The sequence below is a fragment of the Myodes glareolus genome, chromosome 17 (assembly GCF_982192425.1).
Source record: "Myodes glareolus chromosome 17, mMyoGla1.1, whole genome shotgun sequence".
NCBI classification, from domain to species: Eukaryota; Metazoa; Chordata; class Mammalia; order Rodentia; family Cricetidae; genus Myodes; species Myodes glareolus.
The window spans coordinates 53,851,064-53,994,943 of record NC_142042.1 but is presented as its reverse complement, the minus strand read 5'-3'; the positions used below and the strand labels follow the sequence as shown (position 1 = coordinate 53,994,943).

General features: G+C 47.9%; 1 protein-coding gene, 1 long non-coding RNA gene and 1 other non-coding gene across 5 annotated transcripts; 2 read left to right on the top strand and 1 right to left on the bottom strand.

Annotated features, from left to right (window-relative positions):
- The first annotated feature begins 47,685 nt into the window (after positions 1–47,685).
- On the top strand, positions 47,686–109,548 carry Syt6 (synaptotagmin 6). Of its 3 annotated transcripts, XR_014997656.2 has the most exons (8): positions 47,800–47,908; positions 59,533–59,798; positions 61,324–61,882; positions 95,031–95,151; positions 100,246–100,417; positions 101,510–101,660; positions 105,208–105,275; positions 106,809–109,548. XR_014997656.2 is itself a non-coding variant. In XM_048442246.3 (7 exons), exons 1-7 carry the CDS (start codon positions 47,746–47,748, stop codon positions 106,878–106,880), a joined length of 1,587 nt encoding a protein of 528 aa, XP_048298203.1. In that variant the 5' UTR covers positions 47,686–47,745; the 3' UTR covers positions 106,881–109,548. The 3 variants fall into 3 exon arrangements, 2 of the variants coding, with proteins under 2 accessions (XP_048298203.1, XP_085534023.1); XM_048442246.3 differs by lacking the exon at positions 105,208–105,275 and having other exon boundaries at positions 47,686–47,908; positions 59,450–59,798; XM_085677897.2 differs by lacking the exon at positions 105,208–105,275.
- Positions 106,659–119,859, bottom strand: LOC146891269 (uncharacterized). Its single transcript, XR_015735350.1, has 2 exons — positions 118,638–119,859; positions 106,659–107,128 (listed from the first exon to the last, which is right to left on the bottom strand). It is a non-coding gene; the product is annotated as an uncharacterized LOC146891269 (long non-coding RNA).
- A 19,623-nt stretch (positions 119,860–139,482) lies between these two features.
- LOC146891268 (small nucleolar RNA U13) lies at positions 139,483–139,587 on the top strand. Its single transcript, XR_014997841.1, has one exon. It is a non-coding gene; the product is annotated as a small nucleolar RNA U13 (small nucleolar RNA).
- Positions 139,588–143,880: the final 4,293 nt, after the last annotated feature.

Here is a 143,880-nt window from a genome sequence, read left to right as displayed (position 1 = left end):
ACGTGTGCACATGTGCATGCACACACACACACACACGCACATGCACACACACACATATACTGAACATACACTAAAGGGAGTCCATGTGGTGAGTCATTCCTGTAACTCCGGCATTCAGGAGGTGTAGGAAGGGAAGTCTCAAGTACTAGGTCAGACTGTACTATATTAGGAGAGTCTATCTGAAAAACATAAAGCAGAATAAAATAAAAAGAACTGTGTTTGTAAATAGTCTGGGCCTAAGATACACGGATGAGGTGGAAAATTAATACTCTGTGAGAGAGGACTCTGCCTTTAAGCATATCCAAATGCCATTTGTTTATTTGCTTGTTTTGACAACATTAAGTCCCAGGAATCAGGAACACAGCAGGGAGCAAAGGAGACAGAGGGTGTCTGCTCTATGGATCCTTTCTTCTAGCCAATGAGATGGCCGAGAAAACAAAAAGGATGTACAGACATGAAGTGCTGAGTGGTAGGAGGAAGCCAGAGTGGAATGAGGGGGCTGAAGATAGCGATGTCCTAAGTGGGCGTGATCACAAGAGGCCCCACCAAGGCAATGGTGAAAAGACCTAGTGAAGGGAGGGAAGAGGGCCAAGTGGGCGGAGTGCAAGGGTCAGGGGTAGGATTGGTAGGTCCAAGGGAAAGCAAGGGGCCTCCTTGGCTGCAGCAGCACAAGGCAAAAAGATGGTGGAATAAGAGGAAGGAGAAGGGAGCAGAAGCCAGCTCATGAACCGTGGGTGTTGCCATTTGAGCTGATGTAGGACTTGCCGAGAAGAGTGACGTTCTCTCCCCAAAACTTTTTTAGGACCTCTCTGGCCACTTGCTACAAGAAAAACTTGGGAGGGTAGCCCGGGTGCCCACTAAAGGATACACATACTCTTGCCCTGCTCATGGGGTGACCTGCAACTTTCAAGATGGCCTCAGTCTTCCTCTCTTCCTTGATTTCGCCCATCTGCCATCCACTCCCTGTGGTTTGCTGGACTTAATTAGCTGCTTTCTTTGACCAAAATATGGTAAAAATCATGCCGTGGGCTTCTGTAAGGTTAAATTACAGAGATCGGGGCTTCTGTCTTGCTCACTGTGGTTGGTGTCTCTGTGTCTGGCTCTGTGAGAGTGGCAAGGAAGTATCCAGTGATGACCACAAACCACCTGAGCTGGAGTGTGGACCCACTTTCGTCTGAACCTTAGGCAATGACAGTGCCTTCCTGTCTACTTTGTGTGGGTCTTTCCGAACTGAAGGGACCCAGCCAAGCCACGCTTGGATTCCTGACTCACAACCACTGTGTGATCATAAAGCTTCATCATTGTACATCCACTAAATGGTAGGGAGCCTTTTTCTGCAGCAGCTGATAACTGTAGCACAAACAATAAAAACCCAGAGACAGAAATTGGGGTTCAACTTGAAAACCAGCAAAGCAAAGCAGTCAAAGGACTAGAGAAGTCTCGCCTCTACCAAGGATGGGTGATCACCAACTAAGACTAAGCCTCTCTATCCTCCCATTTTACATCCCTCTAGTGCTGGGATTAAAGGCATGACTCCCTAGTACTAGGATTAAAGGTGTGAACCACCACCACCTGGGTTTATTTCTGCATTGATCTTGTGTAGCTCAGGGTGACCTTGAATTCACAGAGATCCATCTGCCTCTGTCTCCCAAATCCTGAAATTAAAGGTGTGTGTGACTATTGCCTGACTTCTAGTGGATTTAGCTTTGTCTCTGGTCTTCAGGCAAGATTTGTTTATCAAAATGCAAATAATACACCACTATAGATAACTAATACACTTAATATGGCTTAGTAAGTATTAGCCCAAAGTATCCTAACAGATTTTACTGTGTGGGTCCCACCAGTCAAACACAGGTCTTCTGGAAAGGCTACAGGTGCCTTTACCTCTGAACCCACTCCTTCACATCTTTTTGTTGTTTGTTTGTTTGGTTTTTTTGGGACAGGATTTCTCTGTGTAACAGCCCTGGTTGTCCTGGAACTAGCTCTGTAGACCAAGCTGGCTTTGAACTCACAGAGATCCGCCTGCCTCTGTCTCGCAAGTGTTGGGATTAAAGATGTCAACCACCACCCAGCTCCTTCACAGCTTAATCAGAAGGTTTTCCTGCCAGAGCTTTTTGGCGAATCACCCCTACCTCCACCTCTTAGTCCTTCCTGTTTCTCTTCAACCTCTCTCACCATCCAACACGCCACACATCTTAGCCATATTGCTTACCATCTCTCTAGCACTCACTCCTCATAGAATGTAGGTTCCTTGTGTGCAGGGATTTCTGGTTTTGGTACTTTGTCTGCATGTATGTCTGTGCATCACATGTGTACCTTCTGGGAAGCCAGAAAGAGGTATCGGATCATCTCAAACCAGATTTACAGATGGTTGTGAGTCTGTCTGCAGGTGTTGGGAATTGAACAGGGGTCCCCTGGAAGGGCAGCCAGTGCTCTCCACTGCAGGGCCATCTCTCCGGCCCTGGGGTTTGCGTTTGATCACCACTGTGTTCTCCGTGCCTAGAATCACATCCTATGTGTGAGTAGTAGATGTTCAAAGCCGTCAGCTCCCACATTCCCTGCTGAGCCTGAATGGCGAAGGTAGGAACAAAGACAGTGAGTGGAGTGAGCTGAAGATTGGGTTACACTGCTCAGGCACCACTACACACACACACACAGAGAACAGAGAGAATCCATCAGAGCAAGGCACCGTCACCCGGAGGTGCTGAGAATTCCAGAGCATTTAACTCTAGCAGACAGAGTGAAGCCAACCCTGTGGTATTGTGGCTCTGATAAGATGGCTCCTTCCACCTTCACCGTGACTGCCTGTAATAGGACTGGAAGAGTGGGTGTGGATATGGGTGAGGGAGTCTCAGGTGTCTCTGACTGGCTGTGTGCTCCGTGGTGTTTGTTGCATTAGCTAAGCCTTCTCCCTCCAAGTGCCACACAGAAAATGCAGCTCTTAAATCTTAGAAACCAAGTGACAGGAAAGGAGAAGAGTGAGCTTCAGAAAATGGAGTATTTCCCAGTGGAGAATCAGCAGGAAGCAGAGGCTTAGATGCTTTGTTTTGTGTGTGTATGTGTGTGTGTGTGTGTGTGTGTGAGAGAGAGAGAGAGAGAGAGACAGAGACAGAGACAGAGACAGAGAGAGAGTCAGAGAGAGAGGTGATGCGAATGTATGCATGCATGTATATATGTTCATGCGTGTATGTGTGTGTGCAAGTGTGTGTGCAAGTGTGTGTGTGATATGGGGTGGGGTGGGGTGCATGTGTGTGAAATGTGTGGTTTGAAGGTATGTGGGAGAGAAAGGGTAATGTGTGTTTGTGCACATGTGGGGAGGGTATGTGCATGGTATACACGTATACGTGTGTGTGTGAGCTATGTGGTGTGTTGTGTCTGGGAGAGGGTGATGTGCGTGTGCAGATATGTATAGGGGTATATGCATGGTTATGTGTATGCATGCATACATGTGTGTGAGCTGTGTGTTGTGTTGTATGTGGGAGAAAGAGGGTGGTGTGTGTGTGCGTGCTGGTGTGTGTGGGGGGGGGTGTGCATGGTTATGTGTATATATGCATGTATGTGTATGTGTGAGCTGTGTGGTGTGTTGTGTCTGGGAGAGAGAGGGTGGTGTGCATGTGAAGATGTAGAGGCATGTGCATGGTTATGTGTATGCATGCATGCATGTGTGTGAGCTGTGTGGTGTGTGGGAGAAAGAGGGTGGTGTACGTGTATGTGTGTGTGCAGGTATGTGTGCACGTGTGTGTGATTAGGTATACTTGCCTGTGCATGTGTATGTAGAGATCAGCCCCCCGCCCTCCAGTGTCGAGACTGAAAACTTGTGCAGCTGATCCCAGGTGTCCACGTGGGTGTTGGAAACCCGGATTCAACGCTTGGGCAGCAAGTGTTTTCCACAGTGCGTTCTGCTAGCTCTTCTCTGCTAGTTTGTTTTTTCAAATTTTGTGAATATACACATGTGTAATGTGTGTCAGGGTAGGGGAAGCGCCATGGCATACACGTAGGAGTCAGAGGACAGCTCTGTGGAGCGGGTTCTCTTCTTTCATCACGTGAATTTCAGGTCATCGGGCTTGTTCACTGAGCCACCCTAGTGGCCCTTGTCACGCCGCCATTATCGCTCCATAAATAGTCCTGCGAACTGTTCCTTGGGCTCTTTTGAAACCCGGTTTTCCTCAGCCCACAGCATCTGTTTCCGGAATGTGCCCGGCAGCCTGCCAAGTGTGTACACTTATAAGAGACCCTTTCTGGCAGACTTGGCTTTTCCAGCATGTGGTGTGGCCATGTTGTCTGTGGGCCAGGATGAAGCCTCTAATCCCTTAGACTGGAGCTCAACCCCACCTGCCTCCTTAGTGGGCACTTCTAAGTGGTGAAACTCTCCCTTCCAAGATGGCACAGTCCTCCCTGTCTTTCTTGCCCTTGTCCTTGCCTGTGAAGCACCCTGGGAGGAAGTGTGAACACTGGTCAAGCCCAAGGGGAATGCTAAATGGGACTGGTCAGGAAATGAGTTCCAACCCAAATTACCTTCCAAAGAAGTTGGTTTTTAGTGTGGAAGTAAATTCTTGCTACAGGAAGGGGGTCAGTTTCCACCCCAGCCCACTGAGGAGCTGACCAAGCGGAGGGGAGCCAATCTGAAGATGGAACAGACTCGGTGTTTCAAACAGAGAAAGGAGCCATTTGGGGGTATAAATAACCGGCACTAGAAATTCTGCAGAACACATCGGAGGGGCTGGCCTCCCTAGATAGCAGTTGGTGTGGCCTTGCTTATTTAAAATCTGAACTTTGAGAAATTACAGATGTAGAGACAGAGCCTTCTGCGCAATTAATGACAAGAGCCGGGATAAAAGGAGAAATTATCTGAACCCATATCGGGATGAGCAGAGAATTAGGTGGGAGACACAGCTCAGCCAGTCACGGGTGAGATACAATCAACACATCCGTCAGTCCCTTAGTCTGAAGGGCTCGAAACTCAACAAGAGAATCCAGCTGCAGCTGCCCAGAGCCCCACAATAAATCTTAGGCAGTTCTCATTACATAATATAATACCCAGCCATTCTCAATTAACCTTGGTCTTATCTTCTGAAATGTAAATTAAAGAACACTTCCCAGTACTTTCACTGTGGAATCAGGAGTAGGGAAGAGCCATCTAACTACTGCTGAAGAATCCTGGAGCTCAGAGTGGGCAGGGCCAGTGAGTGACTCAGCCTGGACAGCATCAGCCTCTCCCAGTGCTACAGCTTCAAGGAGGAGGACTGACTGGCCAGGGTGGTTTTGCTGTAGACATCTGGGTGATGGTTTCCACCAGTGGCCTTGGGTATGACAGATGGTGGCATGGTCAGCTATGTACACAATCCTGTGTATGTTCTGCAGATAGCTGGGCCCATGCCCAAGAGCACTGTCCTTGTCCCTGGGCCAGCACGCCATGTGCATCCATCTTAATCCCTCGCACACTCTTTATGCAGCAACTGGGGTGGGAAGAGGCGAGGCCTCACAAAATTTAAGTAAAGCTATTTCGATTTTGGCCAAGGAGAAGCAGAACAGATTTTCAGCTATTTCTCCTGGTAAGATTTGCCCTGGCCTCTAAGATGTTTTTCCTTTAAAACAAAATTATGTATTTGTTTATTTCGGGTGTTTTGTTGGAGTTTGGTTTGGTTTGGTTTGTTGGGGTGGGGTTCCATGTAGCCAAGGATGACCTCGAAACCCTGATCTTCCTGCTTCTACCTCCCACGTGCTGAGATTCTGGGGGTGTGCCACCATGCCCCAGCTGTCTCTCATCTCAACATCCCTAAGAGCTTTGGTCTGCCTCTCTTCAGAGGAGTCCAAGTCTCACATTCATTCTTCGTCTCTCTCCCTTTTTTATGGATGTATGTGGAAAGAAAACCTATTAAGCTCCCAACCCTTCCCCTTGCAATTGCTGAGAAGTAGTTTCTCTCGAGCACGCGCTGGTCTTCCCTCCCAGCAGCAGGAAGGGCCTTTGTGCTGACCAATCCTGCCCGTTGTTAACAACATTCCCCATGACGCCACTGAATTATTTGTGCACGTCATTGAAAACCGTGTTTTTATTTAGACAGAAAAGGGGAGGTGATGTGGGATTCCCCTCTATATGCTATGAATATGTTTTAATACCATTGGTTAATAAAGAAGCTGCTTTGGGCCTATTGCAGTGCAGAATCGGGCAAGGTGGGAATTCCAAGCAGAAAAAGGAGGAGAGAGTAGGTGGAGTCAAAGAGATGCCATGTAACCCGTCTGAGGAGACAAATGCCCAGAGCCTTACCTGTAAACCACAAGCCTTGTGGTAAAATATAAAATAATGGAAATGGGTTCATTTAAGATATAAGAGCTAACTAGCAGTACGCTTAAGTGGTTGGCCAAGCAGTGTTTTAACTAATACAGTTTATGTGTGGTTATTTCGGGTCTGGTCAGCCAGGGACGAACAAGAGGCCTCTGCCTACAGAGGTTGTTATAGGCAACTTCTTATGCTACTGTTCTTCTCCTGTAACCCTGCCTGTTGGCCTACCAAATCCCCAATCTGTAAACCCTTTATTTCTGAAATATAAAAACACTTATCCTCCCCACGTCCAAGGCCTCTTGAGTCATGCCTTAGGAAATGACGGCCTGTGTAGCTGAATAAATTAAAAAAAAAACTTATTTAAATTAAAAAATATTTAAATTTAAAAAAAGAACGAAAATTGTGTTTTTAACTGTAACTTCTGAGTGGTTAATTTTACAAAACTCCTTAATAATAAAAAAAAACTCCTTAATAATAAAAATAAAGCCCAGGTAGACTTGTCATTATTCTTTATTACACGAGAAGAAGGTTCCCTGTCACTTTTGACTCCTAGATGTTCCTAGAATTTAATTCTGAGACTAAGTACTGCCCTTCCCTTCCACAAGCCATCTGATGGAGGTATTGCCTCAACCGAGGCTACTCTTCCCAGATAACCCTGGCAGTGTCAAGTGGACCAACCAACCAACAAGCAAACAAGTAGATCTAGCCAGAACAAGTACAGTATTGTCTCTGTGTGGCTGGATTGTGTCAGCTAGTGCTCCCATGTCTGAACATCTTTTTAAGGTGGATTAATGTTCCATCCATTACACACAGCACACACTGTCAGAGCCAGTGACCAATAAACAATGGACATGCATCAAACACATTGTGATTGCTCCTTTTCCACCAGTGGACATTTGGGTCTTCTGCCCTTGGCTATGGCGAATGATGAACGCTGGCTCTCACTCTCCCATACTCTCTACATTAAGCCTACCCAGGAGGCAGAAAGTGCTGAGAGAATAGAGCTCCACTTTGCCACAATGGGAAAAAAAAAATCCTGCTGCCTACATTGTCACTCATTTTGGAAGCAGCTTGCTAGTGTGGAAGTTATTTTGCATCCAATTAGCTATTAGCTCGAAGCCCTCAACTCTATTTAAAGCTTCACTTTAAAGTTTGATTTTTTTTCTTCTTTTTTTAGGGCTTCAGAAGTTTTTATTGTCAGAATTCAGAAGTGTCCCCATTCATCTGAGCTCTCCAGCATGTTCTATTCTTGAACAAGGATATCCTAAAGAGTTGCACTAGTGTGAGAGTGACTACTGAATACTCTCCTTAAGTAGCTTCAGCTTCAAGAACTCTTCTATCTTCGCCTTGTGGAATGGAACTAGGTATGAGAATTGTGAAACATCCTTTCTCATCCCCGCCCCCCTTCCACCCTCTCAAAAACTGCATAAAACCAGCAAGCAGACACAATGGGTGTTGTTGTTGAGGTAACCTTGGATTTTCTCTGCTTTATCATTTGAAAAAGAAAGCATTTGTGAATATCCATATTTTAGCTATTAATAAAACAAACCACTGGTAGCACAGCTCACAAATGGTGGCCTTTTTGAGTGGCGAGCCTCAGCTGTCCTACACACTGTGAGCCCTCCTGGGCGGGATAAGTGATGATACTCGAGGCTCCCCCATACCTTCCACCCAGGAGCAGACAGAGGAAGAGCGGCAGAGTTGAGCAGCAAGCCCCTTGGGGGGCAGAGGTCTCCAGTGTCTTGTTAAGCTTCCTGCAACTCCAGTTTGTAAACCCTGGACGATAAGCTCCCCCTACCCTAGTTCAGAGGCAGAATAAAGTGGCCCCTGGGGATGCTGGGACAGTGTGGCTAATAGGGTGCAGTGGTTTTAAAATGTCCAGACTAGTCTCAAACTCCTGATCCTCCTGCCTCTACTTCTTCAGTGTAACCCACCTATTTGCACCACCACAACCAGCTGAAAAGTGCATTTAGGGACAGGTGAATGTGGCTTCAAGTCCAGGCTCCAAGGCTTCCTAGTCTTCTGAATGTCAGTGATTGGTTCGCACAGCCTGAGTCCCAGTTTTTCACCCGTACCACGAGTGTAATCCATTCTGTTTGCGGGATCTACCGCATCTGTCCAGAATTCTTTCTCTACCGTTTTCATTTCTACAGATCAGCCATCTCGTGGAATAACCCCCAACTTCCTTCTATCCATGACAGAGAGGCTAGGACCCAGGTATCTGACCAGTGTGTTGCATCCCCTGTCCTCTGAGTTTGACCCAGGAAGGAGTATAGGACTGGCCTAGTCCATCAGATCTCTTAAGTGAGGCTGTTGAACAGGATGTCTTTTAGTGGGAGCTTCTAAAGGAGGCAGACTGGAGGCAGGGGACACAATCATTCATGTATCCTGCCATGTGGGAAATGGGTGCGAGAGAATAGTCATGGGCTAGGGGCATTGCTCAGTGGGCCGTGCACTTGCTATGTAAGTATGAGGACCCAAGTTCTGCTCCCCAGAGCCTGTGTAAAGCCAGATGTGGCAGTACCTGTCTTTAACCACTACTGCTGCGATACAGGAGGAAGGGCAAGGAAATCCCTGGAAGCTTGCAGGCCAGTTAGCCTGGATGCTCAGGAGCAAACAACAAAGGCAGCCTGTCCCCAGACAAGGAAGAAAGTTAGGACCACACTCAGGGCTGTCCATGGCACACACATACCTATACACACACACACACACACACACACACACACACTACACCTACACAATGTACTCCCACACAGAAATACAAAAGTAGGTGAAAATGATTATAATAATGATGGAGCCACATAAAAGTAACAAAGGGCTAAAATTAAAAAAAAACAAAAACCATAGAGTGAAGAAGAAGGGAGGGAAGGAGGGAGGGAGGGAGGAAGGGAGGGAGGGAGGGAAGAAAGAAGGAAGGGAGGGAGGGAGAGAACCTGAGTACCTGGTTTTCCCAGCTTTGAAAGCAAAGGCGTCTGTATATTTCCTGTTTCTAGCTTTAAGAGACATTTGTTACCGGAAGTCCTGGCTTGATGCTCCTTCACAGCTGTGGAAATAATGGCAGTAAAGGAGGTCAAGTGAACCGTGGTTCACATCTTCCAAAAGGGGCACTTTTTGGAAGGATTATCTGAGGCGGGAAGACCCTTTCCTTTGGTGAGCAGCCCCTTCCCATGGTGGTCCAGATACAAAGAGTTCTGGGGAAGGCAGTGCTACCTTTGCCTGCTTGTCTTCACTCCTTGATGGTAAGTTCATCCACTGCAGAAGCCAGTTTCTTCAGCCCTCCAACATGCACCGGAAATCTCCCGGTTTGGGTCAACTTGACACAAGCTAGAGTTAGCTGGGAAGAGAAACAGCAACTGAGAAAATGCCTCCGTCAGATCACCTGTAGGCAAATCTGCGGAACATTTTCTTGATTAATGGTTGATGTGGGTGGGCTTCACATGCTGTGGGTGCTACTACCCCTGAGTGGGTGGTCCTGGGTGCAGAAGAAAGCAAAACAAGAAAGCCACGAGGAGTAAGTCAGTAAGGAGCACTCTTCCATGGCCTCTGCTTCAGTTCCTGCCTTTAGGTCCCTGTCTTGAGTTCCTGCCCTGACTTCCATCAGAGATGGACTATAATGTGGGCATTCTAGGCAAAAAAACAACAACAAAAAAACCCCAAAAAACAAAAACAAAAAACCAAAAAAAAAAACCAATAATAAAACAAAAAAACAAAACAAAACCAACCTTTCCTCCCCGAGTTACATTCGACATTCGGTCAAGGTTTTATCCCAGCAATAGAAGCCCTGACTATGACTGAAGGCAAATGGACCTCCAGGGCTCCTCCAGGCCTTCAGTACCTCGGTACCCAGCTGGGGCCTTCTGAGGCATCCAACGTCATGAACTGAGCAGCTACTGGGTTCTCAGCCTCTCCAGGGTCCTGATAGTCTTTGTTGGACTACCCAACCCATATCACATAGGCCAATCTAGGAAAGACCCCATTTGGATACTTACTTATTCCATCTGTTCTGTTCCTGTGGAGAATGCTGACTGATACAGTAGAGCTGAGAGGAACCATCTAGACTGAATCCTTCAGAGCCGCTTTCTCGCGAAGAGGAGCACTGAAGCAATGACCTGTTCCGGGTGCCGCAGTCAGTGGCAGGGCTGCAGTGAGAATCCTAACGCTCAGCTTGCTCCTCAGCCAGAAAGCACTGTTTGCTTTAGTCATTAATTTCATTCTCAGAATTTGAACAAAAGACTTAATCCTTTTCTTTCCTAAGCCATTTGCCTAAACACTCCCGAACCCCCTCCACACACACACACTAAGAGTTCCATATTCAGAGCCTTTCCCTTCTCATGCTTCGGGAAAGCCAACCAATCAAGACAGCTGTGAAGGAACATAGAGCCAGGACTTCCGGTGACGCTGAAGGCCCCAGCAGGGAGGAAAAGGAGCTTCTGAAGAAGGACCAGGACAGAAAGGTGCCGGAAGGCATCCTATAAACTTGCCCTTTGCACAGGAGAGAACAGGCAGAGGGGTGTGGGCCCTACCCGTTCTGGGCAGGCATCTTGGACCTGTTCCCGCGGTGGACGCTCACTCTTCCCACCATCTTCTTAGCTGTTGCTCCTCCTTCCTGTCTACTCCCTTGCTTTCTTCTGTGCAAATAGAGACTGCATGTTGGTTTCCCGACCGCCCAGACCTGAATAATCACATAGAAACTATATTAGTTACAATAATGTTTGGTCAATGACTTAGGTGTATTCCTAGCTAGCTCTTACATCTTAGATTAACCCATTTCTATCAATCTATGTATCACCACGAGGCTATGGCTTGCTAGTAAGGTTCCAGCATCTTTCTCCTTTGGCAGCTACATGGTGTTTCCCTGATTCCACCTTCTTTCTTCCTGCATTCAGTTTAGTTTTCCTGCCTAGTTCTGTTCTGCTCTGCCATAGGCCAAAGCAGCTTCTTTATTAACCAATGGCAATGAAACATATTCACAGCATGCAGAGGGGAATCCCACATCACTTCTGCTTCCCATTCCTTCTTTTTACCCATGTAGTCCTTCTGAACAGGTCTGTTTGGTTCTATCCTTCTTGGGAGAGTAAGTCACAGATGGGAAAGCCATATTTTAAAGTCAGAATTGCCCAAACTGTGATTTGAGGTTAGCAGTCCCAACCATTGCTAATGGAACTTTGATGTATTCAGACAGAGTTCTGTGATCAAACCAGCAGTTATCAAGTTCCACAAAGAATTCAAAATCACAGTTGGATGTGCAACAGCTGTCATGTTACCTTCTTGTCCTGAGGTCCAATTGACTCTGAACATGAGCCTCTCTACCACTCACCTATCCTTCAGCCTTCCTCCTGATCCTGCCCTCACCTCTCCTCACCTCTCTAGAGCTGTTGGCAGGGTTCTGAGGTATGTTCCAGAGTGGAATTCTCAGGGTCCAGGATGGAGTGACTTCATCAATGAACCCAGGCCTTCCTGGCCATGTGAAGGTGAATGGTTCTGTCTACCTTGTCAAGCTCAACTAACTGACTGTAGGGAGCTTGACTGTGTCTAGAATCTGAGTTCTGAGAGATTTGCTTCCTCATTTGCCTTGTTGAATCCTGATAGTTCCCCAGGGCCCTGTCTGGAGCCAGATGCTCCCAGCCTCTGTCCCTTTTTATCTTGGAGGATTTTTAGCTTCTCTCTGCTTGTCCACAGGCCATGCTACCAGGCAAAAGCACTTACCTTTTTCATTCCTTTATGTTAGGATTTGACAAAACTTCTCTTAGCCAAAGGCAGAAGGTGATAATTTGATCTTACAAAATAAATCGCCTCTCTATCAAGAGGTCACTAAAAGCTAAGTACTTTCTCCAGAAAAGGGGCGGGGTGGCTACAGTGAGAACAAGTCAGAAAATAATGCTCAATAAAGTGTGCCATCACCAAGGGGAGACTAGACACCTCTAGTCTAGAGGACTCCTGTACTGGGGACCCCCAGGAGACAGAGGGAAACCAGAAGCTCTGTGTGCTTCTGATAGGACTGTCCCCCATCCGGCATCTAAAGGACCTGAGACATTCTCTGCTAGAGTATGACTGCTAATGGTCCTGGCTGTGGCCTGTGCCTCTGGTCACAGACCAGCCTGTGAAAGCACCTCGTCGGCATATGAAAGGACAGAGAGATCTGTAATGTGACGCAAGGACGCACACTGAGACGGGACAGGGGCACTTAGCACAACACAGATGTCATTGTCCCCACCACTCTCCGAGCTGGCTAAGGAACCTGGAAAGTGTGAAGGCCTGGACGCAGTGTCTCTGCACCCTTGGTTTCTTTGTGGCTTAGATTAACAGCAGCAAGAAGAAGATGATTTTTCAACACAAAGGGGAGCACAGCTGATGTTGTGCCCCTCCCCCTATGTTGCTTCAGGAGCAGAGTGATTTTGGCTGTGGTATTAGAAACAGGCTGTCAGAAAGTAACTGGCATGTTAACTTTAAGCATGTGCAGAGGTACAGTTGGCAATTTGGAACTGAGATATTTTGTACAGAATTGAGGCTACAGTGGCTTTTCCCCCTTGGTGTTTATTGACCGTTGCTGGGTGGCACCATGTGAGGCTGCTTTCAACAACCTGATGACAGAGACAGGCTCCAGTGGACATAAGGTTGCTGAAGGACAAGAAAGAGGCTTCAGAATCATCAAATCATAGTCCCAGGGGTCTAAGCCCAGAGCCTGTTTCAGAAGTGGCCCTGCAATCCCACGAGGGAGATGAACTCAGGAAAGGACTCTTGGAGTCTGGAGGACCCAGGCTGCAGATTCCCACCTGAATGGGAATTATTTAGGATAATTTATTTTCCTAGCTTTTTCCTAGCTCTTATAACACAAATCAACCTGTTTCTAGTGATCTGCATTCTGTCACATGGCTTGGTTATCTCTCCTCTATACCATATGTCCAACTTTTTCAGTGTTTTGCTGGCAACTCTCATGTATCTAGATTCATCAAGTTCATTCATCCTCTCTCTGCCCGGAAGTCCCGCCTAGTCTCTTTTGCCTAGCTATCGGCCACACAACTCTTTAGTAAACCCATCACAGTGACACATCTTGACACAGTGTAAATTAATATTCCTCAACATTTCCCCATTTTTGTCTAAATAAAAAGAAAAGAGTTTAACTCTAGCACAGTAAAACTATATGTAATAAGAACAATTATCAGGTAAGAATTATACCCACAATGTCCAGTTCACTTGTAGAGAAAATATTATCTATCCTCTCTTGGTGAATACAAACTTTTAAACCTAAACCATTTTCTATTATAACTTGTATTACCATGCTAAAAAATTCTTTTAGACCTTAAAACATCTTCATATATAAATAACTTAAGCTTTGTATCTCTCAAGTTCATAAACTTTACATATTTTTTGTAAGTTTCTTTTCTGAGTTTGATAACAAAGAAAATGGTTCAAGTATCTAGCCTTAGACCCCATCAGAGACCTGAGGAGAACAAAATATTAGCAAAATAAATAGGAAGTGAGTGCAGAGCAAACAACTTCCCAACCTATAGAAATGACAGAGACATCCGACTGCCTGAACAATCACCCAGGGTTCCTATGCAACATTGGGGTACTCATCTTTAGCCTATAGGCCTAAAATATCTGACAGACTTTTCTATGAAGCAGAAATTTTGAAAGACTGTCTTACCTTGTCTTGGCAAAATTTGACAGTTGCCTTCTTTTGTATCCTACTTGTCTAATTTGGGCAGTATACTATCAACAATCAAGGCTAGGGCAGTTTCTTGACAAGTGTCTAACTTTGCCACATTGAAAACAAAATCCGCATGGGGGTTCTTCAATGCCCATCAACCCTTTTTAAAAAATGCTTCCAGAAGCAGAACTATCTCACTGTCATAAAAAGTCTCATGTTACTGAAACATCTTAAATGACACATTCTGTAGGTCTCTGAAGTATTTGAAGACCATTTATCTAACTAAAATATATCTGTTTAACCTTGGAAACATACCTAGCATGACTACAAGTTGATTGTTATAGATGACTAGCTACCAACCTGCTTTTCTTAATTATCCTAAATAGTTTTCAATAATAGCTTTCAAGGACTAGAACTTTACATTACATTTTAGAATGAGCTGTATAGGTACAATCCCCAAAACAAGAGTAGAAACATATATACAATATGTTATAACAAAAACAGCCTTAAATGTCTATCAATATACCAAAATCCATACCAATGTAAGCTATTTAAGACTAGTAGTTTCTTTTAGTCTAAAATCAGAGTAAATAATTTATACTTTTATTCTATCATTCCCATATCTCCCCTATTTTCTTTCCAAAAGGAGATTCCTGGATTTAACCTTTGCTAGTTTCCTTCCTTACTGTGACCAGTGACAACTTGAAATTAAGCCCCCTAAACAATGACAAACATCTATAACCCACCAAACAACCAAAAACCACCACCCCTCCTCTTGTAAATGTGGGCATCATATTCTCAAATTACTTCCTGTTGTCTGGGGGTGATGTCATCTTTAGGGAACTCTGAGAAAATTGGGATAATGGTCAAGTCCTGGGAGAGCTGGCTGTATCATTTGTTGTCCAGAGTCTGAGTAAAGGAAAGTGTAGATCTTATCTGAGGTCCTGACTGGAGGAGTGCATGGGGCTGGACCCTCTCAGCTAGCAGCTTTGAAGCTATCCTGGATGTAGATTTTTGAGGAAACTGCCACAAAGGCATTCTGAGAGGCTGGATCACCTCAGCTACTTGTTTGCATTAGTGTCTTGTTCTTTTTTTTTTCTAAAAGCATATAAACTTTTAAAGGTAGCGTACATATCTGCATTAACACAAATATAAAATGTACAGTATGCACAAATTAGCTGGAGATGTTTTTTTGTTCTGTGTCTGAGCAGGTAAAAGGCACCTGTCAACTTTGTAAGTCCATTTGGACTGCAAAACCCTTCACACAGTATAAATAAATATTTCACAACATCTCTCTAAAATCTGTGCAGAAGGAGTTGCTAGAACCAGGGCACTTTTCCTAGGTTGGTCTACACTGAGTCTGTAAGAAGCTAGGTTAGAGACAAGGGTCACAGTGAAGCACCTTGCTGCCTTCAAGGGCAGTGAATCTGCACAGACCCATTGTTTAATTTGTCTTTTATTTAAACTTCATGATCAAAAGTAATTTGATGTCCTGATCATGGTCCATCATGAAGGGAAGTCAGAGCAGGAACTCAAGGCAAGAACTTAGAGGCAGGAACTAAAGCAGATGTCATGGAGGAACTCTGCTCACTGGTTTGCTCCCTATGACTTCCTCAGCCATAGTTTCCTCTTCTCCCACAGTTATAGCTTGTCTCATGTTGATAAAAACAAACAAACAAATAACAACAACAAAAAACCTAGCCAGTGCACCCATGGGGTTTCCTCCCTCTTCAACTTTAGAGACCCTACCTCCAGTCATCCACTATTAGAGGTGGAGGGTGTGCCTACAATCATTTAATCCAGGGCACTACAGACACTGAAGCCCAGAGAGACCAGCCTAAGGCCACACAGCTGGGGAGCTGCTGGCCCAAGATTAGAACCCAGGACCCTTCTTCTTTCCTCTTTAGCTCACCACCTGATGAAGAGTCAGCATACCCTATGCAGAGTGCCTCCTGGAACACTGGTTCTCAACCTCCCCGATGCTATGAGCCTTTACTACAGTTCCTCATGTTGTGGTGACCTCCAACCACAAAACTATTTGGTTGTTACTTCATAGCTGTAATTTTGCCACTGTTGAGTCAATGTAAATATCTGATATGCAGGATATCTGATGTTCGACCCCGATAAGAAGGTCATTTGACCCCAAAGGGGTTATGACCCACAGAAAGAGAACCACTCTCCTAGAGAGACCATGAACTTCAGTATCCCCTGAAGAACAGCTTAGAATTTCAGGTGTGGAGTCCCAGATGGTCTGTGTCAGATCAGTAGGGAAGGCACTCATAAAACCTCCTCTTACACACCGCTGTCTTTGGTGACCCTCTGGGGCCCATGTCACCATCAGTTGTATGTGAGTGTTGCACATAATTTGTTACTAATAATATGGTGCCCAATTGAAAGAATTATTTACTTCTTGAATAGAGCATCTACAATAGCCTGGCTTGCACATTTGCATAACAATCATCTCTCTTGATCAGCCCAGAAAGTCATGGAGATCCCAGTAGCACTTGGAAACAGCCTGTGCATGGGAAGCTTGCATTTTTTGCTTTTAGTGCTGCATTTGAGACAAGCGCTCATGTAGCTGAGGTAGCCTCAAACTCGCTTGCTTTGTTTCCTGAGTGCTGGGATTTGTTTACATTTAAAGCTTTATTTTTATTATTATCTATGCATATATGTGTTTGCCACTGTTTGTGTATGTCACTTGTGTGTGGGTGCTTGCAGGGGCCAGATCCCATTGGAACTGGAGTTGCTGGTGGTGGTGAGCAGCTTGATACGGGTGTTGGGAACCAAACTCAGTTGCTCTGGAAGAGCAGCCAGCACTCCTAACTGGTGAGCCACCTCCTGCCGCCTGACATTTTTGCTGTGCTTAGTTTTTTATGCATTCCCAGAAGGGCTTTAACAGCGACTTGACCCTTGTGCATTAGCGCTCCCCTCAGTGGGTACCTGGGACGAGCCTTTAAGCGTGTCTGCTTGGGAGAGGTGGGTAAAGCCGGTTTCCGTCCATGCTGTGCACAAGAGTCACTCAGAGCTCTTGGTCCCTCTCAGTATTATTTTCCTCGGGTGTGAATTGGGAAGGCAAAGTCCTTCCCATTAGGGTTGCTATAGAGATTCAATCACTCAAAAGTGTGTATAGGAGCCTTGATGGGGATGGGCAGGGCTTCCCACAGACTGAGGAGCGCTTGGGCCTTGCTGCCTGTCTCACTCTCGCGTCTGGCAAGAAAAGACTGCCTCCCCATGGATAAGGCTCAGAGAAGGAAAGGACAGAAGGGACATTTTATTACCAACCACAGTGGCCCTTTGCTGCCTTTGATGTCCCTCAGTGGTGACTCAGGGCTGAAGTGGGGCCCATCTTTTCCTTGTTCCTCTTCCATTACCAAAGTTTCTCCCTAGTTCTGGGTTGAGTTCAGCAAGAAGCCATGCAGGAGAGGCCTGGGATGAATGAACAGTAGCCTTGGCCTTAGCCCATGAGCCCCTTCTGTGGTGAGAGAAGCAGGGATGCTGAGAAGCAGGGATGCTGAGCTCAACCATCGCTGAGTGAGTCACTCCTTCGCTGAGTCCTACCTCCCCTCTCTGCCGCATTGATTTCCTTTCTGGGGTAGAGAGCAAGAAGCTAGCAACCCTAGCGACATGTGGGGAACCCAGTGGGCTGGCAAATTTGATTCTCGCACAAATCTTCCCCATCTCCGCTCTCCTCCCATCCTCCTCGATCTGCCCATCTAAGCTATCAATAGGCCGTTCTGCCATCTCAGTGTACCGATAGGCAAATGTTCACACTTGTAAGAAACCAATTTTCTTATTCACTGCACACTGGCCTCATTAAGTCCTGCGTTATAAGTGACATCTCAGGAGGTGATACGCCCCAGGCTCAGGGACTGTCCTAGTGTGTCAATTCCTCATAAATAATGGTGGAGGCCCAGTGGGAGCAACTGTCCTTGTTAATCCAATGCCTTACACCACTGCACAGTCAAAAACTAGAGTCCAAATCAGCCAAGGCACAGGAATAATGAGAGCTCTCAATATCAGATCGATATTTCTCAGGACACTGGGGCAGAGAGTTGACGATGGCCCTGTGGTGGACCAAGAGACTGTAGAATGGCTTGGTCTGTGTGAGTCCCCAGCTTTGGTTTCTGATTACAAATTAGAGAGAAGCCTTTTAAATAGCATTTGTTCTCCAGCTCCCTCTCTTGAGAGGTGATGCTGGGCTCTCACCCATCAGCAAAGGAGCTCATTAGCACTTTGGAGGCTCACATCAAGGGCAGCTCTTGTTGCCATTTGTAGGAATCAGACTATTGTTAATGGCCCATTCCTCCTGTCCTTTGGACACAGACAATTTTTACAGTGACGGTTTCTCTGGAAATAAGTGAGTGGGTATAGAAAGCCTGTGGGGTGATTAAAAGTACCTTGGTAGTAGAAGTAGCGTAGAGTAGATTTATAGTGTTGGGTTGTTCATCAGTCTTAGCAAATCCATTGTTTAATCTCTTGCCTAGTCACAGATACATAAGGAGGGGAACCTCAAATACTCTTGGTAATAGACTCCAGCCTTGCAGTTGGCTTGGGCCAAGACACAGAGGCCAGCCTTCCTTTAGTAGCAAAAAGATTCCTCCTGAGGTCTGGCAACAATGCACTCTTTCCTTCCTCCCTCCCTTCTTTTCCAACCGTGTGTGTGTGTGTGTGTGTGTGTGTGTGTACTTGCTTGCACACACGTGTGTGTCAGGGTAGGGGTGGTGTTTACATGCAGGCAGGAGGACACCCTGAGCATCCTTCTTCAGGTGTCAATCATTCATATTTTTCTTGGAAAAGGGCCTCTCATTGACCTGGTACTCACCAAGTAGACTAGGTTGGCTGGCCAGGAAACCCCAGGGATCTGCCTATCTCTGCCTCCCCAGTAATGGAATTACAAGCACATGCCACCATACATGGATTTAAATATATATATATATAATATGTGCATATATTATAAATAACATTTTATTAATTGTTTGAGGATGTCATGCAATGGACTTTGATCACACACCCTTCACACTTCTCCCCTAATTCCTCCCTGATCCATTCCCTACCTCTTCCCTTTCCAAAGAACCAGCCCTGGTGTTTGAACCCAGGATGATGATGCAAAGGCTGGTGTTCTGTAGGGCAGCATGTCATCCTGGCAGGCTCTGCTGCCTGGGACTGAGACTATCAACAGTGCTAAAGCAACACCAGGGCCCCTGATGAGGTCACCTTGGGATGCCCTGTGCTCCTTCTGGTCAGGTCCGGGTAGAGTGGAGCCTACTGATGGGGCGTGAGATGAGGCACTGGTTTTGATCTATGCAAACATGCAACTGGTTCTCTGACCAGAATGTCTATTTCTGATTTGAAAGACTGGCATAATGGTCTAGCCACATTTTGATTTCCTTTCGGGGAATTGCTTCCTTACTGCTAGATATAATTTTGATAACACTGTACATGTAGCCTGTTCCCCAGGGCATGAATCCTAGCTTAGGCCAATCAGACACTATTGGACCTTTTTACTAGACACTAGCTGGAACCTTTTTCCTATGGAAGGAAAGTTGGCTTCTGTGTCTTGGCCCAAATCAGCTACAAGACTGGAGTCTGTTACCAAGTGTATCTACTACCTAGTGAAGTTCAGCGACATCCGGGTGGAAGGCGTGCAGCTGGGCTGGCTCCCTTCTGCCTTGTCTGAGCTCAGTCTGGGTACACAGGCTCGGGGTCTGCTTCCTCCAGCTGCCCATTCACCCAGTCTGAGCCTTGACCTCAGCTTGGTTGGCACAGGGCTGTTAGGTGGAAGGAGAAAAGTGACTAACTATCACAATTGTTCTTTGGCCTTCACACATGCTGTGCAGTGTGCAGCCCCCACTCCAAAATAAATAAGTGTATTAAAATATACATTAAAAAGGTTTTAAGTAAATGAAACCTCCATGCCAAGATCATGATGAAATCAGAATCTCTCCTTCAGGGACCTTGGCATCTGTACCTTGTATCTATTCTTAAGGATTCCAGTGCCAGGCCAGGATTAAGCATTACTGATCTGCAAAGACAAGTTATGCCTGTTTTCTAGGAATGAAGTAACAAATTATCACTTAGTTACTAAAACACCTCAGATTCATTCCCTTACAGTTCTAGGGGTCAGAAGTTCAAAGCAGCCTCCCTAATTCAGTTTCACTAAAATCAAGGTGTGAGCAGGGCTGGCGGCTTCTTCTGTGCTTTTTCTGCTTCTCTCCGGCTGCACGGGTTATTGATTCCTGGTCCTCTATCCGTCCTGATGGCGTCTTTCTCGCTCTGCATCCTTGGAACGGCCCTGTCTTTCTTTCTGATATGCCAGGGCCCTGGCAATTACAACTCACTCTCTCAGATAATCCGGGATAATCTCTCCAGCTGAAGATCAGCTGATGGACAATGGGATCCAGCATTTGCAGGCATTCCAGGATTAGGCCTGGGATAGTTTGGGGTGGGCCCATCATTTTGGGTTTGATTTAGACTCTGAATCAAGCAAAGTAATATGATTTGGTTCTGCCTTGCTGGAGAGCTGCCCAGGTGAGGTGCTGAGGAATTCTAGGCCAGCCAAGGCTACATAGTGAGACACTGTCAAAAAACAAAACAAAAAAGACTTGACCTTTAAAAGACACGGGAGAGTCAGGAGGAAAGGTGTCCTGGAGCACCATGCACTGGAAGTGACTCTCATTGGCTCTAGACGGTCTCTTGACAGCATTGGTGGATTTAAATCAGCCACTGGAGAAATATATGCAAACATACATATGTATATATGTATAACATATATAAATATGTGTATATGTAACACACAATTGGAAAATGTAATAAATTGGCTTGGTGGGTTTTTCTATTTTGCTTTCAGCTCTTTCACAGTCAAAGCTATCTACTTCCCAGTGCCCCGCTGCCTACACGCCTGTGGAGCTGAGTCTTGAAGAAGCAGGCACCAGTGGGGTGCTGCATTCACCTTTGAAGGCTGTCTGTTTTCACTAAGTACAGTGGAAGCCCCTTCTGGGGAAGTCTGGAATTCCAATGCCTGGAAAGCAGGCTTCTCAGATGCTTCTGTTCACATAGTGTGGTGGTTTGAATGTAATTGACCCTCATAATCTCATAGGGAGTGGCGCTACTAGGAGGTGTGGCTTATTGGAGCGGGTATGGCCTTGTTGGAGGAAGTGTGTCACTGTGGGAGCGGGCTTTGAGGTTTCCTATGCTCAGGATACCACCCAGTGTCTCAGTCGACTTCCCGGTTTGCCTGAAAGATGTGTGACGCTCAGTTCCTCCAGCACCACATCCGCCTGCATGCTGCCGTGCTCCCTGCCGTGATGATAATGGGGGGCAGTAGAAAGTGAACTGAGACACATAGGTACTGAGTGCCAGGTGAGGAGAGTTGATCAGGGGGTAAGGACTGAGAGTCCTCCAGAGACACGCTTGGTGCTCTTCCAAAGCCACACTCTGAGAAGCAAGACTCTAGAACACCAGTGTCGAACAGTGATCCTGAAATAACGCACGTGGTCAACACGTGAAGCGATTAGTTCCGGTCTGAGTTTGCCAAATCTTGTTTAACCAAAGAGTCCCTTGATTGCTGCCATTTTGTTTGCATTAGGAAGAATTTTTCATTGAAAAAACTAGGTGAGATGCATCTTAATTTTAGAGCTATTAGACTATGAAAATGCATGTGTTTGATGCAGCAAGTACTGAATTTGCATTTGTAATTAAAATTTACCAATATTTATAATATGAGTTGACAAGAGACCTCAGAGTCCTTATTTGGTATCGTGGTTTAAAAAAAAATGTCCCCCAAGGGAATGGTACTATTAGGAGATGTGGCCTTGTTGGAGTAGGTGTGACCTTGTTGGAGGAAGTGTGTCACTGTGGAGGTGGGCTTTGAGGTCTCATATATACTCAAGATACATCCAGTGAGAGAGACCACTTCTTGTTTCCCGTCTATCAAGATGTAGGACTCTCGACTCCAGCACCATGTCTGCCTGCACACCACCATTCTGCGCCAGATAATGCCGGACTAAATCTCTGAAAATGGAAGCCACCCAGTTATATGTTTTCCTTTATAAGGTCATGGTTTCTTTTTACAACAATGGAAACCTTAAGTAAGACACTTGGTCACTTGATTGACTGGTTGTGCGGTCTGCATGACCCAGGGAGATATGACAGTAAGCATCCAACACATACAAGAGTTGATTTGCTATTCTTTCTTATCAGAGCACTATTTTTATAGTCCCATAATTTTTACATTTTATTGCTAGAGATTAGGTAATCTAACTCTAAATCAATGTGCTCCTCATTAAATAGACAAATGGCTTTAAGAGATTGCTGTCATTTGAAGTTAATGCTAATACTCACAAGCCTGAATGAGCAATCATAAAGAGAGGGAACTGATATTTCTACTTCTGCTATAAGCGCCTTATCTGCTGGACTAGCCGGTAAGACACTGATACTCTAATCATTGCTGACAAGACACTCTTGTGAAAAGAAAAAAAAAAAGATCAGAAACACTTTCTGAAATGTGAGTTTATATTTACTTTTATTAAGGATAAAGGTCACCTTAAAGACTTTGCGGTAGAGAAATTAATTGTGCAGTACATATTTTCAATAAATATATGTCCAATCCTTAGGAGAAGAGGTCTGCCCGTCACAGTCACCCAGAGGTCCATGTTGAGGAAATTACAACTGCAATTACAAGGACCAGAGTTCGGATCTCAGCACCCGTGTAACAAGTGGGTATCCAGCACACGCTCCAACTTCAAGGGATGGGGGAGTCTCAGAGACAGGAGGATCATTGGGGCTCTCTGACTCCCAAGCTAGCCAAGACAACACGACAATATTCCCAGGATTAGGGACACTGTGTCTCAAAGAAACAGGTAGAGGAGGGTGGCCAGGGCCTTCTTTCAGCCTCCAAGAACACCCACAGGTTGCATGCTCCCCCATTCTACCACACATACACACACACACACACACACACACACACACACACACACACACACGCATTCAAACACATACGTAAATAAATACATCTTTAAGAAAATCCCAGAGAAGATCATCAGCCTGAAGAGAATCCAGAGCTACAGAGAATATTTTCCATTTGAGTTTTTAAAAGGATTGATTTTATTTTAATTACATGTGTATGTGTGGGTATGCGTACATGAGTGCAGGTGCCCACAGGGGCCAGAACGGGGTATCAGATCCCCTGGAGCCAGAGTTACAGGTAGTTGACTGAGCTCAGGTCCTCAGGAAGAGCAGCGAGTACTCGGAATGGCTGAGCCATCCCTCCAGGTCTTGATATTCTCATTTTTAAAGAAGACTGTCAGTGCTATGCTAAGCACTGTGGGAGAAATGCCTTCCCGGCGACTCCATAGGAATGTATGTCCAAGCTGAGTCTTCATTCACATTTAACAGTGAATACATATATGGGCGGGGGGGGAGCAGTGTTTATTTAGGATGTAATTATTCATCCATGGTGGGCTCCCAGCACTGTGCTGCAAGGAACAGCAGCTGCGTAAAAGAGGCTGCCGGACGAGGAGAAGCGGGTTCTTGAGTGTGTGATGGGAGGTGATGGGGTGGTGGCCCCGAGCCCAGAGAACAGGGAAACTGAAGTACTATATTGCACTGGGAATGTGGCCAGCTTGCATATTAAATTAGGGTCAAAGCTGGGATTATAAAAACAACTTTTTTCCCCCAAAACTAATACAAAACTTTTCCACTACTCAGCAGCTTCCTCTGAGGAGTCCTGTCAGAAGCCCCTAAGGCTGCGTACCTCAGCCCCATGCATGCCACGTCCTCCTTCCTGCTAGTGTGCTGTTGGATGACAGCATCATTGTGCAAGCACAGTTGCTTACCTGCTCTCTTCCCGCTCAACCGCGATGTCCCTGAGAATGAGACTGTGGCCAGTTCAGAGCGGTGGTGCTGGCCTGTGAGTCACACGGCACTCATGCAGCTCGATTCAAAAGATGGACGGAAAGTCTGACTTGCTTCAGGTCTGCTACTGAAAACCGTGATGGGTCCAGCCCGGCCGACTCAGTGCCGGACTAGGAAGCTTTTACTTGGAGCAGAGGTTTTTAAATAAAGCTGGCTCACTCTTGTTGGGAAGGGTGTAGGCTTAATGTGGGATTCTTAATCAGGCATATAAATCTGATGAGATACATAACTTTGGTCATCTTTCTACACTGACTCACAGGACTGGCAAGATGGCTCACTCAGTGAATTAAAGATTCTTGCTGCCAAGCCTGATGAACTGAACTGGATCCCCAGGACATATGGGTGGAAAGAGAGAACCAACTCCCTCAGGGTATCCTCTGACAAACGCACGCACAAATTATCCACCCCCCAATTAAATAAATAAACTAATAGATGTAATTGAAATGTATATGTTTTAAATGAGTCACAAAAGAAAACACGCACATCTCCTGCCTCTGTGTGATGTCTGGCCTTACTTCTGGAGGAGAAGAAGAAGGGGTGGGAGCCGGTTCTGGCTCTGCAGCTTATCCACAGTGTCTACCAGAGCTGCATGGTAGAAGGGCAGCTGCTTTCCACCCCTTTGCCTCTGTTGTGCCCACCCCCCTCAGTTCCCAAGAACAACGTGATCAAAGGTATATCTGAACGTGATTTCCAACGTGGGAGCCTCACTAACCATTGTGGATCCGGAAGGAAGTGGTCTGAAAAGAGACCCCCTCAAGCAGCAGTCCCACGGAGAAACAAACTGAGATGCTGCACCCAAGGCAGACAGGAGTCTGGCTTTGTTCTGAGTGGGAGGCTGTGGAGGGGAGACCCGGGATCAACAGGTGAAGGTAACCAGGAGTCAGTTTCTGCTCCTGCCAGGGAAGAATCTTTCCCATTGTGCCACAGAAGATGGGATGATTTGTTAGAGGTGGCCAAGTACCCTGTCACAGACAGATCTAGCATAGGTTGAATGAGCAAACCCCTGGGAAGCAGCCAGGGTGCTGATTCTAAGAACCCTAGTTTCCTTTTCAGCGTCTGATTCTCAAGTAGGCCGGTTCATTTTGAAAGGCATTTCATTTCCCTTGATTCGGCTCCTACAAGGCCCTGCTTTCCCCAGCCTCGCCCACTCTCTCTGAGCGTTTGCCCTCAAGTTGAAGTCAAGAGCGTGTGCAAGTGAGCTCTAAACAAATTGATGAGATTCTGAGCAAAATCTTCCCGGATAATGCAGTGGAATATATTCCTCCAAAATATGAAACAGATAAGCAAAATAGCTTTTATTCCCTTTCTTGAACATCCCAGAAGCACCACTCTTGAAGATTGAGCTGTCAGAGTCAAAGGCTCTGAAATTAATGCAGCGCAATTTTCTGCCATTTGTGATGGATTTCTGGCCCTTTTATGCATATGAACGTCTCAGGCTCGAGCAGAGGCGAAACTCAAGGGGGAGGGAGGTTATTTCCCCCAGGCTTCCTCCAGCCATTCTCTATTGTCTTCATCTGATCACAGCCTTTTGTTTTGCACCGAATAACAATAAAATTTAAAAAAAAATGAGGACAAGTGGGAAAGAAAACCAATGATGTAATTTTAATGTTCCGTCAACAACGCAAACAGAATTAAAATGTTCTTCGATTCTAGACAAAGGAAGAGGGATTTGGTTAAGGGCAAAAGAAAAAAAAGAGATGTATCGTTTTCTAGAAAGCGCGTGTTGGGCGTGCTGTAACTTTTCTGGCCACACAAAAAGATCCACTAGAACGTTCTTTCTAGTGCCGATAAGTCCTAGGAGAGATGCACATTGTGGTTCAGATTCTTCTTTCCTGGTGGTTTGCAGAGTTTGTCTTTCTGCCTTGGATGCCAGTCCTGTCTTTCTTGACACTGTTTGGTTTGGTTTCATTTTAAGTATCCTTCCTTCCTTCCCTCCATCCTTTCTTTATTGTATGTGTGCATGTGTGTATGCATGTGTGTTCAAGCATGCATACACATGCTTCCATGGTGTGGTGCCCGGGGATTGAACTCAGGTTGTTGGACTCAGCAGCAAGCACCTTTACCTGCTGCTGAGCTGTTTCCCCAGCCCTGGCCCCTGATTTTGGACTTGCTGCTGTGATTCCTTTCCCCTCTGCCTGACACCAAGGCCATCTCCTTCAGACTGCCAGACTGAAAACAGCCCCATGGCCAGACACCGAGGATAACATTCGTCTTCTGGGCTCTTCCTTCAGTGTCTCACTATCCAGTAGTGTCCTGTCATTCTGTTGCTTCCTCCGTTGGAATAATATCCATGACACTGGATCCTTGTCTGTCTGACTTCTAGGTAGTCCCCAGCACCAGGAATCACGGCTCACACACCGGTCCCGTCGGTGCCTTCTCTGCCCTTGACCACTTCCGGTTTTCTCCCGCTCTGCTGTAATTCCTGGACTCCTTTGAGGCACGGGGATCATATTATACTGAAAAGTTCTTTTACTTTGTGACATTACCTCCCGTTCTCCTCAATATCCACCCCCGTTCATGTTACCCCATCACCTGCTTGTTGGGATACTTAATGATTGTTGTTGTCATAGAAACACTGTGCCCTTTCAGCTTGTTGACCTCACTGCTCCAGTCCCCTGTTCCGCCTCTTCCTCCTCCTCCTCCTTTGTCTTTTCCTCTTCCTCTGACCCCACCCCTCATTACCTGTGATGTCACTGAATACCTAAGTGGGACTGTCACATTCTCCGGCTACCTCCCCTGCACCCTCTCTACTCTGCTTCCCTTCCCTCCGCACCCGGATTTGACTCCCACGCCCCTTCCTATAATCATTCTTTGCGTCATTATCATCAACTGTCTTGCCCCTGCCTCGTTCTTAATGTTTGCCTGGCAAAATTCTAGTCCCGATTGAACCCAACTCACTGTCTGCTCCTCACCTGCAATCACGACTGGGAAAAATACACACCCATATTGATTTGTTTCATTTAAATTCATGGTCATGAGCCTCGGGGGAGCCCTCCATGCTGTGGGGAGTGCTTCTTTGCTCGCCTAGTTAATTGGCTCTTCCTCTCTCCAGAGCTGCTACAGACCTTTTCCTCTCTCCTCAGCCTCCTTTTCTGTCACCCTCTCCCCACCCTCAGCTGATGACCTTGTGCATTCTTTCACCCAGGCAAGGAAACTTTCCACCACGTCCATCAGTCTGCCTGCACACCGAGTCTGCGCAGTGCTCTGCCTTCCTATTACAAGAAGGGAAGAGTCCCCGCCTTCATCAAAGGCCAAACTCTCTGCTTGAAGTACATCTCTCTCTCCTCTCCTCAAAGTCATTGCTCCTGCACTGGCCCCTCTGTCCTCTGCTTTGTCACTTTCTGCTCTTTACTGGATCATGCTTATCGGCATAGAAAGCATGCTATAATATCTACCATCTTAAAATCAGGTCACCCCTTGACCCCCACAATCCACTCCATCAACTGATTTCTCTGGGCCCCTACAGCAGAGCTCCTTTGAAAGTGTAATTGCGGCTGCTATCTTCACAGCCTCACCTACCACTCTGTCTGTATACTCTCCAGTTACGTGGTGCTCCTTCCTCCATGGGTAGAACCATTGCCAAGGTCCCCTCTGCCAACTGCAGCGCCCAGATCTCAGGACCCCTGTTCTGGAGCTTTCATCAACCTTTGGAGTGACTCATCCTTCTTTAATGATGGTTCTACTCCCAAGATGCCTCCCTCTTCTATTCTTCCATTCATGGACCACTTCTTTCCAACTATCCTGTGGCTCCTCCTCTTCCGTGGAACTGCAGACCCAGGGCTCAGTCTTGGCCCATCTCTTCGGGCTCCCTCACTCTTTGTCTGTGAAAAACACCACTCACTGGTAGCCTGTAAACAACAGACCCTCACTCATGGTTCTGAAACCTGGGAAGATGCCAAGATGCCAAAATGGAAGCACCACAGGCTCAGTCTCTGCTAAGGATCAGGTTCTTATAGAAAGTGCTTTGCAGCTGGGTTATTGCAAGGTAAAGGGACTGGCTACTTTCGGGGGCCTCTTTTATAAAAGCCTTGATTCCATTCTTGAGAGTGCAGTCCTCATAAATTCATCATTTTCCCCAAATCCCACTCCCTCAGGCTATCACCTTGGAGTTTAGAATTCCAGAATATAAATTTTTGGAGAATTATATAGATGATGACACCTTCAATGGACTTATTCATTCCCGTAGCTTTAAAGATCATTTCCCAGTGCTGTGGGACAATGATCTTCTACCCTGTAAAGATTTGTTGCTTGTATTACTTCAATAAAATACTGATTGGCCAGTAGCCAGGCAGAAAGTATAGGCAGGGTGACCAGAACAGGAGAATTCTGGGACAAGAAAAGACTCAGTCTATAGTCGTCACCCAGATGCAGGGGAAACAAGATGAGAAAGTCTTGCTGATAAAAGGTACCAAGCCACCTGGCTAACACAGATAAGAATTATGGGTTAATGTAGAATGTAAGTGTTAATAAGAAGCCTGAGCTAATAGGCCAACCAGTTTATAACTAATGTAGGCCTCTGTGTGTTTCTTTGGGACTGAATGACTGCAGGACTGTGCTGGAAAGAAATCTCAGTCAACAAATGACACCAACGTGGACAACTGTATCCACACAAAACCTGAGAGAGCTTGGGAAGTAATTCTAGACACAAAAGAACAGAGTTAAGCATGGCTTCTTGGTAACAACATTTTCTAGGGTGGGCTCTGAGGCAAGTGCTTCTCATTTAAGAGAGACTTCCTGACTCAGCTGACTCAGCTTTAGCTGCAAAAAATTTGCAGCTCTTTTAAGAGGCCCCACCACCAAACACTTAAATGGTGTTTATGAATAGCTGACAGCTTTTTGGTGGTGGCAGGGACCTTGAAACTCCACAGAATTGCGGAATAAACATGGCTCCAGCAAGTACCTCTGCCATGAGGCTAGACTCTCAGAAAGCTAAGGAATCGGGTGGATCCAGCCATCAAAGTCATAGCTTTAATCCCTAGCCATATTGCTTAACAAATTAAAGACTCATGTGGTCAGAAAAAGAGAGATATACAGTAAAAATAGATTCAGATTTTAAAAACCTCTAAACAGTTTATAGTGTATTTAAAAATATGTGTAGGCTTCAGAGAGAAAAGAAAGAGGATAAAGACCTTAAAATAAAAAAGAAGGAAAGAGAGTAGTTGGATATGGTGGCACACACCTTTAATCCCAGCACTTGGGAGGCAGAGGCAGGTGAATCTCTGTGAGTTCAAGGATATCCTGGTCTACAGAGAGAGTTCCAGGGCAGCCAAAAATACACAGAGAAATCCTGTCTCAAAAAACCAAAAAATTAAAAAGAAAAAGAAAAAATAGAGTTTAAAGCCACGTCAAGATGAAAAATACACAGAGAGTCTGGATAAAGTACATTATTGTGTTGTCTTTGAATTTTTTGAATGCTGAGGAAGGAACAACAGCTGCTAAAAGACATTTGATTATAAATGCTGTTGGATTAGTCCTTGACTAATGCCTTGACTTCAAAATTTAAGTCAAAAGATATGTTACTTTGGAGAAGAGGTTTTGCTTTGGTTTCCACAGGAAATGAGAAGCTGTGGATTCATTCTGGGTTAAGAAAAATCAGGTTTGATCAAAGAAGACCCCCCTGAGAAATCTCCAACAGGAGCAGATGGCCCAGATGTCTAAGTTCCACATCCAGAACAGTTTGAAGACTGCTGGCAGAGATGATCAAGCCTCACAGAATACTCCAGTCAGGACTTGATCATATTTCTAAATTTTCTTTAGGTTCCCACGAGATTATCAACAGGAAGTAGCCTGGAAAACTATGCCCACACTCCCCCCCCCCAAATGGATTATGGATGTTTGCCTTTGTTTAGAATGTTGGTCATGAGTTGTTATGGATAATGGTCAGGAAAAAAAGCTAACCAAAGGAGATTAGATTCAGAGCTTTTGTTTTGAAAAAGGGGGGTGCTTTTGAAATGGTTGTAATAAATTGACTCCATTTTAGCTATTGGCTTTGAGACATGGTCTAAGTTGCCCTTGAACTTATAGGGCAACTGTTCTGTTTCAGCCGTGCAAGTACCCAACATGACTTTATTTTTATTCTGACCTTATTTTTTAAACAGAGGACTATATTTTAGTCTTATATCTGTCCATTGAATTTTGGCTGGGAATTTTAATGACATTTAATCAGCATACACATGCCATCTTTAATTTGCCTCCTTCTCAAACCCTGTGTGTTTGCTGAGATGTTTCCCAACATGCTTAAACCTTCTGGATTTGTCCACATCTTTCCTTTTGCATTTTGGAAAATTATAATCATTTTATCTAAGGAGAAAACTTTATTTTACCATATAAAATCTTTCTCCTTAAGATAGAGACAGAGACACATATTGGAACACTGGACTTAACTCCCTAGGTCCAAATGAGAAGCAGAGGGAGGGAGATCGTGAGCAAGGAAAGCAGAACCAGAGGGAACCTTCATCCGACAATGGATGGAGATAGAGACGGAGACCCACATTGGAGCACTGAACTGAGCCCCCAAGGTCCAAATGAAGAGCAGAAGGAAGGAGAACATGAAAAAGGAAATCAGGACCGCGAAGGGTGCGTTCACCCACTGATACAAGGGGACTGATTGAATGAGAGCTCACCAAGGCCAGCTGGACTGGGACTGAACGAGCAAGTGATCAAACCGGATTCTCTGAATGTGGCTGATATGGGGGCTGACTGAGAAGCCATTGACAATGGCACTGGATCTTGTTTCGTCTGTATGGACTGGCTTTTTGGGATCCTGGTGTGTTTGGATGCTCACCTTCCTGGACCGGGAGGGAGGGGGGAGGAACTTGGATTTCCTACAGGGCAGGAAACTCTGACTGCTCTTGGGAATGGTGAGGGAGGAGGAGAGGGAGTGGGGGGAGCAGGAGGGTATTGGGAAGAGGGGAGGAAGTGGAAATTCTTTAAATAAATAAATAAGGGGAAAAAAGGAGAAAAAATCTTTCTCCTTATTAGAAATATTTTTTAATATTTATTTATTCATTTATTATGTATACAATACTCTTTCTGCATGTATGCCTGCAGGCCAGAAGAGGGCACCAGACCTCATTACAGATGATTGTGAGCCACCATGTGGTTGCTGGGAATTGAACTCAGGACCTTTGGAAGAGCAGGCAATGCTCTTAACCACTGAGCCATCTCTCCAGCCCCCTAGAAATATTTTTTTATTCAGTTTTCCTTACTCAAAGTCATATCTTCAGATTAGCCTTCTCTATACACCTTTTCTTTCCCACTTGCTGTTTTCTCCGTACTGCATTTCTTTCCATAATATCATGAGAACAACATAACAAACAAGTTCACCTGCTTTTATTAAAGGAGAGTTGAATCCAAATTGCATTTTTGAGATAGTATATCAAACTAACATAATCTGACCACACATCCTTAAAACATACTTTTCTTGTTTGTTATAAAACCCTAGGCAGACTTTACTTGAATTTTTTTAGATTCTTACGTTTTCTTCTCAAAACTTTCATAAAAGTTTGAGAGTGAAAGGATCTTAGATTCCAGCAAGAGCTGGCCAAGATGACAGACTGAACAGTATAAGAAACTTGTATAAGAAAACAGGCCAAACTGAGAGAAAATGCATAGAAAATCTTTCTATGTTAACTCTGTAATTAAGTTTGGGATACAAAAGACATTTGCTCCCCTGATGACTTGGGGAATATACGAACAGCTACCTTTTAAAAATAGAGGCATAGTCATGTGGTGGTGGCACACGCCTTTAATCCCAACGCTTGGGAGGCAGAGGCAGGGGGGATGTCTGTGAGTTCGAGGCCAGCCTAGTCTACAGAGCAAATTTCAGGACAGTTTCCAAAGCTATGAGACACCCTGTCTTGAAAAACCAAATGATGATGATGATGATTATAATGATAACAATAAACAAAACTAGAGTCATAAGCATAGTCAGACCAAGTTATGAGAACATGCCCCAAGAGACTGTTCCCAGAAATGAAGCTGTGTCAGCCGTTCTAAAAGTCAGAACTCTGAAACAACCTGGACAACAGAACACAGTGGAGCAGAAGGGAACACTCGCCCACACGGCCCATAATCTGGGAGTGAAAATGGTACAGATTGTGCTCTGAAATCAAAGGCCAAACAAGCCTAAACCCAGGCACCGAACCAGAAAACTCAGTGACTCAGTTTGTGAACTGAAAGCGACATAGGTTATGTGTCAGGGATCTGGGAAAGAAGAAGCACCCCAGTAGTTGCCACGAGTGTTCCTGCCCAGAACTCAGGCTCCCCAAGTCTAGGCATCTACGATGATACTTCGTTGACTTGGTGGCTTTTGGGGTGGTCTTGAAGCTGTTCCTGTGGAGTTGCCAGATTTACAAGAGCTTGTGCTGCCTGGGACCAGATTGACCAGTGAGCCATGCCAGGGACTGGGTCTCAGTTGCATTTTACTCAGCAAGCTGGCAACCTAAGGCAGTGGGTTGGTATCTCAGACATACTGCCTAGATCTCGGCTCCAGCCAGCAGATTATTTGGAAGCGGGGTGGAGGTAGGGGGTGGGGTGAGGGGGTTGGGTGGGGAACCAGAAGCAGTTGATCCTTTCAGAGTTCGGTTTTGCCCCTCTGCTCAGGTGGTCAGCTACCTTTCTGAAGCTTGGGATGTCGGTGCTTCTCCTGTCATCCTGTGGTACTTCTCCCAGTGCCAGACCTAGATTGTGGCTGCTAGTATCCACCTGGTTTGGCCAGCTGGTGTACGTGCTACAGTAGTAACAACACGCACGTGCATATATCACATGGGATAGGAGTGCCCTTACCATACAGACTGTATAAATGCCCCCCAGCCATCTTTTCTGTCCCGTAGCAGAAAGGCAGCACATGCTGGCATCAGAAGTTTGTGTGAAAGAGAAAGGGTTGACATCACGGCAGACAGGATGATGAAAGAGAGGGTGGCAAGGAGGGAGAGAGGGCTCTGTAACAAGATATCACCCCCAAGGACATGGCCCCTAGTGACCTGCTTCCACAAGCAGCACCTCCAAGTTTCTGTTACCTTCTAATAATGCCGCCAAATTATGAGCTCATTAATAGAGCAATCCACAGCTAAATGGGGTAAAGGTTTTAACCCATGAGCATCGCCATATGTATAAATAAAACTCAACTGTAACCTGCCACCTCTACCACTCTCATCCAGGTTCGAGGCACCATCTCTCTCTCCCCGGCACTACCCTTCTCAGTGACCTCACCATTGCCACCCTTGTAAGGGCATTTGGGGATGGGCCAGAGAGGAGACAGGGTGGCACGGAGCTGAGGTTGGCCTCAATTTACTATGCAGCCTTGAACTCTTGATCTTTCCGACTCTACTCCTCAAGGACTGGGATTAAAGACGTCTGCCACCTTATTTTAAAATGTGAAACAGCTCATGAGCATTCTTGTCTGCATCTAGAACCTTCCATCACATAACATAAATCCCACTGTTCTCACAGAGGTCTGCAAAGCTCCATGTTGGTCTGCTCTGTCCCCCAGAGCTTGGTGCTTTCTGCAGCGATGAGAGCGTCTCCCTCTTTGCTGGCCGGTGCGGCACCACAGGCCGCTGCTAATACTTCTGAGAAGGCTACAGCAGCCAAGAAACTGAATTCAGATGAAAAGGTACTTTTAAGTTTACTTATTGTGTGCGTGAGCACAGGCACATGGCATGGTACATGAAGGTCAGAGGGCAACTTACCCGAGTCTGTTCTCTCTCTCTCCTCCCGCTGCCTGGGGGCTGGTGGTGAAACTCAGGCTTCTAGGTTTGGCCCGAGCCACCTTTACCCACTGAGTCATTTTCCCATGCCTCATTTCTTAAAGACTTAAATTTTATCTTATGTGTGTGTTTGTTCCTGATTGTATGTATGTTCACCACATATGTTCAGGCACCTGGGAAGACCAGAAAAGGGCATCAGATCTCCCGGAACCGGAGTTACCAGTGGTAAGTCGCACAGTGTGCATGGTGAGGACTGAACTCAGGCCCTCTGCAAGAACAGCAAATGCTCTTAACTGCTGAGCCATCTCTCCCGTCTCTTGATTTAAAAAAAAAAAAAGTTTAATTTTATTCCCTTCTAATTATTTTAAATTTAAATAACAACAAGTGTTTATTTATATTGGACAGTTCAACCTACATGTCCGACTCTTGCCTCCTAATTGTTTATTTATGCACGCACTTCTGTAATAGCTGCTGTGATAGAAGCTGAGTGCACACCTCAGTCAAAGCTCCACTATGAGATGTGTTCCCACCCCTCCGTATTTATTTATTTATTGTGTGTGTGTTTGTGTGTGTGTGAGAGAGAGAGAGAGAGTGGGGGAGCATGTGTACCACAACAGTACATACAGGGAAGTCCAAGGACAACTTTTGGGAGTTGGTTCTCTCCTTCCAATATGTGGGTTCCAGGGCTCTAAGTCAGGTCTTAGTCTTGGCAGCAGGCACCTCCACCCCCCAAGCTGTCTCACGGGCCCCCTTTTTCTTTCTTTCCTTTGGCTCCAGGCACACTGACCTTCTTGATGCTCCTTGAACATCTAAGCACACCTTGTTCTGGTTATCAAATGTCTCACTCCCTCTCGTCCTGGTCAAATGCCATCTCTTTACAAATGCTTCCCGAGCCCTGTCCCCTCAAGGCATCACCTGTGGCTCTTCATCTCCGTTCTCAGGCCGAATCGTTCATCCTGACATTTGTGATGGCCTGATCCTGGCTCATCCTTCCTCTCATCTATGATCTTATAAGCTTCTGAGGGCTGGGAGTCTGGGTCCAACCACTGCAGCGACTCTACTGCTTAGGCGTGGATTCAGTACTAGCTGGAGGTGTTCATTGGAGGACAGGCCTTTGCCCAGAGTAAGCACCTGAGCAGTGTTGGAGTGAAAAGAGGCAGAGAGCCGTCAGAAGTTCACGAGCATTGACTTTAATACAGTGCGGGGGACGTCTGTGACCTGAAGGAACCTGCACGTGGGCCTGAGGACCAGTGGCAGGTGTTTGAGCAGGGTGTGGGGAGCTGAGCAGTGAGAGTCAGGCTGAGTGTGGCCTAAGGAGTCAATGAGGAGAGCAGGAAGTGAAGCATGAGAAGACTTCCGGAGAACAACCCATGTGGGGAATGATTTGCCTGAGAAGATTTGGGCATAGTGCCCAGGCCAGGGCCTTGAGGGAGGACATGGAGGCCACAGGCAGACAGGAAGCTTCCTCTCCTATCAGATGTAAGGTCTCCCGAAGCTGAACCACAGCCGCTCTCCACAGACCATCTGGTCTAAGACAAACTTCTCAGGATTCCTCTCCAGGGCCCATTCTAGGAGTGCTGGCCTGTTGACAATGATACGGTGTTTGTTTAATGTTTCCTTCTCTTGTCCATATCCGCTCCGCGCCGTCTCTATTAATTAACGGCTTTCAAGATGAGGAGCAGGGAGTCCCTCTGGGCTTTGGGTCTAAGCTGTGTTCTCCTTTTCGGCTTCACCTGGAAGAAAGCAGATATTTGATCTCACTTTGGTCTCTGCATCTGTTTCTGCCTTAGAACCTGGAGATGTGACTCTCTTGGGGACACCTGTAGCCCCAGTTCTCTCTCTCTCTCTCTCTCTTTGTGTGCATGTCTGTGTGTGTCTGTGTGTGTGAGAGATTTGTGCATGCTCAGGTTCCCATGAGTATGCTTGCAGAGGCTAGAACAAGATGTTTCATGCCATCTCTCTCTTATTATTAGACAAGGTCTCTCAGTGAACCAGAAACTATTTTAGTCTGGCTGGGCAATAACTCCACCTGGCTCCAATCCCCACCCCCACTCCTACTCAATGCGGAGGCTCCAGGCACACAGCCACAGACTGGGCTTTATGCGGGTGCTATGAATTCAAACTCGGGTCCTTATGACCACTGTTACCCATGAAGTCATCACCCCACCCTCACAAGGCCACCATTTCTAAAGCCTCCCTGGTTTAGACCTAAGACCTTCTGCAGACCTAAGAACCCTTCTCTAACCTAACGTTCTTTGTACATCCTTGACCACAGGCTCAAGACACCAGACTGGCACAGTCTCGGAGAGCAAGTTCCTATAGCTATCAGCTCAGAATAAGGCTCCTAGAGGCTCATGACTTGTGAGACAGGGCAGTATATACACTTGGGCAGAGCCCTAAGTCAAGTTTTGTGATGACCATAGGAGACATAGCCTGAAGGCTGATTATTCTTCATGTCCTTGTCTTTACCCCTCCACTAATGAGCTGACTGGCCATATTCAGCTATCTAGGTAATTCTACTGGGAACCATGACCTTGAGATGAAGGAAGTCAGGTGCTACTACTTAAAACCCTTGTCCTGGAGTAGAGATGATCGTTCGGTGGATAAAAACACCTGTTCCGTAAGTATGAGGGCCAGAGTCCAAATCCTCGCACCCCCATAAGTAGCTGAGCATGGCCGTAGATGCCTGTTTCCCCAGCAGACTAGGACAGAGTCAGGATTCTCAGAAGCTTGCTGGATAGCCAGCCTAGGCAAAATAGCCTAGCCATTTCAGTGAGAGACCCTCTGCCAGGGTAATAGGACAGAGAACAACAGAAGGAGATACTAATGTCCTACTCTGGCCTCCACATGCACGTGTGTGGGCACATGTACCCACATACACACTTGCAAACAGCACACACACACACACACACACACACACTCACTGTGTACTCTGGGTCAAAATATGCCAACTATTATGAGACATTGTAGACAACAGAATGACAATTATATATTGACTATAAGAGAATTATTTTGTTAGTTTTGGGGGGATGATGATTACAAATATATGCAAAGCCATATATATATATATATATATATATACACACACATATGTATATATCAAAAGTGTATGCAGATGAATTGGCAGGTATGCTAATATAACGTCTGGAATCCTTAAAACTTTGGAAAATAAAGGGATGAATTATAAGATGAACAAGCCTGGAGTATCAATATATTTTGAAGGTAGGTGATAGATATGTGGGATTTCATTTCATTATTCTTTCCTTTTATTTTTGTGTGTCTGAAAACACTTGTCAAGCAAAACTCCATGAGTCTTTCTCTCCCGTCGTGAAGCCGTGAGGGTCACCCTCTGTCCAGTGCCCTGTACTTTTTCTCTGTACCAGTGCAGTAAGAACCCGTAGATCTGTTAGTGAGACAGCTTCATTAAGAGCCCTCAGGTTCTACCTTTAAAAATGAGCTGGTGTCAGGAGGTTTGAAAGGATGGCTCTGTAAAGGTCAAAAGGATTAGGAAAGTCAAGAGGGGGTCTGCCCCTCGACCAGGGCACGACCTTCATCACAGTGAGAGAATTCCCCGGCCACAGAACTAGCCATGTGAACCCTGGTGGTTAAAAGCAGCAGCTTGGGGCTCTGGGTTTTGCTGGCTGTGAGTGGAATCTGCCCCCCTCCAGGGCCTCACACCAGAGCCCAGGCCACACAGCAGTGGGAGTAATTAAGCCAGGAAAGGTCATTGATCCATAATTCATGTCTAAAGGGCTCGATTTAATCATCAGTCGCCTCTCCACTTCCCCACTAGTGTCCACCTCACTGTGGAAGGGAAAGGGCCACCTGAAGGCTGTCTCCTCCCCTTAGAGCAGATAAAGGCAGTTTCTGCTGCCAGTCTTTCCTATTCAAATGTGGGTAAGATGTTCCCCTAATAGAGGACGTTATCAAGGTCACACTCTTGAATTTGAGGCCATTCAATAGACCATAATCAAATCCGAGTGATAATCACTAGCTGCCATTTATTGAGCACATAATGTATGCCAGACCCTCTCCAGGAATTATTCCAGTTCAGGTAAGTGGTCATATAATCTTCATTTTACAGTTCAGGGAATGGAGGTTTAGATGGGTTATAGGCACTGAACAAATCAAACAGGATTTAGAACCAGTCCAAGGCCCACACACTTAACCTCTCTGTTTTGCCAACTAGAATTGTTTTGGACTTAATATGAGAGCCATCCAGGGCCAAGTGAGTTTCTTCTGGTGAGTGGCTTGCTCAACTCTTCTGAAAGCGATCAGAAGGAGGGAAGTCAGGATTTCTGCCTTGCCTGGGATCCTCTGCTGTTGCTCACAATGGGACCACACAGCACCACACCATCACCCCCCCCCCCCAGAAAGCAATTCTGAATCTTCACGGGTGTTTGTGGCAGTTGTCTCCCGAAACCTGGCTTGCTTTGTGTTGACCCAACTTTGTTTGTTCCTCACTTCCGGGTCTGAACCTGGGGCACTGGCTCCTGCCTCTGGTCTCCAGGAGCCTTTAGCATTTGTCTTCCTTGTATAGCACAAGCCACTACTTGGCTGTTGCCGGAGAGCGTGAGGCAAACTCCAGGACTTCTCTTCCTGTTGCTCAGTAGGTTCTCTGAGAACTCAGCCTCGGGGCCATCGCACTGACTCATCCTCACTGGGGCCTGGACCTGGGAAAGGTCCATGGGCGTGGGACCTGGTCTTTCTAGTTAGAAACCCAGTCAGAAATTACGGCTATGGTAGTGCTTTCCTTAGAGTTCTAGAAATCCTCTTCTAATGCCAACTTGCTGTGGCACTCTGAGAAAAATCAAGGAGGAGGATTCTGGTCTTCAGTTGGGTAGGAGAACTAAGAGATAGAGCAGATGCCCCGGGAAGAATGTGGCGGTGACAACAGGATCCCAAAGGGGCTCAGGGGGAAGCAACTGAGACCATTGGTGCAGGAAAGATGATTTGCAGGCAGGGAACCCACTGGGCAGCAACAACCCAGCAGGGCTCTGGAGGCCACTAGTACCAGTGTCAGGGAGCCAAAGAAAGGAGATAGAGGTCGGGGGTGGGTATCTGTCAATCTAGGTAGTCGAGCTTTGTAGGAGGAGCCCCAAGATATGCCTAGGGTCTTCAAAGCAGCTGTTCTCAACATAGGACCAGCTTTAGAAATCCAGAATAGAAGAGAGAGACAGCCCCTCCCACACTGGGGCTTAACAGACTGGTGTTCAGCTTTAGATACTTGGTGGCCTCCACTTGCCTTCCTGGCAAGGAGGGATTAATTAGACACTAACTCACCACCCCACAAACTTTGAAACCCCTGTCTTGGCTGAGCTACTTAGATGAAACTGAGTACCTACTAGGTAACAAACACCATTTACTTAGTCACTTTTGGGGGTCTTTGTCCAAGACAGTTACAATAGAAATAACATGCTCTAGGGGAGGCTAAGCAAAGGAGGAAAGAAGGTGTCAAAGAGGAAGGCTCTGTGCACTGCCCCTGTACCTGACCCTGCAGGGGAAGAAGAGGGTATTGGAATGAAGAGTCTTGTAGAAATATTTGACTAAGAAACTGTCCTAAGAAAGTTTGAGGGAACCCAAGAAAAACATTGCCCAAGCACTATTGACTACCTGGAGGCAGGGTGTTTGTGTGTGTTCTGGGGGAAGCTTCAACCTAGCCACTGGCACCCATATACCCAAAGAGTCTGGAATGTTCTGGTGGAAGCTGCCCCCCAAGCCCCTTCCCTGTCTCCTTCCAAACCCTGCTACATCTCAGAAAGCCCACCAAATGATGACCCCGCTCCCCAGAGATGCTCAAGACCACTCCCACGGAGTATTTAAACTGCCCCTCTCCCCAGAAAACAGACATGTGGTTTTCTGGTCTTCTTTTCCTGTCTCTTCGCTGGGGAGTGAGGGGGCTGGAAAATCATCGAGGAGCATTTTATCCATCAAACCTGTGCCTTTTCTAATTTGGTTTGATTTGGTCAGATTTGGATTGCTGCATCAGCGGAGAGGCTTATAGGGTGCATAAACTTTTCAGGGTGCAGTAGCCCAGAACCTCCCAGGCCGGCCTCTCCCTGCATGACTCAGTTACAATTAGAATGACTTCTGGGGAAGACAGAGGATTCTCTTTGTGGTACAGTTGGGCTGGAGCTTTAGTCAGAGGAATGACACAAGGGCTGCCATTCTCCCTCCCCACCCCAGGTGAGCACAGCTGTGAGCAAAACGATTGTTTTTTGGCAATTTCCATGCACAAGAACGATAAAGCATTGGAGAGAGACAAGCAGGCCATCCAATCCGCCTCCTGCTGGGGTGACAGGCTCTCAGACTCTGGGCTCTGTGGGCTCTGGAACTGTGGCTTGCAGCCACCCCCATGCCTGCTGCTCTCTCTGCAAGGGTTCTTGGAATTCTGGCCCTAGTTCCCGGCCTTCTCCCCTGAGATCCCTCATAGAGCCATTTTCTTCTTGCTTGTGCTCTTCCTAGAGATAAAGGTGGGCTCCACCTGCCACCGGGCTTCCTGCTTGCCAGAGCAGCCCGTCCTGAAGAAGCACCTTTAGGGGTAGAAGTCTCTGATTATCTCAGAGTTTTTAACCTTGCCCCATTCCACTCTCCTGGGGATGCTAAAGCATCCCAAAAGTTAGACAGCTACCCCTGAGGAGAGCTTCAGAGTATCTGTCAGATATGTTCAGGGCTGTGACTGAAAAATCGTGTGTGTGTGTGTGTGTGTGTGTGTGTGTGTGTGTCTTGGGGGAAATAATTACTCAGAAAGAAACAAAATATATCCCTTCAAGTTTAGCTGCTGTTCTTAGAACAGCATCACCCTCCCACAGCACAGCTACCAGGCCTTGGCCTTGGCTGTCTCTTCCATGCTGAGGCAGAGATCCTGTTGCCCAGACCCTAGGGTGGTGGATCACTGCTGAGACCCCATAAAATATTATCATTGCTCACATCTAAGGCTGCACACTCTCTTTCTGCACACCTCCATTCGCTACCTATCTCCCAGCCCCACAGGTGTTTTGTGGATTTGGGAGGATGGAGAGTCAAATGGAGTTGATGAAAGCTTCCTCTATGTATGTCCCTCCCCATGCTTTCTCTCTCCATCTCAGCCCCAGGTCTGGGAAGGGAGAGGCTGAGAAGAACAAAGGAGAAGAGAGGAGAAAGAACAGAGCGGGTAGGAATGGGGGTGGTGGCGGGGAGGAAATTTCGCATTCCTCATTAGCAGCGCTAATTGCCCAGTAATGACTTTCTGTTATTATCAGAAATTTATCCTGGCAAACAGTCAGCTGCCCCAGCAGACGCGCACTTGCCTCACAGCGATGGCTTGACACTCAAGAGAATGAGCAATTTCGTCCCTAAAAGAAATTTCTTGAGCCCTAAATTCTGCTGGATGTGCTGAGAGGTTCAGAGCAGGTGCCTCCAGCTTCCCATGGGGATAGTACTCGGAGACAGAGGCCAGGTTGGGGCCTCCCCCATAGCTGATGGAGCGTGAAAACCAAACACCTGAGGGCCTGGGGTCCCCTCTCTCTCCTGACCCCGGAAAGCGAGTCTGTTGCCTTCTCTTTCCCAGCAAGTATTTGTTTTAACTTGAAACCTTCAAGCCTGGAATGTTCTTCCATCCCTTTTAGCTCAAGTCACCTGGCAAAGCAAGAGAGATAACACACTTTAGAGTGCTCAAAGAATTCAAGAAGCCTGCCTGGTGTGGCCTGGGAAACTACTTTGGGAGTCCCCCACCCCTACCACCACCATCTCTCTCTCTCTCTCTCTCTCTCTCTCTCTCTCTCTCACACACACACACACACACACACACACACACACACTCATACCCCCGCCCCCCCCCGCACTGTAGGAGGTAGACCTGACGGGAACCACTAAGGGTTTGAAGATTGTGAGACAGGCAAATCTTGGTTCAAGAAGCATACAGGCTAGGAAGTGTCAATAGTACAGCTTACCAAAAGCCATGCCAAAGGAGAACATTGAGTGCATAGGGAGACCCCAGAATCAGCTCCAGAAGCCTGTTGTCTGTATACCAACTCATGGGGGAGCAGGCTCCAGATCTCCACTCCATTCGTGAAAAACAAAGGCACAGAGAGGTTCAGCAAGTGGCCCATGGTTGCACCAGTAACATATCATTCGTTGGTTGCCAAGTTCCAGAGCTTTGAGCAGCTGAAGAAGCATTGGGGCATACAGGGTGGGGTGGCAGGACAGGGACGGGGAGACACAAGGACTGTTCCTTTGACAGCACAGCTCAGATGGCCCATGGAGGACACCAGAGTATAGGAGAAGCAGCTAGACAGAGGGACAGAGGGAAGGAGGTCAGGTCTTTGTCTGCCCTATTGGGGAGAGCCAAAGTTGCCATGAAGGGCCGAGAGAATCTGAGGGATTTTGAGGATGAGGGTGGTACAATTAGAAAATATCTTGTTGCATCTGCCATGATCTGGAGGAAGGGTGTTGAGTGTCTAGACTAGGGTAGTGAGGATGCTTCGGGCAATCAGAGCAGGGCAAGGCTTCAAACGTTTAGAGATGAAGGCCCAGGGATTGACTACATGCGCGTGGGCAAGGAGAGCGGTCTGTCAGGAGGACTCTGAGGCGCTCAGTTAAGACTCCAGCTCAGTTCTTGCCTTTAGGGAGGAAGAGCAGGTTCACAAAATAAAATAATTACCAGCATGGATGTGTTGTATGGGAGAGACCTAGGGCCAAGTTGTTCAGAACTGGAGTTAAAAGTGCACAATGGAGCAAGGAGAGGGAGTCAGAGACACAGAATGAGAGGTCCTTATGGGGAGGGCTCTGGAGTGAGGTGGCCTGGGTTCCAGCCTTGGCACTTGGCACCTGGAAGCTTTGGCTAATAGGGCTATTGTGAGGACTAAGGAGGAAACACAGAACCCAGACTGGCTTAATTGATGTTTGATGCATATATGTGTGTTATGTATGTATGTATGTATGTATGTATATGTATATATATATATATGTTACATTACATTTTTATTACTTCATGTGCACATGTGTATGGTGCCAGTGTCCCATAGTGGTCACCCAGAGGTCAGAGAACAACTTGCAAGACTTGCAGGAGTCAGTTCACTCCTCCCATCACACAGGTTTGGGGGTTCAAACTCAGGCTGTTAGGCTTCTCAGTAGAAGTTATGTGCTGAGTCATCCCACCAGCCCACAGTGCTACTACTGATAATAGTATCGTTGATGGGCATGGCAAATTTCCCTAAGTTTAGCCTTGGGAAGTGAAGGCAGGAGGACCAGGAGTTCAAGACCATCCTCAGCAACATATTCAGGTGAAGGCTAGCCTACGCTAAACAAACAAAAATAGTATTGTTTAATATTTAAAGTTCAAAAGGAGAGTGGGCCACTTGGAGAAAGTGCACAGGACACAGGAAGAGAGTTGAACCCTGGAGAAAACGGGAAGGTTCAGAGTGGAGAACTGAGAAGGAGGGAAATTTAGAGCAAATTATGCCACGGGTTTTTCCTGGTCAATACCGACATGGGCACTCTACAACACAGAGGTCAAAGAACTCATTTTAAATCAATTTCACTTGTGGCCTCTCTCCATAGCAATCCAGTGCCCTCCCTCGGGACAGCAGCCTGGAGCAGAGCTTAGGGATCTGCATACAGTGTGGTGTGTTTGAAGGTTGCATGGACAGGAAACAGGACCGTGTCTCCGTTTCTTCAGAGTAGGTCTTAGTGAGGACTTTAATGAGTTCCGAGAAAGTGCACACAAGAACAAAGATGCAGGCGAGAGTTCTGGTTCTGCTTCTACTTTGGCTGTGAATCCAGTGCCTGCTATCTCTCTCTCTCTCTCTCTCTCTCTCTCTCTCTCTCTCTCTCTCTCTCCTCTCCCCCACCCTGCCCCAGAGCAGGGGGCTCACCAGTGATATGAGATTAAGTAATATACCTTGCTCTTAGGTTTGCTCACAGAAGTTAACACCTGAGACCTCTCACTTTACAAACGCCATGTTATGAAGAAAAGAGGTGACGCCTCAGCCAGCAAACAGCAGAAACACAGATGCCACCTGGGGTCTTGGACAGGAAATGAACTTGACCCCACAGTGTAGAGGGAAACAATAATTTGGTAAACAGCTTTGTTCTTTCCATGGGCTCTGGCCCCTTCATTCCATGGGAAATTTCAAGCCCTTGATTTGTGGTCTGAATTCTATCGAGATCAAGGATTAAGACATCGTTTGGCAGGCCTTTCCTAACGTGTCACTTTAATTACTTCTGACATTTTATTTGGTTTTCTTTCATTAGTAGAGCAGCCAGAGTCTTGAGATTGCATACTCTCTGTAGGCTCCTTGGGGAGAATTCTCAACACTGAGGTTGTGGTCTAGGTCCTTTCCTGGAAGCTGGGCTCTGAGCACAGAACACATCCCAGGTATAGCAGAGATTCTCCAAGTCACCCTCTGGAGAGTCCCAGCTCTGCCAAAAGTGAAGTAGTCAAGCAAGTTTTTATGAGGAGCTGGCCAGCCCAGGTTCTGACTCTGGGTTTTAGCAATGACACTGACTTTCCTCCAAGCCAGCAACTGGGGCCCAGAGGCAACTGCAATGGCTAAGTTCAGAGAGACAAGACCTTTGCAAAGACATAGAGGACTAAATCTTCCATTCCTCTGTAATTAATTTCTAAATACCTTTTACAGATAAGAAAGTCCGTTTTAAAATGTCATAGCCTTTTAAAGGAAAATATATAAAAATCTTGCAACCCTACCAACTTTCTTTCCAATATCAGGAAGATGCACTGCTCCATGGTTAGAGGGTCTGGGAACCACCTTTCTGATGTGAATGAGATAAAGTCCTGCTTGGCTGCTTTCAGGGACTAGCCTAGCAAGTGAGTAGAGCCTCTGAACACTACACCTCCTGGATGACCCTCTCTGATCTCATAAAATACCTCGGAAAGCAGGGGGTAAAGAGGGGGGGGGTAGAGAGAACAGAAGCTGGGTCAGGGAGCCCCTGTGGCTCTGAGGAACCTGGGATAGCACTGAACTCCTTTGTGTCTAGCTCCTTGTTATCTCTCCCTGCACGTCAGACTATCCAGCTATGAGCGTCAGATGCCGCCTTTACATCTCTGCTGGGACCGGAAAGGCTGGGGGGGAGATGGGGAGAGGGATCCCTATTTAGAAACCGCACTGAGATGGAAAGATGATATGACACATGAGTTCATGTCAAAGGAGCTCTCTTCCCGCCTACAGCATTAGCAATTTCTTACCAAGGTTCAAATTAAAAAAAAAAAAAAGATGTGGTCCTCACTTATTTTATTTGTAGCATAATTCAACAAGACACCACTGCTCTCAGTAGGGTGGGTGCCCACCCTCTGAGGGCAGAGAAGGGGATGGAGGTGGGGAATGTGCACTTTGGCTATCCAGGGAGAGGAGGACAAGGGCAGCTGAGTGGGAGAATTTTGTTTTCTGAGTCAGATCTCTTATTCTACCTCAGGCCCCTTTTCTGGACCCGTTCTGTGTTTCTGAGCCACCTGGCCTGGGGACCCCGGATTCAGGCAGTTCTGGACAAAGCTATCAGAGAGCCAGTGGAAAGAAAAACTCTAAGGAGAGCTGGGCATCTGGGGAATCATCCTGTCTCTAGCCTTGGAGAGCGCCTGCTTCAGAAGGACATTGAAGTTCAGACAGCGGCTGTGACTGCCCCAGGCTTCCTACTACCCCCTCTGATGTTCCCATTTGGCGTTTGGCCATATTTTCCATGCTCCCCTCTCTCTTCCCCACACCCCAACCCACACTCAGTATAGTCTTTCTCTACAGTTGAATGGTCTACAATTCCATTTCTTTCAACCCTTTCCTCTCTGGCATTCAGATGACACCCGGAGAGTCTGAATCTGGTTTCCTCTTCATATGGGAAGACTTTGGGATGTGTTTGGGGGTTAGGGAGAAAGGGTTGAGAGACTCAGGAGGAAGTGGTTATTCACCAGTGAGTGGCACCAGCAGCTGACGGTGAGCAGGAAGAGAACAGCTAAGGTGAAGCTTGCCATAGTCACTTTCTGAATGTGTGCCTTTATAGGTGTCTGACTAGGTTTCTCTGTGACTTCTCCACCCACAGTCTCTGTGACTGTCTCCTCTACCCCAGTCTCTGTCTCTTTCCTGCAGTTACTCTGGCACTCGGAGCCTGGAGCTCCGGCCTCTTCCTGCAGCCCTGTCAGGGCAGAACCTCTTTCGCTCTGTTAGGTTGAGAAATGCCAGAGATGCAGAGCTGCCTGCGGAGTGTGGAGGCTGGATCCGGGAACAATGAGAAATTATCTGTTAATTCTCAGCTCCTGCCACCTGCTCTGCTCCGAACAGGCTCCTTGCCTTTAGTTTAGAAGCAAATTCCCCCACTCAGCGTAACCAAAATATTGATTTCCTTGCATCACAGACCTGGGCCCTTGGAAAGATGTGGTCCTGTGGGGTTTTTTTTTTTTTTTCATTCTCTGCAAAGGCAAAACAAGGCGCTTTGTTCTGCGAAACGAACGTGCTCAGGAACTCGAGAGGGGGAGGGAGAACTCGCCGCGGAGTGAGAGTTGCCGTAAACACTGGCGATGAGCAGCTCTCCATTTGTGTTTTACATAAACACAAACCCCCGCTTGGGAAGCTGCTAATGAGCATGTAGCCCGGGGCCTCGGAACTCCGATCTCTCCTGGGGGCTGAGGTTTGTATTGGCGGTGGAGCGGGAGGATGACGGGGAGTCTTGGCTTCCTCAGGTGAGTGGAAGGCAAGTGGAGAGGCAGAAGCTTACCTGATGTCGAAACAGTAACCCAGCGCCACCCGCTGAAGGTGGTCCGGATTGCACAGGGCCCATAGATCAAGCTTCCTCGATCCCTCCCGCCCGAAATCCTACACCTCTCTATGGCCAGGGACCCAGGTGGAAGCTGCAAACAGGCTCTAATTAATCGCCCCTCCCCACTATCCCCTAAAACTGTGTGCACGTGTTGGTTGTAGCAACCAAAACCTTCAGCACCACGGACAGAGCCTCTGGCCTTACTCTGGCTACACCCGACCCAGGCTGTCTGGGCTTTGCAACTGTAGGAGCCCGTTGAAGAGGCTGGTGCAGATGGTGCTCGATGGGGATCGCCTGGAGTTGGCACTCCGAATCTCCTCCCTCCGGAACCTGAGTCACAGCCCAAGCCACTTCCAATTAGCGTGTTAATTCGGAGAAAAGACCCTCCTCCCCGACCACTCTCCCCAGCACACACCAGCCCGGTAGATGCAGGAACTTCAGCTAAAGTTTTTTTCCCCCAGTCACCACCTCAGGAAGGTAATACATTGATGAGAGGTGAGCACAGGAATCTGGCAGTTAGTCATGGCTCCTAGATTTCCAGGGTTGAGTGAAGCATCCCAGCCATCCTGCTTCTGAGTCTCACTTCACGGTTCCTGAGGGGAGCTCTTTTCATAATCTAGCCTTCTATTTAGTTTTCCGTCCTTCTGGCCCTTGTTATGTATGCTAAATTGAAAACTGTATGATTTCTGGTGGGTTTGGTCTAATGCGTGGAGGTTGGTCTGGTGGGAACCGAACCCCTTCCTGAAATGCTCCCCATTCCTATTCGTCAGAAACTTTCTCCTCTCGTTGCCATGGAGAGAGACGGCCGCTGCCTCCGTCGCCATAGCAACGTGCGGGTGCCTCGGACCACAAGATTGCGGGGCTCTGAAAGTCTTTACAGTTCACCTTACTCCGCAGTCCTGGGGTCTTCTGTCTCCGAAGCTGAGACCCGGCAAGTTTGGCTAACTTCTCCTGTCAGCAACCTTGGCAGGGTCCTTCCACCCTACAGAATGTTGTGTTGTTACGATGCCCACTTGTGTGGTGTGTGGCAGTTTCCCCAACGTTTTCACAAGTACTACCTATATTCTCAGGGAGCTCATGAAGCACCAGTAATTATTACATCTCTTTTTAAAAAAGGAAAACTGAGTCCAAGAAAGGCGCAAGGTCACATACTCAGTGATTTCCCAGCTGGCCTTGAATCCTGCACCGTGCGGGACAGCGCGGGGTTGGAACCTTCCCGGACTCAGGCAGGTCCCTGCGTGTGGAGGGGGCGGCCGAGAGGCGCCAGACTTGCCAGCTGCCGCGGGATGCCACGTGAGGGGCGGGGACCCTGCGGGGACGTGATTAAAAGCAGAGCAGAGCCGCAGGGGGCCGCTGCGGGGAGGGTCTTCTTGGGGCCGCCTTGCCCCGCCCCAGTCCGGCCGTGGCAGGGGGGTTCGAGCCACTGATCCGCAGGTCTGAGCGTACGGGGCATGAGTGGGGTTTGGGGGGCCGGAGGGCCTCGGTGCCAGGCGGCGCTCGCGACCCTGGCCTCTCTGTGCCGGGCCCGGCCGCCCCCTCTCGGATTGGACGTGGAGACTTGTCGGAGCTTTGAACTGCAGCCCCCGGAGCAGAGTCCGAGCGCGGCCGACCCAGGTACCCGGATACCCAGAGTCCCCTCCATTCCTGGATTTTCACCCTAGTGGCCTCCCCTCCCCAAGGCGCCGGTCCAAGAGCCCCAGAAACCTCAGAAGTCTAGCTTGGGGTCCCAGCCTGGACCAGTCCCCTGACTCCCTGCCCGCAGGAATAGATCCGAAAGGGAACCCCTTTCTCTCCTCCGGTAACTAATGCGAGAGCTCCTAGATGCGGCACCCTCGGGGCCTCAGTTTCCCTTGTATCTCTAGGCTCACCCCAGGGGCGATCGGCCAGGGCCGTGGAGAGGGAGACACCCTGGCTGCGGAGGAAGGCCAGAGTGCCCGGGGGTTCCAGGGTCCAGGGCCCTTCAGTGACTGGGTGAAGACGGGTTGAGCCCCTGGGCTTGGGAAAAACTTGCGTCTGCAGCTGGCACGCGGTCTTTGTGTCCAGGTCTCTCAGCAGCGAGTGGCTGCCTGCGTCTCGCCGGGGAGGAGGGGGGGCGGGGGGAGGGTGTCGTGGCGTACCCCCCTCCCCGGCACCCCTATAACTCGCTCCCTCGGTCTCTCTCTGACTCACTCGGACTCTGGGCGGGTGCGCAACTGAGCCGGTGCCTCTCGCCGACTTTGCCAGGCGGGAACCTCCTGCCCGGGCGGTGCGGGACCCTGCGCCGGACGCAGCCCCGGTGGCCGCCGAGTGTAGGCGGCAGCCTGAGCCAAGTCGAGCTCACCGGAGTCGGTGAGTCCTGAGCCCGAGCCCCACGGGGAGGGTCCCGCGTGCAGCCGCGACGTCTCGCGGGAGTCGCGACAGCAGGGGTGGCGTGTCGCGCCCTGGCGGCTGGAGCCGCGGGAGTGTCCGCGGCGTGGCAGCCGACCGGCCCGGGTATGTACCTGCTGCACCAGTCTTTGCCGCCAAGCCCGCCCGCTGCAGCGGGATCCTTTGTCCAGCAATTAGGAGGGACCAGGACAGACGAGTATGGGTCGTGTCCCCTCGGAGGGAAGGGCCCGGGGCAGCGCGAGGCCCGGAGTGAATGCGGTGTGGGGGTTGGGAGATCCTGCAGAGATCGAGGCACTGGGGTTCCTTGGGGCTCCGCAGACTCATCAAACCTTGTCCCCGATCAAGACCCGGGCTCGGACCCTAGTGGCTCTGGGCCTAGGCTTAAGTGGGAGTCGCTTCCTGGTTCCATAAGGCTGACGCAGGAAAGATCGGAGGCGAATGATAGAGGCAGGAGTATGGTCCCCACTCACCTCCCCAGGGACAAGTGGCCAGGGACCAGAGGAGAGATTCTAGGAGCAGGTGCAGGACCAGTCCCCCAGTCCCCCACAGCTCCCCAGTGACCTCAGATCCTAGATCCCTGTTTTCATTTGAGGTTAAAGGTCAAAGATAGAGGGAGGTTATGGGTTAGGAATATAGCCTTTGAGGGAGGGGGTAGACAGGCCAGGGAAGGTTGTGTGTATCCTTTAGGCGGCTGTATCCAGCCTTGTGTGATGGAGCCCACCTCACATCTTGTGAGTCATTAGGGGCACTGCTCTCTTTCTGGCCATTTCTGGTACTATTTAATCAATGAGTTGATGATTGCAGCAGAACAGACCAAGATTAGACTTAAAGAACTTTTTGCGAGTAGGACAGTAATTAAAGTTGGCTCTCCCTCTTTGGTATTCTCAGAACAGATTAGACTGTTATTAGACCTTGTTTCTCTGGTGTCATTTCCCTCTACACCCCCCAGCTCCATATACTTCCACGACAGAAATTTCCTCAGCCTTCACTTCCTCCCTCCCTCCTTTCCTGTCTGGTTCATTCCCATCTTTTCCTCAAATGCTCCATCTGCAGTGGAGTCTTCCCTCAGGGCTTGATCCTCAGAGTATGGAGGGCCAGAACACATCTACAGAGGCCTGCGCTGCTACCTGTCCACTGAAAAAAAGTGCCTGGAAGGGGGGGGGCGAGGGAGGTTGTTGTGTGTCATGTTGGGGGGGGGCCGGTGGTATTCTGACTCCCGAGAAAGATTCCTTTAATCTGAATGGCTAAGCTGAGGTGAGTGAAGCCAGGGTGAGAGACGGGGTTCCAGATGAATCAGTACCCTGCCCTAAGGTGAGTTTGAGCTGTATAAACTGCCCTGGCCCTGGAGAGCTTAACTTGGTTACAGTCTTGTCTGTCACGAGACCCCAAGAAATCCTGGGGCCAAGGTAGGGCAAGAGATGCAGGTAGAGAGGGAGCTGGATCACACCACGAGAAAGTGGTTCAGCTGGCTGCAAGACCTTGGGGATTTAGGTCTACGGAGATGTGGCTTTCAGGCCAGGGTACCACCTTCCGCCTCTGAGCCTGCACCCCAGAGACTCCATCTGGGATCCGATCCTCCGACCAAAGCACGCTGGGTCTTTTCATCTGCAATTTTATAAGAAAAAAAAATGTAAACAGGCAGAGTATGCTCGGCACCCTTTTCCATTTTATCTTTGTTTCCCTTGTCTTCTGCCAGCTGACAAGTCTCTAACTCCTAATATTCCCAGTAATATCCTCAGCCTCACTAGTTGAGACTCAGAGTCCACTGCCATTGGCACAGAATTTCCCATAGGCCAGGGTCTGGGTAAGGAATTGCATCAGACATCTGGATGAATCAGACCCTGACTTGGAAAGATCTATACTGAAACGTCTCAATTCAAAGCAAATTCCCCACTTTCTCTAAAAACCCTAAGGATAAAAGGACTTCTTTCTTTCTGAATGCACTCCTTATCTGCCCCACACACTCGAACGGTCACCAACATGCCCTCCCTCCAGTACTTTTCCTTGTGGAGGGGAATGAACTTTATATATAGTTCAAGTTGCAGGGGTCAAAGTGTGCAGCAGAAATCTAAGAGTGTTCTAGAATACGCAGGAACCTGAAAGCTGACCCAAGCTGCCTGGTGCAGCAGGCTGGCAGCCAGGAGCAGTTCTTCCCAGCCTACCTATGGCCCTGGATGGATGTGATGTTTGTTAGCTTTGCTAATGACCCTAGAGATGCTCTGTGATACAGCCACCTGGCTTTGAAGTTGGCTTTTGCAGCCCAGAGAATGTTTTTTGTTTTTCCTGTGTGTGCTGGCAAATGAAATGCACATTTCCCTAAAACAGAGTTCCATTTCCTCATCTGAAGAACCAGACACTCCCTGGCTCCTAGACACAGGAAAGGAATACTACAGTTTATGTTTGTGAAGAAGCACACCACCCTAACCAACTGGTGGGATGCTTTTCCAATCCTAGTATGTTTCATGCCTTCATGGTTTTTTTTTTCTCTCTCTCTTGATGTTTTAAGACAGGATTCAGCTTTGTAGCCCAGGCTGGCTTCGAACTCGTGACAATCCTCCTGTCCCAGCCTCCTGATACAGCATCACCACACTTAGAATGCACCTTGAGTGTTGAAAGTCCAACATCTAACAGCCCTTGAATTCTAGATATCTCCCGAAGTTTTGCTCTCCCTCTGACTGACAGGGCTGAGTGGGGCTGGTAGTTCTAGTGTGCCTCACCCCTTCAAGCTCTATACAAAAGCTGTGCTTTCTCTTCTTACTGCTCAAACATTCCTTTGTCTTCTTGGCCCACTGAGCTGGGTGTGAGACATGAGGCTGCAGATCATTAAGACCGACTTTGGGGCTCCAGGTCAAGCCAGGCTTCTTTAGGGTTGTCTTGAGTTGGGTTGACCCAATTGGGCTCACTATCACCCCCGCAGGTGGGAAGCGGAACCTCTAATATTGAGCCTCTTAGGAAGTATGGTCAGAGGTGAGGCAGCTGAGCACCCAGTCCAGACACTGCAGGCTGAAATGACACCTTATCCCTCATCTCTGTCTCGGGCACGGAACTCCTTCTTCTCCACACAGCTCTCTCCTCTCAATGGCTGCAGCTATAAATTCGGGTGGAGAACAGAAGGGAGAGACTGGCTGACTGTTCTTCCTCTCCACCATGCCAACTTCAATTCCCCATGTGGGGGTATCAGGGGTAGAAAGGTACAGTGACCATCTGTAATAATAATAATAGTAACAACAACAACAATAGTAATAATAATAGCTGATTTAACGCCAAAGCTCTTTTCGCTATAGCATTTTCCATTAGCCTCCGATTTATCTGTGAATCCTCTAATGATGGTGGGAGCAGGCGCCCAGTCATAAAGCTTGGTGCAGCCGTAATTAGCCCAGCATTGTCTCTCCTCATCACAGTTTTTTCAGGAGCATTAATTCCTTCTCTGTTTGGACTCTGCTAATTATCCCCATCGGTAGCTCAGCCTGGCTCTCTACAGAAGAAAAGGAAGCAATGGCCCTCTGCTTCCCCCTCCCCCTGACTCTGAATTTAATTACACCCACTTTTCCTAATAAATTTACAAGCCACGGCAGGGCTTATTATTAATGGACCGTGTCTGTTAGCCTCAGTAAAGACTAGCTACAATTTTCTCAATACACACACACACACACACACACACACACACACACACACACACACACGAGTATTCCTCAGGAATATCACTGGATGGGACTTTTCAGAAGCCACGGGCTATTTGTCTGGTAGTTCATGGGTAACTTGAGGACGTGCACTTCTGAGAGAAGACGACAAGTCAGAGTAGAGGCTAGTGACAATCTGAGATTGCAGGGGTCTGTCCCGGTTTCAAATACCAGACCAAGGCGTGGAGAACACCCTCCCCCTCTCCACACTCTAGAAAGAGCCTCCCTGGCTGTGCTGTGCAGCCCTGGGTCTGCAGTCCCCAGAGATGCCTGGTTCAAGCCTGAACTTGGGTATCTGAAAGCCCCACGTTCAAACCCCTGCTGCTTAACACACTGCATCCCTTGAGCAGGGGACTTGGTTATCACACCTGTACTTTGTTTATCTGTGGGAAGTGAATATGAATTTCTTCAGGAGGCCGTAAAGATTAAATGAGATGATACGGAAAGCACAGTGCTTGCTGCATAGAAATGAACAGCAAATACTATCATTAATATTAATATGAATGGTTCTGCCTGGAGTCTCTTCCCTCCCTGGACTAAGTGCTGTTCCCTCCATGTTATTGGACCTCTGTCTCCCTTCTTCCCTAGCTTCTGAGCTGGGGTTTACCTACGTCTCCGTAAGGATGTGAAGAAAAGCTCAGCTGGACACCTGCATTTCTGAGGGGCCAGCAGCAGCAACTCCAGCCCTGGGCCAGGCATCTCTGGTACTGGGGTGAGCTGAGACCTGGCCCTTTCTTTGCTATTCCTCTCCCTCTAGTTTGCCTTTTCAATTACAATCTGTTAGCAAGAATGCCCGTGATGGTTGCAAAATGGATTTTCCTGACACAGGAACACATTAGAAAAACGGGAACAATAGCAAGCGATAAGAGGTGCTGATGCATCCTTAGACTACGGATGCAGGGAAGAGGAGGGGGCGCTGGTCTGTCTTTAGAGAATGAAGGGTCACTAGGGAAGATAAGCAGGCTCTGGGATGCTAACTAACAACTTAGCATCCTGGATGAGGAAGGAGGTCCTGAGCCAACACCCTACCAGATAGTCTCACTTAAGGTGACCAAGCAGACTCTACCCTAAGACCCTCGAGGGAAATCTTAATTTCCCAGGAGGGAAGAGGGGCCTGAGCCCACTCTGCCACTTTGCCCTCTAGGGTCTCTGTTTCTGCTCCAGAGGCCTGACTCTACATAGCAAACAATTATCCTTAACCAACAAAGAAAACCAAGTCCTGGCAGCTTATGTCTGGGGGACATTCTCTACATATTAGGGCTGTGCTTATTTGATTTTCATAATGATCCAGCGAGGTAGGAAGAACCATCAGAAAGCAATGTGGACGCTCGCTCTTTTCAGTCATCTGCACTGGTGCCCCCTCCCCTCCTGAGATCACACACACACACACACACACACACACACACACACACACACCCTCCTGAGATCACACACATACATACACATCCTCCTGAGATCACACACATGCATACCCTCCTGAGATCACACACACACACACACACACACACACACACACCCTCCTGAGATCACACACATACACACACCTTCCTGAGATCACACACACACACACACACACACACACAAACACACACACACACACACACACTCTTTGAGATCACACACACATACCCTCCTGAGATCACACACACACACACACACACACACACACACACACCCTCCTGAGATCACACACATACATACACATCCTCCTGAGATCACACACATGCATACCCTCCTGAGATCACACACACACACACACCCTCCTGAGATCACACACATACATACACATCCTCCTGAGATCACACACATGCATACCCTCCTGAGATCACACACACACACACACACCCTCCTGAGATCACACACATACACACACCCTCCTGAGATCACAAACATATACACACACACACACACCCTCCTGAGATCACACACACACACACACACACACATCCTCCTGAGATCAAACACACACACACACACACACATCCTCCTGAGATCACACACACACCCTCCTGAGATCACACACATACACACACACACCCTCCTGAGATCACACACATACACACACACACCCTCCTGAGATCACACACGCACACCCCCTCCTGAGATCACACACACACACTCTCTTTGAGATCACACACACAAACACACCCTCCTGAGATCACACACACACACACACACACACACACACACACACACACACCCTCCTGAGATCACACACGCACACCCCTTCCTGAGATCACACACACACATACCCTCCTGAGATCACACACACACACTCTTTGAGATCACACACACATACACACCCTCCTGAGATCACACACACACATACACATCCTCCTGAGATCACACACACACCCTCCTGAGATCACACACGCACAACCCCTCCTGAGATCACACATGCACACCCCCTCCTGAGATCACACACACACATACCCTCCTGAGATCACACACACCCTCCTGAGATCACACACACACATACACACCCTCCTGAGATCTCACACACACACACACACACACACACACACACACACACACACACACCCTCCTGAGATCACACACACACATACACACCTTCTTGAGATACCTGCCATTTTTTGAGTACCTTGTAAAGTCTAGGTCCCCAGCTAAGATTAAGGTCACATGCCTTTATCCCAGACAATGTCCTTGAGATTATATCTCCAAAGCATAAAGAGATCTATCCATTTTTTTTCTCTTCCAGAAGTGGTAGATAGTCTCAGATGTCTGAAAGCAGGTGCCATAGCTTGGATTTGTAGTGTCTACCCAAAGGCCCACCCTGCATTGCAAGCTTGTTTCCTAAAGTTGGCCTGTTGGGAGGGGGTGGAACCCTAGAGATGAGGCCTAGTGGGAAGTCTTATGGCAGACCCTATGGGGATATTAGGACCCTAGCCCCTTTTTTGTTTCACCACAGCCGTCCACTGTGATGTGCTACCGTGGGCCACACAATGGGACCGACGGGTCATAGACTAAGGCCTCTAGAACTGTGAGCCACAACAGACCTTTTCTCGGCATAAGCTGGTTATCTCAGTCATTCGTTATAATGGCAGCGAGCTGACGAACACACCAAGGGATGAAGGCTGACTGAGTTCAAGACCACTCAGAGTTGTTTTAAGTCCTCTACAATTACCAACTTCTCTTGTCTAAATTTGATCTTTCTCTCCTCCCTCCCTCCCTCCCTCCCTCCCTTCTGTCTTTCTGTCTTTCTGTCTTTCTTTCTTTTGTTGGATCTTTCTTTTGGCTGCCAGTTCACAAATAATAACCTGGAAACATTATTGATTGCAAAAGCTTGGCCTTGGCTTATTTTTAACTAGCTCTTATAACTCGAATCGACCCATTTCTACTAATCTACGTTCTGTCACATACCAGCCATCCTGGTTCCTCTGTGTCCTCTCATGTCTCTCTCACTTGCCTAGATTCCTCCTCCCACTTCCTCTCTCTGCCCAGAGTCCCACCTATACCTTCTGCCTAGCTATTGGTCATTTTTGTTTTATCAATCCCAGCAATACACCTTCACAAGTGCACAAATATCCCACAACATCTTCCTTCCTTCCTTTCTGTCTCTCGTTTTTTGATTTTTGGTTTCTTGAGACAAAGTTTCCTTGTGTATTCCTGGCTGTTCTGGAACTCACTATGTAGACCAGGCTGGCCTTAAACTCAAAGAGATCCACCTTTCTCTGCCTTCCCGAGGACTGGGATCAAAGGCGTGCACCATCACCACCTGGCCTGCCCTTCCTTCCTTCCTTCCTTCTTTCCTTCCTTCCTTCCTTCCTTCCTTCCTTCCTTCCTTCCTTCCTTCCTTCCTTCCTGCCTTACACCTCCTGTATGGATGAACTCTTTCAGTGTCCAGAGCCTCCTAGTTCTCCTTGAGTTTCCTGTTTGTGAGATACCAATTCCCTGGCTCTTTTAGTCCTGGGAGAAGATTCTCCAGACATGGGGTGGCCCTCCTGTGCTTTCACAATCAGTATTGAGTGCTAGGGACTGATTCCCAATAACCCATACCCTCTGTCTTCTCTTAAGCATGGAGCCAAGGGAACAGCAGCTGGAAATCACGTGGAGGAACAATTGAAATAGCAACGACACGAAGGGTGGGGGGAAAGAATCCCTTGGTACCCTGGTCCCCCCATCTTTCTTTCATTTATGAATTCAGGGTCTTTTTTTTTTGTCAAGCTGAATATTTAAATGCACTCTTTGCTCTCTGGATTCCCCCCTCACCTCCTCCCTTCTCATTAAAATTCTAATTATTACCAGAGCAAGTAAAATGCACGATCAAAGGAAAGCACGGCCCTAGCAATACCTTTTGTTTTAAAGTGACTCACGGCAGAAAGTGGGCCGAGAGCAGCTGTAACAAAGAGCCGATGTGGAGGGTCCAGAGGGGTCCAGGCACTTAGGATAAGGCATCCATATCTATAGTAGCTTTCCAAACGCTCCCAGAGGGTAAGGGCTTAGAAGAGCAGCCTCCAAGCCATTTAGATCAAAAATGTGCAACAGGAAAATATTTGAGTAAGTACTTCCAATGCATGTGTATTTGTCTGCAAGCGATATACATGCTCTACCGAAGTGGCATTGGTGAGCCACGTGGGCGAGGCTGGAGACTAGGCCCACCTTACTGACTGTGTGACCTGGGAAAGCTGTGAATTCTCTGGGTGGTACTAGATGCCTAAGGGAGGACAATCATTTTACCTGTTTCATTAGAGAATCATGTGAACAGATATATAAAAATCACTTTAATATTGAGCATAATGATGTTGAATAAATTGACTAAATCCAATAATAAAATGCTTATTACTATCAACCCATATATGACTTTTTGACTACTTATATGACATAATAAATATTATAATACCTTGGATTTTTTTTCTCTTGGGGAACATGTATGCCTCAGTGGAGACTTGATAGTCTCTAGAGCAGTGGTTCTCAACCTACCAGTGTTGTGACCCTTTAATACATTTCCTCGTGTTGTGATGACCCCCAACTGTAAAATTATTTTTGTTGCCACTTCATAACTGCAATTTTGCTACTGTTGTGAATCGTAGTGCAAATATCTGTGTTTTCTAATGGTCTTAGGTGACCCTGTGAAAGGGTCATTTGGCCCCGAAAGGGGTCATGACCTACTGGTTGAAAACTGCTGCTCTAGGGGAGGGGCTAGAGCTACTGGGCTGAGTGGGGGCAGAGGTGGCGGGAAGAGACTTGCAGATAATCTCCTCTTCACCCCTTCTCATGGAGGTGCTGGTTACTGATCCTGGCAAGGACTGGACAGGGAGCTGGAAGGCAGTGGTGGCTCCTCCAGAACATGGCTAAAGTCCTTACGTCCTCAGGATGTAGGGTAGCTTTCCTTAAGTACTGGATACAGTAAACGTACCTGGAGGGACCTAGGCATTTTGCCAAGCCTAGCTCAGAGTCTGGCAATCTGGCATAGTTGAACTTGAAAGAGAAAGAATTGTTACTCATTCGTGTATGCCTGCTTAAATGCCGGTTCATGAATGAAAACACACTATATTGGAACCCATCGAAGTCTAGGATTTAATCTGGGACAAACAAGTCATAGTAAATACGATAGGGAACACCTGGGCCCTGGCCCGAGTTCTGGGTCTGACTAACCTGTGGCATCTTATGAGCCCCTCCCCTGGCCACTGCTGCCATCTTTGCCTTGGTACTTGTTGACTAATTACACACCGTTAAGTCCTGAGATTTGTAAGGCAGTTAGCAGCTGGTCCAGAGGTTCCAATCTCCAGATCTGCAGGGGTTAGCCAGCTGAGAGAGAGCAGAGGGTCGAGCTGATGGGACACATCTGTGCAGAAGGAGTCACCGGTCCGCCCAGGGCCAGTTAGCAAGTCATTGGCCTCTTCCGGAAGAAAGTCAGACATCTGGGGTGATGGCAGTTACGGAATTTCATAGCTTCTCACTCACAACGTTAGCCAAACCAAATTCCTCTGCTGGCTCATCCACAAGCATCACGTGACAGCGCTGCCAGGCATACCCCTGGCTCAGAGCCTTCTGACTTCTGCCTCGGCCTCAAAGATTCATTTCTGGGGAGAGGAAGTGGGGTAGGAGTCTGGTATCCGCTCTGCACATGAGGGGGCACTCTGCATCGCTCTCTTGAGATGATGGGGCATGCCTGGGTCTGGACAGGAGCAGGTTAAGGTTATGTGCCTGCTTCCAACCCAGCCACGCCGCTCACAAATGCTAGGTTTACAGCAAAGCTTCCAAAGAACCACAGAATGGAAAAAGACAGTGATGGGAATCATTTGTATTTTGTATTTAGCTTTGGTCTGCATAGACCCTGGTAACCAGGTTCCAACTTAATACTAGTACACAGTTAGCCTACAGCATGTAGAAAGCTCTAGGAAAACAGACGCTAATACACCTGCCCTCTGGGAAGTGGGACTGGGCTCCTCTCCCTGGGAGAGAGCTAGGTGTTTATTGAATTCCTGCTTTGTTCCAGGATCGAACAAGGATAGAGCCTGTACAAAGAAGGGAGCATGAGTGAGCCAGTATCTACCCCCTACCTCATAGACTGTGTATGAGTTGTGTGCCAAACTTACCATTGCGGGAGGGGGGTGGGGCTGGAAATAAAGTTCAGTGGGAGATTACTTGCATAGCAAGGGCAAGGCTCTGGGTTTCCTCCCCGGTACCAAAATAAAATGAGTTAAAAAGAAAAGCAAGACACTTGTAAGTCTGGCCACAGTAGCCGCTCTAATAGGAATTCAAACAGCGTACCAATACAAACGCTTCAGGAATTTGCACATTTGCTTAGATTCCCATTTCAATCACTGTCCCCTTCTTGGGCACAAGCCAGGAGCAGTAGGGCAAGCAGCCAGTGCTCCCCAAGCTAGTAAAAGGTGGGGGCAGGGCGTTGCTGAAGCAATCAGCCTGGTGAAGAGCAGGCTGCAGAGAGTTGACAAAATGGGCCATCAGTGGTCAACCCCCAAACCATCTCCTCTTCCCATGACTTGGCGGCTTTGCTCATGACCGTTCTTCTCTCTTCTTCCGTCTCTGTCCCTGCTGTGTGTGCCTTCTTCCAATGCCTCACCTGCTTATCCTCACCTCTGTCTGTCTCTGTCCTTCCCTGCCTGCCTCACGCTGAGGGCAGGCCCCTCTGTCAGCCTCCTCGCCGTGGTAGTTATTGTGTGTGGCGTGGCCCTGGTGGCAGTTTTTCTCTTTCTCTTTTGGAAGCTGTGCTGGATGCCCAGGAGGAACAAGGAGGCCTCCAGCCCTTCTTCTGCTAACCCTGCTTCAGAGACCCTCCAGAGTCCCAGCGCCAGAGGCAACATGGCAGATAAGCTCAAGGACCCCAGTGCCCTGGGCTTCCTGGAGGCGGCTGTGAAGATCAGCCACACGTCCCCAGATATCCCAGCCGAGGTGCAGATGTCGGTCAAAGAGCATATCATGCGTCACACGAGGCTGCAGCGACAGACCACAGAACCAGCATCTTCTACCAGGTGAAGGGTGTCCCCCTCGCTTCCTAACCCCTTTGCGTATTTTCCAGAACAGTGCATCAAAGAGCTTCCAGCCTCTGAGAATCAGGGTCCAGAAACTATAGCATGTGTCCTTTGAGGACGGATCAGATGGTGTGAGCCACATTTCAATCTAGAGGGGGGGTGGCATCAGGATAGGTGTGGTCAAAGGGTCACCTTCAAGGTGAGATGCTGTGAGCGTGGTTGCGCGTGGCTGCAAATGTGCGGACACAGAAGATTAGCCTAGAAGCTGGGCTGAGAGGTGTGAGGAGAGGAAGGACTTCAGACTGGGGAAGAGTATAGGCAAAGTTCCAGAGACTTGAATGTTCATGATGCACTAAAGGCTAGGGCAGTGAAGCCTAGTAGCTACGGTTTGTCATGTCTGGGGGTAAAGCAAGAGAGTCCAGGCTCTTTAAGGCGAAGGGTTTCTGTAAAACCCCTTTGAGTTCCCTCTATGGCAGCCGTTGCATAACCTGGCATCATCTAGTTCAAAAGCCTGCCGACAGCAGACGTGATGGCTGCCTGCTCACTCTAACTAAATCCAGAAGCGTCTCTAAAAGATGTGGACGGGCACTGTGTTTACTCAAAATCTGAGAATCTTGTAGATTCCTGGATCCCTGCAACGTTCCTTCAGGCTCAGAGACACCAATCAAAGGGAAAGAGATGTGGTCTTCAGATGAAAAGCCAAGCACGAAGATGCTAAGGTCCCACAGGCCTAGTCTGCTGTATGGCCTTGGGCATGTGGCTCATTTTAAGCCTCCCTTTCTAAACTACAGAATAGGGCAAATGACTCTGCTAAGGTTGTTGGGAGGACCCAGGGAAAGAATCCGTGTGATAATGCTAAGAGCTAACACGTTGCTAACCACACGCTTGGCCCCATTCAAAGCACTTTGTATGCATCTGTTTTACTCTCACGCTATTCTATGCAGTTTTTACTTTTGTTATCTTTATTTTTGTAGTGCAGAGAATTTGCTAGCCTCCCAAAGTAGCCGGACCAAAATGAACCTACGTAGCCTATCTCCAAAGCCTGTGCCTTTAACTAATTGACTTTCTGCTGGATGCTAAATCCTAAATAAATGATCATGATGGTGGCAGCAGTGATGCTGGTGATGATGGTGATGATGATGATGATGATGAAGATGCAGGCAGTAGGAAGGATAGTCCTCCTCTAACAGAGGTTCATGCTCTAATGGAGAAGGTAGCCATGCCTACCAGGAAAGAAACCTAGAAAGCAGATGTCTGAAAAGCAGGAACGAAGATTAAAACAATGGCTAACATTTATTGAGCTTGCTGTACAGCAGGCACAATTCCAACTGCTTTACATATATTAAGACACACAATGCTTCCAACCGCTTCGTGCACTAAGTGTATGAAGAGAAAAAGTGGGGTCAATGAGAGGGAAGGAAGGGGGGCCCACAGTGGGGAAGATGAGCCACCAGGGTTGGGTCTATCTTTATCTCACTCCTTCCCAAGCCCTGACGCACATTTTCTTCCTCCTGTCTTCTACCAGGCACACGTCCTTCAAACGCCACCTGCCAAGGCAGATGCACGTCTCCAGCGTAGACTATGGCAATGAGCTACCACCAGCGGCCGAGCAGCCCACCAGCATTGGCCGCATCAAGCCTGAGCTCTATAAGCAGAAGTCAGTGGACGGGGATGAAGCCAAGTCCGAGGCCGCCAAGAGCTGCGGGAAGATCAACTTCAGCCTCCGCTATGACTACGAGAATGAGACCCTGATTGTGCGTATCCTGAAGGCCTTTGACCTCCCTGCCAAGGACTTCTGTGGAAGTTCTGACCCTTATGTCAAGATCTACCTCCTGCCTGACCGCAAGTGCAAGCTGCAGACGCGGGTGCACCGCAAGACCCTGAACCCCACCTTTGATGAGAACTTCCACTTCCCAGTGCCCTACGAGGAACTGGCTGACCGCAAGCTGCATCTCAGTGTCTTTGACTTTGACCGCTTCTCCCGCCATGACATGATTGGGGAGGTCATCCTGGACAATCTCTTTGAGGCCTCTGACCTGTCCCGGGAGACCTCCATTTGGAAGGACATCCAGTACGCCACTAGTGTGAGTACAACTCTGTTTGTTGCCTTGGCTGCCCGGGCATTGGCAGTTCTGAGTTGGGTGGATCATGTCTCCAGATCTCTGTTCCTCTAGAGATACATAGGAAACTATGGAAATATCCTAGTGGCCCAGTTCGTTGTAGGGAAGTCCTTGAACTCTGCCTAGATGGGAGAATAAAGGAAGGGAATTTGTGTCTTTTGATTTTGATTCTATATGGTATGGGTGTTTCTCTCTGTTTGCTAAACCTTAAGTTTGTTATCTATAAAAAAAAAATATCATGCTATATAGTCTTTTAAATTGAAGGTAAGTCCATACCGAACTAGTCAGTAGGGTCTTGTAATCACTGATATATTTTAGAAGATTGGAATCGGTGATTAAACCAGGTTGTGCCAATCAGTATGAACCAAGTTGTGCTGCAATAACAAACAACCCTGGGAATTTGTGGCTTAAGACAACTAAAGTTTATTTCTTGTCTGTGTTCCATATGCTTCACAGCTGACCTGTGGGCTCTACTGGATCTTTTTACCAAGGGACCCAAGAGGCCTTGTGTCGATGTGTGTTCCCACAGTTAGACATTAGGATGAAAAGGCTGTGGCAAAGCATACAGTATTCCTTAATGCTTCCAGGCAAAAAGTGACATACGTCACTTCCATTCATATTCCATTAGCCAAAACAAGACACGTGGAAATTCTCAATGTCAAAGAGGCAGGAGCAAAGCAATCCTACTATGTCCAGAAAGAAGGCTGCAGCCCATAGCACAGTCCCTCATCTTGGACATGGGCCTCTCCTTAGTCTGGGAGATACTGGAAGCTAGCCTGAAAGACTGACCGAGTTCACACACACACACAAGGTCTGATTCCTGGCCTGTCCATAATCACTTGAAATTGGCCAAGGAACGTTTTAAAGCATCAAGGTTTAATTTTCTTTTTCTTTCTTTCTTTCTTTCTTTCTTTCTTTCTTTCTTTCTTTCTTTCTTTGTTTTTAGATTTAGAAGTCGAATTGTGTGTATGCATGTGTCTGTTCGAAGGGAGGGTAGGCTGTGCATGTTCTTGCAATGCCTGCAGAGGCTTGCAGAGGGGCATCAGATCCCGTGGAGCTGGAGTTAAAGGTGGTTGTGAGCTGCCCAGCGTGGGTGCCAGGAACCGGTCTCAGGTCCTCTTCAAGAGCAGGGAACTCTCAACCACCGAGCTGCGTTTTTAAGAGAATGGAGGCTAAGCTTGGTACAGGACCTAGCGAGGCCTACCCAGAGCCTCTGTTAGCACGAACAGCATGCCGTGTGGAGGTTGTTTAAGACACCCTGGAGATGTCACTAGGCTGTACCCTCTGCACCCGCCTGTGTGGGTGAATGTCTGCAGGGGCACTCGGCCAAACTCTAGTTGACTTGGCGTGCTTGGTTGCTGGAGTGTCTCCCTGGATGTTTCTTGAGTCGTACCTTAGCAGAGGTGACCATAAACACACAAACCCTACCCTCGTGCAGTCTGTACTTAACATCGTCCTGTGGGATTTGTGAGGAGAGGCTCTGGAGAAAGCAGCTCCACCCTGGTTGGTAAAAAGTGTGACATGTTCAGAAAGTTGATAGACTCTACTTTCCTCTCAGGAAGAAACTCTGAGACACTCCGGTCTCGTTGTTGGACACAGAGATGTCCCAGTGCTGTCCCCAGCTTTGCCTTCCTAAAATGCCATCCCCAGGAACAACGTGAACAGCCAGCCTGGCTAGCGATAAGCTAGGGCTGGGGTGGGGGACAGCAAAACAGGCACCGCACACCAGCATGGGCCTAGGAGCATCAGTCTCTCTGAAGTTCACATCTGGGGCATCCATTCTCCATGCTCAGCTACAGTGGGTTTTCTTCACAGTGGCTGCATGGGTGGCGGGCAGCTCCGTTCTCACAGTGAGGCTGTGGCCCTGGGTGGGAAACTCTGCTGGCCAGGGGCTGTGGTCTACCCTGCCTTCCTAGGTGCTTCCTCTGTCCCTGAACAACGCCCCTGCCTTCCTGTCTGGTACAGAAGAGCAGGCCTCATCCCGGAGCAGGCGCTCTGTGTGCAAGCACACCCTCTTGCCTGTATGTAACTTTGCACTTCCTGGAAATGTAGCTGTCCTCACCACTTCCCCTGCCCAGGTTCAGGAGAAGGTAGATGCCCCTTCGTCAGTGTAGGAAGAGCTTCCACCTCCTTATCCTGAGAGGACTATAAGGGACCCAGCTGAGTTTGGGTCTGGGATAAAAGGCAACCCTTTTGAACTCACAGGAACTTAATATCTAACCAAAGAGACAAAGTGATTTGTGCTCAGCAGCGGCAGGGCAGAAACTACGGTCTACCCATCACGATCTCCAAAACCATGAGAGTGTAAAATGGGGGGAAGATCTTAAATGAGAGGAATTGACCTCAATGGACAAGGATAGGTACTAATAGCCCACCAGGCCCAAAACAGTGGGTGTTTTCTAGCTAAGGAGTAGAGGGAGGCCAGCCCAGGCATGTCCAGGTCTGCAGAGCTGGGTACCACGCTCCCACTTGGGCTTGCCTGCAGTCTGTCTGAGCTGGGCTTCCTCTTCAGGTGAGAACCATGCATGGAGAACCCTGCAATCCAAAGCCTCACCAGTCAGCATGGGCCTGGAGAAATGACTCAAACCCCGCAGACAAGAACTCAAGCAAGGGGAGCAGAGCTGTCGCAAACAGGCTGATTTTTTTTTAACCTGTGTCGTGATGTTGGCTGTGAAAATATAATTATTTGGGGACCAGGGAGACCCAAGTCACAGTCACAGGGAATGACTGAGCGCTCAGAGTATGTGAAATGCAGTAGTAGCCCGTGCCGCAGAGGGGGAATGAGTGCAGCCAACACCAGGTCTTGTTTCTCCCCTCTGATTATTAATCCTCAGAACTGTACTTCAGACCCGAGCTTGGAATGCCAGTTTTCCTGCTCCAGCCCCGCTGGTCCCTCAATGTGCCCAACAGTCCTATCTTGGTTTACAAGAACTCTGTTTTACTTTGCTTTCTTTGCTGTGATAAAATACTGGCCAAACGCTCCTTGGGGAGAAAGGGGTTTATTTCAGACTACAGTTTACAGTTCATGGTTAAGAGAAGTCAAGGCAGGAACCCGGAGGCAGGAACTGAAGTAGAAGCCATGAAGGAATCCTGTTTACTGGCTTGCTTCTCACGGTTTGCTCAGTTATACAACCCAGGACCACTTGGCCAGTGGTGGCACCACCCACAGTGGGCTGGGCCCTCCCACATCCATCATTAGTCAAGAAAATGCCCCACAGATACACCTCCAGGCCAATCTGATGGAGACAAACCCTTCACTGAGGTTTCCTCTTCCCGCGTGACTTTAGTTTGTATCACGCTGACGAGGACTAACAGCCACAGACTGTAACACAGGTCTGCCTACCACCTCTCCGACAGACCAATCCACCTTCCAACCCTTCCCTGGAGTCCTCCTCCATGTGGTCCTCTGATGTCACAGCAGCCGCCCCTTCCATGTATTTCTGTGTCCCCAAGGTACGTCTCCCATCATATTCTGTATTGGAAAGTTTTCCAATGAAGGATTCAGGAACAGCTGTGTCCATGGTGTTGTAGGTGAACCTGAGAAGGTTTTCTAGAGGAATTCCAGTCATCTTTTTATAGGAGGTACAACCAAACTTGGGAAGGGACACCCTGTACACTTGCTCAGAGTTCGGGTACACAGTTTGTTCTGGTGAGGGCGAAAGAGAGGCTAACTAGCAAGGCAGTCTGGACTGAAACAGAGGCGAGTCAGCAACCCACAGGTTGAGTGGAAAGAGGCACCCTAAGCACAGAGGAATAGCAGGCTGCTCTGTGGCATGCTCTGTATGGATGCTGTCCCAGTAACTCCTTGAGCACACCGAGGATCACATTCAGCACTAGCACGTGGAGCCAGGCTGGCCCACTGGCCCAGTGCTCAAGTTGGTTTGCAATAGCAAAGCCTGATGATTGCCTACACCCAACTTACGGCAATGAGAGGGAGGTTAACATCCGGGTAGTCTGGCTATACTGATTGCAAACTGAAGTCCCAGGGGAGCCTAACCTCCGAGCTATACACAGCACTGGCTTGTGGGAGGGTGAGAAGCAGGCAGACAGGATATTCTAGGGCACTTGGAGCCCTCAAATCTTCCAATGATTTCCAAGCCTAGGCTTGTGAAAGAAAGCAAGGGAGTTCATGGCATCCATTCCAGCCAGGGGCATGGCTCTCATTGCTGCAGTCCTCACTCCTACTGACGTGAAGAAGGCCCCTGCCAGTCTCCCGGGCAATCATGGCAATCCTAGGGGGTTGCCTCTGTCTCTCCAGCCAGAGCTCCGATTGACTACACTCATCCAACTCTTCCTTCCTCCCTTCTCCTACTCCAGTCTCATTATTTCTATATAAAGCTCTAGATTTGTCATTATAACAGAGCCACTGTCACTGGGTTTGCTAACATCTCTGTAGTTTTGTAGTTATTGTTACAGAGGCCTCAGAGCCCAGCGCATGTCTGTCAGTCACTGTCCCTGCTATCATCGGAGCCATCAATGTGTTGTGTTCGGTGGTACCGACTGACTTGGGTATCTTCCTGCTTTCCCGGGTCTCTACCAGGTGTGTGTGTGTGTGTGTGTGTGTGTGTGTGTGTGTGTGTGAGAGAGAGAGAGAGAGAGAGAGAGAGAGAGAGAGAGAGGATTGTTTGTAGGAAAACATGATAATTCCAGGGAGCCTGCCATTGCAGGGTAGAAAGGACGCCTTAGGTGGCGGAAGAGCCTCTAGCGCAGTAAGGAGTGGGGCCGTGCAACAAGAGCTTCTTTCTCCCTCCTGGGGCCAAACAAACTCGCATTGCTTTCTAGCTTCTGTGCTTCCATGCTCTGAGACCTTGGGCGTATTTAGACTGTGACTCACCATCAACAGCCTGGGAGCAGTTTGTCTCTTCTGTTCTGCAGTGGCAGCGTAATTCCTGAACTACCTAGGGCAGCACTGGCCCAGGGCTTGAACTTTGTTCTTCTGTGCCTTTCCTGCTGGCTCAGCCTGGGAGCCAACCACTTTTCTCCCATTCCCAGGCTTATTGTCCTCTGAAGTGCTGGTCACCTGTCAGGCTGGTAGTTAGACCCTGTAAGGGCAGACACCCCCCACACGCTTATCCAAGATGAACATATTCTAAGGCTCCCCTATGGACATCCCTAGTACCAATCTCTCTATACGTTATGATAAAGTATAAAGTAACATTTATAAATATGCACAGTAACAGATTGATAGCAATAATTATAAAACAGAACAATAAAACAGTAAAATAGTATTGCTAATTTGTATATTAGACCATTATTAAGCAAGATTAGGGTTGCTTAGACTCAAGTACCATTGTACTACCTTGGTCTAGTCTGTAACCAAGACAATTACCAAGGTAATGCATACATCACCCACAATTACAATAGGTGGGTGATGTATGCCTTGTGGGTACACTAGATAAAGGGATAAGCAGGGCGGAGACGCATGTTGTAGTGTTTTGTCAGGCTACTTAGAAAGGCATTAAGTTTAAAATACGAATTGTTTATTTCTGGAATTTCCCATTTAGTATTTTAGGTTTGTGGTTGACTGGGAGTAACTGAAACCACAGAAAGGGAAACCACAGATAAGCAAGGAGTATTGTATCCTTGTATTTCTCGGCTTAACCATATGTTGTGTGTGACTTTAAGAAAGTGACTTGCCCTCTGTGCAGTTCAGGAAAGCTTGCCAAAGTTCTGAGATTTTTTTTTTCTAGCTTCTCAGTATCTCCTGTAGAAAGATCCCTGGCTTTCTTACTTTCATGGAAATAGAGCTGTGTACACCTGTACGGTCTCCACAGAAGCCTAGAACCTGGGGTAACAGACATGGGTCCTCATTCAGACATTCCTTCTTCTCCCTTAATTTTCCCTATCATCCTCCCTCAGAGCCTCTGGGGAATAGCCATGGTTCTCACCACAGCACCAGGCTTTCTTCCTCCTTCTCCCAAGACACACAGGCTTCCACTGCCCTCGCTTGGCTCCCTCCCACTTAGCTCCTTGCAGATCCCCCACTCCTGGGGAAACGCCGCTTACACTCCCTGAAATCCTGAGCTGCCATCCTCACCATAACCCAGTGACTGTCCTCTACATGTGACTACAGAAATGAAGGTCCACTGTTAAGTGAGCCGGCTAATTTCACCCAGAGACAAAACTGTAAAACCAAGATTTGGATCTAGGTCTTCAGTGTGCTTAGATCACTGCTCGGCGCAGAAACTAGATGCTGAAACTGTGGGCCTTGTTAAGGGATCTGGGTGTTTTGTTTGGTTGTTTTCCTGTGGTCCGGTAAGGCTGCTTCATTTGTCTCAAAATCAGATTATTGGAGAGACAGTTTTTGTGCATATGCATTCCTTTACCTTTTCTCCAGTGTCCTTCCCGGAGACACTGGCTTTGGTAGTCCTTCCTCTCTCACTTAAACATTTTCTGAGTACTAACTGTGTAATAGTCAGCTGCTTCACTGAGTTCTTGTTGGCCACGACAGGAAAGATTGCAAAGATGCTCACCTCAGAGTGCGCAGGTGTGAAGGAACGGTCGCGCCTGCCTGGCGTGATTGCACACACCCATACATACACAGAGCGCTTGCGTGGCCAGAGACTCATTCACAGTCCTTGATAACACATTTGCAGGCTGTGTCCTACTGCAGACATAGAGGAAGGGTGACAGTCACTCAAGGCTGGTCTAGAAAAGGAAATTTGGGACCACTCTGATGGCAGTGAAGACCTGCACCAGGACGAGATAGATAAGGTGGTCAGAAGTAGGGGAGTCTGTTTCTCTGACTTTTTTGGCTTGGAAGAAAGATCTAGAGAGAACATCTCTACATCCATTTTGGTTCCTTTGCACTGTGACAGAACTACCTGCAGTGTGGTTTCCGGGTACCAGGCACAGACTGGGAATAAGACGCCTTATATCTGGCCTCACAGTCTGATGGAAGAGGCAAGAGGGCTCTTCTGTAGTCTCGGGGACACACAGGCCCTTGCTGGCTCAGCACATTAAGGAAAGACTGGCTTCCAGGAATGAAGGCATTCCGATTGCATCCTCTTCACATGCCCACTTTCTGGAGCCAAGAGAGACCCAAGAGTACCCACAAAAGCCTTCTCAAGTACCAAGCAAGAATCTTACTGCTGAGACGAAGCCTCCCAAGGGCGGGCTGGCCAGCAGTTAACGCTCTCCTTCAGAATGCCTGTCTTAGATCCCGGGTTTCCAGGTGTGACCTGACTGGAGTCCTAAGAGAGAAGCCTCATGAGTCTGCATCCAGCACCAGGTCTTCATGCTCCCTCCTGAAGCAGACCTGGGTCCTACAACACCCGGACATTAAAGGGACAAGCACAGCCCTTGCTCTCAGATGTTGCACTCAAACAGAAGTTGCCGGAGAAGCAAAATGTGACCAAAGGAGCTCAGTGACTTAAATCAAATGTAAAGGAAAAAGGGAGAAAGATGGATGAAGGTAGAGGAATGGGTGGGGAGGGAGGAGATCTAGGAACAAGAACAGAGCTTTGAGGAACACCACAGGAATGGGGTCATGGTAGTGATGGGAGATGTGAATAATTTCTGGACAGTTTTAGTGCTATTTATTTGGTTGGGTTTGCTCTTTGAGATAGACTCATTATTCTGGAGCCTTGAGTGACCTGAAACTCATTGTCTAACATAGGCTGGCCTTGAATTTGTGGGCGATCCTCCTATCTCTGCCTCCCGGATGTTGGGAATGCAGGCATGTGCTATCATGTCTGGCATCTGGACATGTTTTGAAAGGAGAAGCAATACTATCTGCTGGCAGATCAGGTATTAGAGCCTAAAATGTAGGGGAAAGAGAAGAACTGAGATTCCCAGCCTGAACAATCCAGGATGGACCTTGCCATTCACGGAGTGGAGAAATCCTAGGATAGGAAGGGTGATCATACCTCAGGCTTAGACACACTGTAGTTGAGACAGCTTTTTGACATCTGTGTGGAGATGTCAGGAGGAAGCTGGATATAGAATCTAGAGTTCTGGAGATGAAGAAATAAATAGAGGAGACAGTGTGTACTAGGAACTAAAGTCTTGAGACTGCTTGAGGTCCCAGTAGGGATAGATCTAGAAAGGGAAGAGGACCCAAGCTGGGCCTGGGTCAGTGACTTGGGAACCATGAAGAGACAGCGGCCAAGGGGATAGGAAGCTAGCAGCAATGCCATGGGAGCAAGGCTGGAAAGGCACAGTGACTTGGGACACAAGACGTCCTACCAGGAGAAGAGGGAGGCTCTACTGTGTCAGTTGCTGTGTGTAATGGAGAGAAAGGCAGACTGATACTTGACCATGATTCCCAGCATCAAGGTCACCACAAGTCAGGACAAAGACCATCTTGGTGGAGCCTGACTGGAGAAGGTCATTCATGGGAGATGGGACAGGGTATGCCGTCGTAGGAGAGCTTCCTAAACGTGAGACATGAAGGCCCAGGAAGGTTGGTTTTGCAGTGTACTCACAAGGCCATCCTGTCTGTGAGAAAAGCATGGGTGTAGGCAAGTCTAAGAGTGAGCTTCCCCAAGTCTTTCAGCACCTCTCAGGCCAAGGAAATTCATTCTTCAGGACTCTGCAACGAGGCCTTGGTGTCCCTAGAATCCAGCCTTAAACCCGCAAGTGTCTGAATGCTTACATGCAGGTTTGAAGGAGAGGGGGAGAGCTTGCCGGAGGAGTCCTTCGGGGCAAGTCATAGGCACGCTAGAGCTCCAGAAGGTACAAAGGGGACAGAGTGGCCCTGCATGAGCTGCGAAGACAGCTCCCTAGGGCAAATCCCACACCTAGAACATCCTGAATAATTCACAAGGCTGGTTAGGCCTGTCCTGCCCTGCATCTTGGGAATTCTCCCATGAGCACAATCTGCAACCTCCCTGACAGGTGCCTGAGTCGGAAACCACACAGCCACCAGGGGCTGCAGGACTCCTTTGCTTACTGGTAGCCAGTGGGAGCTGCCTGCTGGCTGTCTGATTGCCTCTGCTGGGTGCTCACTTGCCCCGCTCCTCCCTTTGACTTAGCCCCCATCATCCTCATTAGTAGTCACTGGATGCCCTGATCTCTCCCAACATCCTCTCAGGGCATCTTCTCCTTCGGGCTAGTGGGAGGAGGTGTCCACCCTCATTGGATTCTTTCCACCCTGGCCAGGCGGACCTTCCATACTGGGAATAGTATATATCTCACAGGCTTTGTCTTCTCGGAGACAAAGATTCCTCAAGCAAAGGGCTAGTGACAATCTACCAAAGGCCCAGAAAGGGAAAGAGAGGGAGTTGTTGACAAGGACTGCATCCCATACTCGGTCTTCACTAGGATACTGATGGTGGGTGCAGGAGGTGAGCCCATGTCCCGTGTCTATGAACTTTTCCTTCTACAGAGGTAATGGCTGTGCACCAACTGTTCCACGTGCTTCACCTGGCCTCTTGGGACCAGCAGTCTTTCCTGAGAACCTGAGGTTAAAAGGTTTCTTATGTGGCACAAAGCTAAATGGATGTGGACAGGGCTGTGACCTAGCCTTAAGCCTAGTTCTCAATAACTGCGCTACTGGCCAGGGTGCTCTGTTTCTAAACTTGTCCTTTTGCAATAGGCCCTCTCTTGTAGCTCTAGAGGAAATAGCCTTACGACTGCCCGAGGCTCAGAACAGCAGAGACCCGTCGGCTCTTCCTGCGACAAGTCCCTTCGCATCCACGAGCCCTGCTGCTGCCTGCTGGAGCTTGCCAGCTGCAGAGCCCAGCTTACACTGGCAACCGCAGCCCAGCCCAGGTTTTGCCCCACCCCCACCCCCGCTCTTGCATCTTGACAACATAGAGCTGACTGGGTAAGCCCATGCTGCCCCGTACCCAGCCCTCTGTGCCCCTCATTAGTACTCTGTGCCCCTTAATGGTATAAAGAGCTAATCTTGCCTTACACAAGAATGAATAGGAAATCATTAGGCACCTAGCTCCTGCAGTAAGCCCAAACTCTGCTCCTGCAGCACGGGCACTCTCGGCACGCTCTCTCTACCTCACTGAAAGAGCATATGCACTTGTCTGCTTCTTCTGTCGCCTGATAACACGCTGTGACATTTTCCCCTGGAGGGATCCTGTTAGGCCCTCTGGACACTGTCACAACTTGAAACTCTGGGATTTATTTGGGGGAAAGGGACTGTCTCGTGTCCCCTAGATCAGCAACAATTCAGAGAGACGAGGGCCTTGAGGCAGAAGAGTGACCAGAATAGCAACAGACTTGAAACGCTGGGACCATTTGGAGGCAGGCTTCTTATTGTCTCATGGACCACAGTGTTCTGACTCTGTGTTCTCATTCTTGGTCTTGGAAAATGTCAAGGCTGGAACAGTTCTCAAAGATGATCTAGCTCAACTTGTACGCACCACAGACAAGTACGTTAAGACCATGGGAGTCACACAACCTGCCAAGGTGACTCCGTAAGCTAATGGACAGAGGCATCCCAGTGTGTGTCCTTCCCACCACCTGCCCTGACTCTAGCTTTTCAGAGGGAATTCTCATGTCCTGTTTGTTTCCCCTAAAACCCCACTTTTAGTCCCAAGGCCCCCATCCTCTCACTGCCTATACGGTGAGCTGTCAAAGGACCCAGAGCAAGGCAATATCAGCAGGTAAAGCAATATCAAAGAGAAGCCATCCATCAATGTACCTTGATGCCGAGCCAACTGACCCCCAGCTCAAAACATCCCCTTGTGCGCAATAAATATTCATACCTTGAAGGAGAAGGTGGCGCATGAGCTGCAGAGTCTATGTCAGACTGGTCCAGTTGCTGGCATATTTTTATGGTATTTGTGTCAACAACTATGTAGAAGAATGTGCTGGGTACAGCACTCAGTCCCGACTCAACCTCTGAGTCTCCCAAACGCCATGCCCATGTGACTCTCGTTCATTTTCCTCTCGTGTCTGAATTGACATCTACTTATTCTTCATTAATATTTCACTTCTTCCTTTTAGACAAAGCCCTAAGGTCTTGAGAGTCTCCAGGGCCACACCAACACTCAGGATGGGGAGTTCTCCGTGGAGTCCACTTGACCTTGAGATGAAGGCCAGTTGCTGAGACTGAAGGAGCAGACATATTGCTAAGGCCTTCAGCCTTCTCTGGTCAACACAGACCAGTTTTTTCCTTAGTTTTCATGGCCCAAGAGATGCTAGCTTACCCCAGAGGACTTCCACATCTGTCATGTTAGAGTTCTGTTCTACTGATCTTCTGAGCCTGACAGACCCTGGACATTACCAGCAGGTGCCTTTGGGAGTGGTTTCTAAGCGCTATTGTATGTTAGCAACTCAAAGCATTTGGGTGGGGGCAGTGTGGAGTGGGCTTGGGGAAACCGAGAGGACAAAATCAGAAGCCCAGCATGTGTAAAGTCATGATGTCCGCTGGAGCTCCTCAGCCTTCTCTGTGTGAGATGCTAAATGTCAGAGATGAAGTGTAATCCTTAACACCTGTAGAAGGAGCTCCGGTCTTATCCCCCACTTTCCATGTACGGTGACTTGGGCAGCCCGCTCAGGGTTACAGGGTGAGTGACGGGGGTCGTTCTGGGTGAGCTGACCTTCCTGTGATCTGCCTCTCCAGAGCTGGCTGGGGAGGCCTCTGCCAGTGTATGTTCACAGTCCCTTCTGGTTCCCATTGTCTGGCTCTTCTGAGATGTCGTTATTTTCTCTGCCTTTGAAGACTCTTCCCTCAGTGACCCAGGCAGTGTATATCAGCCCAGTTCTGCACTCCCTTGCCACACAAGGTGAGTGGCGGCATCACCAGGAGGGGTGCAGTGATGGGGATCACGTTTGCTCCACCAAAACCTAGTGGTGCACTGACTACCTGCTATGCCTCCTGTCTAGTATCTTCTCACAGAGTGACCCCATCCACCACCCTATCCAGGCCTCAAGATCAAATACGTCAACACACAAGACCCCTCTTTAAACTACCCAGGGTAACTGAGCTTTCTCTGGCCCTGCCCAGGCTCAGGTCCAGTCTTACCTTCCCATATCCCCCCACCCCGCCCCAAAGCCTGAGGGCATGAAGTGAGGTTGCTACCTAGTGCCTTAGCCTGCTCTCTGTCCTCCCAAGGAGACCTCTGTGCTTTCAAAGGACATTTATTTTCTCTTGTTACCTAAGCATTGTTGTAGTTTGCTTGGCCATTTGCTGGTACACAGAGGGAGGGACTGCTGTTGGAAAGATGTGTTCTATGTACCTGATACTGGAGGTGGGGTAGCCACTCCCCACCTCAGCCCATCCCATGCTAGCCGTGACTGACTGGGAGTCAACTAGTCCTTCTTACCCACAACTAGTCCTGAGCGGGTGAAGCAGAGACCTAAGGGTGTCTTTCCTGGGAAGCATGGCTATGAGGAGATTGCAGATGTGTCCGGAGAAAAGAGAGGGTGCCAATCCCCAGAAATAGGCAGAGTCCCCAGGCAGAAGCCAGGGAGGGGCCTCTGAAGAGCCTCGCCTTTGTTGGGCTCCCACGGGCTGGGGACTATTGGAATTGTCAGTTCCTGGCCTGTGTTTATCTTCTTCTGGTCACCCTGGCATGGTGTTCCTTTTTAGACCACCAGGTAACTCCAGGGCACTAGAGAAATCCAAAGAGGTGCTGGGATCTACACCTCGGCAGTTTCAAAAACAGAACATGGATTGGTAGCCAGAATCAAAGAAGCCTGAAATGAGACCCTGGGTGGACAAGGATTACTGCTCCCTGCACCCTTGCACCCTGGCAGGCTTCTTTGAGCCCTCTCTGTCCCCTGGAAGACTCTGTGTCTAGCTGGAATGATGGAGGCCACCTGTGTGGTGAGACGTTGTCTTTGCCCCACCTGCAGCAGGCTGGCCAGGGCCCCCATCCTCCTCGAGTCTTTGACTGACTCATCTTAGTGACGCATTGGGCTCCTCCAACTTCAGAGGAGGAAAACGGCTCTGTGATGTGTCATGGCAGTGTGAGGAACATTTCTCTTCTGGAGAAGTTGGGGACAGGGCTGGCTTTGTGACTCGAGGCACCCATTGGAAGTGCCACCCCCACACCACCAGCCGCGGTCTCCAGCTGAGTCACTCTGAGGAGAGCAGCTACATTGGAAAGCGCCCTGCCCGGTCCGCCCTGGATCAACACTTTCAGTCAGCTGCTGAGAGGCGGCTGGCAGTAGGAAAGGTGTAGGGAAGGGCACAGAACAGCCAGTATGGTGCCCAGAGGCCACTATGGATGTGGAGCACTCGGCAGCTAGCAAGCCGAGGTGGGACAGGTTGTGTGGGCATCCTGCAGGCGGGGGTTAGGGCTCTGGGTGGCTTTTAGGGGGAAATTATGAAGACCAAACTTTCTTCGGGTTTCTGGTGCTTTGGGGTAGGTTTGAGCTAGATCAGGGAAGGGCAGGCTGTGAATAACTTCCTAATCCATCCAGTCTTGCTGACTATGACTAGGCTATTTTCTCTCTCTCTCTCTCTCTCTCTGTGTGTGTGTGTGTGTGTGTGTGTGTGTGTGTGCACGTGTGTGTGTCCTCCCCTCCCCTATCCAAGGCTGTGTAGACACCCAACCATCTTCAGTGAATGAGAGTACCCCAAGAAAAAAATTCCAACCTGATTTGGAAGGTTTTTTCTTTTTTTAAATAAGAGAAACTCTGGCTGAGCTCTGCTTCTGTTTGCATGAAACAGGAAAGGAGAGTGAGCATGCGCGCGTGCACATACACACACACACACACACACACCCTTCACATCTGTCCCACACTGGGGAAGCAATGAGAGAGCCTCACTCCCAGTCTAACCCATTTCACTCTCTCCTCCCAAGAGACCCCTCCCACCCCAGAGAGGGGTATGTTGATTCTTGTAATGAAGTACATTTGGAAGGAGAGAATTTCTAAGGGACTCTGTGTGCTGGGAAATGGGCATCTTATTAATAGCCAGGAATGTGGTTATAAGTCTCACGCTACATTCACTTAGGGTCTGTCTCACAGGTGCTGTCAAAGGAGGGTGAAGATTACCCCTCTCTGTCTTAGCTCTGGGATGCTGATAAGGGAGGCCAAAGTCAGCCAGGCCATAATCCAGAGTTATGAGGTCTGGAAAAAATTTTGGTGTGAGGTTAGACTCCGTACCAGCCTCCCAAGACCTTTGGTGAGCATGATTTGGAGTCTGCCATGGTGAACTCAAACTGCCTTTGCTTGTGTGGTCTCCAGCAAATAACCTCTATTCCCTTGGTAGTCAGGTGTGAGACAATGACCACTGTCCCCGGCCTGAAATTAGGGCAGAATAAAAGCCAGGAGAAGGAGAGGGGCTTCCCAGGTTATGGCCACAGTTCATTGCTCCTGACTCTAACACCACCAATACCTAACATGTTTATAAAGAACTTCCCAAATGCATTACCTCATTTCACCTTCTCAATACAGCAAGGAATCCATTTTATAGGTGAGAGGAACTGGGGGATTCCCTGGAGCCATGGGGCTTTAAAGCAATGGAGCAGAGGAGCAAAATTGAGATCAGTTTCTCATTTATTCATTTCCTCATTCATAAAGTCTTTCTCAATAGCCCAGGCTGGTCTGACTCTCACCATCTTACTCCGATTGTCATGAAACTTGCAATGATCCCCCTGCCTCAGCCCCACAAGTGCTATGACTGTGACTACAAGCTGCCATACCTGGCTGAATCAGGTGTTCTAATACACTGATCTCTTCCTTTGGCTCAGGGTGAGTGATTACATACTTGTCTTCGATATTTTGGAAAGGATGACAGAAATAAGAAAAGGAAAGAGAGAGGGAAAGAAGTGTGGAGGAAGGAGAAGGTAGACAACATTTTCACAAAATTTTCTGTTGCTAAACAACTAGTCGTGTGAATGCAATAGTCAGGAAGGCGTTCTGGAATGCTCTGGAAAGAGATCCAGACCGGTGAGGCCTAGACGTTTCTAAAATGCTGAGTGGGGGAGATGCTAAAAAGATGTCTCTGCAGTTAGGGGCATTTACTGCTCCTCCAGAGAACCTGAGTTTGGTTGCCAGCACCCGTAGCTACCTGTAACTCCAGCCGCAGGGAGTCTGACATCCTCTCCCAGGCTCCAGGGGCAGCTGCTACACACAGTATATACCTCAAGCTTGCATGTACATTTGGAAATGCTGCAGGAAAGGAAACCGTGTACTATGAAGAGTAGCAGAAAGGAGGTGAGCAGGCTCAGAAGTGGGGCAGGGAGGCCAGGTTGGTGGCCACATGGCTACTGCTCCCCTGTAATTGGAATCTTGAGGTGTTAGGCTATGTCCTCTTACCGGGCAGTAGGGCCTCCTACAACCTGATGAGGCACCGTCTTCAGCCAGTTAGTTTCTTGGTGGGCGGAGCTTCAGCTGACCGCTGCCCAGGGATGGGTAGTTTGAGTCCGCCTTTGAGCTTCTTTGCACCGTGGAACTCTGGGTATCCCAGTGACTCTGCCCTGGGAGCCAAGCAGCCAGTGCTGTCCCTCCTTCCCAAGCCATGATGCAGGCACTGGAGGAACAGGGGGTAGCAACAAGCTAATAGGGCAACCCGACGTTTCTAGCGCACTGCTGAATTTACAATGCCTTTTTGCCTTATTGTTTCATTCAGTCCTCAGCAAATTTTTGTACAAGGCATCATCCTAGTTCTGCAGATAGAGACAATTACGCTGAGAGAGACTGAGTTGTCTGAGCGCGCAGGGCAATAAGAACTTCCATCTATTTTTTTTGTCACCGTGTAGCTAGCGCCTAAGACAATAGCAGGATTAAAAACTGTGCTTAAAACCTTGTACAACCTTAGCAAAAGGCTAAGTGAAAGAATGTAGGATGGAATCCTGCGGGGCTCCAGACAACAGGCGCCGCTGACGCCGCTGAGCTCCAGGCCCCACTCCTGACTTGGAGCATCTGGCAGCAAAGGCAGAGAGGAAACCATAGGCACAGCATTCAGCATCCATTAAGTAAAATAAACCAGATGCTAGGAAAAATAGCTCCAGAACGGGAGGCACTCAACATGGGGTCAGTTCAGAGCTCCGTTTCTGAGTCCTGAGACTTCATTCATCTTGTTTAGACGCCGTTTCTTCATCTGTAAAGTGGGAGTAATAATAGCCCCGAACTCAAACTAGCAAAGTCTCATTCCAACTGGAGGGTCACACAGTGACGCTCTCTCAACACACCCAACAGAAACAAAAATGAAAGAGTTTCATTTGCTCAGCGTGTGGATTATCCATCTGTAATCTGAGCAATGTGGACGCTAAGGCAAAAAGATCATGGTAAGGCCAAGGCTAGGTCAAGGCTAGCCTAATCCACACAATAGTTCCACACTAGCTGGGACTGCACAAAGAGATCCAGCTCAAAAAGAAAACAAACAGACAAAAAAAAATCATTTACTTGTCACCACGAATTTAAGAGCTGGGTTTGAAAAAAAGTTTTAAATTTATTATCATTATCATCATTATTAATTACTATGATTATGTATGTGTGTACAGTGTGTGTGTGGGGGGGTATGTACCTACCTGTATCATGCACACGTGTGGAGGCCCAAGGGACAGCTTTGTAGGGTTGGGTCTATTCTTCTGCAAGCTTTACGTGTTTCTTTGTAAAGCTGCATACTCGGTTGTCAGCTTGTGTGGCAAGGACTTTACCTGCTCAGTCATCTTGTCAACCCAGACGGGCCTGGTTTTAAAAGTAGGTGTAGACCAAGCTGGCCTTGATCTTGATCTCCCATCCTCAGCTTCCTCGAGGGTTCTTGACACTATGCACCCTGCAAACGAGACTATCCTAAAGAGAAACATTTTAAAAATGATCCCTTGGAGTTGGTTGAGATTCCAGAAACAACAGGCCTTAGATGGCTTGTGTAATGAATGTGATCCTCGGGGAAAACCTTACAGAGAACCGGGTTGCTTTAGCATAAGGCTTAAAGGGAAGGAGCTTGGGTCAGGCTGCTTGGACTGGAGCTGTACCTCCCTAAGACGAGCTAAATAGGCTGGTTAATTTAACATCTGTTTGCTTCTGTGGAAGGCTGTGGCAAGAAGGGTCTGTACAGTCACGTCGGGTATCGCAGGAGAGAAGCACAGGGCAAGCTTCTGGTAAACGCTGGCTACAAGCAATGTCTTCCCTCACTTATCGGTCATCTTCTTTCTGTATCTGAGGCAGACAGGCGGCAGAATCCAGGCCACTCAACTTTCCCCTGCCACCCATCTGGCTTATTTCTTTGAATGTCCCCTGAAGCCCTGAACTCTGGCCTTGCATTGATAAGATGGGACTAGACTATTAGCAAAGAGGTGTCAGCATGGGAGCTCTGTCTAGTATCAGCTGGGCTGTCTGGCCCCTTGAAGCCTTCTGATGTGCAAGCTGGGAAAGAATCTCTAATCTCCAGGAACCTGCCACTCCAACACCAGCTACAACAGACGAGTCTTTATTCTGAATCCACACACTATGAAGAACCAGGCTCACCATGCAGTCTTTAGAGAGGGTCAGGGCGACAGAGCCAGTTGTCACCCTTTTCTCAGGGACAAAAGTGGGCTGGAATAGAACAAAATCTGGGGCATGCAGATAGCAGTGGTCACAGATTTATAGGAACCACCCCAGTACCAGGAACATGTGAGTCCCCATTGCTGGGCTTTGAAGGAAGGGACTTGGGTCTGCTTGGAGCCGATTAATTCCACCCCACCCGCCCCCATGTGGGCCTTTGCCTCTTAGAGGAAGAGTCGCCTCAGCTGACGGAGATGGCTGGGTGGGGTGTGAGAGGAGAGGCAGATGTGGGTGGGGGAGGCAGGAAGAGGTGAGAGAGGAAATGCTGGTGGCTGTGTGGGAAGCTAGGAAATGCCGGGCCTCACTTAGGAGAGGAGCTGTGGGGCAAACCAGGACGAGAGCCCCAGGAACCGCCACCCTGAGGGCCAGGGCCGTGACCTGCAGAATGGTCAGTCTTGATGCCAGCAGGGGCTATTCCCGAGCCAGGAGCTAGGCATCCCATGCTCCTTCGGGGCAGAAGGACTTCCTCTGAGAAACTGCTGAGGAACTCAGGCAGCCCCAGCAGTGTCTCCGAGCCCCCCACCTCCCCTCCCCCCGCCATAGCTCTCAGGCATCTCCACCTGTAACTCTGGTACTAGGAAAAGCTGAGCCTTGCAGTCTCCACGGCTGCTTCCCACCCCACCCCCAGGGACATGTTCCTCCTGGCCTGAGCCTCAGTCCTGCACCGCTCTGCCACTGCACTCAGTGCCTGGACAGGAGGAAACGACCGTTAGTGTCGCCTGCTCACCAGTGGGTGCCATTAGCTGGCTCTGGCAGAACACGCGGCCTATAATTTTTGGAGGCGTTACAATAATGGAGCTAATTTGGCATTTCATCATGTCCTCCCCGGGCAGGCTCACAGGAGGGGGGAAGGGAGGCCTGGGGCCTGCTTCAGAACAAGCTCTCAGTGAAGAGCCCTGCCCTTCCTCTGGTGTTTTCAGGATCCTGAGGCCTTTCCCTCCATCTTTGTCCTCCTCTCTGCCCTGCTAGACTTGCCTTCTGACGATGGGCTGTCAGAAAACAGCTCAGAGGCTGCGGGAGCCACTCCCAGCCAGCAGCTCCATAGAAGTGGGGGTCTACATCTTAACAGAATGTCTGAAGAGTCATTTGCAACATACCAAGTAGAAGGTCTCAAAAGCACGCATTCACCGGGCCACGTGGTTCACCCCATTCCATGGGAGGTGAGGGCAAATGGCCCAGTGTTGGTTTACAGCTGAAGACAGCAGCTAAGGGAGAATTGGTGACTTGCCACGCATTGTTTTACTAGTAAGCACTGAGCTGCAATTTGAACCCAGCCCCCAACCCCCATCTCTCAGTTTAATGTTTCCCCTAAGTTCATCCATTGCTGGGGCACCTGAGTTAGAATTTAAAGCCTGACCTGTAAGTCTCATTTGGCCTGATGGGTTAAGCCTGGAAAATAACACAGCATCCCCAGGGCTCTAACACTAGCTACAGCCTTAGACACCTAGGTCGAAAGATGGCCCCCTTCCCAGCTTCCACCTGGGAAGCACCCCAAATCTGCTGCTCCTTCCTCTCCTGCGTGCAGCCCCAGGCTTGCAAAGCACACCCCTGAGCCCTTAGCCCACAGGACAGGCAGACGGGACAGGCACCAGGAGTGCAGCCACCACTGGGACCAACATGATAGGAGAGCAGGAAGTTTACAGGCCACGTGCTTGCTGCAAAGGGGAGGTGGCTTGTCTGTGAGCAGCTGGTCAGGCCCTCCCTGGGGCTCTCTCATGAGCTTCAGCATCAGGGCCCAGAACACCTGCCCAATAGAGAGCTACCTCAAATATGACAACGCTGTCCCTGGCCCACGGTCAGAGAGCACCAGAGGAGTGACTTTTAAATTACACTCCTGGGAAGCAGAACCCCAAACCCTCTCGGGTTGTTTACAATAGCTCCTGTGTAATGGACTCTTCTTCCCTACCCTTTGATTAAATAAAAGGCCAAGACCCCAGCTTCTCATCCAAGTCATGAACTCATTGTTTATACTTCATGATGAGTGTAGGCGAAAGTCACTCACATGCTGGACAATTCAAAAAAAAAACAAAAAACAAACAAAAAAAAACAAGCAAAGAGTTTCTTTTGGAGAAAAGTAGATGGAGTAAAGATGAACACAGAACCCAAGGGTGGTGGTGTATGCCTATAATCCCAGAACTTTGGAAGTAGAGGGAAGAGATCTGGAATTTAAGGTCAGCCTCCACTACTTCGTGACTTCAAGGCAGCTTGAGCTACATGAGACCCTGTCTCAGAAAACCAAAGGGAAAGAAATGGATACAGGTTTTTAAAAGCGTAATGGCGTAATTAGGACAAACCAGTAGCTGGAGACCAGGAGAAAGGGTATGAGGACATCAAGGGGCTGACTCCTGATGACTCCACAGTTATCTAGACTCTAGAAAGTGAAGGGAAAGGTCTTCCCAGCTGAGCCTGGAGGAGTTGGTTGATTACCTGCCCCTTTCCGCCTAGTGGTATGGGTCTAGCATGGTCTTGTTGCAGACTATGGAGATCACACTCAAAGGGAATGAACTCCAAGGGTTTGACATCTTCACTCTCCCACGAAGCCTGTAGGGATGGCAGACCATGTCCTTGTCCCTCCTCGAGACCCAAGAACGACAACCAGAAAGCCAAGTCCAGCTGTGTGGGAGATGGAGAAGCAACTCTTGACCTGCTTCACTGATGGTATCCCCGACACAATGCTGGTACTGCACCCCAACAACCCAAGAGGCAAGGTCTGTGCAGAGTGTTCTGGGTCCTTCCGCCCAGCTACTACGTGCAGGTATAAGCTCTGACTCAGGGCTTCTGCCCCCTACTAGAAGCTTCCTTCTGTCTTCCTTGACCACAGAAATAGTTTAGCATCTGAGAAAATGACGACGTACCAGGTGTTTTCCATGGGAAATGACAGGCTGACACCAGAATGCCACGCTGGCTGTTCAAGTGACTAGGAGGCGAGTTCTCTTGCAGTCTGTGACATGGGATGATGCTGTGCATTCGTCTGTCATAGAGAAGAGGCAGAGGGGCAAGTGTTCTAAAAAGCCAAGTGCTTCCGGAACACCAAAAACCGTCACCTCCCTGGGTCCTTTGCATCCCTTGATCTTCAGCGATCAGGGCCAGAAGGTGGGCTGGGACCTGGCCAATCCTAGAGGAGGCTGGCAGGGATGAAGAAGAGTCAGACCTCCAGAGTTACCGTCTGAGACCAAATCAAAGTGGGCCGCTCAGGCCTGAACAAGGTATTTAACTCCTGGGTTCCAAGACAAGGTGCCCGAGAGAGTGGGCTCCTCTGAGTGCAGTGAACTGAATACATCCTAATTTCCCAGCATGGTCCCCAGCTGATGCTCCACAGCTATGAATTTTCTTCCTTGACTTTGACTTTTATCATTAAAAAAAAAAAAAAAGTTAAAAAGAAGCAGAAGCAACTTCAAAACACTGGCCAGAATGTCTTTACTCAATTGGTTCCTCTAACTTAGCGGTTCTCAGCCTGTGGGTCGTGACCCTTTGGGGATGGAATGACCCTTTCACAGGGCTTGCCTGAGGCCATTGGAAAACACAGTTCCTTGCATTATGATTCATCACAATAGCAAAATTAGAGTTATGAAGTGGAAATGAAAGTAATTTTGTGGTTGGGGTCCCCACAACAGGAGGAACTATATCAAAGGGTCGCAGCGTTAGGAAGGTTGAGAACCACTGCTCTACGTAGCAGCAACGGCTGTCAGTTCCCTGACGTCGCTAGAATTTGGGTGAACAGACCTCTGGGACCTGCCCACTGGTGAGAGGTGACCCTGACAAACTCCAAGTGCTGCTGATGTTGTCCATCAAAGAAGTGCACTTGGGAATTACCTTAATAATTAAGCCATAACGATTAAACATCATTACTTTTAAACTCTTTAAATTTGGGTTAGCCATTTTCTTGCTAAAAATGAACTCCCCAGTGTACCTCATGGTGCACTGGCAGAGGCCCAGGGTGATGCTTAACAAGCTGCTGCACATGGGCCAGGACCTGCTGAGGCTGCAGTCATCAGAATTCCTGTTTAAGCCCAATGAAAGAGAGACTCATGGGGCTGGAGAGATGGCTCAGTGGTTAAGAGCACTGACTGCTATTCCCGAGGACGCAAGTTCAATTCCCAGCACCCACATGGCAGCTCACAACTGTCTGAAAATTCAGTTCCAGGGGATCTAACACCTTCACACCAATGTACATAAAATAAAGTTAAATAAACCATAAAAATTAAAGAGAGAGAGAGAGAGAGAGAGAGAGACTCCTATAGGATCATCCCTTCTGTTCCGCCTTGGTGTCTAATGATTTGGGGTACGCTGGACCATGTTCTGTGCTACCCTGATTCCCAACAGGGTCTGTCCCAGGGCAGCTTCAGAAGCTCGTCTCTCCCTTTCTCTGTAGACTGAGGCTATGCTCGTCAATAATTTGAGCACCTAGACCCTGCTTTCAGAGATTCTGATTCAGAGATCTTAGGTCCCACTCAGGAAATAATCCCCCATCTCTTAGGGAAAGAAAGTTATTTTCATTGTGTGTGTGTGTGTGTGTGTGTGTGTGTGTGTATGAGAGAGAGAGACAGAGAGAGAGAGATGTTTATGATGTCCATGGGCGTGAGCTTATCATAGGGTGTATGTGTGGAGGCCAAAGGACAATTTGGTGAAATTGTTTCTCTTGCCTTCTATCTTTACTTGTGTTCCAGGGATCAAAATCAGGCTATTAGATTTTTACAGTAAGCTCCTTTTATCCACTGAACCATCTAGGCAACCCTGAGACCTCACCTCTTGAAGTGACCTTCATGCAGAAGTCCTGCCACTGCAGAGAAAAACCTACAAGGTTCTACTCTGAGGCTTTCTGTATCAGCACTGCTGAGGAGGCGGAGGGGGGTGAAGGGGGTAGGGAGGTGTGGGGGTGGAGGTGAAACAGGTGGCTGTCCCAGTCAACTCTCTGTTTTCCCTTTACAAAGCTTGGGGACTGGATCCGGGGTTTGCGTACCCCAGGCAAGTGCTCTACCACTGAGCTGCATAGCATCCCTGGCCTCCTTATTGTCTATTCCCTCTGTCACTTTCTTAGCCAGACAAGAAGAGGCCCTGCCAAGTGGAATTGCTCAGTAGTGCATCAGATCCTTGGTGGCATGTGTACTATCCCAGGCAGCAGGCTCAGTACTGGGAATACAGTGGTGGAGAAAATAAAGGGTCAGGACTAGACTAAGGCAGATGAAATAGCTGGGGGGGCGGGGATTCTAAAGGGCAGACATTCTCCAGGGCTTGCGTGAAGCTAACTAATATGAGTGTTTCGTTCGTTTTTGTGTGTGAATACCTCTTTTGCCTCTCTCTTACCCTGGTAAGTCCCTGTCCTTTAAGAGTAGACACCAGAAGGAGCGGGGTTCAAAGTCCTGAGGCAGGAAGCCCCGCGTGTGGGAAGAGCCAGGAGATAGTCTGGGGCTGAAGCTAGCACCGTTCATGCAGGCCCTGCAGGGCTTGGCGAGAGTTCACAGCATTTTCCTAATGCAAAGTGTGTTAGTGATGACAGAATGTCTGACAGGAAAAGAGAGGAGAAATTTATTTGGGCTTACGGTTTGAGGGGATACCATCGTCATGGGGGCAGTCTGCTCTGTGGAGGGGGTAGCATACAGCAGCTGATTGTTGCATGGCACCTAAGCAGGAGGCAGAGAACATGGACTGGACGCCACCTTCAGTGCTTGCCCCTTAACAACGCACTTCCTTCAGCACCCTTCCCGGTAAATGTCCCACAGACTCCCAGAGAACGCCATCATCTGGGGATCAAGTCCTCAGATACACAAGCTTCTAGGGGTCATTTCACACTCAGACCCCAACACAGGGGACACATTGGAGGCTTAGCAGGGGCAGTCCTCTCCATGTTTTGAAAGGAGTACTCTGGCACCCTAGTGGGAAGAGAGGGAAGCCAGGAGGTCAGGCAGGCATGGTAGATGTGCCTTGGCTTCCCGTGGCATGGAAGATGGAGAGAAGTGAGGGCCTCGAGACCTGGAGACAGAATCTGCTCAGCTTGGTAAAGAACTCAATGTAAAGAAGAGAGCAACTGGGGTTCATGATGGCTTCTCATTTCTGGCTCCAGCACCGGGGTAGATGGAAGAGTCGTTTACCGATGAAGAGAAAACCCAAGGAAAATGTAAACGAAAGAGGGGAAACTCGACTTTGAGCCCCTGTGAATGCTAAGGTTTCTGGGAGACAGCCAGGCAGCGAATACCATGCTAGGTGTGCCAGCCTGGTGCAGTGATTCTCAACCTTCCTAGTGCCGTGACCCCTTAACAGTTCCTCATGTTGTGGTAGCTCCCAACCCTGAAATTATTTTCACCAGTACTTCATACTTGTAATTTTTCTGTTGATATGCCAATAGTCTTGGGCTAGCCCTGTGAAAAGATTGTTGGACCCTCAAAGGGGTCGAGATTCACAGGTTGAGAATCGCTGGTCTGGAGCCTAAGAGTGATGTCTGGAGGACCATAACCCAGGAGTCAGGACTATGGTGATGAGTATTGGCATCATGGATGCCTGAGGGGAGAAGATATCCCCGGCTTGGGCAATGATGGAAACCCAGTACACAGAGGCAAGGTCTCTAGGAAGAGCCACAGAGGAGCTGGGCAGGAGTAGCCCCTAAAATAGAAAGGGAACTTGAGGCGTGTAGTCAGCAAGACCAAGAGGTTCTGGGGTGAGAGAAGCAGGAGACTGGTAAAGACCTAAACCTAAATCTTCAGAGACCCTGTAGTCAGAGAAGCTGTCAAGCATTGCTTAGACCAGAGCTCTGTCTACTTGCCACCTCCAGGGTAACTATTTGTAGAAATATTCCCCAGTCACCCTAGGGGACCGTCTACTTGGACCAGAGCATCCTTCAGAGAGACCCTGTCCAGTACAGGACAGAGAACTGAGATCACTCACTGCTGAGATGCTACCTTCTTCCCTGGGAAAACTGACAACTGTCTGACAGTCACCTGGCAGGACAACTTGCCAGCAAGAAATGAGACAGATTCCCATCATTAGCATCACTAATTTGCCATTTACTCCTTCCTACCACCCCCAGATGTCATTAATGAAAAACCAGTAGCAGCAGCAAATCTGAGAGGAGGCCCCTGCCCTGGGCCCTCTTGGACCAAACATCTTCTGCTATAGACTCTGGCTTTTGCAGGCATTGCCTCCAGCCCTTCAGGACCCTCCCCAAACTGCTCTCCTCAAGGTCCCTTCCTCCCATGCTCAAATACCCTCTCCCATCTCCACCCACTTTCTTGAAATCATTAGGAAGAGAGCTACCTTCCCAGTCTGATCGTGACCGGCATAGGTGTCTCAAAGAAAGCATGTGTCGAACTCTGAACCTCTTGCTCGAACTCTGAACCTCTTGCCAGCGGCAGGTTCAAAGGAGAGGCTGAGGAGGTTTCCTAGGTGTCCCTCAAGATGTCCAGACACTCAGATATTTGGCCCTCACGGAGGTCTTTTAGTCTTTCAGTGGGTCCCCTGTGATCAAGCACAGCTTGGGTGGTCTCACTGTTGCTCCTGCACCCCTGCTCGGCACGAGTCAACAGCTCTTCCACACCCATCCCAAGATGTTGGCATCCACACTGAAGCAGAAGTCAGAGAGTACTGAGCTCCTGTAACGCACCTGCATCCTAACTGATCATTTATTCATAACCCTGCAAGGGCTTTGGGGCAGAAAAACACTTGTGAGAAAAGCAGGCAAGGAATTCTGAACAAATAGAACCTGCACCAACACCCAGCGAGAAGCACCAAGCAACTAGAGCCAGCAACCCATCAGATACAGCCCGGCTTTCCACCTCTGCCACCCCTGGCTTTCTCGCTGATGCCTTGGAAGCCCAGGCTTGAGGAACTCAGGGAATCAACCCATCCCCTGGGCCTGATGCTCACAGCAGGCGTCCCCAGTTGGCACCCTAGAATGCATTACCACCTCCATGGCTCACTCTCTCAGCAGGAAGCCAAGCCAACCAGGCAGGCATGGGGCGGTCTAGGTGTCATTCATCCCCCTCTACACCAGCCCCCGTCATCCAGTGGGCCACCAGATCCTATTGCTTTTATCTTAGATAAAGTCTGCTCTTCATTATGGCATGTATCACACTTGTCCCTAGGGTTATGGGGACACACCCTCAAAACAGACCAAGAGGTCAGGGAAGGTGACCCGAGAGGTGGTAACAGGGCAGCTGGTCTGGAAGGACAATGTTATCCAAAACAACAGTCAGAAGGTGGTGGGAGAGAAGAAGGTAATGGTATTGAGGTGCAGAAGGTTCGGGGAAAGTTTGAGGAGCAGGGACTATCGAAGCAGCGTGGCACAGTGCTCAAAGGGTGGGCTCTTGAGCTCACATCCTCGCCCTGCCACTGAGAACGGTGTGCCCTGGGGCTACTCCTATCGCCTTTTTACCCAGGCAGGAAGCGCACCCAAGTGGGAAGCAGATGTGACGGCCAATGCTCATTACAAACTAGACTGGCTCATCATCACCAGAAGACAAGGCCTACCTGTGAAGGGTTTGTCAGCCTGGGAAGGACTGTCTTGACTGAGCTCACTGATGGAGGAAGACACATACCTTAACTGAATGGAACCAGTTCCTGGACATGGCTCCTGGATTGCATAAAATGAAGAAGGGAGCTGAACAATGGCATGGGTACATTGCTCTCTCTCTCTCTCTCTCTCTCTCTCTCTCTCTCTCTCTCTCTCTCTCTTTCTCTCTTTCTCTCTGTCTTTCCTGTGATTGCAATGTGATCAGTGGCTTCAGGATCCTCATGCCATGACTTCCCAACCACGATGGATCGTGGTCTTGAACTGTGAGCCAAAAATAGTCATTTCTTTCTTAAGTTGCCTTTGCCAGGGTCCCTTATTATGACAACAGGACAAGCGACTAAGACGGATGCAGGGTTACCATGGGGACCCATCTCATGAGGCTTTTTGATGACTGGGCGCTTGATGGGCAAAAGTACTTAGGACAGGATGGCATATAGTAAAATCTCCATAAATGTTCTGCTTTGTGGTTGGATGTGGGGCAACCGGGGAAGAGTGGCGGGAGATGAGTGAGGCTGGCAGGGAAGCAAGGGCCAGCTGGTCTTCAAGGAGGTATCTGGAGGCAGAAGGTGGAAGAGCCTTGAGTCAGAGCCGCTGGTCATCCATCTGTTGTATATATTTGGGTTTCTGAGTGACATTTCACTGGAGAAGAGGTTGTCAGCTATATCAGCTATAAAGAGCACACGTGAAATGGGGCGTCACTGAGGAATTTCGAACAGAAGAGCAACGTCCTGGCTCCAAAAAGGGACAGATCTGACGGGTGGACAGAGGGGGTGGGAAGGTAGCAGAAGCCGGAGGGACAGTGTGGGTCAGAACTGAAAGGGCGCCGTGGAGAGGGGAAAGGCAACCCAGCCGTGAGACCGTCTGGGAATCTAGAGTCAAGCTCTCCCTTCGTGCGCCATCCATGCTTATATACCTGCTGAGGTCCTCCACCGGCTTCTGTTCCCCCAGGGACTCTGCCTGTCATGGGGGATGATACCTAAAGACTATCAAGGCTTCCGTCCACCTGTCCATAGTCTGCTCTCACCCCGTTCCTCCTTCCTCACTATGCCCGGGACTGAGTCACACCCCTTCTCTGAGCACCAAGCCCTTAAGCTCCTGGCCTGCTGCCTTTTGACTGAGAGCTCTCCTTCTACTCTTGGCTACCGGTCGTCTCCTTCGCTTTCAGAGCTACTCTGCCTGTTAGAGCCTTTCACCCCCACTCAGTTTTCCGGCTAATCGGATGCATCTGCCTTCATCTATCTTTGTCTCCATCCCTGACAAATAGAATCTCCCAGAGGATTTAGTTTTGTCTTACCATCACACATTCTCCTCTCTCTCTCTCTTTCTCTCTCTCTCTCTCTCTCTCTCTCTCTCTCTCACACACACACACACACACACACACACATACACTTACTAGTTGTGAGATGGATAGGAGACCCACCCAGGAATGGGCTTCGGTGTGGGTGCCCGGGGAGAAGGTGGCAGTGAGTTAGAGATAGAAGGAGCAGATGTACAGTTTCTTGTCACCTGAAGAATCAAGGGCACAGACTCATGTATGGGCCATGGGGCACTCAGGGATGGGTCCTACTCCTGTTCCCACCTCATCTAGGCTGCCATCTGTCCCCCATCCCTTCCCCTGCCACACCCTTTGGCTGTATGGAACCTTTCAAGTCCAACTGTGTCTTCATACACTGCAGACCCCTGTGCCTGGAAGGTCTGCTAACAAACACCTTTCATTCACCTCTCTAGATCCTGTCAGATGTCACCCCCTCTGAGAAGCCAGTCCTGAAACTTCTGCCCGAGTTTATTGCTCCCCCAGATCCTCACAACTCTGCTGTTGTGCCCATATTATTACACAGACCAGCCCTGACTGCCTTCCTTGCTTCTGTCTCCACCTGGAGACTGTGAGGTTTTTATAATACTAATAATTAGAACGGTGAATCCATACTGAGCACTTATACTCTGTGCTAAACACCAAGCCAAGCACTTTGCATGAATCACCTTATTTAATCTTTTCAATAACCCTAGGAGGTAGGTTAGATATTAGTCCCAAGTCCATGAAGGATTGCATAAATGGTATTACTCATGAATCAGAGCTAGAACTTGGTGCCGGAGCTGCCTGATCCCAAATCCATATTCTCATCTGCCAGATCCTGGGCTAGACATGAAAAGTGAAATGATCAGTGAAGCCAGATCCCATCCCTGCTCTCCAAGGGTCTACAAGCACCCACCATAACACCCCGAAACTAATGTTCAAGTTATGTGTTGTGCCCCATGTTGTGAAGAGAAAGGCAGATACCAGGGGAGTCAGCCTGGCTTGGAGGGTCCAGTCTCCACATCCTAAACCTCAGGCCTACACAGAGGGGTTAATCACTGCATGCTTCTTTACCCATCAGAGCCATTTTGGCTTCCACCCTATCTCCCTTCCGGGTCCACTTGGCCCAAAGTAACTTAACAGCACTTCCTGGCTGGTGCTTCCAAGAGCCTTTTTGGGTCTCCTGTGGCGCCCCTGAAAGTGTAGCGGATGCCTCTCTGCTGATGATGAGAGAGTCAGACAAGCTACTTAATGATTAAGAGACTAGAAGTGTTCTCTAAAAGATGGGGAAGCATCGTTCTTGCTTTGCTCAGCCTGGATTCCCCAGGCGGACTCCGGGCATTGACGCCGCTCCTTGCCTGTTTAGGAAGCAGCACGATTAAACCCGGAGAACAGCAGAACGTTTGGGGGCTGTGAGGGCCGAAGGATTGAGAGTGTTCAGACTGCCAAATGAGATGGCTAGGTTCCTAGAGATGGGCAGCGGACACTAGTTCAGCACCCTCGGACCATCTCAACAGGTGGTGGTTGATAGATTAGACCCTCAAATGTGGATTCTTAGGTTTTGTGGCTTACAGGATAGATAGGGCGCAGGTAAGAGTGCAGAGATGTAAAATGACTTGATCAAAGTCTAACAGCTAATAAACAGCAGAGGGACTAAAAGCCTGGGTCTCTTGGATGGTGGTCCACTGTTTTTTCCTGGTTAACATACTATAGGATTTATTATTATTATTATTATTGTTATTATTATTATCATCATCATCGTCATCATTATCATCTATGTCTAGGGTTATGTTAAGTGCATCAGGGAGAAAAAAACACTTCACTCATCTGTGTCAGATAGCTGCTGTGGAGCCTACGGAAGCAGCATTGCAATGGGTGTGCCCTAGAATCTCGCTGCCCTGGCATCCTGGACCCTGAAGCCAGGGAGCATGCTGCTATAATGGGCAGAAACACTGGTGGGTGGAAGACGTGTTGCACTTAGGACAGGTTTCTCCAGAAGCCAATTTTCTGCTTCTCCTCCCCTGGCATCAGGCCCGCCTCCTCCCAGCTTCAGCCAAGCTGCTAGTGAGCGCTGATCAGTCCTATCCGCCCCTGGGTTTGTAGAGGGGGACGGAGCTGCTTTCTGTCGCTTTGTGGACATCGGTAGCTTCTCCCACACTGGAAACACACTACCAGTCTGCCCTAAGGTGATCTCTGACATCAGATGGAGATGAGAGCAATAAGGCATCAGCTGGTCTCCAGCCCCTACCACCCCTGGTTTTTATTAAAGGCCAAAGTCTCAAACATTCCTAATGAGGATAAAAGGTGGGCATGGTGGGCAGAGCCGGGTTGAAGCCTGAGACAGAGGCCAGAGCAGAGAGGGCTGTGGCCCAGCTGCAGCCTCATTTCCCACTAGGTAAGGTGACGACCAGCTAAGGCTGACTGGCTGCTGTTCAGCCTCATTTCCTACTAGGTAAGATGGCGACCAGCTAAGGCTGACCGGCTGTTGTTTGCTTGCCTCCCACCTCTCGATTTACCCAGAATTAACCTCCTTCACTTGAGCAAATACCCCAGGCCTGTGTTGTCTGCCCGTGAAGTGGAGCAAAGCCCCTTAGTTCACCGAATCACAGCAGCCGGTTTGCCAGCAGGCCTGGGAGGTCCAGGTTGCCACAGCAGAAGCCCCTGGCACTGGGCTTCGACCCCCAGACTCATTTCCTGTCAGAATCATGTTGCGATTCTGGGCCAGTTCCTGTTCCCGCCTGCCATCAATGGAGAGTGAAAGTCACCATTAGTTACGGGATTACAGTATGGGGATGCCATACTGTAACACACATCCAGCACCCACATGCCTTCACCATCTTGTGGGAAAGGACCGTCCTGCAAACAGGGGGGGGGTCCCTTGGGCCAGTGCTTCCCAGAGGGAGCTGTTCCCGGAGACTCCATTTACCCTGATGGATCCCAGGTAGCCAAAGCCAATTTCCCAACTTCATGAACAAACCAGCTCATACTCCCTAAAAGAGATAGCGTCTGAAAGCGCCGTCCTGCCGCTGTAGTGTGGCAATGATGGGGACACGGTGACTACAGCCTTTGCCTGTTCCCTGTTAGAGGAGCCACAGGGGCCTCCAGGAGTCTTCCCAAGGCCCTACCTTGATCATAACATGGGTACAGACAGTCCCTTCTGCCAGCGTTCTTTTGGCTGAAATGCAATCATCCTTTCTTGCTGGCATCTGCAGCCTCTTGGTGTGTGGTGTTTGCTGTCTCCAAAGCACAGGTGGTTAGTTAGGCAAGGATGCTACACCAGAGGGGGCTTTGGTTAATTACTGGATGGTAGGGGAGGCCACAACTGAAAAGAGAGTAACCTGGTGACTCCCACGAGCTGCTCATCAGGTATGGAGTCATCTAAGGAGGAGGGAGAAGGGTTTGGGCATGAGTAACTAAAGATAGAAAAGTTATGCAGAGCAGAAGTTGGCCTACAGAAGAGAATAAGATGAGGAAGTAAGAAAGAACTCAGTTGCCCCCAAACAAAGAAGCAGAGTCTTGATTCCGAAACTGAACAAGGGAAGAGCTGAAGGTGTCTAAGCAGGACACTGACACATGTATGTGTGGCACTGAAGGACTTGCTAGTCACGCAACCTCGGGCAAGTCCTTAACCTCAGGAGGATTCATTTCCTCGGACGTGAGGCAGGTGTAATAGGAGCAGCCACATTGCAAGGCTTTGCTGAGGCTCATCGAGAGAAGCAGCACAGGACATAGCAGGCAGTGGGCAACACACAGTCTTGGCTCCTATTGCTGTTCTCTGTGAGTCTGAACAGTTTCTGGAACTTTGGGCGGGGTCGGACTTCGAGCGCTGTGAGGGAGCTAAGGAGAGACAGGTTTCTGCTTGTGTCTCTCTGCTTCAGTCCGAGATTGGTGTATTATCCAAACGTGCCGCTGATCACACCGACGGACCCCAGGACAGAAGGGGACCGTGCTCACACAGGTCCGGGGCATAGGGAAGCTTCTGTGCCTCCCTCCGAAGATGATGAGTTTTCCCTCAGAGATGAAGAGACTAGGAAGACTAGAGGCAACACCTGAGAAAGACGGAGATCCGGGCACCAGCATTGAGCTGGTGGCCTGTGTGGGGGCAGGGCACTGGATCCACCCAGCCCTGAAGCATGTCTCTAGTAAGCTTTCAGAAAATAAGAATAGGCCAGTCCAGGCTGGAGAGATGGTTCAGAGGCTAAGAGCACTTGGTCTTGCCGAGGACCCGGGTGATTCACGGCACCTACGTGGTGGCTCATAACTATCTGTAACTCCAGTTCCTGGGGATCTGACGCCCTCATCTGACCTTAATAGGCACTAGGCACACACATCATACTGTACTGGACCAAATACACGCATAAAACTGAATAAATAAATCTGAGAGAAGAAGAAAGAGGAGGAGGCAGAGAAGGGACCAATCAGTGAACAGATGGGTGAGGCCAAGGTACCCCTGACTAAACTGTCTAGAAATTTTTCCAGTATGACCTCCCCATAGTAATTTATTAACCCCCTTCTCTGTCTGACTTTTTTTCCCCTTCATACTTCTGACTAACTTTTGCCTTTAAAGTATACATATAGTCTCTATGGCCCTAATAAATGTAAGCTCTGTGAAAGTGGGGATTTTTGTTTCCTCGTTCTCTCCTATAAATCAACACCTAGCACATGGCAGGTTTTCAATAAATATTTTTGGTTTTATAAATGGGTGGATGAATGAACAGGTAAAAGGCCCTGTTGGAACCAGAACCCCCTCAAACTCTGACCTCCTCTTCTTCCTTCGCCTCCTCCTCCCACTAACACGCCTCTGGGACACAGCTCCATGCCTTTGAATTCTAAGCTGTCTGAATCCTCTTTCGATAAGTAGGAAGTAGGCAGGAAAAGCAATCTGTTGAGGCGCCATCTCTACAACAGATGGACATGCTTGTCGTCTCTCTAGAAAGATGCTCTGACTTTCTAGGAAGGGACACTCTGCTTGCACAGAAGCTTCCGGGGATCCCTAGGCTGGAGGATTCTGGGGTGGGAGAGGCGACAGAGCGGGTGTGCATTTCTGAAGGATCATCACATTTAAGGGAAGAGGACAAGTCGGATGGGAGGCGGGTCATAAAGCACGGGATGGCAAGTGTACATCTGGCTGGTTGGCGGAATGGCCTCAGCAGGGTATCAATTCCTTGCACGTCTACTTCTAGACAAGAGGATAGAGCCTGGGGCCAAGGCAGCCGGGTGATGAAAGACAAACAAGCTAAGAAACAGAGCAGAGAAGAGTTGCAGATGTCCTGGAAGAAGAACGATCCGGGAGCTGGAGCGTGTGTTCTGACCACATGACTGGATAGATAGGACATTAAAGGCTCAGCAACAGGGCACGGCATATAAACACCAGCAGTCTGCAGCCCCGGAATGCATAGAACTAATGCCCAAAGCAGTATACAAAGATAGGGCCAGAATCTGATCAAAAGCAAGAAGGATGGGCTGCAGTGCGACTCAGCTGGCAGAGGGCTTGCCTAGCAACTCAGAAGCCAGTTACAATGTTGCCAGTTTGTAAACCTAGCCAATGCATAAAGGGTAGAAGGAGGAAAATTAGAAGTTCAGGATCATCCTTAGCTGCAGAGAAAGTTTGAGGTCAGCCTCAAACTAGTCTCAAAATTTAAAACAGAGAGGTGGGAGAGAGAGAGAGAGAGAGAGAGAGAGAGAGAGAGAGAGAGAGAGAGAGAGAGAGAGAGAGAGAGAGAATACTGAAGAGGTGAGTTTTTGAAGGGGCATCATTGTAATCTTTACCCTCTGTTTCCAGCTACCCAAGAGGAGACCAGTTCCTTCGGTCTTAAACACATTGACTACTGCAATTCCACGCATGCTGGGCCCCAGCCATTGCCTAGATAGTACGCACCCCTCACCTGCTCTCTCATCTGCTTTTTTTGCAGGAAAGTGTGGACCTGGGAGAGATCATGTTCTCCCTCTGCTACCTGCCCACAGCAGGCAGGCTCACCCTCACAGTGATCAAGTGCCGCAACCTCAAGGCCATGGACATCACAGGCTACTCAGGTACCTCCTTACCCTGGGTTATCACTTGGCCTCCCTGAAGTCCAAACCGTAGGGTTTAGAAGAGTCTTCCGGAAGAAAGGGCGAGCGTTGCCACTCTTCTTAGGGGCCAAACTCCCTGCATCCGAATGCCACCTTTGCCACCTGCTTCCTATGTAAAGATGTATATTCTGTACTGGCATTCTGCCTCCGTGTGGGCAGAGGTCTGCCATGACTGACTTGAAGGAGGAAAAGATTGTTGGGCTCACAGGTTCAAAGGTCATCTGACCCTCTTGCTTTGAGCCTGGGGTAGCACAGTACATCACAGCACCTTTTGGGGAGTATGTTCCCTCACGACAGCCAGGAAACGAGGAAAGAGGAGTGGGGTCAAGGTCCTAACATCCCAGGAGCCCAGCATTTCTACCATGACTAGTCCCACAGACTGGGGCCCAGGGCTTCAGTGTCTGGGAGGGACAGCCAAGATCTAAGCTGTAGCAGTTTTTTCATCTGAAAAGTGGAAATGTTAATCCTATGCACCGGTCGGATTCAGAATAGGCTCGATAAACCACTTACTTGTAGGCACTCGGTAGATACCATTCCTACTAGCATCATTCTCGGGGAGGGGCAGTCTTCCCAGCTAAAATGGGGCTCCAGGGCCTGCAGAAGTTATATGAAGTTATGTGGGGCGACAGTCTGCATGCTGCGTTCACCAAAGGAGTGGATGCACTGGAAAGCAAAGTGCATTTGCATTCAAGTCTCTGTGGTTTTCCGGCAAAGCTCCTGCATTGGCCTGAGCACCACAGCAGCTGCACTGAAGAGAAGCCTAGTGCAGCTCCAGTCACAGGGAGACGCTTGTGTGAAGGCAGCTGCAGAAGCTCGCCGGCTCAGCGTGGTACAGGAGGCTTGATCCTTCCTGCCACCCTGCAGGTTGTCATAGGGCAGCGGTTCTAAACCCCTGTGGGCTTGCATATTAGATGCCCTGCATATCAGATATGTACATTACAACTCGTGACGGTAGCAAATTACAGTTATGAAGTAGCAACGAAAATAATTTTATGGTTGGGGGGGTTTACCACGACATGAGGTACTGTTTAAAGGATCGCAGCATTAGGAAGGTTGAGAACCACTGTCTTAGGGAACTTATCTAGGTTTTGAGTTAACAAAGTGGTAGCTTGAGGCCTGGAAACCTCCTTCCCCACTGTCAGTTCAAACTACCCTGAGATGCGTACAAGTGAAGCCTTCCAGAGTGTTTCCCAGAGAACATGGGGGCTGCATCAGGATGCTGGATGTGGGAAAAGGCTTGGTTTGCTTTCCAAGACCCCCACCCAAGAGGCTCGTCAAATGGTTATGATCATCAGTGTAAAACCATACGGGAGGCAGCTGTGAACTCGAATGAAAGTACGGTAGAGTTTTCCAAGTGTTTCCTTTGTGTTCCCTGTTGGTTTTCCTGGAAACATGATTCCAAATGCCAGGAAAAGAACCAAACATAGTGGCCCACGCCTGAATCCCCAGCATCTGGGAGGCTGAAGCAAGCACCCTGCAAGTGTGAGGTCAGTCTAGACACATAGCAAGTTCAAGGCCAGTCTGAGCTACATAATGAGACCCTGTCCCCAAAACTCAAAAGCCAGTTATGCAGCACAGCGCTAGAAAGAATGCTTGTTTAGCATGAACAAAACCCTGGATTCAGTATCCACCATGGCAGGGGCATGGGGGGGGGCTGATTATCCTGCTGAAAACACCTAGGTCCAGGTACGCCTTATGGAGATGGAGGAAGTGGTCTGGGGACTTGGGAACTAAATTTTCTTTGAATCATTTCAAGCCTCTGCTCCCGCCTCCTACAGTTGCTACAGTGCCCACTTGAGTCCAAAGCTCTCGCTGAGGCCCCCAAACTCTTCCTCCCCCAAAGCAGCTGACTCACATCAGGATGCAGCCGAGAGCGTCACAAACCTCTGCTGACATGGGAAAAAGTTCTCAGGCGACAGCAAGCCAGCTTCCCCCGAATACAGCCAATGTAGATTTCATTTTAATACCAAAATAAGTGCACACGAGGACAGAAATTCACTAAGGACTCTCAAGGCGGCTGAGGGAAATAGGATTTTGCTGCCCTAGTCCCCAGCCCCGTCTTCTCTTGTAATCAAATTGATGTGCTAGAGAGTGAAGCCATGGGTAGTAACGAGGGCTGCTGTACATCAGAGGGTTTGGGGTTCTTGTTCTTAGTGTTAAGATCTAACTTCACACAGCTTCCGCTCTTCCCTACCGGGGTCTGGAATCCCATGTTAAACTTCAGCTGGATTCCACAAATGCAAGGGCCTTCTTTGCAACAGAGAGGCCTGTTTTGTTCATTGAGGGGTGCAAGTCTCGGCAGCCATGCATGAAGCACCATTCAGCATTCATTAACTGCGGACTAATGAATGAGCCAGTGAACACTGGAGAAACGGATTTACCTATAGCGCATGACTCCAGCCCAAGTTGATGAAGTGGTTACCTGCATGCCCAGGGCACCTCATGGTGCATGGTCTGCTCGTGAGCTCCAGGTTGTTGTTGCCTTTCGGTCCAGAAGGGTCTGACATTGGACTAACGTGGAAGGAGAGTGGAGCTCCTTGATTTCTGTTCTAGACTTCGAGGTCTGGCACTGACCTCTAAACCCAAAGATCTTCCTGTTCTCTTTGATCCAAACTAGCCCAGAGTCAACTGTCTAAGACTATTCTCTAGAACCATGACAGTAAACGTAGGACAAAATAGTTATAAAGACCGGTATGGTACAAAGGCGTGGATCCACCCTTTTGTCTCCGCTGCCTTTGGTTTACACTGCTTTGTATCTGGTGGTCCAAAGTGACTTTGAAGTCAGGCCTGGGATCAGCTCCTAGGCAAGTCACTTAATCTCCCTAACCCTCCATTTTCCACCTATGAAATGGAGATGTCAATGATAAATGTGTGGCAGGGTAGATGGGAAGTAAACCTGATGATAGACATCTCTTATCACAAGAGCATGCTCCAAAAGCTGTATTCTGATGACTCTCACACAATGGGGCAGGAATACGGTAGAGCAGACCTCAGAGATCATCTGGGGCCACATTCTACTAACCGCCTCACACATTTCCCAGAAGCACCCTGGGGAGCAGTCTCTGCTCTCTGATTAGCCTCTGGGAGGGTGGTGTGAGCTCAGTTCCTGCAGAAAGAAATCTGCTCACTGAGTGCTATAAACCAAGTATTCCTTGCAGGGATGGACAAATCTGGAGAAGTCACTGGCCCAGTGGCTCATGGGATAAGTGGCCATGCCTGTGTTTTCATTAAATGGAAATGTGCTCTGAATGGAGTGTCTGGAACCAGGAACGGAAAAGGGACAATGTGGCGCCAATCTAGAGATGTTTTCTAAAGCAGCGGGGAGCTGGAGAGACTTGAATATTAAAGTCGGGTCTTGGGCCTTGCTTTTTCACTTGTGGTGACCTGACCGATATCCTAGGGCATAGCCATAGGGAAGGGAGCCTGTAGAAACCAGACAGCTGCGTCCCACAAACTCTCAACACTTCTTCCTCTTCACCAAATGCTCCCCAGAGTGTGTGTAGGGGTTGGGGGGCTGAAAGTGTATAGTCAGGACAGGAGGTTGATTAGATTCCTCATGGTCTCCCCAGTTCCTCCATAAACCCAAGTGTCCCCGTGGCTACGGCACAGCTGCCACTGCCATACCAGTGAGTCAGCAGCTCGCTTGGACGTCTGTGAGATGCTTTCAAGGTTTGAAGCTTGGCTGGGTTCTTCTCACAGTGTCTAGTTTTTATTCTAAGTACAGCCTTCATCTGTCCTTTCCCTGACACGGTGCCGAAGAAACAGTGTGAGGCCTAGTGGGTTCTCAGGGGTCCAGGAGGCACAGCTATGTACCTCAGAGCTACAAGGTCAGAAGAGGGGCTACTTTGGCTCTTGTCTCCTAACGGGTTTGCATGCACCCTGGCTTCTGGACAAGAGGATGTCTGAGCTCGTCAAGGTCTCGAAGCTGTTATTACCTGCAAGTTGTCCCCTTTCTTGAGCCGTGCAGCATAAATACTAATTATGACGGTGACTGAGACACCTGTGCTCTGAGCTATAATAGCTGTCCCTTCATTTGGATGAGTAGAAAATTTCAGGGTAGAAAGATGACCATGAAATATCCATTCAGCAAACTAAAAGGGAGAGAAGGTTAGGAGGATCATGGGAGTTTAATAAAAAGACATCTCTTTGCAGCATGGAGAGAATCCAAGATCCCGCTGAGAAATAAAATGTCAACCAGCTGCCCCGAGTCTCGGGGTGGCGGGGGGACTGCCTCGCTCGCTCTCCTGGCCACAGTTCCTCCTAGCTTCACTGCTCAGAAGTGGCCAGAAAATGGCTTTCAGGGAAGCAGCAAGCGGGGCCACGTCCCTGCTTCTTGATTCCAAATGGGAATGGGATTCCTGGGACGGTGGGACCCAGAATCATGTCTCTGAGTAGGGAGGACAAGAACAGCTTGGGGACTGATGTTGCTTCCTTCTAGCATGTGACTGCTCCTCATGCAGCGGTGACTCCTATTCCCCCCCCCCCCAACCACCGATCTTTTGGTTAAAAAGCTGGTAACCCTCCAGGGGAGATGATTCTGCATAGGTGAAAGAAACGGTGCCTTTTGTTAGCCTCAACTCTCTTTGAGCTCTCTGACCGTGGTGCAGCTGAGATTTGGGGCTGGGAACTACATAACCGTTGACAAGTGTCTTGTCTAAATTGGGGCAAGTTTTCCCATTCGTGACACACCATTAGGTTCTCTCCCAAGAATACAAAGGTAGCCAGAGACTGTTTATTAAGTGCGGCGCGTCCTCAGAGACAGGTGTGCTACATAAATACAAGGTGACTTAATTATCTGAACCCACCGATCCCATCTGATGAGCAGCAGTAGGTGCAGGGCTTTGGTCCCTCGGGGACAATCATGGTGGGAGAACACCTGTCTAATGGTGGCTCGCACCTGTCGCCTCAGCGCTTGGAAAGGTTGAAGCAGGTGCGCAGTTGTGAGTCTGAGGCCAGCCTGGCCTACCATGGAGAACCCGTGTCCCAAAGCAAACAAACAAAACGACAACCGTCTGTTTGACACACGATATCCTTGCGCTGCCCTCCCTGGCACAGATCCCTACGTCAAAGTATCCCTGCTGTGTGACGGGCGGAGGCTGAAGAAGAAGAAAACAACCATCAAAAAGAACACCCTCAATCCCGTCTACAACGAGGCCATCATCTTTGACATCCCTCCAGAAAACATGGATCAAGTGAGCCTGCTCATCTCTGTTATGGACTATGATAGGTAGGTGCCTGACCAGAAACGTACGGCTACTTTCCTCCAATGCAGCATAGGGGCCCTTGACCTTAGACCTGGGGTTCAGGGCCCATCGGTTTCAAAATGGCTCCACTTAAGGAAGACATAGGAATTGGATGAAGAGCTTGGACTTCCTCTTGTTCCAGCTCCAGCTCCATATTCCCTTCCCAGTCTGCTCCCATCAGGAATAACTCTATCTACCACCTTCCCTGAATTTATCCCTGACTACTTCTTTTCTTCTACTTGCTGCCAAGTCCCATCTTCTGCCCTTTTAAGTCTTCTTTCCTGCAAGATGACTGTGCAGTGTCCATCACTCTCTGCCCTAAGTCGGTTACCAGATCCGGGACACATCTGCCTGGATACTTTTCTCCTGGTCCTGCCCTTCTCTAGAACCACCACTGGCTCCCATTGTCAGGACATCCCTTAATCTGGACCCCAAACTGCCATCCACCAACTCCCCTCCCTTTTCTTCTCCTTTTATGATTCTTCATTCCTAAGGCTGGCTCAGAAACGTTTTCAACCGCTCCATCTCCCATGACTCTTCTCCAATTATCATTTAGTTGACGGATACAGAAATCACACAATAAAGCCTCAACCCTAGATGTTTAGCTCAAGTTCTCAGGCATGGTAGGTGCTTGACTAACACACTTGAGGGATGATTTATGCTCTTGCTGAGTGAATAAATCACAGCCTAGCTTCTAGTGGCATGGAGAAATGATGCTCAGGGCAGGTTGGTTTATTTCCAAGTGCCGGGATCCTCAGAGAGGTTGTAACATGTTTCCCAAGTCAAATAAGGGAAGAGACAGACCCCTAAAACCCAGCCAGGCCTTCTGCCACTGTTTGCTGAGATTCCACATAAATTTTTAGCCTTTTTTCACTTCTTTAAGTCCCTTACCATAAGAGGTTAGGCACAGCCTCAGGGCCATTGGCAGCTGAAGATCCTGATGCATTGATCTTCAGAGCTCATGGTTCTGAGTTAGATGTGCTAGACAGAGCCCGCCCCCACCCCAAAGGACTGGACCTTCGTTCTAATGGCATTTTGAATGACCAACACTATCAATACCTTTGTTTCTCCTTCAGAGTTGGTCACAATGAGATCATAGGAGTCTGTAGAGTGGGGATCAATGCTGAAGGCCTCGGCAGGGACCACTGGAACGAGATGCTGGCGTATCCACGGAAACCCATTGCACACTGGCACTCCTTGGTGGAGGTAAAGAAATCCTTCAAAGAGGTGGGTGAGGTTGCCCGGCCACTGGCATGTTTCCTGCATGATGGCGTGGGCTGGAGAATGGCAGTTGGCTGCTGTGAGTCCCCCGCCTTTAATAGGAAGGGGGCATAGGGACCATCCAGTGTATAACAGACAGATGAGAAAGAAGGTGTAGGCTGCCTGGCAAAACGTCCCTGACTGTGAGCATTTCAAAAGCAGCAATGATGGGGCTAGGGATGTAGCTCAGACTCCTGGCCTCGTATGCATGAAGTCCTGAGTTCAGTTTCCAGCACTGCCGAAAGCCAGGCGTGGTGGCACACACCTGTAACCCCAGTGTTTGGCAGGGGATTTATAGCTTAAGGTCATCCTCAGCTTCATAGCAGGTTTGAGGCCAACGTGGGCTCCATATGGCCTTGCCTCAGAAAAATAGCAAAGTTCAAAAGCAACACCAAGTCCTTAATGGAAAGTAAGAACTCTGAAGAAGTCTTCCCGGAAGTCCATTGTGCCAGGCCTGAAAAGCTTTCTCAAAGCTCCTGGGCCACTTTTGTCCTGTAGGAGGAAGCCCCAAAGGGGGTGAGGTCAGAATTGGCAAGGAACATCAGAACAGTAAGTTCCCTGAGGCTCCAGGAAGCTACCACTTAGATGAGAGAGCCAAAGAATATGGTCCTCTCCTCTGCACGCTGCTTCTTACTGCAGCTCGGAGAGAGGGTGGTGTCCAGTGACATGCCTTCTCACTGAATCTGGAGGCCTGAATCCTAACAGAGCTGGGCCTCCAGTCTTGGCTTCCTCAGAGCCCCTTACTCCTCCCTCAGTGGCAGCTTTGATAAGGATTTATTGGCTGTCCAGATGCAGGGCACATCTACATGGACACTTCTGGTCCTGCCCTTCCGAAGACCCACTACTGGCTCCCATTGTCCAGACCTCTCACAGTCAGGACCCTAAGTTACCATCCTCCTAACCGCCCCCCGTTTCTTCTCTTGGTGGTCCCCAGGCGCTGGTCAGCCAAGCTGTCGGCTTCATTTCCAGCATCCTACCCAGGCCATCTTGGAAAGCCTGTGTGGGCGCTCGCTATGTCTAGAGAACTGTATAAAACTGAAAGCCCTCAATCCCAAAGAGTTCTCTCCTCTTCCACATAACCTTTACGAATAACCCCTTTTCCACTCTGACCAGAAAAGGCATGGCACACCTGAGGACCCGCAGACCCCTTCCCTTCTCAGAGTAGGAACAGCAATCCCAACCACGGTTCACTCAGTCCCCAGAAAGAACAAAAGCTAAGGGGATTAGACATGTTGAAATCTGTTGGAGGAGGTGGCTTCCAGGGAGCCACACTAGTCAGCTTACGTCCCCAGACCCTGAGGCAATATCAAGGAGCCAGGAGTAGGCCAAGGATCCTGCCAACTCAGGTCTTTCCGTCCAGTCTTGGGGCTGCAGTGGCTTTACCACACCTGTGGCCCTTCAGTGAGCAAGACCAGACTCTTGGGGCCCCTCCTCCCTTGGTGAGCCCTGTCCTGTCATGAAGGCTCTCTTCATGGTGTGAATGAGGGTTCTACTCCCAGTCACAGGTAGGAATGACTAGACAGATTACTAGCCAAACTGAAGCCATTCTAACACCTCACCAAAGCCTGAGTGGCTTCAACCCAGGAGCAGGATGTGAAGCCTTAATCCCCGCCCCTTCCATTGTAATATTGTGGAGACATTTAAGAATAGTCATCTGGGGGCCTGGCATGGAATGTGAGCTCAGAGGCCTTTGTTGGGCTCCGACACTTCACATAAGTAATTCACTGCCCTCCTCTGGTCTTTGGCTTTCGGGTTGGTAAATGAGAAGAAACGAGACCCCTCCCCCACCTCAGCTTTTCTGATCAATGCTAACCCTCAAGAGCAGAAGGGCCCAGGAACCCGCATGTTGGACCATCACTGTGTCTCTCGTCTTGAGTCTCCAATAGAGGGCCACCATTACCAGGTCCTCCGCCTGCCTCTGACAAAGAAAGAAACCACCAGAACCGTGGCCGGAGCTAAGTGCAAAGTACCCCAGAAGGGCCAGGCCCTGACCCTGGAATCATGACGAATACTGTCTAATTAAGCCCAATAATTGATTCCCAGGGTCTTTTCTTTGAGAAACTCCAACTGTCTAGTCCAGATGACAAAGGCAAGAAAGATAGAGTAGATTGAAGCCCTTGAAAATGAATATTTGATGAGACCGTAAAGGGAAAGTAACTGTATATGGGAAACGAAAAAGAGATTAAATTGATTCATATCCTTTGGGTTTACTTTTTTTCTTGACCTGGCAGTGTGGAGAGCACCCCTCCCCCACCCCCTCTCCTCTCATTTTCTGCTTAGAGGATTGCTTCTCTCCGTGAGGAGAAGCTGAAAAGGACATTTGTCTTGGCAACTTAGGGTTTCAGCGGTGTGCGTTCGGTGTGGTTTTCACTGCCCCTCTCAATGAAAGCACCTTTTTAAAAAAACACGTCTACAGCCTTGCCTGGCTAATACCACCCAGTCACTCAGCTCCTGAGGTTCTTCTCACCCGTGTTCTCCCAGTCTCCCCGTGGTCTCCCGTCATGCCTTCTTTGGGGCCCCGTTTAGCTAGAGACTCAGATCTTGTATTTGCACAACCCATAAAGAGATCTCCCCAGTGTTTGAGACGATAAAGGGCCTACTCTCTGCGAAGCCGGCTGTGTCTGTCTCACGCCTCTCTCAGCAGAGTTCCCAATGCTGTGATCATTTCTTTTTCATTAATGAGAGCAGAGAGCACCATGTGGGCTTGACTGTTTGGGGTTTAAAATTAAGGTTGAGGGAAACAAATTAACTGGAAAGGCATTTCTTCCCTGCCTGGATCTCTCATGAATAAAAATCCATTAAGCCACCCAGTGCCCTTCCTTCCTAGGGCTATGTGTCATTGTTACTCCCCCGCCCCGGTCCCCCCACACATACAGAGCTGGTTTGACCAGTGACCTCATCCAAGGTGCTTCATTAACCAAGGGCCATGTTCAGATGGTCTGACATAGATTTTAAGATCTCGGTTGGAACAATACCCATTTCAGTACAGCAGAGGACCAGAGTAGGACACAGCTGCCCCACAACAATAAGCTTCCTGTGTGCTGGGGACACTTTCCGTGCTATTTCAGGGCCACCTTGATAAGTCTGCTGGAATCACTCGCCTCTGCATTGCCCACGAAGCCCATCTCTTCTCTTTGTTTATCTTCATAGGGAGTATCAGGGGCTAGGAGGGGAGCCAGTGTTCCCTCATTTGTTCCGAATTAACAGTCATGCTCTGAGTGACTACCCTCTGGGCTGTCGTAGAAAGGAAAAAGGCCCTTCACCTCGTCATTTCCTGTTTTCTGCCAACCTGGCCTGTGGCTCAGGCTGTTTAAGTGGCATGCTTACCCAGGGGAGAAGCCATAATAGCTGTGTCCACTGCACTCACTTGAGGTGGGAAGGGAGACGTTTGAAGCTTTGCTGAAAGGAAGTACAAGGAGCCATCTCATGTCACCTTCTGGTTAAGGAACACTGGAGTCAGAAGTCACAGGGGGCCCAAGAACCAGGCATTTATGTATTTACAATATCTCACCAGGGAACCCCTCGGTTGTGATTTCACTCACGTGGATGCTGCAAGCGGAGAGACAGCCGCTGGAGTTAGGAGTAAGTACCTGGTGCGGACCTGAAGAGGTTAGGCTTCTGGTTACACTGTGGGTCTCTTCCCTCCCCTAGTGGGTGGCCACACGTCAGCACAGTGGCAGGATGGACAAGAAAGGACGATGTGCCGGGAGTGAGGAGACCCGACTGGGTCCTGGCTATGCCCCTAACTGTCTGGATCTTGACTTCTCTGTGTCTCTGCTTGCTTGCTTGTCAGAAGAAGAGGGTTCTACTTGGTGATGCCCCAAGTTCACCCGTGGTTCTGACACATGGAGATAGCTCAGGTTGGGGCATGCCGTGGTTGTCATCACACTTACAGCCCTTTGCTGGTTGTAGAGGCCTTCAGTGTGACTGCCCAGGGAGAACTAAGGAGACAGTCACCCAGAGAAGAACCATGGGCTCTCCTTGGCCCGGTAGGCATCCCATTTACTGTGGAGGTGGTACTGCAAGTCAAATGGTCTACTTCTCAGCTAGCTCAGCTCTGCCTGGAAATTGTTGAGAAAGGGGAACTTTGTCCTGGATTCCCCCGCAACATCCAAACACATCTCCCTCAGCTCCATCTCTCCCCGGAAAGAGATTCCCTATATCTCACGAGAAGCAGAAAGGCGCTTCATTTGTGGTTCAGAACACCATCTAGAATCCTCCCTCCCTCCCTCCCTCCCTCCCTTGCCCCACTCCTCCTGCAGCCTGCTCTGTGGGCACTGAGAAAATACTGGTTCGCCCAGTTGCAGAAGGGTGAGAGAGCCTTGGACACTAACTCACTTTGAAGTTAAAGCCCTGATGGATAGGTCAGGACTACTCCCAGGGTCAGATCTCTGCCCAGAAAACATTGCATGGCTATGCCTGGCTTTTTCATCCGAAGAAGGGTTGAATGGCTCCAGGCACAGGGCCATCCATCCTCCCGCCAGCTCTTTCAGTCCATTCCGCCTCATTACGTCATCTGCTTCAATGGGGCTCTGAGGGGCGCTGAGAGATGCCTAGAGGGAATGGGCGGGGCTCTGTCTCCTCACCTCCTGCCCCTTCACAAGCTGGCGCAAGTGCTCATAGGATGCCTTAAGACTGAAGAAGAGAGCCCCAACCAAAGCAGCAGCAGGGTTGCTTTTTCCTGTGTTAACAGCTCCCAGACAAATTGCTAATAATTCATGATCGCAGGTTCTTGGCAGTAAGGGCACACACTGCCTCTCTTTGCTGCTAACATAATCTGATTTTTAGTGTGTGAAAAATGGCTGAAGCACTCAGAAATGGTTCAGTCATGGCACCTCGTTAAAACACGCACACGCGCGCGCACGCACACACACACACACACACACACACTCCATATTGTAAAGGAAGCTGAAATTATGTCTGTGGAAGATCTTTTCTAAGAACCAAGTATTCCAAACAGGAAGCTCTGAGCTTGTATCTTTGTTTTTGCATGGCTGACAGCAATGGTCTAGAAAGCTTCCTGAGGCCGGGAGAGGTGGACGCAATGCATGAGCCAGTGACTCTGAGATGTCAGTGGCCCCAGCCATCAATAACCAGGCATTTTTCTCCCCACAGTGGCAGGGCCGAGCTGCCAGCTTCGACAGTGAGAGCTCATGCCCATCTCCGAAACCACCTCCGACACCATGAGCCGCGCAGCCGAGCCACGCAAACGGGACTCAGCAATGTTCTTTCCGCACTTGTTTCAGCCGTCTAGACGCAGTGTCTGTGCAGTCACGGTGGCGGCAGCTGCAGCCGTCACTGCCTGCCAGCCCATGGTCTTCACTGCTCCTGGGCAGGGCAAGGCCGAGACCCTTGTCGTCTGTGATCAGACCTGTCTTAGTCTTTTCTGTCTCCCAAGGTGATGTTTTCGTGGTTTTTCGCTTTGTTTGGGTCTGCTGTCAAGAAAGGAAGAAAGACGCAATGATGAGAGATACAGAACAAAAAGGGAAGAGCCCAGAAGTTAAGCTCTGGGAAATACAATGTGAAATAAGCAGTCTTTTGGGGGAAAGGCAGACTGAATCTGAAATTTTGTGCCTCCACCAAGTGCTCACCCCCGGAGAGCGCAGCAGTGAGGTGGAGCTGTGGCCATGTTTTCAGTGCCCTGCAAGAATGGGACCTGTCAATCTAGGAGCCGGCCTCTCTTCACCGCTGTGGCACAAGCCAAGGCGTGGTCCTCTTGTCCCATGTTGAAATCATGAGACCTTGGCCATGTTTGTGACTCTGTCGGGGATCCCTGCGCCCCTTTGTTGGCTTTCCCCAACTGGGAACGTTTTGATCCCTCGTGGAAACTTCAATCCCGCGAAAACTAAACACGCCGTATGTTTTCCCACACACTGCAGTTAATAATCACATTTGTTTGAAAACAAGATCTTAGTTTTCAAAAATAACCTTCATTGAAAAAAAAAAAAAAGGAGGCGCATATGTTCCGGAGTGATTTTTCTGTGTTATACATAGCTTTATAATTCCACAAAGTACCTAGCAGCTGTTTAAGCTGTCTAAGCAGAGCAAAGAAAAATCTAGATAACATGTTCTTTTCTGAATGGGGCATTTTGAAATCCAATCCACAATTTTGCGTCTGCCTGTGTATGAAGAGCCTCCTCTTAACTGAAATCCAGTCTGCCGGAGACGACTTCAGCCCCACAGACTCTGGGTCAGTAACGTACCTTAAACTTTAGTTCTAGAAACTATTAAGTATTCTGTGGTGTTTGTTTCTGTCTCAGTGAGAGGATCTTTGCTTGTTTGTTTTTCTATTAGCTCTCTTCCGTAGGACAAGTTCAGTTTAGAAAACAAAACAAACAAACAAACAAACAAGAATGACTGTATTTATAATAGCACATTCCTATTGTGGCCTTCCCACCGCGCCCTGTAAGTGGGGTGAGCGGCCCAGTCTAAAGTAAGCACACGAGGTTAGTTCCCACTCCCACTTGGGGCTCCACAGGGCCGATTGTCGGCAATGCAGGACTTGCAGGAAGCAAGCAAGCTTGGGAAAAGCCCTTCTTTCAGCAACAGAACACAGATGCTATCCTCACACCTCGTATCTTACTCTGCATAGACCCCATGCTATAGGACTAGTGGTTTTAATAAAGTAGCCCCCACTTGAAGTCAAACCACCAAGTTTCTCTGCTGCTCTAACTTTATGTAGTGCCTGCCAGCCAGAAGAAGGGTCAGGATGAGCCAACATGATGGTGTGACAAAGAAGCCATCTACTTTCTAGTCAATGTAGAGGAATCTAGGCTCTGCTGAGAATGAACCTCGGGCTAGAGACTGGTGTGTAAAGATTGTCTCCCCAGTTGATTATCTTACAACTGATAAGTCTGTCTAGTCAGGCAGTCCCCTATTTGGAAGTACTCTTGAGAGGGAGAAAACCCACAAAGTCATGACAAGAGTCCCAGCAAACAGCCAGCTTCATTGTGTTTCTTGACACTAAATGGACCGCACTAAGGCAACTATTGTGGCCATACATCAGTGCAACTAGGAAGGGGACAGGGCTTTCTGGGTCAGAAGGAGCATAGAGGTTAGTGTGAGCATTCCATCCTCCCAGAAGTGGGTTCCAAATGCATGCCCAGCTGCCACCCCTAAACCCTCAAGCTGGTGGGACGCTCCATCCTAAACTTTTAGAAAAGAGGGCATGGTCTCTGCGGATTATGGAATAACACTGGCTGTCCGAGAGACAGCCACTCTTCTATGTCACAGCTACTTTTTCCACTAAATGAACGCCCCAACACTTTCAGGAAGCCGTGCCCTGGTTATGGCCAGCCCTCTTACCACCCCAGTCAGCCGCTTCAGTTCCATCAGCCACGGTATACAGTAGGCATAGAAGCCCATTCCAGGAAGGCTTTTAGCTCCTGGGTCCCCTCACAAGGCCCCACCAAAGGTGGCCAGATCAGTCCTCCTCTTCCTGAAGCATGATTGATACAAACGGGGCTTCTCCTTTCAACGGCCTAGGATTCCTCCCTCGCAGATGAGAATTCCTAGAAAGCTGATACAGAAGAAACTGAAATTCAACGTTGACTGGCTTGGTGGCTTCCCCCAGCACAGGAAACCCTTTGGGGGTGGTGATGAGCTTTGCTGAAGTTGTGATAACTGGGGCCATTTGCACATAGAGGTTTGCAAAGGACGCCAGATTCTCCTCCATTAGTCCGCAGTGTTTCTTGGCTGAGAGATGCTCCCCCTCCCCCTTTGCACTTACCCAGGATGTTAATTAATTGTATCATCATTTTAAAAAAAATTATGTTGTTAATTACTGCTTTGTGTCTTCCCACCCCTGTCACAGCCTGGAGTTTTTATTCAATTAAATCTCTGTCTCTTGCCCGTTTCTCTTGTCTTTTTATGTTGCCGGGATTCAGCAGGCAGCACCCACACAGGGCACAGCATAACTCCTGCTTTTCTCTTCATTCGCCTACGTAGATAGCCACTTCTCTGGTCAGAGACGGGCAGAAGGGCCATTGGGTTTTCACTCTGAACGAAGGACACCAGGGCACCACAACAGGCTGGGTCCTGCCTGCCTTCTGCCAGGCTGAAGCTCAGAGCATTTGGGATATAGGACCTGGCTGTCCCACAGCCACGCAGCACCACAGGCAGCCCCTACAGAGGCTGAAACCTCTGTGAGGAAATGGATCATGCTCCTAGCTGGAAAACACACTGCTTTTGTATTTTGTATTTCCAGGAGAGAAGTGCCGCTAACTCTCATAAAAGCACAACTTAGCAAAGCCTCAGGAAAAAAAAAAAAAAAACTATTAAAAAAAATAGTATCGTAGACTTGAGATTTTTAAAAGAACACTCCAGCTTTAGAGAATAGCTTCTCTGCTCACCCCAAGCTCCTAATTAATTTTGAAGGTGGCCTGTAGAGAAGTGAGTGGAAGGTGCATCCGTTCCTGCACAACTGCATCTGGATGGCTGCTGCTCTCCAGGGAACCGAACCGCTGAGAGAAGGGCTCTGATGCCCAAGCAGGCGCCGTGCCTTCTGCTACCTTCCTAGCAGGTCAAGCAAGCAGAAGCCAGTGAGGCACCGCTTCAGACTAGAGCTTTAAAAACTAACAGGGTTAGTCAGGTGGTGGTGGCGCATGCCTTTAATCCCATCTCTTGGGAGTCGGAGATAGGTGGATCTCTGTGAATTTGAGGTCAGCCTGGTCTACAAGAGCTAGTTCTAGGACAGGCACCAAAGCTATACAGAGAAACCCTGTCTCAAAAAAAACAAAACAAAACAAAACAAAACAAAGCAAGCCTAACAGGGTCCGTATTCGTCAGTATAGGTTGGGTTGCGCTGCACTAACGACCTTCAGCTCAAGCAGTAAAGGCTTACCTCTCACTCTTTCTACATGTACATCACGTCGACAAGGGGAGCCCTGCTCGATATATTTATCCAGAGGCACAAGACGACAAAGCAGCCAACCTCTCAAACATCACTAGTTACCATGCCCAAGGGAAAAGAACACTGGTATCATATTGGCCTATGTGCACTGGTGAAGTGACTCACATCACATTCCTTCACAACCCACTGCTAGAATTACCCATATGACCTCGTAGAACACTCAAGGTTCAAGAGTTCAGGGGAAAAAGACAAGAAAATGTTTACTTGAATAGCCCTAGGGAAGACCGCAGCGAATGTAACCAGCCTGTGGAGCATGGCAGCTACCAAATGGTTGATTCAGAAAAGGAAGGAGACCGAGTACAAAGAGTAGATGGAAAAAATGGGGTGCCTGTGTGGTATGTGGTCTCAGAGGGGGCAAGCGCAGTGCTGACAGCTGAGCTGAGCTGGTAGCGAGGCAGGAAGAAAGCCATTCCTCGTGTATCTTCTACACCTGAGCTCCAAGTGATCCGGATTTGTTTACTACAGCCAGGAACGGCAGAACAATAACAGAGTCCAGTTTGGGGCGAACTATTGGAGATGCTGGAGCAGAGTCTAGCAGACAGCTGCAGTTCCAGGTGCCGCCTGGCAGAGAGGTCAGGCCTGAGATGGTAATTACCGAAAACTTGCATGCCCAGAATAAGAGGCAAGGACAGGAAGCTGACTCTGCTGAGTGGGTACCGGTAGGCAGGGAGGGCCTTCAGAAACCATCAGCCTTCAGTGATCAAGGGAGAAGAGAGCAACATGAACAATGATGGGAGGTGGCCACGAAGGAGCCATCAATGACAACGCTGATGAACAAGAACAGATCAGTCAAGGGCTCCAGAAGATGGGTCTTCAGAACGGGCTCATCCGAGTTGCTTACACATAACCCTGTTCACAAAAGCCCATTTCAATCATGTTTGCAACTCTTTTTCTTCCCCTTCTCCCCTCTGCTCTGCCCCTGCCTTTTAAAAACTGTGGTAAAATATACATCACACAAAGCCAGGCTGTTTAGATCGTTTTTCGGTGCAGAACTCGGTGGTCTGCAGCTGTCGTCACTACCATCTATCCAAAGAGCTTGTTTCAACTTCCAAAACCAAAACTTAGTGCCCTCACTCGCCACCTCCAGAGCCTAGCAACCGCAACTCTGCTTTGTGTCTTTATAAACCTGACAAGTCTAGGTCCCTCACAGGAGTGGAACATTCGAGTTTACCATTTTATGGCTGGCTTATTTCACTTAGCAAATCTTCAAGGTTTTTTACGTTGCAGTATATGTTAGAATGTTCTTCATTTTTAAGGCTAATATTTCATTCTGTGTAGACATGACATTTTGCTAATGCATTCATCTGTCAGTGGGAACTTGGTTACTTCTGCCTCTAGGCTATTGTGAATAATGCTTCTCTCAAAACTGGAGCACAAAAGTCCTTCAATTCCTACTTCCAACTCTTATTTATACATACCTCTAAAAGTAGAATTAATTGCAGAATTATAAAATTTATGTCTTTGTTTTTTTTTTTTTTTAACCACCGTCCTTATTTCCATAGCAACAGTACCATTTACTATTTTCATCCAGGGTACATAAGATGTCTGATTTTTCCGCATTTTGGCCACAGTGGTTTTGTTGTTGTTATTGTTTACACTGGCCATACCGTTAGGTGTAAAGTGGTATCTAATTATAGTAATTAATTAATTAATTAATTGAGACAGGGTTTTATGTAACCCAACTAGGTCTTCAAAGATGCTCTCACAGTCCTCTGACTCCACTGTGAATGCTAAATTTCTAGGCTTTCACCACAGTTCCTTGTTTCCTATGCTGCGGGTAATCAAACTGAGGGCTTTGTGTGTGCTAGGCTAATACTCTACCGACTGAGTCCCAGCCCCAACCTTATTACGGTTTTCATTTGCATTTCCTAGTAATTAGTGTGCTGAACATCAATGTGCTAATTGGCCATTTAGCATCTTTGGAAAAATATCTATTCAAATTCTTTGCCCCTTTTGAATTGGCTTGTTTGCTGTTGAGCTGTGGGGGTTCTCTACGTATTCTGGACACTAATCTGTCAGGTATGTGATTTACAAAACAATTTCCCATTGGTGTTGCTTTGTGTGGGTGGTGCTTGCACCTGCAGGCACCTGGAGGTCAGAAGAGGGCACCAGATCCCTCAGAGCTGAGTCACAGGCATGTCAGGTGGGACGCCTGACTCATTTTGTTGGTCCTGGGATTCAAACTCCCACCGTGGTGATGACTTTGCAGCAGGTGCTGCTACCTGCTTAACCACCTCGGAAGGCCCTGCTCTGTAATGCTATTGACCATGTCCTTTAACACCCAAAAGTTATTAACTTCGATGACGTTTTGATGACTGTGTCTTCTGTTGCTTGTGCCTTTGATATCTAAGAAATCATTGCCAAACCTAATGTTTTCCTTTAAGCATTTTTTACATGACCCATTTTGGGTTACGCTTTATGTGTGTTGTGAGGTAGGAATCCACTCCGTGTGAATACCCGCTTTACCTAGCAGCACTTGTTGAAAAGATGGACCCTCGTACATTGAATTGTTTAGACTGAAAATCATCTGACCACACAGGCAGCCGCTTACCTCAGAGCCCTCTAATCTAGTTCATTGTCCCACATGTTCATCCTTATGTCAATTCCATGCTATTTTTATTAGCATAGCTTTGTACTAACTTTTGAAATCAGAAAGCATCATTCCTCCAACTTCATTCTTTTCCCAACCTGTAAATACCATAGCTGTATGGTAGAGCACTTGTCTAGCATACGTGAGGCTCTGGATTTGATCCTTGGTACCACAAGTACATAAATATTATTTGGATGAGTCTTTCCATTTCTTTAAGAAAGCATCACTTATATTCTGATAGGGATTGTCATGCATCTGTGGATTGCTTTGAGTAATGCTAATAGGGATCTCACTCTGGAGGACACTATAATGACTCCCTCAGGATACCATACACCCACATTCTGTTCACACAGTCACCTCAGCTCACTGGGGGATCCTGCAGGCTGTGACCCTTAGTTCAGGACCAAGCTCGGGTCTAGAGGTCGAGTTCAGTCCTCCAGACCCTGAACTCACCGGCCTCCTTACCGTTTCCTTTGGAAATCATTTCCCACGACTGCCAACAAAACTCAACCCTACAGCCTAGCTTCTCTTTCCTGCCTTACCCCAGGCCCCCAGTGTTCAACCGCTTCAGCTGCCTTAATTCCTATCACTGGAGGCCAACCTCTTCTGCGCGCGTGCAGGTGTTTGCTCATTCAGTTACTCAGTAAACCTGCTGATCACCTCCTGAGCGTCAGGCATCTTGTGAAGGCTGAGGATATGCCAAAGAACTGACTTTACGCCAGACTACATTTAAAGGGTTCCTCAGGCATTGTCTCATCCAAGTCTCTCTTCAATCCTATAAAATTAAAGAGCCTCTCCGAGGTCACATAACTGAATCCAAATGATTAAAACTCAGAGTCACAGGCTCAACCTTGATGTTTGGCTGCCTTCTAATGAAGCACAGCTCTCAAGAACCTCACAGTCCCAAGGAGGAGACAGCCACATCCACAGAGGTTCATTTCTCTGTAACATGGCAAGGACAGTGCCAGGGATACAGCAGGGATGTGTGGTCTCCCAGAGAAGGGTTGCCTAATCCAGACATCTATACATCTGTTCTTCATTGGGAATCTCTAAAACTAACTGAAACCTCAGTCTCATCTTTTCCATGGCAGGGCCTGGCAATGGCCTTTTGGTCCCCAACATCAGTTATTTCCTTCAGGAGCTACTAAAATGTCATGGGATCTGCTCAACGCCCTCGTCGATTACCCCATAGACATGCTCTATGATGGTTGATGCTAGGAAGGCAAAGCCCTGTTGTACCCTGGCAGCTGTACTGGAAAGTAGCATAGAGCTCAATAAGGGCAGGCATGCTCACTCCAGTATCATGTGTAGCTCCAAACAAGACCTGTGCCATTATACTCAAAAAATAGACAGCTGGATGCTAAGCCATAACAGGTCAGGAAAGACAGGGTTTGGGGGATTTCGGGGAGTCCTTTAAGCTGAGGCACTTCCACAGATCCACTCAGTCCCCAGCCATCATGTGTCTCCTTCCCTGCAGTACCAGAATGTGACTCTCTTGCTGTAGGGCTCTCCGCTGAAGACAAACCAGCTCAGAACACAGTGCTGCTGAGAGGCACTGAGAGGGTGCCTGACGCTGTGTCCTGAAGTGGCTCTCCTCTGTGGATGGGGAGGTTTGGTGACATATCAGGGACTATCCAGACACACAAAGAGCGTCCACGTAGGCAGGTGCCTCAGGCTTTCTGGAGACATGTAACATTTCTCCTCTCTGCGGCTTCTTCCTGAAAACTGCCAGAGCCAGTTATGTGGGGACCCTTCAGGCTGGGACAGTGAACAGGAAACTTGTGGCTAGAAATTCTAAGAATTTCTGGAAATTTGACTCCCTAGGGTGGCAGGAGACTTGCTAATCACCGGAAAAAGGGGCAGAATCATTTTGTGCCCTGGCCTTACAGCTCTCCGGAGGAATTACTGACAGTGACACCCAGGAGTTAAAGTAGATTGTGAAATCAAAAAGCCACACAAGCTTCAGATACTGTCTTTCTTAAATTACCAATAAGGTTCGCTTTCCCATAATTCAGACATGCCCAGCTCCCTGTGCAGAGACGTTCTCATGTTCACAGATGCCCTTGTGCCCTCTGCTCACTCGCCTGCCCTCCTACCGAGGAAACAAGGGTACAATTGAATTCTCTAGCTTATTGAATCCCAATGGCCACCTGCCATGCGATGTTGTTTCCTGCCAGATCTCCCTGGTGGGAATGGATTTATCTCTTTGATTCCAATGTGTTTGGTAAACTCAGGATCCAAGAAGATCTGGGCCAATTCCTGACTTCTTGAATTTCTTTCATCTTATTCCCTCCAAAATGTGGTGTGTGTGTGTGTGTGTGTGTGTGTGTGTGTGTGTGTGTGTGTGGTGTTGTTGTTGTTGGGTATTGGAGTCCCAGCTTTATGCATGCTATGCAAGCCTTAAACCACTGAGCTGTATTCCCAGACTCTCCTGTTGGATAACTGCCTTCTTAATGCTATTAAAAGCCGAGTCCTGCAGGTAATTATTAGATCCATAGGAGTTGTGCCCTCATGAGCAGATCACTGCTGTTGCCATGGGTATGGGTTGGTTTTCTTGGAAATGAATTCCTAATAAAAAATGAGCCTGCTAGATTTTCTGCTCCATAAGGGTCCCCACGTCCTTCCATCACAATATGACCCAGCACAAGGCCCTTAAGCAAATGCCTCCACTGTATTCTTATGCTCCCTGGCTTCCAGAACCATAAACCAAATACATTTCTTTCCTTTGCGAGTTCTCTACTCTGTGACATTCGGTTATAGCATCAGCAAATGTACTAAGAAGACATGAGTCTTCCCTGGTGGGTCCTGTAGCCTCTCGGAGCCTCTTTTCTGCTCACTCTACAGTGTGGTTTTCTCAGCTGAGCTGCTGGGGCAGGGTGCACTGAGGTCACACTGCCCCTGAGGCCTGCTTGGCCTCTCAGGACTTGGAAGGCTTCCCTCCACTCACCTTTCATAACTGGATAACTTGAGCACAAAGGGAAGAAGGCCATGGACTTCTCTGAAGCAGAGAAAGGGCGGGAGGGGCAGGACGAGGGATGCTTGCGAGGAATAAATCAAGTGGCTGCGTAATTAATTTAGAATAACTTAAGCGCCGAGCATTAAAGAGAAACAAAAAGTGGTGACATTTAATGAATTGTCAGTCGATATCTCACTCATTCCAGCTGTCTTTTAAAATGTCAGCTATCTCACAAGTCCTTTTCCCTGCAGCTGCCAGGTGTGTGTGTGTGCGTGCGTGCGCGCGTGTGCGTGCACGCACAACCGCCAGGTCTAGATTCTGCACAGTGGGTTAGCTGAGACACAGTTTCAGAGGCAAGGGGTCCTCTCAGCTGCAGGGGAAAGGGACAATGCCTGGCACACCTAGAGAGCCTGTCACAAACACACACACAACTGATTCAGTCTCCGAGCCCTTCATCCACTTTCCTGCCATCGACTATAAGTGTACAAGGTGTTTTTATACACTCATCAGGAAAGACGAGGTGGGGCTGGAGAGTTAACTTTGTGACTAAGAACACTTACAAGCGTGAGGACCTGAGTTCAGACCCCAGAACCAATATAATAAGCCAAGGGTGGTCTCACCGGAGCCTGAAACCCCAGTGTTAATGGGAGAGTGGAGACAGGAAGATTGCTGGGGCTTAACTGAAAAACTCAGTTTTAGGTTTAGGGAGCGATTCTTGTCTCAAAGTAATAGAGATCAGTGGTAGAAGAAGACACCCAAGCCCTTCTCTGACCTCTGTATGCATAAGCACGGCACATCTGGTGTCAGCAAGCACGTACGTATCTGTCTCTCAGTCTCTGTCTGTCTCCACCTCTCTCTCAGTCTCTGTCTCCGTCTTTCTCTCTCTGCCTCTCTCTCTTTTTCAAACTTCCTTAAATTTCTCCAAACAGAGCTTTGCATTTTCCAGAGAAAACCTTAGCTGAACTCCAGTGGGAGAAAGCCAGGCGGTGCTTACTCCAGAGAACTCTGGGCTTAGGAATTCCCTCCGGAAGCTGACTGGCCCTTGGTTTGGTCCCTATAAATACCAGGTTCTGCTTCAGAGACCATGCAGGTATCACACCAGCTGGATTTTCACTTTAGGGGAAAATGTGAAGACACGTGGTACCAAACTCTTCTCATCAGACGAGTTCTCTTCTCTTTCAGCCTCTGTCCCTGAAAGTGTGCTCCTCGCTTTGGGCCCCAGTTGAGAGCCAGCCTCTCTGACCTCACAGGCTGCTGTAGGTGAGTCGGGGAGGGACAGCTGAGATCCAACAGAAAGCTGCCTGGTGTTTGGACAACCTGCAAGTTGGAGTGGCCTGGGCAGATGTAGGAGCTCCAGCAACCCTGGCTCGTGCACCAGAGCGCAGCTTCTCTGGCTGGAACGAAGGGCTATGACATTCCAAGCCACTTAATAGCTCGGCCTTGGCCAAGCACAGCTGCTGGGAGTACACGGTGACCTGTGGAGAGGCAGCCACACCCTTCCGTGGAGTGGTTTATATCCAGGTGTGCAGGGAGCCCATGCCAGCCCTGCAAACAAAGCCAAATACGCTGGAGCCCTGCTTCCTAAGGACACTCATTAGGGAGTTTTGCCAAACCTCAGGAGTACTCACCGCTCTGCCTTCTCTCCAGCCCGAAGAACCAGTGGATTCTCACTGAAGAAAGCAGCCCCAACCTGTTCCCCTGGAGTTCACCACTAAAAGGACTCTGCTCTCCATCATGGAATCCACCTTTGCTGTCACCCCAGTTTACACACCAATGGCCCAGCCCTCAGACCCTTTCACATCGCGAACCGCCCTGTGGAGGACCTGACCCACATCCTGGTTGAGTACCCAAGTCCCCTAAAATATCCTGTGCAGCTTTGTCCCAGCACGGCCATCAGACCTCCTTTCTGCGGACTCCCGCTACATTAGCCCCTTGGTTTGACTCTTGACTCCCCTCCCTCAATCTCCGTGTGCCGTGTGTATTCCATCTTTCCTGTCCCCTTTAAGTCTTTCTCACTATCCCCCTCTGTCTCCAGGTCTCGCGAAATCCCTTCTGGATTACTCCCGCAATCTCTCCTCCTTGGAATCTCAACACTCACACTCCTTTATGCCAATCCAGGACTTGAGAACTCCAGTACCTTCCTGGGCTGAGCAGGTAGCATAGGTGTGTAAGAGGAGAGAGTGACAGGCTGTGGGAACTAGACGGTGAAGACTCTACTTAAAGACAGTTAAACTGTTTGTTTGTTTTTAAGTATCACTGAGCAAACTCATCATGTTTGTCCCCTGGATAATGACCGTGCTCCCAAGGCCTCCCTGCGCTTATCCGGTAACTCAGTCACCATAAGATGTTGGCATACACCTCTCCCTTAACTGTTTCCTGACTTTCCTTTTGCCCACAGGCATAGAAAGGAATACTTAATGTTTGCAGGGAGCTTTAAAAATTAGCAAGGCCTTTGCTACCTCTAAAACTGACATGCATTCATCTTACATTCAAAGTATGTCACAGGTCTCCATGCTTGTCTCTCCAGCCGGTAACTCTCTGTAACTGGAGCTTGTCTTCGCCAAACCAAGACTTCCAGTCCCACTCAGAGTCTGAGGTCTAACTTCAGCCTCTCTGGGAAGTCCCAGAGGGGACTGTTCCCCCCTCCACAGCTGAAGCCAGCACTGAATCCACATACCTATTTTACCACTTTCTCACCAAATCTGTCCTCTACCAGGGATCCAATCAGAGCCTTCTCATCATCCAGGTCCTTCCTGCTGCTGCCCTGCACACCTGGGTCAGGTAGGATTCTGCTAGAGGGAAGAATCTATCCCTGGAAGGGGACAGATGATCAAGCACAAGGCTTAACAGAAACTGAGGGCAACATCTGGCAGCAATGTCCTAACTTTATGTGCCCCTAACCACCGGAAAGCTTGGTAGAAATGGGACTCAGTGCTCCGGTGTCAGAGCCTAGCACTCTGGATCCCAGCTCCCGACTGCTGGTTCTGATGTAGAGTGAAATCCAGGTCCGTGTCTTCAGGTGCATTTGGTCTCAGACTTAGACACTGGATTAGAGTGTGAACGGTGGTTTCCGAAAAGACCTCTACTCAGTCCTGGCTCCCGCGGTGATGTGCTCAAATTCTCCCTGCAGGGTCGTCACAGGACGGTAGACTCAGATCTACCCCAGGCGGCATCTGTCTGGCAGCCCTTGTCCTCAGCACAAACGGAAGAAGGTTTTCACGGCAGAGATGCCCACTCTAGAATCTCTGTCCAGGGCCCTGAACGTCACAGCCTGCTCTTATCGGTGCTATACACCTCGGCCTCCATGGCAGCAGGGAGAGCCATCTCCTTCCCACAAACACATCCTTACTTCTGTCTTCCAGATTGAAAGGAAAAAACAAGGCAGACAGTTGGCCCTGACTGAGGACATGTGTTCACAACCCAGGCTGGGGACACACAGGGACATTAGGAAGCCGGACAATGCTGCTCTGGCCGGGCAGTTCTTTGGGCTTACTCTTCAGTTGCCCATCTTCTTCCACCAATCCTCACCTTCCCACAGTCAATGAGCATTGCACCGGCTCCAAGGGCAAATACTGGAGGGCTTTACGAAGCAGACACTAGACAATGAGAGACCAAAGGATTCAGAAGGTAACAGTAAAAGCGAGAGCCTGGGCAGACACTGGTTTTAACCACTGAGCCCAAGAATGGGAGTTTAGCTGAGCCTCCACTGATCAGCCCATGAGTGATGGGGAACTTAAGCCAATCACATTCTGCTTAGGGTGTGTCCCCCTGGGGCCACACAAAACAAATAAAAGATTGAAGTGCCTTGCCACTTCCTCTCTCTTTGCCCCTGTGTTCTCTGATGGACCGTTGGGACTCTGGTGTAAGTTTTCCTTCATTCTGTTTATTAAAGCTGTATCTTTTATATTAAGCTAGTCCGGTTAATTTTTAACGACCGATCGGCCTCGCCCCTTCACATGAGAACATATTTTGAGCTGCCCAAAGCAGCCACCTCTCTGGAGCTCCCAATTTCCCGCTAGAGAACTCTACGGAGATTCTGCAGGATGTTTATACACAGTACCCACCCTAACAGACTACCAATCTCGTTGGGTAGCTCCTCATGGTTGTAGCACATTAATAGTCTCAACACCAGACCCAGAGCCTCCAATTCTACTCCTGGTTCACCCTTTTCTCAGGTCAGTTACTTATCAAATTCTAACCGTTCCATCCAAAGAATGTTCTAGACTTGTCTCCAGTATCATCTGGACACCACAACATGCCTTAATCCAGGCCTCTTCCTTTGGGTCCCAAGCAGTACAGGGGTTTAAAAAGTGGTCTGCAGATCTCTGCTATCCTACTGCCCACTCTTTGGCTCCCAGCTTAGCACCCTCCGTACCTGGGAGTCGTCAACTGTTGCCTGAGGTTCGCTGTCCTGCCCTGTGTGCTAGCTTTCATCTCTTCTCTCAGGCTGCATTCTCCAAACACCCATGCATTTTCACCTCTCCAGAAGTTCACTAAAGCTCTTTCCTCATTCTAGAATGTTCTTCCCTCCCTCCTCTGCCCATGAAAACTCTTCTCATCTTTCACATTTGCTGTGGTTTGAACATGGGCTGTCCTCTCTGGTATTCATGTCCAGTGACGCCTGGTGGCCATTGTGGTACTTTGGTTAAGCGGGTCCCCTGAGAGATGCAGTAATCAGGAGGGGTTGCCTTTCTCACGGGAGTTTGTTTGTTCTCATGACTGTGAGCTCATAGAGCAAGGGAAGGTTTTTATAAAGTGGAGTCACCCGTTTTGCCCCTTCTTTGAATATCCACTTGCCCTGCTTTTCTGCCATGTCACGATGTAACAGACACCCTCCTCACCCCATAACTGCAGCTGCCCAATCTTAAGACATTCAGCCTCCAGACTCATGAATTGAATAAATTCACTATCATGATAAATTATTAAGTTTTGAATATTTGCTATAGCAACAGGAAAATGAACTAAGAGAATGTTCTTGCTCAAAACATCCCTCCAATGTCGGCCCAGAGTTCTGTACTTTTCAGATCAAAATCAATAGATCCTTTTTCTCCCTCTCCAAGCCCGATGGCTGTGTCTTCCTTCTAGAGTATGATCTAACTAGAGATGCTTAAGAGCTGAGGTCTCCAGACTGCCTTGCATAAGTGCCTGACATGGAATGGTGCTTACAGATATTTGTTCGCTAAAGAAAACTAGGAAGGAATGAGTAGATGGCGTCTCCTAGGCCGAAACCAGCAGCATCACAACAAACACAAATTGTCCTGTCCCGTGCACAGAGCACAGGATGGGGTCACTTCAATTCTCTAAGTATGCTCTGCTATGGTCTCCAGAAGTCACTTAGAGCCAGGAAGGCTACCTTCTACTGATGATACTAATCGTATCGGTTGCTGTCTGTTGAGTGATTATGATGTGCCAGGCACTGTGCCCAGCCCTTTCCAGACATTGCTATGATCATTTCTGCCATCGCCCTTGAGATCTCTCCTGAGATCTATCACATACGTGAGGGTGCGCGAGAAGTAAGAGATCTTCCCAGACCATGGAAGAAGTGAAGATTTCAACACAGAGGAGTCTGGTCCTAGCCACTCCATCCTGCCAGAAGCCTGGCTCCTTCTCTCCACACCCATCAGTCCTGAGCCAGTAGCACAGATGGCAGGGCTCATCTCTTGCCAGGGACACCAAAAATCTCACAAAAGAGGACAGTTTACTGAGCAGGTTTCCCCTGCTCTGCTCAAACCACAGGTTACCTCAGAGTCCTTAACCCTTTCCAGAAAACCCAGCTCAGGTCACTGAGGGTCACCATACCAAAAGCCCTTCTTCTGGCCCTTGCAGCCCTACCTCCCTCCGCAGGATGGTACTCGGAATATGGTATGTCTGATGAAGGATGCTTTCAATATGCTGGCCAGTCCTACCAAGAAGGCTTGAATACAAACTGGACCAGTGGAAAGGAGTAATTAGGCAGAGTTTTCCTGATGAGGTGGGCGGATCAGCAGGTGTAAGCTCAGGACCTTGGTGCTGGTGTTCATTTAATTAAGCATCGCCATTCGGTTCACACATTGGCTGCCAAGGCTTGGGGGGACAATCCCAGCCAACCTCTTTCCTCATAACCCCTGGTGGGAACAGATGAAGAGGATGAGGATGAGCTGCCTGTCCACCCCCAACCCCAAATCAACAAGACCAAAACAGAACAGCCAGAAGCCAAGCCTCTTCTCCAGGCTCAGCCTTTGATTACTAAAAAGAACAACCAAAAAAAGAACAGAGAGAACCCTGGGGAGACAGGCCCTGGACTCCCAGGCAAACAAAAGGATTGGAGGACTGGAAAGGCACGCCTGAAAATCAGTTAGGCAATAGCTTCCAGTCATTCCATTTAAATCCTAACAAGGCCCCTGCTCCGAGATAACAAAGGCCACTGTGTTTAATGAAGGGTATAAAGGGGAGAAATATGAGACAGGAGCTTTTGCAAGTTGTTAATGAGGTGGATAGGAAACCTCTAAAAATAAACCAGGGCAAGTTGAAAGGGTAATTAGGGGTGCAAAAATAAACAGAGGGTGTCAAGTTAGAAAGAAGTTCAAGGCAAAGGCTCCTCCAGAATGTCCTCAGCAGGTAGGGCAGGAGAAGGGGAAGGCCAAGAACATGGAGTCGGAACACATACCCTCTCAAACATCCTTAGACTTTGAAGAGCTATAGGAGCTCCAACTACCTAGAGCAACAAGCTGCAACCACCACGAGGTAGGCTCTGCTTTATTTATCAAAGTGTCCCCAAAGAGATCTGAGCAAATATTAGGTGATGGGAAACTTCAAATGCCGAATAATAAAATCTCGCCTGGTTCATACCTTTGAACTGCTTGCCAGCAATTGTGCTTAGGTGTGTGGGTGCACGGCTGTACAAACACACAGTTGCCTGAACCACATGTTAAACCCACACAGACAAACCCCTGCCTGCCTATTGCGATTTCCAGCCAAGGTCAGTTGCTCGTGAACAGGAGAGTGGGCGGTTGCAAACCCTTGAGGAGGATTTGAGATGTTCCTGTGCGCCTCCCACCTCCCACCTCCCGCCTCCCGCCTCCACAATGTCTTTCTCTCTTCCTCCATTACTGTTTAAAATCCTGCCACATTAGAAAGCTATTGGGTGGTCAAGTCCATCTGGGACATTCTTGGCATGCCCTAATCTAGAAGATATGAATCAAGAACAGACATCTCCTTTTGTTTAATTCAGCATTTCCCCAATGATTTTGGCTATGTAAAAATTTCCCACAAAATACAGTCCTTATCCACTGCCCACTTCCATTTAGTAAAATTGGGGGCATTACCCTAAGAATAGTGGGGATAGGACTGAGGAAGGACAGCTGTGGGGCACTAGTTTCTCTCTGTTTCATGAGTGGGCAGACAGGTTGGTGGGTCTCACCCAAAGAGCAATGAGACTAGAGATGGTGGTAGAGTGGGGGACGAGAACCCCCACACGCACAGGGAAATTGGGAAACTCTGGGGACAAACATCCTGCCATTCGCTCGCTCTCTTCCAACATCTCTGCAAATGTCAAGCAATGGCAGTCCTGGTGACTACAAAGTGGTACTCATTTTAAGAGAAGCATTGCTCCTCCAGATTCGGGTCCAGGGCATATAACTCTGCCTTGTGAACTCTGAGTCCTTCCTGTTGCTAAGAAACTAAGATGAACTCATCCCAGGCTTTCACAGTTACTCCTGCAGGCTGTGTGACCCAGGCAAAGTGGTGTCACCCTTTCCATCACTTTGCTCATTTGTAAAAGGAGAGCGACCGACAGCAGGAGCTTCCTCATGGAGCTTGGACGGCTCAACAGAATAATAAAGGCAAGTATTTACTTTCTTGTATGTGCTACGAAGTACAAGGCACTTGTAATGACCAGAATAAGAATGTGTTTTATCTACACTTTTTTTGTGTGATTTCATACACTCTCAGGGTCTTAGGTACATGGAGATATGAATGGATCTGGAAAATATATGTTTGTCTAGATCTTGCTCTTGAACTTGCAGTTTATGCTTATTATACTTATGCTTGAGTTAAGAAAGCAGAAGACAATGGACTTGAGGGGCCTCAGAAGATCTGGGAAGCAGAGAAACCAGCTAGGCATAAGGTTCTCTTCCTCTCCGGAGTCATCAGCTCCAAAGACCTGCTTTGTTCTCACCCGGTACCCCACCCGCTTCCTCAGCTCTCTCACTGACTTAGCAGGGTTTGGAGCCCAGCTCCAGAGGCCCCTCCGGACTCCACGTTTCTTTGCTCAGACCTTGAGGATATTCGATGAGCCTGTTTGTTCATAGGCCCAGCTCCCCAGCATAAGCTATCCATCCCAAATCCCGTACTGTCGCATTACAGCGGGAGATGTCTAAGTGACACACAGAGCTGTCCCTTCCAACATCACTGGGCTGGACAAATAATCAGAGTCTGCAGTGTTGTTCTTCTGCTCACCTGCCTGACACATGGGACCTTTTCTCTGTCCCAGTATTTTCAGGGAGACGCTGTATTTTCAAGCCACGCCCCCACAGGAGATCTTGAGAGTTTAGTCTGCTCTTTGTTCAGAGGCAGTAAGTGTCAAGAAGTCATCATGATATTCAAATTAAGTCCGTTTCTCTTTTGTTCTGTGAGAGTCTGAAACTTCTTGTCTTCAATTTGTAAAGTAAATGGTGAATTTAACCTTGGCCACACCCCCAACAACCAACACAGCTGCAAAAGCAGGGAGGCAGAATTCAAAATAGTTAGATGCATAGGGATAGGAAGAGCTCTTCAGGAACAGACAATAGCATAGCGTTTTTATTCAAGTGTACATTAAATACTACCGCAACAAAGCGCCTTGGCTGGCTCCACAAGGATGGTGTCCTTGGGATAGTGCCTGTTCTTAATAGTTGAAATAAATTTTGAGTACCATGTCCATACATTTCCTGCTGTTTAGAACGCAGGATTAGCGTCCCCAACCTGACTTTCCTTCTCTCAAATGGTGATGCCATGTTACACGAAGAGATACAACTGGCAGGCACGGGGTACGCCCCTCCAGTCTCCTCTCCTCTGTAGTCTAGCCTCAGCTACTTAGCGGAAAGGGGTCTTTTTGTTTTGTAGGGAAAGCAGAATAAGAAACGTCTTGAAGGAGCTTTTGAGGCTGTTGTCCCAGTAACGTCTCCTCCCAAACAGCCCTTTCCCAGCAGCCCCAATATCTATCTTTGTCAATCAGGGACTTAGCATTGGCACTAGAAACTCAATGAGACAGAAAATTAGGACTAGACCATAGTTTAGCAAGGTCCATTAGTTTCTGAACTTGGTTCTGAGTAATCAGAGAGCTTCAGCTACAGGCAAAATGGGCTCTTTGCACCAAAATTATATAATCACTCTGCCCTCATTTTCTGATAGACAGGCCATCCAGACAGAACCCTGTCTCTCTGTTGCTAACCTTTAGCTAAAGCCATGAGCAACAAATGGTCTTATGCATTTTCTGTTAATTCAGTCATAAAACCTCCAGTAGGTTTAACCTATGCATGTGACCTGGGTTTCCAGGGCTTATATGTGCCTATTATTTATTTCTTCACCCAAAATCACATGCTGCAAACTTCCTATCTTGTAGTATGTTTTTATTATATATAGCTCCAATGATATCATAGCTTAGCTTTGGATTTTAAGGCCTTATCACTTGAAGCCCCACTTCTGGTACGGATTTCTGTTTTAATGAGAACTCTGGGTATATACTCAAAAGAACTAAAATGAAAAAAATTAAGTATTTGTATTAGTCAGGGTTCTTTAAGTAATATAACTGATATAATGAGTATATATTTATATTGTGATTTATTAGAGTGGCTTGCAGGCTGTTTTCCAGCTAGTCCAACAATGCCTGTCTGCCAATGGAAATCCCAAGAATCCAATAGTTGTTCAGTCCACAAGACTGAATGTCTCAGCTGGTCTTCAGTATATGTCAGAATCCTGAGGAAGTAGAATCTAGTGTCAGTAAAGGAATGAACTTGCCAGCCATTGTGTGGGCAGGCAGGCAAAGAGCAAGGGCTTCCTTCTTCCATGTCCTTCTACAGGTTGCCAGCAGAAGGTGTGGCCCAGATTTAAGGCAGCTCTTCCTACCTCAGAAGATCTGGATTCGGGGTGGGTCTTCCCACTTCAAATGATTTGATTAAGAAAAACCCTCACAGGTCTATTCAGCCTCTTGGGTTTTAGTTAACTCCAGGTATAATTGAGTTGACAACCAAGAACAGCCATCAAAGTACTCAGCATGTACGGTGTGTGTGTGTGTGTGTGTGTGTGTGTGTGCGCGCGCGCAGTCATGTTCAAGGGATCAGGAATTCAAAGTCAGAACAAACCAAGTGTCTCCTCTTTCCCTGTCTCTTTCTGCATGTCTTTCTCTTCCAGAGACTCAAGGATAGCGGTTTGGTTTCCAAGTTCTTCATCAGTCTGTATTTTTATTTCATCTTCCTCCCTTTTCAAATCTTTTAGGAAGACGATTGTAGCAGCTTGCTGTCTTCTTAGCAATTCAGATAGAGACGCAACAGCTACCACAGCCCAAGCCTGAGAGACAATCTCATGCCATTGTCTATTTGTGGCTGGAAGCTCTGGGTAGCTGCCTGGTTGAAACAACCCCGTGAAAGAATCTGATTGATGTTTATTTGAACCTGACCACACAAATTATTGGTTAGCCAGCATATTTGGTTGATGTTGTTTCTGACAGTTGTCCCATGTCTAGTCAACACTGGCAGCCATGTGAGAACCATGCAGTCTGTAATTCTGTCCCTTTTCTGGAATTAGAAGCATCCAAGAATTCATCAGAAAATATAAATAGCAAAATGTCTCAGTATCTGTGTGTGCGCGTGTGTACATTTATTTCATCTCATGGAATCCAAAGTTCCCCATGTTACATCCCAAACAAAATGATCATCTCTCCACACCCCAGACCTCCTTCTATGTCCATGTCTGTGATCTCAGTGGGGGGCACCATCAACCCTGCGGTTATCCAGATATAATGAGTGTTCTGTACTCTTTCCTCTCCTTCATCCCTTATATCTAATTAAACATCACGTCTTATCGATTTTACTTCCCACGTATCTCTTGAGTCCACCCCATTCTGTGTAAGCCTCCAGCACTATCTTGGATCAGGCAATTATATTCTTGACTAGTTTACCCTAGCAGCTGTCCCGCGCTACTGTCTCGCCAGCAAGAACCACGCGGTACACATAGGATCCTTCTGCAGAAAAGCTTTATGTCTCTTGGGAGCTAGAGCATAAGCCACATGGCGGAGACCCAGATAAGATGGAACCCATCCCTTATATAGGAAACAGACCCTGCTTTGGACGTGTCATTCTTGGATTGGTCAACTGCTCCCAGTCCCAGGTGATACCTTGGGAGTAGTGGAAAGTTACTAACACGTGTGAGCTTTCTAGCTCACCTGGCGGTGCAGCGCCATCTATGGAGGAGAGTGTGGTTGCGGCCTTCTACATCTCCCCCTAATTTTACTTCTTTGCAGAAGGCAACTCCCTAGGAAGGTAAAGATAGAGGTCGCACTTCCCAAAATAGAAACATTAAAATGGGCTTACACGGAATCTGCCCCTAGGTTCATGACACCTGGAACTTATCCGGCCTGCCCTCTGCCATTTTTCTGGGAAAGGGAACATACGGCAGGAAACCCTTATGCAGAGCGACTTATCTCTCAGAGAGGGCCATTCTCTGTGCGATGCTTTTCAGCTCCACAACCTTCAGGGCTAGCTAAGCCAAGCACTCCACCCTGTGCAATGGACCATTGTCCTAGGGGTGCAGGAGCTGGTTGGCTTAAACCTTACTGCTTTAACATAGATAACCACATATCAGTAGAAGCTCCCTGTTCCAAGGCAGCCAGCGGTGTGCAAAAACCACTTTGTCCCTAAGACTTTGGGATTTGAGTCAGCAGACCATCCAGAGGAGAAACACTATTCCATAGCGTAGGACCGTTCCAAAACATTTCCACCCCCACCCATTCTTTGAAGTAGGGGATGAAGGACACGATCCAGGACTGGAATTCTTCGGCCAAGCTTATGTCCACTCGCGTGGAGTTGATTGTCACGATGGACCGTCTCAAGGAGGACAGCAAATCATCAAAATTCTCCTGCAAGATACAAAGACAATTCTCGGGACAAGTTAGCCACTTTTATAAAGTTCTCATATGGTACATTGGTCACACATAAGGCTGGAGTTTTCCATTCACAGCCCAATTGGGCAAGCTGCCATAAGATATCCACCTGTTTTTGTACTAGGTCAATTATTTAATTAAGAACCATTATTTTACCTCTAATAGATGTATCTATGGTAGCCTGCTGATCCAGGGCTGTAGCCACTGTGGTAGATAACTGATTAAGGGTCTTTGTTTTTCATGGTATAGGCCGTGTTGCCATTTAAAAAATTTATAGTGAACAGAGCCATGGCGAATAGCCATTCTTGGCATCGGGGGCAGTTCCTTTATTATTCCCCCCTTTTTTATTTAAATAGATATTTATCCAATTTTTAATTTGAATAACCATGGCATTTTGTAACCTGTCTTGAAGATACCCATAGTGTTTAGCAGAAATAACTGACAGGATAAGGGAAACTGATAGCAAGCAATAACTGACAAATCAAGGGGAAATCCAGCAGCATAGCAATGGCACAGCAACAACAACACTGTAATGTACAGCAACAATAGCACAGCAATAACTGACAGACCAAGGGCAGGAGCTGGACCATCCCTCAGGAACCTGCCAGCTTTGCAGCAATCAGGTTAGACAGCTCCATAGCAGAGGCTTTGTCCTCAGGCCTCTGGACAGATGAATCCACAGCATGAATAGTATCCAGATGTATGTCAGCATTCCTAGAAAAAAAAACATCTCCCAAAATAACATTTAAGAGTATTAAAAAACTCAGTGTAAAAATTTAGCACAGTCAGTACTGGAAGTAGGCTGGTCTTGAACTTAGAGATCTACAGGTCTCTGTTTGTTGATATTAGATTTAAGATTTATTGGCTCCCGTATTTTTTGTCGGTACGGTGGCCTCGGGTTCCAGAGCCCGCCCGCCATCCAAGGGCTGTGCGCGGCCCTGGGCCTGCTCGCTGCACGGATCCCCGTGTCCCAGGCCAGGAAGTGGTGGCTCCACCCCCAGGCGCCCCTGCCTTCCCCGCGGGGCTAGCCTAGTTCTCTGAGGCTGTGTTGGTGGCGGAGTGTGGCGGGAGCCTAAATTCAAATATCTTTCTCCTGTCCAGTACATAAAAAACAACACGAACAACATAACATAAAGCTTTTGACCTTGTAAATCAGCCTTCTCCCCCATTTTCACTTTTTTAGAATCACTGGGGGGTCCTTTTTAACTTATCTGAGTGCGCGCACAACCTCCCACTGCTGCTCAGTTTCTGATATGCTCTCTGGACTTTAGAGCGTACCTCTCTAAGCATGTATGCCTGCAGTTCTGAATCCTCCTTGTGTCCAAGGGGTCTCCGGCGGTGCAAAGTTCTTCTTCTTCCCGGGTATCAGCACCAGATGCCCCGCGCTCGGCCTTGCCTGCAAGAACCACGCGGTACACATAGGATCCTTCTGCAGAAAAGCTTTATGTCTCTTGGGAGCTAGAGCATAAGCCACATGGCGGAGACCCAGATAAGATGGAACCCATCCCTTATATAGGAAACAGACCCTGCTTTGGACGTGTCATTCTTGGATTGGTCAACTGCTCCCAGTCCCAGGTGATACCTTGGGAGTAGTGGAAAGTTACTAACACGTGTGAGCTTTCTAGCTCACCTGGCGGTGCAGCGCCATCTATGGAGGAGAGTGTGGTTGCGGCCTTCTACAAGCAGCCTACTAACTGGTCTCCCTTAATTCATCTTTCTCCTTCCAGATATTTCCCGTACCGCACTGAGATAAGTCTGATTATGTGAACTCCTGCTTAAAACCTTCCATTAGCACTCCAGTGTTCCAACCCCTCTTCGATGTGACTTCTGCCTACTCCTCCAGTCTTCCCGTTTGACTTCACTCTTAGAGAGATTCCAGCTCTCAGAGTCCCTGTTTTCCCTTTCTTTGGTTGCACCATGCCCAACACCTCTCCATCTTCAACTGAATTAGTATGCTTTCTGTGTGTTCTCAGAAGGAACTTACCATTATTATAGTTCCTATCATTCTGTATCTCAAGTGCCTATTCCCTTGCCTGTCTGCGTCCCAGGAACTTTTTAGGTGAATGTGGAGGCGGATGTCTATAATCCCAGTCGACAGGAATTCTACAAAGGCAAGAAGGATCAGGAATTCAAGGTCATCATCATAGCAGCTCCAAAGTCACAGTCACTCTGGGCTACATCAAACCTTGCCTCAAAAGAGAGAGAGAAATTAATTACGCAGAAAAGTATCTTTTTATCATTACAGTTGACACGTGTCACTCAGTATTATAAAATAAAACATATATATGCATGCACACATATATGTGTAACCTGCCCCATGTATGTACTCCTTCATCATTACAGTAGCTGTTAGCATCTGTGTAGGGCCTTTTCTTCTTTCCCTTCTTTCTCTTTTTCTTCCTCCTCCTATTCCTCCTCTTCTTTTTCTTTCTATGAAAGATACAAATTTTATGTTCTTGGATCATCAATAAAGTCTTCCCAATCCTGGCACAATGTTAAGGAAAAAAAAGTAAAGAAGAAACAACTCTTTTATTTACATAGAAGGAAATGTGCCTTAAATACATTAAGTGTCTTATCTGTTGGCAAGTGGCTGTGGTTAGTTCCTTTTAGGGGAACACCTTGGTTGGAAAGCAGGTCCCCATCTCTGGTAGCAGAGAAAGGACAAGCAGCAGCGTACTCTGGAGTAGGATGTTCTGCGAGTGCTGAGGGCTGAGAACGTGGAAGACACGGCCGTGGCTAGGAAGACAGTGCAGAGGCTCTTCCAGGAGCCTGCAACTGCTGCTTGGACACAAGGGGAGGGGTGACTTTTTGTTCCAACCATTAACGTAGGTATTATGGTCCTTAAGTGGTGATTTATAGCGTTCCTAATGGCAGTGCACATAGCTGGGGCTGAGTGAGGATTAGGTACAACACAGCGGGCTCAGTAAGCAGCTAAAACATCATTGGCCAGGGAAAAGTTAGGTACAGGGTGACCTGATTTTCTAGAGAACACATTGACAAGGTAGGCCAAACAGAGGGGGGAAATCAAGGGCCAGGGTGGACGACAGAATAAATACAGAATGAATTAAGCAGTGGCTGCCCGTGAGGGCTGAGGTCTGTCTGTCTTACAACACTAGCCCAGTTATCTGCATTTCCAGCACCACCCAGAGTCTCTCCGCCTGATCAATAGGCAACCACTGGAATTGCAGCTGTTTTATTGTTATTATTATTGCTATTTTAGTGACAGGAAATCAGAGCATATTAGTAACAAAAATGCTTCACATACAGGGGGTAGATAGCCTCAAAAATAAAAGACACTAATTGAATTAGGTTATATCCAGGAAACCCAAGCCATTGGCAGGTGCGTGGTGACAAATGCATACCTCCCTTTGTATTATCAGCTGTCCAGAAAGGAAAAGGGACACCAGAACCAACTAGCTTACCAACAGGCAGCCTCACCTAGACAGGCTGAAATTCCTTTGCTGGGGCCAAGACTTCAGACTGAATCAAAGCTCCCTAAACGCTGACAGAATGGTTCTACAGATAAACATGTGTTCACATACTTGATCTAACGATGAGTAAATTTAAGACCTGTGTTCCTTAGCGTTGTACCCAAAGCCACTTCCATATCAGTCTTGCCAGGACTGCTACTGCATCTGTCATATCCGACCTGGCAGCCCTGCCTGTCATGGCCACCATCTCCAGCCCGCCCCTACCACTCTTCACACCCCTGTTCCTCATCAGATTTTACTGCAAAGAGCTGGAAGCCAGCCTCTGCCTGCCCTCCAGTCCCCTTGTGATAACAGGACATAGGCGCTTTGTTTTCCTAGCACAGGTCCTGGACCGCAGCTCCCGTCATAACCCTCGCTATTTTCCCAAACAGCTGGAACAATGAGCTTGTGTTCTGCTGAAGCATAATAATTGGCATCTCATCCTTAGTGGCTGAAGCGGTTTCAGAGCAATAAAAATGAAAAATAGTTCTTTTTTTTTAAGAGCGTAGAAGAGCGTTTGGGACCCCAGAAGTGGTCCACAGAGCAGTCTCTTTTTCACTAACCTACTCCTTTTTCTCCGCGAGGCAAGCCACAGAAGTTAGAATTTCTCTTCCCCGAAGAGAATCACAGGCCTTTCGGTGTGGTCATATGGAAATCCTCCAACTGCAGCCCGCGCTCTTTTCAGAAGGGGCCTGCCCTAAGTCCTGGAGGAAGGAGTGCTGCATAGTGGAGCCAAGGAGATCCTGGACCCACAGCCCTGCCAGGTTCCCAACTGTAGCTGCTAATGTTTATTAGCATTTGCTCCTTCTCTCTGTACCCAATCACCTTCCCACACCGGCATCTGTATTTCAGTCCCACTTATCCACAGAATCTTTCTAGAAACCCCAAAGGACAGGGCTGGGAGAACTTCTCATCAGCTTAACACACAGAGGCTTACAGGAAGTTGAACAAGAATTCATTTAGGTGATGAGACGGCAGCCCATCCCAACTCCAGGATGAGACCCTTGTGCTCAAGATGCTTCTCGACTTTTATCCCATGTGTCTCATCATCTGGCTGCTTTTTTGTAGCCTTTAAAATGTTTTTACAGAGGCCTAAGCCAGGATCTCTGCGGGTCTGGGCGTGAGTCCGGGACCTCTTAGGGAGAAGGCAGGAACCTGAGACCTATGTAGTTCAGGCATCCGAGTAGGTAGACCGGAGCCACAGACCTTTGTGGGACCAACCCCAAGACAGGGACCTCCGCAGGACTGGATCCAGACCAGGGACATTTATGGAAACAGGATTGAACCAGCGACTTAGGGTGGAGCAGGCTTGAGACAGCAAACTCCACAGAAGCAGGTACAAGGGAGCAACCGCTGAAAGAGTAGGCTGGAACCAGAGACCTCTGTGGGTCTGGGCATGAGTCTGAAACCTCCTAGAGAGTAGACAAGAGCCAGGACCTCTGCAGGTCCGGGCATGAGTCTGGAACCCCCGAGGGAATACACCCGAACCAGAGGCCTCTGTGGGTCCAGGGCGCGAATCCGGAACCGCTGAGGAACTAGACCTGAGCCAGGCCCTCTGTCAGAGCAGGCCCAAGGCAGCAAGTTTAGCATAAAGAGCCCCAAGCAAGCAATCTCTGTGGGTGCAGGCCCGAACGACCCCTGGTATTGCAGAGCAAATCTCGGAAGTGCCAAGAGACCTCCAGGAACATGGAGTGACCAACAGGGTGGCTGGAACTGTGGCCCTGACTGCGCCACGAGGAGCAGCCATCTGAACCTTGAATCCACTGGCAGCTGAAAGATTGATCACCAGAGTCACAGACAGCCAAAACTACACCAACAAGAGGAAAGGATGGGAAGACAAGATAAAAACTCAGGAAACACCACAAAGAGCAACACAGCACCAGTAAAAACTAGTCCTACAACAGCAAGACCTGAACAACCAAATATAGATGAAGCAGAAGAAAGTAACCTAAAAACAACTTTAGGAGAATGCTTGAGGGCCTTAAAGAGGAAATAAAAAATTCCCTCAAAGAAACAGAGGAAAAGACAAACAAAAAATTGGAAGACATCAACAAATCCCTTAAAGAAAACCAAGAAAAAGCAATCAAACATATGAAAGAAACTATTCAAGACTTGAAAACTGAAATAGAGACAATAAAGACAAGCCAAAGGAATTATAGAAACAGAAATCATGAGAAAACAAATCGGGAACCACAAATGCAAACATAAACAGCAGAATACAAAAGATGGAAGAGAGAATCTCAAGTGCTAAAGATACAATAGAGGAAATAGTCTCATCTGTCAAAGAAAGCATTAAATCTGACAAAAGCTTAACACAAAATATCCAGGAAATATGGGACACCAAGAAAAGACCAGACCTAAGAATAATAGGTATAGAAGGAGGAGAAAAAATTCAACTTAAAAGCACAGAAAATATATTTAACAAAATCACAGAAGAAAATATTCCCAACCTAAAGAAAGCTATGCCTATGAAGATAAAAGAAGCTTACAGAACACCAAATAGACTGGATCAAAAAGTCCCTTAGCCACATAATAATCAAAACACTAAACATACAGAATAAAGAAAGAATATTAAGAGCAGCAAAGGAAAAAGGCCAAGTAACATACAAAGGCAGACCTATCAGAATAACACTTGACTTCTCCATGGAAACAATGAAAGCCAAAAGGTCATGGTCAAGCATTATGCAGACATTAAGAGACCACGGATGCCAACCCAGACTATACCCAGCAGAACTTCAAATCACCATAGAAGGACAAAACAAGATATTCCATGACAAACCAGATTTAACCAATACCTAGCCAGAAACCTAGCCCTACACAAAGTACTAGAAGGAAAACTCCAATTCAAGGAAGTTGGCTACATCAACAAAAGCACAGTCAATTGATGATCTCACAGCGGCAAATCCCAAAGAAAGGAAAAACACACAAAATCACATCACCGACAATGAAAACTAAATTAACAGGAGATAGCAATCACTGGTTATTAATATCCCTTAATATAAATGGACTCAACACACCTATAAAGAGACACAGGCTAACAGATTGGATACAAAAACAGAATCCATCCTTCTGCTGCATACAAGAAACATACCTCACCCTCAAAGACAGACATTGTCTTAGAGTAAAGAGTTGTGAAAAATTTTCCAATCAAATGGGCCTAAGAAACAAGCTGGCATAGCTTTCCTAGTATCTAACAAAATAGATTTTAAACTAAAGTCAATCAAAAGAGACAAAGAAGGACATTTTATATTAGTCACAGGAAAAATCCATCAAGAGGAAATCTCAATACTGAACATCTATGCCCCAAATACAAAGGCACCCTCATATGAAAAAAAAAAAAAAAACACTCCCAAAGCTTAAGTCATCCATTAAACCCCACACACTAATAGTGGGAGGCTTCAACACTCCACTCTCACCTCTGGAAAGATCTGTCAGACAAAAAATTAATAGAGAAATAAGGGAACTAACAGATGTCATGACTCAAATGGACTTAACAGACATATATAGAACATTCCATCCAAACATAAAAGAATACACCTTCTTCTCAGCACCTCATGGAACCTTCTCAAAAATTGACCACATACTAGGTAACAAAACAAACCTCAACAGATAAAAAAAAAAAAAGGAAAAACCCCATGTATCTTATCAGATCACCATGGCTTAAAATTAGAATTCAACAGCAACATTAATTTCAGAAAGCCCACAAATACTCAGCTGAAGCATTAATGGGTCAAGGAAGAAATAAAGGGAGAAATTAAAAGACTTCCTAAAATTCAATGAAAATGACCACACAACGTACCCAAATTTATGGGACATAATGAAAGCAGTGTTAAGAGGCAAGTTCATAGCACTAAATGCCAACATAAAGAAGCTGGAAAAATCCCACACTAGTGAATTAACAGAACATTTGAAAACTTTAGAACAAAAAAAAAGCAAACTCACCCGGGAGAACTAAACGGCAGGAAATAATCTAAGTGAGAGCTGAAATCAACAAAATAGAAACAAAGAAAACAATACAAAGAATCAATTAGGCAAAGAGTTTGTTCTTCGGAAAAATCAACAAAATAGACAAACCTTTATCCAAACTAACCAAAAGGCAGAGAGAGAATATCCAAATTAACAAAATCAGAAATAAAAAGGGGGACATAACAACAGACACGGAGAAAATCCAGAGAATCATCAGGTCATATTTCAAAAACCCGTACTCCAAAAAATTGAAAAATTTAAAAGAAATGGACAACTTTATGGATAAATATCACTTACCAAAATTAAATCAAGACCAGATAAGCAAATTAAATAGACCTATAACTGCTAAAGAAATAAAAACCATCACCAAAAGTTTCCCAACCAAAAAAACAGCCCAGAACCAGATGTTTCAGCTCAGAATTCTACAAGATTTTTAAAGAAGAACTAATATCAATATTTCTCAAATTGTTCCACACAATAGAATCAGAAGAAACATTGCCAAACTCTTTTGATGAGGCTACAATTACCCTGATACCCAAACCACAGAAAGACATTACTAAGAAAGAGAATTACAGACCAATCTCACTCATGAACATTTTGCAAAAATACTCAATACTGGCAAATCAAATCCAAGAACACATCAGAAATATCATCCACCATGATCAAATCGGCTTCATCCCACAGATGCAGGGATGGTTCAACATACGAAAATCTGTCAACGTAATCCGCCATATAAACAAACTGAAAAATTAAAATCATATGATCATCTCATTAGATGCCGAAAAAGCTTTCAACAAAATACAACATTCCTTCATGATAAAGGTCTTGGAGAGAGCAGGGATACAAAGATCATTCCTAAACATAATTAAGGCAGTATACAGCAAGTCAATAGCCAACATCAAACTAAAAGGAGAGAAACTCACAGCAATCCCACAGAAATCAGGAACAAGACAAGGTTGTCCAATCTTCCCATGTTTATTCAATATAGTTCTTGAAGTCCTAGCTAGAACAATAAGACAACAAAAGGAGATCAAGGGGGATACAAAACAGAAAAGAAGTCAAACTCTCACTATTTGCTGATGATATGATAGTTTACATAAGCGACCCCAAAAATTTTACCAAGGAACTTCTACAACTCACAATCACTTTCAGAATGTAGCAGGATACAAGATTAACTCAAAAAAAAAAATCAGTAGTCCTCCTTTACACAGATGATAAGTGGGCTGAGAAAGAAATCAGAGAAACATCACCCTTCACAATAGCCACAAATAGCATAAAATATCTTGGAGTAACCCTAATCAAATAAGTGGAAGACTTGTATGACAAGAACTTTAAAGCTTTGAAGAAAAAAATTAAAGAAGACACCAGAAAGTGGAAAGATCTCCCATGCTCTTGGGTAGGAGAATTAACATAGTAAAAATGACAATCTTACCAAAAGTAATCTACTGATTCAATGCAATGCCCATCGAAATCCCAATAAAATTCTTCACAGACATCGAAAGAATGGTACTCAACTTCATATGGAAAAGCAAAAATCCCAGGATAGCCAAAATAATCCTGTACAATAAAGGAACTTCTGGAGGCATCACAGTCCCTGACTTCAAACTCTACTACAGTGCCATAGTACTGAAAACATCCTGGTATTGGCAGAAGAACAAACAGGAGAACCAATGGAAACGAATCGAAGACCCAGATTAATCCACACACTTTTGAACACCTGATTTTTGACAAAGAAGCAAAAAACATAAAATGGAAAAAAGAAAGCATATTTAACAAATGGTCCTGGTGTAACTGATTATCAGTACGTAGAAGAATGAAAATAGATCCATATCTATTGTCATGCACAAAACTCAAGTCCAAATGGATCAAAGGCCTCAACATAAAGCCAACCACACTGAATCTCATAGAAGAGAAAGTGGGAAGTACACTTGAATGCATTGGCACAGGAAACCATTTCCTAAATATAACCCCAGTAGCACAGACACTGAGAGAAATAATAAATGAGAGCTCCTGAAACTGAGAAGCCTCTGTAAAGCAAAGGACACGGTCAACAAAGACAAAATGGCAGAATGGGAAAAGATCTTCACCAACTCCACATCAGACAGAGGACTGATATCCAAAATTTAGAAAGAACTCAAGACTGGTCATCAAAAGAACACATAATCCAATAAAAAAAATGGAATACATACCTAAACAGAGAACTCTCTACAGAGGAACCTAAAATGGCTGAAAGACACTTAAGTAAATGTTCAACATTCTTAGCCATCAGAGAAATGCAAATTAAAACAACTCTGAGATTCCATCTTACACCTGTAAGAATGGCCAAGATAAAAAACACCGATGACAACTTATGCTGGAGAGAATGTGGGGTAAAGGGAACACTCCTGCATTGCTGGTGGGAATACAAACTGGTACAGCCTCTTTGGATATCAATATGGCAATTTCTCAGAAAATTAAGAAACAACCTTCTTCAAGACTCAGCAATACCACTTTTGGGTATATACCGAAAGGATGCTCAACCATACCAGAAGGACATGCATGTACTCAACTATGTTCATAGCAGCATTGTTTGTCATAGGTAGAACTTGGAAACAACCTAGATGCCCCTCGACCTAAGAATGGATAAGGAAAATGTGGTACATTTACACAATGGAGTACTACATAACAGAAAAAAATGACATCTTGAAATTTGTAGGCAAATAGATGGAGCTTGAAAATATCATATTGAGTGAGGTAACCCTGACCCAAAAAGACAATTATCATATATACTCACTCATAAGTGGCTTTTAAACATAAAGCAAAGAAAACCAGTCTTCAAATCACAATCCCAGTGAACCTAGACAACAATGAAGACCCTAAGAGAGACATACATGGATCTAATTTACATGGGAAGTAGAAAAAGACAAGATCTCCTGAGTAAATTGGGAGCATGGGGACCATGGGAGAGAGTTGAAAGGAACGGGAGAGGCAGGGACTGGAGCAGAGAAAAATGTATACCTCAATAAAATCAATAGAAAAATATTTTTACAATAAAGCAGTAAATGTCTTTTCCTGAGTTCTTTGAGCCTCTCTAGCAAATTAACCAACCCAAAGAAGGGGTCGTGAGAACCTCAGTCTGTAGCAGTTGATCAGAAGTTCCAAAGGCCCAGGCTTGCAGCTGGTACCTCAGCTGTGGACAATATTGGGCCATGTGCCCACAGTCTGGGAGACCTGCAGCTATTGCTAGCCTGACAACGCTGGAACTGAACCGACTTAGAGGACCTCCTGCTAGGTCCTCTATCTATCTATCTGTTCCAGGACTGATTGCTGCTGGCCAGTGGAGGGAAAGCTCTACACACACACACACACACACACACACACACACACACACACACACACACACGTAAAAAGAAAAGAAAATGTAAAAAAGGAAAGGGTCTTCAAATTGTATTAGGGAGAATCTGAAACCCCGATTACTTGTTTTCTTCTTTTTGTAGACTGTGTTAAAGAGAATTTCAGACATCATAGCCCATTGCTCATATATATCCCTGCCTTTTGTATCTCTAGCTTTTCCAGGCTTTAACCTAGAAATCATGGTATCATTGCACCTGACAAAATAAATAATAATATTGTTGAATAGTGACCTCTATTCAGAGTTCCTGGTTTTGCTCCAAAGATGCTTTCCGAGAGGATGCAAATGAGATGGGGCGCAGTGCTTGGTTTTCTCCCTGGGGCTCTTTCATTCTTAGCAGCCCTCCTCCTGTGCGCTCACGGTGTTGTTCTCTTTGAGATATAAACTGAGACGTTTCTCGTGATTCAGAAATGTGATGATTGAGTTTTTGTGTCACTGTGAGGGATAGGCTTCTCTCAAACTGTGTTCCCGCAGCAGGACATTACTTGTCTGACATGTTAAAAAGGGAAGAAAGAAAACATAAATCAAACCCGGTCAGTCTGGGTTTAATCCCACTCCCCTGCCCCAGACTCTCATTCTTTCAGATAAAAGCCCAAATCCTCACCACACCCTCGTTCCCTCCTGATGGCTGCCAGGGTCCCTCTCCACGGCTCTCCAGTGCCCTCCGTCCCAAACCTGTTTTTACCCAGGATTCTTTACTTACCTTTCCAACCGCCCAGAATGCTTTATCCTCTCCGCATCTTGTGGAAGTGGCTTCATGCCCTGGTGCCTGTTAGGAGAGAGATGACTTCCCTGGTGACATGCTACAAATGAGCTCTTCTTCCCCCAGCTTGCCCTCCATCACATCATCTTTCCCATCTCTTCGTGGAGTTTATTAGTGTCTGAAATTACATTCCCCTTAATGCGTTCGCTTCCCCATCTAATGAGACGTTAGAATAAAGGTGCCCTGGCTAAACCCTGAAGAAATATATGTGAGCTATTGAGCCTTGGTAACCATCTATAAAAATATACAAAGGAAACCGGGCGGTGGTGGTGCACGCCTTTGAACCCAGCACTCGGGGCAGAGGCAGGCAGATTTCTGTGAGTTTGAGGCCAGCCTGGTCTACAGAGCGAGTTCCAGGACAGGCTCCAAAGCTACAGAGGAACTTTATCTCAAACAAAACAAAACAAAACAAAATCTACAAGGAGATGGTCTTGAACCCTTCTCTGATTCTTGGTGCCTTCAGCTTGATTTAAAAAAATGCAGGGAAACAAAAGGGGAGTTTACAGAGGACTTCTCTGGAAGGAGTTGTGGCTGTCCTGAGAGGTACGTGGGTATTGAAGACACGGGGCCATTTAGAGACCTTACAATCTGCTTTCCAAGGTTACTGAGATGGGAGAGAGGAGTCAGATATGAGACTGTGTTTGAGTCTTACCTGCGAAGACTAATGTGGGTATCCTGGGAAAGCAGGAGAGCAGGTACTGTACTGGGCTCAGTCCACAGCTACAAAGCCTGCTGTGCTAAGAGATGGCTGAATATTTGCTATGGACCCACGTAAACTGTCTCAGTCCATTTTGGAGCCATTAGATCTGAATGCTTGAGACTGAGAATCAATAAAGAACAGAACTCTTAGTCTCAATGCAATAGAAGCTGGGAAGCCAATGATCAAAGTGCTGGTTGGTTTGGCTATCTCATGAGTATCCAGTCTCTGCTACCCGCATAGCACCTTGAATACAGTATACTTTGGAGGGAGGAGAGGGAGAAAGGTCATTATACACAAGGCAGAAGAACAAACTAGAGAGAGAGCCTATTCCCACAAATCCATCTCTTAGCAGTAAAACCTCCCTGGAACCTCACCTCTCATGCCTGCAGAACTGGGGATCAAATTTCCAACATGTAAACGTTGGAATACACACCAACTATACCCTGAGCCATGCAAGAAAAAATCAGGAAAGGATTGTCAGGTTCTGGCTTCCTAGAGACGCAACAACCCTGAGCTAAAGCCTGTTCTTCCTAGAAGCTGAGGAGGAACAAGTGCCACCTACCAGGAGCATACAGAGAGACTCAGCCTAGACAGCCCATCTGCAGGCCCAGGCACAAAACCTCTCAACCTACTAACAGTGTGTGTCCTTGCCACTCCCCCCACACATATATAAACTCTACCCTCTATGGGACGTAAAATACCAGTCAGCAGGAGGGGCAGATAAGGAGGAGGAACATAAAAGAAGCTGGATATATCCATGTTCCAAGAGTCAGAAAGCGATCTACTAGAGACCATATTTCAAAGGTGCTGACTCGGGGGTCAAGATCATGATGGGGAAACCCACAGAGACAGCTGACCCAAGCTCGTGGGAGCTCACAGACTCTGGTCTGGCAGCTGGGGATCCTGCATGGTACCAAACCAGGCCCTCTGAATGTGGATGACAGTTATGTGGCTTAGTTATGGGGCCCATGGCAGTGGCACCAGGATTTATCACTGATGCATGAACAGGCCTTTTGGAGCCCATTCCCTGTGACAGTATACCATGCTCAGCCTTGATACAGCAGGGAGGGGCTTGGTTCTGCCTTAACTTGATATGCCAAGCTTTGTTGGCTTCCCATGGGAGGCCTTATCCTCTCTGAGGAGTGGATGGGAGGTGGAGAGTGGGAGAGGAGGGAAGGGAACTGTCGTTGGTATGTAAAATGAATTTAAAAATTTAAAAACAAAAAAGCACAAAGGTGTTGACTCAACCTCTGGATAGAATTGAAGGGTCTTTTTAAAATATATAATTCTTTTCAGAGGTCCAGCAATACAACCAGCATAAGTTATATAAATAACCCCTTTCTCTTTACTTATTTCATGCTTCAGATTTTTGGGACAGGGTCCCTGGTTATCCTAGGCTGGCCTCTGACTATATAGTCACTATATAGCCATAGATGACCCTGATTTTCTGATTCTCCTGCTTCTACTTCCCAAGTGCTAGGTTGGAGTGTATCAGGATGCTTTGGTTGGTCTGCAAGGCTGAAGATTGAATCCAGGGCTTTATGAATCCTAGGCATGCACCCTACCAGCTAGGCTACATCCCCAGCACCAAACTGGAGCATCTAAATATTGCCTTTCGCTGGTCATTTGGGTTTTTAATCTTTATTTTCTCTCAAGTGCATGTGCGCTTGTGTGTGTGTGTGTGTGTGTGTGTGTGTGTGTGTGTGTGTGTGTGTATGTGTGTAAGTGCCCATGGAGGCCAGTAGAGGGCTTCAGGTCCCCAGGAACTGTCTTATAGGCCTTTGTGAGCAAATTGGAGAGTGCAAAAACCCAGGCTCCTGCTCATCTTCTTGAAGTGCACTAAGCATTGTTAACCACTGAGCCATCTCTCCAGGCCTTCATTTCATTTTTAAACTGAGGCTTAAACTTAAGTTAAACTTAAAGTGACCAAAGAGTTGTCCATTGTCTACAAATGGGCAGGACAACCATGGGATCTGCCCATATTTCCCCTACAGGAACAGATTACCATCCCGGGCAGACATCAAACAGGCACTAGAAACTGAAAGCAAGCTCTGTTTTGGTGTTGCTCAGTAAGCACTTAGCCTGACAGCTTGTCTCTGTCTACTGCCATATGAGCCTCACAAGACTGGACTCTGTCACCTCAACATCATATCGCCAAAGCTAAAATGGAGGTCTCGCATCCCATAAAGAGTTTAAGACATCAGGGAGCTGGAAAATGGCTCAGTGGTTCAGAGCACTGGCTGCTCTTCCAGAGGACTCGGGTTCATGTCCCAGTGCCAACACACAGTGCTCACAACTGGCTCTAGCTCAAGTTCTAGGGAATCTGACACCCTCATGACATACATGCTGGCCAAACACCAGTACACATAAAATAAGAACAAATGCATCGTTTAAAAATGATTAGAAAAGAAAATATTTTAAAAAAAAAAAGATTTTAAGGTATCATCCTGACTTATCAGGAGACTCATCGTTAGAGTTCCAGTCATGATCTTCCAATAGAAGAACTTCCACTTTGGGGTTCATTGAAAGTTACCAGGGTAGTTGTCTTAGATGAGTTGTCATGACAACACCCCATAATTTGATTGGGTTAACAAGAAACTATATTTCTTGTTCATGAAAGATGCAAAAGCAACATTCCCAAGCTGTTTTCCTCTTGCAGTAGCTCAGAGGTCCAGATCTCTCCCATCTTGTCAGAGTCCTTATCATGGGTCATGTGGTTTTCAAGGTTCCTGTAGAGGAAGGCATGGCTTCAATTCATCTCCAGCTCAGAAGTGACACGGTCCCCGTTTCTGCTCTCACTGTTTTAGCTAGTCCTAGTCTGTTGAACCCAGATAGAGAGAACTCGAAGTGTTGCAATGTTTGGCTGGACAGCTCCGTTCTCACATTCTAACAGTGGAAGCAGAGCTTGTGTCCTTGAGGGTCAATGAGTATCCTGTATGGAAAGACTGGCTTGGTGGCTCAGTAGTTACGTGCTCTTATAGAGGACCTGAGTTGGATTCCTAGCACCCACATCAGGTGAATCGCAACTGCCTGCACCTGCAACCCCAGGACATCCAATGTCCTCCTCTGGCCTCTGCAGGTGCTGTACTCAGGTGCACAAGCCAGTACTCAGACAGAGACATATACATACAATTTAAAAATAAAAAGAAAACATTTTTAAAAAATAAAAATAAGTTCTCCAGTGAACTGAACCCAGACCGTGGATCTCTGCTGACCCCAGACTCATCTCTCTGGTGCCGGCTATTCATTCCCCTCCCACAAAAGGTTCTACTATTCTATAAATCTCTGGTATTTCATCAGAGGTCTTAGGACCAAATACCCACCT

What these genes read in the sequence shown, in the direction of transcription:
- Syt6 (XM_048442246.3), top strand. Translation starts at nt 47,746, where the DNA reads ATGAGTGGGGTTTGGGGGGCCGGAGGGCCTCGGTGCCAGGCGGCGCTC. An exon ending in TCCGAGCGCGGCCGACCCAG is followed by an intron (nt 47,909 to 59,449) that starts GTACCCGGATAC and finishes CGCTGAGGGCAG; the next exon opens with GCCCCTCTGTCAGCCTCCTC. An exon ending in TCTGTTATGGACTATGATAG is followed by an intron (nt 100,418 to 101,509) that starts GTAGGTGCCTGA and finishes TTTCTCCTTCAG; the next exon opens with AGTTGGTCACAATGAGATCA.